Consider the following 144,179-nt stretch of genomic DNA (forward strand, 5'->3'; position numbering starts at 1 on the left):
CAACATTCACCATGCGCACTTTCCTCCATGGGATTAATGTCTCAAGGAGTTTACGCTTTGATCGTACTCTGGGAGTCCAGTAGTAGTTTCCGATGCACATCTGGAGGCATTCTGTAAACTGTGGACTATCAGAGTGTTGATGAAACACAGATATTGCATCGAAATTGAATACAACAGTCACCATGTGCACTTTCTTCCATGGGAGTAATGTCTGAAACAGTCTACGCTTTGGTCGTTCCCTGGAAGGCCAGTAGTAGTTTCCGATGCACATCTGGAGGCATTCTGTAATCTGTGGACTATCAAGGTGTTGATGAAACACAGATATTGCATCGGGATTGAATAGAACAGTCACCATGCACACATTCTTCCATAAAAGTAATGTCTCAAAGAGTCTACGCATTTGATCGTACCCTGGAAGACCAGTAGTAGTTTCCGATGCACATCTGGTAGCATTCTGTAATCTGTGGACTATCAGAGTGTTGATGAAACACAGAAATTTCATCCGGATTGAATACAACAGTCACCATGCGCACTTTCCCCCATGGGAGTAAATCTCAAACAGTCTACGCTTTTATAGTTCCCTGGAAGAGCAGTAGTAGTTTCCGATGCACATCTGGTGGCATTCTGTAATCTGTGGACTATCAGAGTGTTGATGAAACACAGAAATTGCATCGGGATTGAATACAACAATCACCATGCGCACTTTCCTCCACGGGAGGTATGTCTCAAACAGTCTACGCTTTGATCGTTCCCTGGAAGACCAGTAGTAGTTTCCGATGCACATCTCGTGGCATTCTGTAATCTGTGGACTATCAGAGTGTTGATGAAACACAGAAAATGCATCGGGATTGAATACAACAGTCACCATGCGCACTTCCCTCCATGGGAGTAACTCTCAAACAGTCTACGCTTTGATCGTTCCCTGGAAGACCAGTAGTAGTTTCCGATGCACATCTGGTAGCATTCTGTAATCTGTGGACTATCAGAGTGTTGATGAAACACAGAAATTTCATCCGGATTGAATACAACAGTCACTATGCGCACTTTCCTCCATGGGAGTAATGTCTCTAACAGTCTACGCTTTGATCGTTCCCTGGAAGACCAGTAGTAGTTTCCGATGCACATCTGGAGGTTTTCCGTCATCTGTGGACTATCAGAGTGTTGATGAAACACAGAAATAGCATCGGGATTGAATACAACAGTCACCATGCGCACTTTCCTCCATGGGAGTAATGTCTGTAACAGTCTACGCTTTGATCGCTCCCTGGAAGACCAGTAGTAGTTTCCGATGCACATCTGGAGGTATTCTGTAATCTGTAGACTATGAGAGTGTTGATGAAACACAGAATTTGAATCGGGATTGAATACAACAGTCACCATGCGCACTTTCCTCCATTGGAGTAACTCTCAAACAATCTACGCTTTGATCGTTCCCTGGAAGACCAGTAGTAGTTTCCAATGCACATCTGGTAGCATTCTGTAATCTGTAGACTATCAGAGTGTTGATGAAACACAGAAATTTCATCCGGATTGAATACAACAGTCACCATGCGCACTTTCCTCCATGGGAGTAATGTTTTTAACAGTCTACGCTTTGATCGTTCCCTGGAAGACCAGTAGTAGTTTCCGATGCACATCTGGAGGTTTTCCGTCATCTGTGGACTATCAGAGTGTTGCTGAAACACAGATATTGCATCGGGATTGAATACAACAGTCACCATGTGCACTTTCTTCCATGGAAGTAATGTCTGAAACAGTCTACGCTTTGATCGTTCCCTGGAAGGCCAGTAGTAGTTTCCGATGCACATCTGGAGGCATTCTGTAATCTGTGGACTATCAGAGTGTAGATGAAACACAGAAATTTCATCCGGATTGAATACAACAGTCACCATGCGCACTTTCCTCCATGGGAGTAATTCTCAAACAGTCTACGCTTTGATAGTTCCCTGGAAAAGCAGTAGTAGTTTCCGATGCACATCTGGTGGCATTCTGTAATCTGTGGACTATCAGAGTGTTGATGAAACACAGAAATTGCATCGGGATTGAATACAACAATCACCATGCGCACTCTCCTCCACGGGAGGTATGTCTCAAACAGTCTACGCTTTGATCGTTCCCTGGAAGACCAGTAGTAGTTTTCGATGCACATCTGGTGGCATTCTGTAATCTGTGGACTATCAGAGTGTTGATGAAACACAGAAATTGCATCGGGATTGAATACAACAGTCACCATCCGCACTTCCCCCATGGAAGTAATGTCTGAAACAGTCTACGCTTGGATCGTTCCCAGGAAGACCAGTAGTAGTTTCCGATGCACATCTCGTGGCATTCTGTAATCTGTGGACTATCAGAGTGTTGATGAAACACAGAAAATGCATCGGGATTGAATACAACAGTCACCATGCGCACTTCCCTCCATGGGAGTAACTCTCAAACAGTCTACGCTTTGATCGTTCCCTGGAAGACCAGTAGTAGTTTCCGATGCACATCTGGTAGCATTCTGTAATCTGTGGACTATCAGTGTGTTGAAGAAACACAGAAATTTCATCCGGATTGAATACAACAGTCATCATGCGCACATTCCTCCACGGGAGGTATGTCTCAAACAGTCTACGCTTTGATCGTTCCCTGGAAGACCAGTAGTAGTTTCCGATGCACATCTGGAGGTATTCTGTAATCTGTAGACTATGAGAGTGTTGATGAAACACAGAATTTGAATCGGGATTGAATACAACAGTCACCATGCGCACTTTCCTCCATTGGAGTAACTCTCAAACAATCTACGCTTTGATCGTTCCCTGGAAGACCAGTAGTAGTTTCCAATGCACATCTGGTAGCATTCTGTAATCTGTAGACTATCAGAGTGTTGATGAAACACAGAAATTTCATCCGGATTGAATACAACAGTCACCATGCGCACTTTCCTCCATGGGAGTAATGTTTTTAACAGTCTACGCTTTGATCGTTCCCTGGAAGACCAGTAGTAGTTTCCGATGCACATCTGGAGGTTTTCCGTCATCTGTGGACTATCAGAGTGTTGCTGAAACACAGAAATTGCATCGGGATTGAATACAACAGTCACCATGCGCACTTTCCTCCATGGGAGTAATGTCTCTAACAGTCTACGCTTTGATCGCTCCCTGAAAGACCAGTAGTAGTTTCCGATGCAAATCTGGTGGCATTCTGTAATCAGAGGACTACCAGAGTGTTGATGAAACACAGAAATTTCATCGGGATTGAATACAACAGTCACCATCCGCACTTCCCCCATGGGAGTAATGTCTGAAACAGTCTACGCTTGGATCGTTCCCAGGAAGACCAGTAGTAGTTTCCGATGCACATCTCGTGGTATTCTGTAATCTGCGGACTATCAGAGTGTTGATGAAACACAGAAAATGCATCGGGATTGAATACAACAATCACCATGCGCACTTTCCTCCATGGGATTAATGTCTCAAGGAGTTTACGCTTTGATCGTACTCTGGAAGTCCAGTAGTACTTTCCGATGCACATCTAGAGGCATTCTGTAATCTGTGGACTATCAGAGTATTGATGAAACACAGATATTGCATCGAAATTGAATACAACAGTCACCATGTGCACTTTCTTCCATGGAAGTAATGTCTGAAACAGTCTACGCTTTGATCGTTCCCTGGAAGGCCAGTAGTAGTTTCCGATGCACATCTGGAGGCATTCTGTAATCTGTGGACTATCAGAGTGTTGATGAAACACAGAAATTTCATCCGGATTGAATACAACAGTCACCATGCGCACTTTCCTCCAGGGGAGTAATTCTCAAACAGTCTACGCTTTGATAGTTCCCTGGAAAAGCAGTAGTAGTTTCCGATGCACATCTGGTGGCATTCTGTAATCTGTGGACTATCAGAGTGTTGATGAAACACAGAAATTGCATCGGGATTGAATACAACAATCACCATGCGCACTTTCCTCCACGAGAGGTATGTCTCAAACAGTCTACGCTTTGATCGTTCCCTGGAAGACCAGTAGTAGTTTTCGATGCACATCTGGTGGCATTCTGTAATCTGTGGACTATCAGAGTGTTGATGAAACACAGAAATTGCATCGGGATTGAATACAACAGTCACCATCCGCACTTCCCCCATGGGAGTAATGTCTGAAACAGTCTACGCTTGGATCGTTCCCAGGAAGACCAGTAGTAGTTTCCGATGCACATCTCGTGGCATTCTGTAATCTGTGGACTATCAGAGTGTTGATGAAACACAGAAAATGCATCGGGATTGAATACAACAGTCACCATGCGCACTTCCCTCCATGGGAGTAACTCTCAAACAGTCTACGCTTTGATCGTTCCCTGGAAGACCAGTAGTAGTTTCCGATGCACATCTGGTAGCATTCTGTAATCTGTGGACTATCAGTGTGTTGATGAAACACAGAAATTTCATCCGGATTGAATACAACAGTCACCATGCGCACATTCCTCCACGGGAGGTATGTCTCAAACAGTCTACGCTTTGATCGTTCCCTGGAAGACCAGTAGTAGTTTCCGATGCACATCTGGAGGTATTCTGTAATCTGTAGACTATGAGAGTGTTGATGAAACACAGAATTTGAATCGGGATTGAATACAACAGTCACCATGCGCACTTTCCTCCATTGGAGTAACTCTCAAACAATCTACGCTTTGATCGTTCCCTGGAAGACCAGTAGTAGTTTCCAATGCACATCTGGTAGCATTCTGTAATCTGTAGACTATCAGAGTGTTGATGAAACACAGAAATTTCATCCGGATTGAATACAACAGTCACCATGCGCACTTTCCTCCATGGGAGTAATGTTTTTAACAGTCTACGCTTTAATCGTTCCCTGGAAGACCAGTAGTAGTTTCCGATGCACATCTGGAGGTTTTCCGTCATCTGTGGACTATCAGAGTGTTGCTGAAACACAGATATTGCATCGGGATTGAATACAACAGTCACCATGCGCACTTTCCTCCATGGGAGTAATGTCTCTAACAGTCTACGCTTTGATCGCTCCCTGGAAGACCAGTAGTAGTTTCCTATGCACATCTGGAGGCTTTCCGTTATCTGTGGTTTATCAGAGTGTTGATGAAACACAGAAATAGCATCGGGATTGAATACAACAGTCAAGATGCGCACTTTACTTTATGGGAGCAATGTCTCAAACAGTCTACGCTTTCATCGTTCCCTGAAAGACCAGTAATAGTTTCCGATGCAAATCTGGTGGCATTCTGTAATCTGAGGACTACCAGAGTGTTGATGAAACACAGAAATTTCATCGGGATTGAATACAACAGTCACCATCCGCACTTTCCTCCATGGGAGTAATGTCTGAAACAGTCTACGCTTGGATCGTTCCCAGGAAGACCAGTAGTAGTTTCCGATGCACATCTCGTGGCATTCTGTAATCTGCGGACTATCAGAGTGTTGACGAAACACAGAAAATGCACCGGGATTGAATACAACATTCACCATGCGCACTTTCCTCCATGGGATTAATGTCTCAAGGAGTTTACACTTTGATCGTACTCTGGGAGTCCAGTAGTAGTTTCCGATGCACATCTGGAGGCATTCTGTAAACTGTGGACTATCAGAGTGTTGATGAAACACAGATATTGCATCGAAATTGAATACAACAGTCACCATGTGCACTTTCTTCCATGGGAGTAATGTCTGAAACAGTCTACGCTTTGGTCGTTCCCTGGAAGGCCAGTAGTAGTTTCCGATGCACATCTGGAGGCATTCTGTAATCTGTGGACTATCAAGGTGTTGATGAAACACAGATATTGCATCGGGATTGAATAGAACAGTCACCATGCACACATTCTTCCATAAAAGTAATGTCTCAAAGAGTCTACGCATTTGATCGTACCCTGGAAGACCAGTAGTAGTTTCCGATGCACATCTGGTAGCATTCTGTAATCTGTGGACTATCAGAGTGTTGATGAAACACAGAAATTTCATCCGGATTGAATACAACAGTCACCATGCGCACTTTCCCCCATGGGAGTAAATCTCAAACAGTCTACGCTTTTATAGTTCCCTGGAAGAGCAGTAGTAGTTTCCGATGCACATCTGGTGGCATTCTGTAATCTGTGGACTATCAGAGTGTTGATGAAACACAGAAATTGCATCGGGATTGAATACAACAATCACCATGCGCACTTTCCTCCACGGGAGGTATGTCTCAAACAGTCTACGCTTTGATCGTTCCCTGGAAGACCAGTAGTAGTTTCCGATGCACATCTCGTGGCATTCTGTAATCTGTGGACTATCAGAGTGTTGATGAAACACAGAAAATGCATCGGGATTGAATACAACAGTCACCATGCGCACTTCCCTCCATGGGAGTAACTCTCAAACAGTCTACGCTTTGATCGTTCCCTGGAAGACCAGTAGTAGTTTCCGATGCACATCTGGTAGCATTCTGTAATCTGTGGACTATCAGAGTGTTGATGAAACACAGAAATTTCATCCGGATTGAATACAACAGTCACTATGCGCACTTTCCTCCATGGGAGTAATGTCTCTAACAGTCTACGCTTTGATCGTTCCCTGGAAGACCAGTAGTAGTTTACGATGCACATCTGGAGGTTTTCCGTCATCTGTGGACTATCAGAGTGTTGATGAAACACAGAAATAGCATCGGGATTGAATACAACAGTCACCATGCGCACTTTCCTCCATGGGAGTAATGTCTCTAACAGTCTACGCTTTGATCGCTCCCTGGAAGACCAGTAGTAGTTTCCTATGCACATCTGGAGGCTTTCCGTTATCTGTGGATTATCAGAGTGTTGATGAAACACAGAAATAGCATCGGGATTGAATACAACAGTCAAGATGCGCACTTTACTTTATGGGAGCAATGTCTCAAACAGTCTACGCTTTGATCGTTCCCTGAAAGACCAGTAGTAGTTTCCGATGCAAATCTGGTGGCATTCTGTAATCTGAGGACTACCAGAGTGTTGATGAAACACAGAAATTTCATCGGGATTGAATACAACAGTCACCATCCGCACTTTCCTCCATGGGAGTAATGTCTGAAACAGTCTACGCTTGGATCGTTCCCAGGAAGACCAGTAGTAGTTTCCGATGCACATCTCGTGGCATTCTGTAATCTGCGGACTATCAGAGTGTTGACGAAACACAGAAAATGCATCGGGATTGAATACAACATTCACCATGCGCACTTTCCTCCATGGGATTAATGTCTCAAGGAGTTTACACTTTGATCGTACTCTGGAAGTCCAGTAGTAGTTTCCGATGCACATCTGGAGGCATTCTGTAATCTGTGGACTATCAGAGTGTTGATGAAACACAGATATTGCATCGAAATTGAATACAACAGTCACGATGTGCACTTTCTTCCATGGGAGTAATGTCTGAAACAGTCTACGCTTTGATCGTTCCCTGGAAGGCCAGTAGTAGTTTCCGATGCACATCTGGAGGCATTCTGTAATCTGTGGACTATCAAGGTGTTGATGAAACACAGATATTGCATCGGGATTGAATAGAACAGTCACCATGCACACATTCTTCCATAAAAGTAATGTCTCAAAGAGTCTACGCATTTGATCGTACCCTGGAAGACCAGTAGTAGTTTCCGATGCACATCTGGTAGCATTCTGTAAGCTGTGGACTATCAGAGTGTTGATGAAACACAGAAATTTCATCCGGATTGAATGCAACAGTCACCATGCGCACTTTCCCCCATGGGAGTAAATCTCAAACACTCTACGCTTTGATCGTTCCCTGGAAGACCAGTAGTAGTTTCCGATGCACAACTTGTAACATTCTGTAATCTGTGGACTATCAGAGTGTTGATGAAACACAGAAATTTCATCCGGATTGAATACAACAGTCACTATGCGCACATTCCTCCACGGGAGGTATGTCTCAAACAGTCTACGCTTTGATCGTTCCCTGGAAGACCAGTAGTAGTTTCCGATGCACATCTGGAGGTATTCTGTAATCTGTAGACTATGAGAGTGTTGATGAAACACAGAATTTGAATCGGGATTGAATACAACAGTCACCATGCGCACTTTCCTCCATTGGAGTAACTCTCAAACAATCTACGCTTTGATCGTTCCCTGGAAGACCAGTAGTAGTTTCCAATGCACATCTGGTAGCATTCTGTAATCTGTAGACTATCAGAGTGTTGATGAAACACAGAAATTTCATCCGGATTGAATACAACAGTCACCATGCGCACTTTCCTCCAGGGGAGTAATGTCTCTAACAGTCTACGCTTTGATCGTTCCCAGGAAGACCAGTAGTAATTTCCGATGCACATCTGGAGGTTTTCCGTCATCTGTGGACTATCAGAGTGTTGATGAAACACAGAAATAGCATCGGGAATGAATACAAGAGTCACCATGCGCACTTTCCTCCATGGGAGTAATGTCTCTAACAGTCTACGCTTTGATCGCTCCCTGGAAGACCAGTAGTAGTTTCCTATGCACATCTGGAGGCTTTCCGTTATCTGTGGATTATCAGAGTGTTGATGAAACACAGAAATAGCACCGGGATTGAATACAACAGTCAAGATGCGCACTTTACTTTATGGGAGCAATGTCTCAAACAGTCTACGCTTTGATCGTTCCCTGAAAGACCAGTAGTAGTTTCCGATGCAAATCTGGTGGCATTCTGTAATCTGAGGACTACCAGAGTGTTGATGAAACACAGAAATTTCATCGGGATTGAATACAACAGTCACCATCCGCACTTTCCTCCATGGGAGTAATGTCTGAAACAGTCTACGCTTGGATCGTTCCCAGGAAGACCAGTAGTAGTTTCCGATGCAAATCTCGTGGCATTCTGTAATCTGCGGACTATCAGAGTGTTGACGAAACACAGAAAATGCATCGGGATTGAATACAACATTCACCATGCGCACTTTCCTCCATGGGATTAATGTCTCAAGGAGTTTACGCTTTGATCGTACTCTGGAAGTCCAGTAGTAGTTTCCGATGCACATCTGGAGGCATTCTGTAATCTGTGGACTATCAGAGTGTTGATGAAACACAGATATTGCATCGAAATTGAATACAACAGTCACGATGTGCACTTTCTTTCATGGGAGTAATGTCTGAAACAGTCTACGCTTTGATCGTTCCCTGGAAGGCCAGTAGTAGTTTCCGATGCACATCTGGAGGCATTCTGTAATCTGTGGACTATCAAGGTGTTGATGAAACACAGAAATTGCATCGGGATTGAATAGAACAGTCACCATGCGCACATTCTTCCATAAAAGTAATGTCTCAAAGAGTCTACGCTTTTGATCGTATCCTGGAAGACCAGTAGTAGTTTCCGATGCACATCTGGTAGCATTCTGTAATCTGTTGACTATCAGAGTGTTGATGAAACACAGAAATTACATCCGGATTGAATACAACAGTCACCATGCGCACGTTCCTCCATGTGAGTAATTCGCAAACAGTCTACGCTTTGATAGTTCCCTGGAAGAGCAGTAGTAGTTTCCGATGCACATCTGGTGGCATTCTGTAATCTGTGGACTATCAAAGTGTTGATGAAACACAGAAATTGCATCGGGATTGAATACAACAATCACCATGCGCACTTTCCTCCACGGGAGGTATGTCTCAAACAGTCTACGCTTTGATCGTTCCCTGGAAGACCAGTAGTAGTTTTCGATGCACATCTGGTGGCATTCTGTAATCTGTGGACTATCAGAGTGTTGATGAAACACAGAAATTGCATCGGGATTGAATACAACAGTCACCATCCGCATTTCCCCCCATGGGAGTAATGTCTGAAACAGTCTACGCTTGGATCGTTCCCAGGAAGACCAGTAGTAGTTTCCGATGCACATCTCGTGGCATTCTGTAATCTGTGGACTATCAGAGTGTTGATGAAACACAGAAAATGCATCAGGATTGAATACAACAGTCACCATGCGCACTTCCCTCCATGGGAGTACCTCTCAAACAGTCTACGCTTTGATCGTTCCCTGGAAGACCAGTAGTAGTTTCCGTTGCACATCTGGTAGCATTCTGTAATCTGTGGACTATCAGAGTGTTGATGAAACACAGAAATTTCATCCGGATTGAATACAACAGTCACCATGCGCACATTCCTCCACGGGAGGTATGTCTCAAACAGTCTACGCTTTGATCGTTCCCCGGAACACCAGTAGTAGTTTCCGATGCACATCTCGTGGCATTCTGTAATCTGTGGACTATCAGAGTGTTGATGAAACACAGAAAATGCATCGGGATTGAATACAACAGTCACCATGCGCACTTCCCTCCATGGGAGTAACTCTCAAACAGTCTACGCTTTGATCGTTCCCTGGAAGACCAGTAGTAGTTTCCAATGCACATCTGGTAGCATTCTGTAATCTGTAGACTATCAGAGTGTTGATGAAACACAGAAATTTCATCCGGATTGAATACAACAGTCACCATGCGCACTTTCCTCCATGGGAGTAATGTCTCTAACAGTCTACGCTTTGATCGTTCCCTGGAAGACCAGTAGTAGTTTCCGATGCACATCTGGAGGTCTTCCGTCATCTGTGGACTATCAGAGTGTTGATGAAACACAGAAATAGCATCGGGATTGACTACAACAGTCACCATGCGCACTTTCCTCCATGGGAGTAATGTCTCTAACAGTCTACGCTTTGATCGCTCCCTGGAAGACCAGTAGTAGTTTCCTATGCACATCTGGAGGCTTTCCGTTATGTGTGGATTATCAGAGTGTTGATGAAACACAGAAATAGCATCGGGATTGAATACAACAGTCAAGATGCGCACTTTACTTTATGGGAGCAATGTCTCAAACAGTCTACGCTTTGATCGTTCCCTGAAAGACCAGTAGTAGTTTCCGATGCAAATCTGGTGGCATTCTGTAATCTGAGGACTACCAGAGTGTTGATGAAACACAGAAATTTCATCGGGATTGAATACAACAGTCACCATCCGCACTTTCCTCCATGGGAGTAATGTCTGAAACAGTCTACGCTTGGGTCGTTCCCAGGAAGACCAGTAGTAGTTTCCGATGCAAATCTCGTGGCATTCTGTAATCTGCGGACTATCAGAGTGTTGACGAAACACACAAAATGCATCGGGATTGAATACAACATTCACCATGCGCACTTTCCTCCATGGGATTAATGTCTCAAGGAGTTTACGGTTTGATCGTACTCTGGAAGTCCAGTAGTAGTTTCCGATGCACATCTGGAGGCATTCTGTAATCTGTGGACTATCAGAGTGTTGATGAAACACAGATATTGCATCGAAATTGAATACAACAGTCGCGATGTGCACTTTCTTTCATGGGAGTAATGTCTGAAACAGTCTACGCTTTGATCGTTCCCTGGAAGGCCAGTAGTAGTTTCCGATGCACATCTGGAGGCATTCTGTAATCTGTGGACTATCAAGGTGTTGATGAAACACAGAAATTGCATCGGGATTGAATAGAACAGTCACCATGCGCACATTCTTCCATAAAAGTAATGTCTCAAAGAGTCTACGCTTTTGATCGTACCCTGGAAGACCAGTAGTAGTTTCCGATGCACATCTGGTAGCATTCTGTAATCTGTGGACTATCAGAGTGTTGATGAAACACAGAAATTACATCCGGATTTAATACAACAGTCACCATGCGCACGTTCCTCCATGTGAGTAATTCTCAAACAGTCTACGCTTTGATAGTTCCCTGGAAGAGCAGTAGTAGTTTCCGATGCACATCTGGTGGCATTCTGTAATCTGTGGACTATCAAAGTGCTGATGAAACACAGAAATTGCATCGGGATTGAATACAACAATCACCATGCGCACTTTCCTCCACGGGAGGTATGTCTCAAACAGTCTACGCTTTGATCGTTCCCTGGAAGACCAGTAGTAGTTTTCGATGCACACCTGGTGGCATTCTGTAATCTGTGGACTATCAGAGTGTTGATGAAACACAGAAATTGCATCGGGATTGAATACAACAGTCACCATCCGCATTTCCCCCCAGGGAGTAATGTCTGAAACAGTCTACGCTTGGATCGTTCCCAGGAAGACCAGTAGTAGTTTCCGATGCACATCTCGTGGCATTCTGTAATCTGTGGACTATCAGAGTGTTGATGAAACACAGAAAATGCATCAGGATTGAATACAACAGTCACCATGCGCACTTCCCTCCATGGGAGTAACTCTCAAACAGTCTACGCTTTGATCGTTCCCTGGAAGACCAGTAGTAGTTTCCGATGCACATCTGGTAGCATTCTGTAATCTGTGGACTATCAGAGTGTTGATGAAACACAGAAATTTCATCCGGATTGAATACAACAGTCACCATGCGCACATTCCTCCACGGGAGGTATGTCTCAAACAGTCTACGTTTTGATCGTTCCCTGGAAGACCAGTAGTAGTTTCCGATGCACATCTGGAGGTGTTCTGTAATCTGTAGACTATGAGAGTGTTGATGAAACACAGAATTTGAATCGGGATTGAATACAACAGTCACCATGCGCACTTTCCTCCATTGGAGTAACTCTCAAACAATCTACGCTTTGATCGTTCCCTGGAAGACCAGTAGTAGTTTCCAATGCACATCTGGTAGCATTCTGTAATCTGTAGACTATCAGAGAGTTGATGAGACACAGAAATTGCATCGGAATTGAAGACAACAGCCACCATGCGCACTTTCCACCATAGGAGTAATGTCCCAAAGAGTCTACGCTTTGATCGTTGCCTGGACCACCAGTATTTCTTTCCGATGCACATCGGGTGGAATTCTGTAATCTGTGGACTCTCAGATTGTTGATGAAACACAGAAATTGCATCGGGATTGAATACTACATTCACCATTAACACTTTCCTCCATGGGAGTAATGTCTCAAACAGTCTACGCTTTGATCGTTCCCTGGAATACCATTAGTAGTTTCCGATGCACATCTGGAGGCATTCTGTAATCTGTGGAGTATCAGAGTGTTGATGAAACACAGAAATTGCATCGGGATTGAATACAACAGTCACCATGCGCACTTTCCTCCATGGGAGTAATTCTCAAACAGCCTACGCTTTGATTGTTCCCAGGAAGACCAGTAGTAGTTTCCGATGCACATCTGGTGGCATTCATTAATCTGTGGACTATCAGAGTGTTGATGAAACACAGAAACTGCATCGGGATTAAATACAACAATCACCATGCGCACTTTCCTCCACGGGAGGTATGTCTCAAACAGACTACGCTTTGATCGTTCCCTGGAAGACCAGTAGTAGTTTCCGATGCACCACTGATGGTATTCTCTAATCTGTGGACTATCAGAGTGTTGATGAAACACAGAAATTGCATCGGGATTGAATACAACAGTCACCATCAACACTTTCCTCCATGGGAGTAATGTCTGAAACAGTCTACGCTTGGATCGATCCCAGGAAGACCAGTAGCAGTTTCCGATGCACATCTCGTGGCATTCTGTAATCTGTGGAGTATCAGAGTGTTGATGAAACACAGAAACTGCATCGGGATTGAATACAACAGTCACCATGTGCACTTTCTTCCATGGGAGTAATGTCTGAAACAGTCTACGCTTTGGTCGTTCCCTGGAAGGCCAGTAGTAGTTTCCGATGCACATCTGGAGGCATTCTGTAATCTGTAGACTATCAAGGTGTTGATGTAACACAGAAATTGCATCGGGATTGAATAGAACAGTCACCATGCGCACATTCTTCCATAAAAGTAATGTCTCAAAGAGTCTACGCTTTTGATCGTACCCTGGAAGAACAGTAGTAGTTTCCGATGCACATCTGGTAGCATTCTGTAATCTGTGGACTATCAGTGTGTTGATGAAACACAGAAATTTCATCCGGATTTAATACAACAGTCACCATGCGCACTTTCCTCCATGGGAGTAATTCTCAAACAGTCTACGCTTTGATAGTTCCCTGGAAGAGCAGTAGTAGTTTCCGATGCACATCTGGTGGCATTCTGTAATCTGTGGACTATCAGAGTGTTGATGAAACCCAGAAATTGCATCGGGATTGAATACAACAATCACCATGCGCACTTTCCTCCACGGGAGGTATGTCTCAAACAGTCTACGCTTTGATCGTTCCCTGGAAGACCAGTAGTAGTTTCCGATGCACATCTCGTGGCATTCTGTAATCTGTGGACTATCAGAGTGTTGATGAAACACAGAAAATGCATCGGGATTGAATACAACAGTCACCATGCGCACTTCCCTCCATGGGAGTAACTCTCAAACAGTCTACGCTTTGATCGTTCCCTGGAAGACCAGTAGTAGTTTCCGATGCACATCTGGTAGCATTCTGTAATCTGTGGACTATCAGAGTGTTGATGAAACACAGAAATTTCATCCGGATTGAATACAACAGTCACCATGCGCACATTCCTCCACGGGAGGTATGTCTCAAACAGTCTACGCTTTGATCGTTCCCTGGAAGACCAGTAGTAGTTTCCGATGCACTTCTGGAGGTATTCTGTAATCTGTAGACTATGAGAGTGTTGATGAAACACTGAATTTGAATCGGGATTGAATACAACAGTCACCATGCGCACTTTCCTCCATTGGAGTAACTCTCAAACAATCTACGCTTTGATCGTTCCCTGGAAGACCAGTAGTAGTTTCCAATGCACATCTGGTAGCATTCTGTAATCTGTAGACTATCAGAGTGTTGATGAAACACAGAAATTTCATCCGGATTGAATACAACAGTCACCATGCGCACTTTCCTCCATGGGAGTAATGTCTCTAACAGTCTACGCTTTGATCGTTCCCTGGAAGACCAGTAGTAGTTTCCGATGCACATCTGGAGGTTTTCCGTCATCTGTGGACTATCAGAGTGTTGATGAAACACAGAAATTGCATCGGGATTGAATACAACAGTCACCATGCGCACTTTCCTCCATGGGAGTAATGTCTCTAAGAGTCTACGCTTTGATCGCTCCCTGGAAGACCAGTAGTAGTTTCCTATGCACATCTGGAGGCTTTCCGTTAACTGTGGATTATCAGAGTGTTGATGAAACACAGAAATAGCATCGGGATTGAATACAACAGTCAAGATGCGCACTTTACTTTATGGGAGCAATGTCTCAAACAGTCTACGCTTTGATTGTTCCCTGAAAGACCAGTAGTAGTTTCCGATGCAAATCTGGTGGCATTCTGTAATCTGAGGACTACCAGAGTGTTGATGAAACACAGAAATTTCATCGGGATTGAATACAACAGTCACCATCCGCACTTTCCTCCATGGGAGTAATGTCTGAAACAGTCTACGCTTGGATCGTTCCCAGGAAGACCAGTAGTAGTTTCCGATGCACATCTCGTGGCATTCTGTAATCTGCGGACTATCAGAGTGTTGACGAAACACAGAAAATGCATCGGGATTGAATACAACATTCACCATGCGCACTTTCCTCCATGGGATTAATGTCTCAAGGAGTTTACGCTTTGATCGTACTCTGGAAGTCCAGTAGTAGTTTCCGATGCACATCTGGAGGCATTCTGTAATCTGTTGACTATCAGAGTGTTGATGAAACACAGATATTGCATCGAAATTGAATACAACAGTCACCATGTGCACTTTCTTCCATGGGAGTAATGTCTGAAACAGTCTACGCTTTGATCGTTCCCTGGAAGGCCAGTAGTAGTTTCCGATGCACATCTGGAGGCATACTGTAATCTGTGGACTATCAAGGTGTTGATGAAACACAGAAATTGCATCGGGATTGAATAGAACAGTCACCATGCGCACATTCTTCCATAAAAGTAATGTCTCAAAGAGTCTACGCTTTTGATCGTACCCTGGAAGACCAGTAGTAGTTTCCGATGCACATCTGGTAGCATTCTGTAATCTGTGGTCTATCAGAGTGTTGATGAAACACAGAAATTTCATCCGGATTGAATACAACAGTCACCATGCGCACTTTACTCCATGGGAGTAATTCTCAAACAGTCTACGCTTTGATAGTTCCCTGGAAGAGCAGTAGTAGTTTCCGATGCACATCTGGTGGCATTCTGTAATCTGTGGACTATCAGAGTGTTGATGAAACACAGAAATTGCATCGGGATTGAATACAACAATCACCATGCGCACTTTCCTCCACGGGAGGTATGTCTCAAACAGTCTACGCTTTGATCGTTCCCTGGAAGACCAGTAGTAGTTTTCGATGCACATCTGGTGGCATTCTGTAATCTGTGGACAATCAGAGTGTTGATGAAACACAGAAATTGCATTGGGATTGAATACAACAGTCACCATCCGCACTTCCCCCATGGGAGTAATGTCTGAAACAGTCTACGCTTGGATCGTTCCCAGGAAGACCAGTAGTAGTTTCCGATGCACATCTCGTGGCATTCTGTAATCTGTGGACTATCAGAGTGTTGATGAAACACAGAAAATGCATCGGGATTGAATACAACAGTCACCATGCGCACTTCCCTCCATGGGAGAAACTCTCAAACATTCTACGCTTTGATCGTTCCCTGGAAGACCAGTAGTAGTTTCCGATGCACATCTGGTAGCATTCTGTAATCTGTGGACTATCAGAGTGTTGATGAAACACAGAAATTTCATCCGGATTGAATACAACAGTCACCATGCGCACATTCCTCCACGGGAGGTATGTCTCAAACAGTCTACGCTTTGATCGTTCCCTGGAAGACCAGTAGTAGTTTCCGATGCACATCTGGAGGTATTCTGTAATCTGTAGACTATGAGAGTGTTGATGAAACACAGAATTTGAATCGGGATTGAATACAACAGTCACCATGCGCACTTTCCTCCATTTGAGTAACTCTCAAACAATCTACGCTTTGATCGTTCCCTGGAAGACCAGTAGTAGTTTCCAATGCACATCTGGTAGCATTCTGTAATCTGTAGACTATCAGAGAGTTGATGAGACACAGAAATTGCATCGGGATTGAATACAACAATCACCATGCGCACTTTCCTCCACGGGAGATATGTCTCAAACAGTCTACGCTTTGATCGTTCCCTGGAAGACCATTAGTACTTTCCGATGCGCATCTGGAGGCATTCTGTAATCTGTGGAGTATCAGAGTTTTGATGAAACACAGAAATTGCATCGGGATTGAATACAACAGTCACCATGCGCACTTTCCTCCATGGGAGTAATTCTCAAACAGTCTACTCTTTGATCGTTCCGTGGAAGACCAGTAGTAGTTTCCGATGCACATCTGGTGGCATTCTGTAATCTGTGGACTATCAGAGTGTTGATGAAACACAGAAACTGCTTCGGGATTGAATACAACAATCACCATGCGCACTTTCCTTCACGGGAGGTATGTCTCAAACAGTCTACGCTTTGATCGTTACCTGGAAGACCAGTAGTAGTTTCCGATGCACATCTGGTAGCATTCTGTAATCTGTGGAATATCAGAGTGTTGATGAAACACAGAAATTGCATCGGGATTTAATACAACAGTCACCATGCGCACTTTCCTCCATGGGACTAATGTCTCTAACAGTCTACGCTTTGATCGCTCCCTGGAAGACCAGTAGTAGTTTCCTATGCACATCTGGAGGCTTTCCGTTATCTGTGGATTATCAGAGTGTTGATGAAACACAGAAATAGCATCGGGATTGAATACAACTGTCAAGATGCGCACTTTACTTTATGGGAGCAATGTCTGAAACAGTCTACGCTTTGATCGTTCCCTGAAAGACCAGTAGTAGTTTCCGATGCAAATCTGGTGGCATTCTGTAATCTGAGGACTACCAGAGTGTTGATGAAACACAGAAATTTCATCGGAATTGAATACAACAGTCACCATCCGCACTTTCCTCCATGGGAGTAATGTCTGAAACAGTCTACGCTTGGATCGTTCCCAGGAAGACCAGTAGTAGTTTCCGATGCACATCTCGTGGCATTCTGTAATCTGCGGACTATCAGAGTGTTGATGAAACACAGAAAATGCATCGGGATTGAATACAACATTCACCATGCGCACTTTCCTCCATGGGATTAATGTCTCAAGGAGTTTACGCTTTGATCGTACTCTGGAAGTCCAGTAGTAGATTCCGATGCACATCTGGAGGCATTCTGTAATCTGTGGACTATCAGAGTGTTGATGAAACACAGATATTGCATCGAAATTGAATACAACAGTCACCATGTGCACTTTCTTCCATGGGAGTAATGTCTGAAACAGTCTACGCTTTGATGGTTCCCTGGAAGGCCAGTAGTAGTTTCAGATGCACATCTGGAGGCATTCTGTAATCTGTGGACTATCAAGGTGTTGATGAAACACAGAAATTGCATCGGGATTGAATAGAACAGTCGCCATGCGCACATTCTTCCATAAAAGTAATGTCTCAAAGAGTCTACGCTTTGATCGTACCCTGGAAGACCAGTAGTAGTTTCCGATGCACATCTGGTAGCATTCTATAATCTGTGGACTATCATAGTGTTGATGAAACACAGAAATTTCATCCGGATTGAATACAACAGTCACCATGCGCACTTTCCGCCATGGGAGTAATTCTCAAACAGTCTACGCTTTGATAGTTCCCTGGAAGAGCAGTAGTAGTTTCCAATGCACATCTGGTGGCATTCTGTAATCTGTGGACTATCAGAGTGTTGATGAAACACAGAAATTGCATCGGGATTGAATACAACAATCTCCATGCGCACTTTCCTCCACGGGAGGTATGTCTCAAACAGTCTACGCTTTGATCGTTCCCTGGAAGACCAGTAGTAGTTTTCGATGCACATCTGGTGGCATTCTGTAATCTGTGGACTATCAGAGTGTTGATGAAACACAGAAATTGCATCGGGAATGAATACAACAGTCACCATCCGCACTTCCCCCATGGGAGTAATGTCTGAAACAGTCTACGCTTGGATCGTTCCCAGGAAGACCAGTAGTAGTTTCCGATGCACATCTCGTGGCATTCTGTAATTTGTGGACTATCAGAGTGTTGATGAAACACAGAAAATGCATCGGGATTGAATACAACAGTCACCATGCGCACTTCCCTCCATGGGAGTAACTCTCAAACAGTCTACGCTTTGATCGTTCCCTGGAAGACCAGTAGTAGTTTCCGATGCACATCTGGTAGCATCCTGTAATCTGTGGACAATCAGAGTGTTGATGAAACACAGAAATTTCATCCGGATTGAATACAACAGTCACCATGCGCACATTCCTCCACGGGAGGTATGTCTCAAACAGTCTACGCTTTGATCGTTCCCTGGAAGACCAGTAGTAGTTTCCGATGCACATCTGGAGGTATTCTGTAATCTGTAGACTATGAGAGTGTTGATGAAACACAGAATTTGAATCGGGATTGAATACAACAGTCACCATGCGCACTTTCCTCCATTGGAGTAACTCTCAAACAATCTACGCTTTGATCGTTCCCTGGAAGACCAGTAGTAGTTTCCAATGCACATCTGGTAGCATTCTGTAATCTGTAGACTATCAGAGTGTTGATGTGACACAGAAATTGCATCGGGATTGAAGACAACAGCCACCATGCGCACTTTCCACCATAGGAGTAATGTCCCAAAGAGTCTACGCTTTGATCGTTGCCTGGACCACCAGTAGTTCTTTCCGATGCACATCGGGAGGCATTCTGTAATCTGTGGACTCTCAGAGTGTTGATGAAACACAGAAATTGCATCGGGATTGAATACTACATTCACCATGAACACTTTCCTCCATGGGAGTAATGTCTCAAACAGTCTACGCTTTGATCGTTCCCTGGAATACCATTAGTAGTTTCCGATGCACATCTGGAGGCATTCTGTAATCTGTAGTGTATCAGAGTGTTGATGAAACACAGAAATTGCATCGGGATTGAATACAACAGTCACCATGCTCACTTTCCTCCATGGGAGTAACTCTCAAACAGTCTACGCTTTGATCGTTCCCAGGAAGACCAGTAGTAGTTTCCGATGCACATCTCGTGGCATTCTGTAATCTGTGGACTATCAGAGTGTTGATGAAACACAGAAAATGCATCGGGATTGAATACAACAGTCACCATGCGCACTTCCCTCCATGGGAGAAACTCTCAAACATTCTACGCTTTGATCGTTCCCTGGAAGACCAGTAGTAGTTTCCGATGCACATCTGGTAGCATTCTGTAATCTGTGGACTATCAGAGTGTTGATGAAACACAGAAATTTCATCCGGATTGAATACAACAGTCACCATGCGCACATTCCTCCACGGGAGGTATGTCTCAAACAGTCTACGCTTTGATCGTTCCCTGGAAGACCAGTAGTAGTTTCCGATGCACATCTGGAGGTATTCTGTAATCTGTAGACTATGAGAGTGTTGATGAAACACAGAATTTGAATCGGGATTGAATACAACAGTCACCATGCGCACTTTCCTCCATTTGAGTAACTCTCAAACAATCTACGCTTTGATCGTTCCCTGGAAGACCAGTAGTAGTTTCCAATGCACATCTGGTAGCATTCTGTAATCTGTAGACTATCAGAGAGTTGATGAGACACAGAAATTGCATCGGGATTGAATACAACAATCACCATGCGCACTTTCCTCCACGGGAGATATGTCTCAAACAGTCTACGCTTTGATCGTTCCCTGGAAGACCATTAGTACTTTCCGATGCGCATCTGGAGGCATTCTGTAATCTGTGGAGTATCAGAGTTTTGATGAAACACAGAAATTGCATCGGGATTGAATACAACAGTCACCATGCGCACTTTCCTCCATGGGAGTAATTCTCAAACAGTCTACTCTTTGATCGTTCCGTGGAAGACCAGTAGTAGTTTCCGATGCACATCTGGTGGCATTCTGTAATCTGTGGACTATCAGAGTGTTGATGAAACACAGAAACTGCTTCGGGATTGAATACAACAATCACCATGCGCACTTTCCTTCACGGGAGGTATGTCTCAAACAGTCTACGCTTTGATCGTTACCTGGAAGACCAGTAGTAGTTTCCGATGCACATCTGGTAGCATTCTGTAATCTGTGGAATATCAGAGTGTTGATGAAACACAGAAATTGCATCGGGATTTAATACAACAGTCACCATGCGCACTTTCCTCCATGGGACTAATGTCTCTAACAGTCTACGCTTTGATCGCTCCCTGGAAGACCAGTAGTAGTTTCCTATGCACATCTGGAGGCTTTCCGTTATCTGTGGATTATCAGAGTGTTGATGAAACACAGAAATAGCATCGGGATTGAATACAACTGTCAAGATGCGCACTTTACTTTATGGGAGCAATGTCTGAAACAGTCTACGCTTTGATCGTTCCCTGAAAGACCAGTAGTAGTTTCCGATGCAAATCTGGTGGCATTCTGTAATCTGAGGACTACCAGAGTGTTGATGAAACACAGAAATTTCATCGGAATTGAATACAACAGTCACCATCCGCACTTTCCTCCATGGGAGTAATGTCTGAAACAGTCTACGCTTGGATCGTTCCCAGGAAGACCAGTAGTAGTTTCCGATGCACATCTCGTGGCATTCTGTAATCTGCGGACTATCAGAGTGTTGATGAAACACAGAAAATGCATCGGGATTGAATACAACATTCACCATGCGCACTTTCCTCCATGGGATTAATGTCTCAAGGAGTTTACGCTTTGATCGTACTCTGGAAGTCCAGTAGTAGATTCCGATGCACATCTGGAGGCATTCTGTAATCTGTGGACTATCAGAGTGTTGATGAAACACAGATATTGCATCGAAATTGAATACAACAGTCACCATGTGCACTTTCTTCCATGGGAGTAATGTCTGAAACAGTCTACGCTTTGATGGTTCCCTGGAAGGCCAGTAGTAGTTTCAGATGCACATCTGGAGGCATTCTGTAATCTGTGGACTATCAAGGTGTTGATGAAACACAGAAATTGCATCGGGATTGAATAGAACAGTCGCCATGCGCACATTCTTCCATAAAAGTAATGTCTCAAAGAGTCTACGCTTTGATCGTACCCTGGAAGACCAGTAGTAGTTTCCGATGCACATCTGGTAGCATTCTATAATCTGTGGACTATCATAGTGTTGATGAAACACAGAAATTTCATCCGGATTGAATACAACAGTCACCATGCGCACTTTCCGCCATGGGAGTAATTCTCAAACAGTCTACGCTTTGATAGTTCCCTGGAAGAGCAGTAGTAGTTTCCAATGCACATCTGGTGGCATTCTGTAATCTGTGGACTATCAGAGTGTTGATGAAACACAGAAATTGCATCGGGATTGAATACAACAATCTCCATGCGCACTTTCCTCCACGGGAGGTATGTCTCAAACAGTCTACGCTTTGATCGTTCCCTGGAAGACCAGTAGTAGTTTTCGATGCACATCTGGTGGCATTCTGTAATCTGTGGACTATCAGAGTGTTGATGAAACACAGAAATTGCATCGGGAATGAATACAACAGTCACCATCCGCACTTCCCCCATGGGAGTAATGTCTGAAACAGTCTACGCTTGGATCGTTCCCAGGAAGACCAGTAGTAGTTTCCGATGCACATCTCGTGGCATTCTGTAATTTGTGGACTATCAGAGTGTTGATGAAACACAGAAAATGCATCGGGATTGAATACAACAGTCACCATGCGCACTTCCCTCCATGGGAGTAACTCTCAAACAGTCTACGCTTTGATCGTTCCCTGGAAGACCAGTAGTAGTTTCCGATGCACATCTGGTAGCATCCTGTAATCTGTGGACAATCAGAGTGTTGATGAAACACAGAAATTTCATCCGGATTGAATACAACAGTCACCATGCGCACATTCCTCCACGGGAGGTATGTCTCAAACAGTCTACGCTTTGATCGTTCCCTGGAAGACCAGTAGTAGTTTCCGATGCACATCTGGAGGTATTCTGTAATCTGTAGACTATGAGAGTGTTGATGAAACACAGAATTTGAATCGGGATTGAATACAACAGTCACCATGCGCACTTTCCTCCATTGGAGTAACTCTCAAACAATCTACGCTTTGATCGTTCCCTGGAAGACCAGTAGTAGTTTCCAATGCACATCTGGTAGCATTCTGTAATCTGTAGACTATCAGAGTGTTGATGTGACACAGAAATTGCATCGGGATTGAAGACAACAGCCACCATGCGCACTTTCCACCATAGGAGTAATGTCCCAAAGAGTCTACGCTTTGATCGTTGCCTGGACCACCAGTAGTTCTTTCCGATGCACATCGGGAGGCATTCTGTAATCTGTGGACTCTCAGAGTGTTGATGAAACACAGAAATTGCATCGGGATTGAATACTACATTCACCATGAACACTTTCCTCCATGGGAGTAATGTCTCAAACAGTCTACGCTTTGATCGTTCCCTGGAATACCATTAGTAGTTTCCGATGCACATCTGGAGGCATTCTGTAATCTGTAGTGTATCAGAGTGTTGATGAAACACAGAAATTGCATCGGGATTGAATACAACAGTCACCATGCTCACTTTCCTCCATGGGAGTAATTCTCAAACAGTCTACGCTTTGATTGTTCCCTGGAAGACCAGTAGTAGTTTCCGATGCACATCTGGTGGCATTCTGTAATCTGTGGACTATCAGAGTGTTGATGAAACACAGAAACTGCATCGGGATTGAATACAACAATCACCATGCGCACTTTCCTCCACGGGAGGTATGTCTCAAACAGACTACGCTTTGATCGTTCCCTGGAAGACCAGTAGTAGTTTCCGATGCACAACTGATGGTATTCTCTAATCTGTGGACTATCAGAGTGTTGATGAAACACAGAAATTGCATCGGGATTGAATACAACAGTCACCATCAACACTTTCCTCCATGGGAGTAATGTCTGAAACAGTCTACGCTTGAATCGATCCCAGGAAGACCAGTAGCAGTTTCCGATGCACATCTCGTGGCATTCAGTAATCTGTGGAGTATCAGAGTGTTGATGAAACACAGAAATTGCATCGGGAATGAATTCTACAGTCAACATGCACACTTTCCTCCACGGGAGGTATGTCTCTAACAGTCTACGCTTTGATCGCTCCCTGGAAGACCAGTAGTAGTTTCCGATGCACATCTGGTGGCATTCTGTAATCTGTGGACTATCAGAGCGTTGATGAAGCACAGAAATTGCATCGGGATTGAATACTACATTCACCATGCGCACTTTCTTCCATGGGAGTAATGTCTCAAACAGTCTACGCTTTGATCGTTCCCTGGAAGACCATTAGTACTTTCCGATGCGCATCTGGAGGCATTCTGTAATCTGTGGAGTATCAGAGTGTTGATGAAACACAGAAATTGCATCGGGATTGAATACAACAGTCACCATGCGCACTTTCCTCCTTGGGAGTAATTCTCAAACAGTCTACGCTTTGATCGTTCCGTGAAAGACCAGTAGTAGTTTCCGATGCACATCTGGTGGCATTCTGTAATCTGTGGACTATCAGAGTGTTGATGAAACACAGAAACTGCATCGGGATTGAATACAACAATCACCATGCGCACTTTCCTCCACGGGAGGTATGTCTCAAACAGTCTACGCTTTGATCATTCCCTGGAAGACCAGTAGTAGTTTCCGATGCACATCTGGTGGTATTCTCTAATTTGTGGACTATCAGACTGTTGATGAAACACAGAAATTGCATCGGGATTGAATACAAAAGTCACCATCCGCACTTTCCTCCATGGGAGTAATGTCTGAAACAGTCTACGGTTGGATCGTTCCCAGGAAGACCAGTAGTAGTTTCCGATGCACATCTCGTGGCATTCTGTAATCTGTGGACTATCAGAGTGTTGATGAAACACAGAAAATGCATCGGGATTGAATACAACAGTCACCATGCGCACTTCCCTCCATGGGTGTAACTCTCAAACAGTCTACGCTTTGATCGTTCCCTGGAAGACCAGTAGTAGTTTCCGATGCACATCTGGTAGCATTCTGTAATCTGTGGACTATCAGAGTGTTGATGAAACACAGAAATTGCATCGGGATTTAATACAACAGTCACCATGCGCACTTTCCTCCATGGGAGTAATGTCTCTAACAGTCTACGCTTTGATCGCTCCCTGGAAGACCAGTAGTAGTTTCCTATGCACATCTGGAGGCTTTCCGTTATCTGTGGATTATCAGAGTGTTGATGAAACACAGAAATAGCATCGGGATTGAATACAACTGTCAAGATGCGCACTTTACTTTATGGGAGCAATGTCTGAAACAGTCTACGCTTTGATCGTTCCCTGAAAGACCAGTAGTAGTTTCCGATGCAAATCTGGTGGCAATCTGTAATCTGAGGACTACCAGAGTGTTGATGAAACACAGAAATTTCATCGGAATTGAATACAACAGTCACCATCCGCACTTTCCTCCATGGGAGTAATGTCTATAACAGTCTACGCTTGGATCGTTCCCAGGAAGACCAGTAGTAGTTTCCGATGCACATCTCGTGGCATTCTGTAATCTGCGGACTATCAGAGTGTTGATGAAACACAGAAAATGCATCGGGATTGAATACAACATTCACCATGCGCACTTTCCTCCATGGGATTAATGTCTCAAGGAGTTTACGCTTTGATCGTACTCTGGAAGTCCAGTAGTAGATTCCGATGCACATCTGGAGGCATTCTGTAATCTGTGGACTATCAGAGTGTTGATGAAACACAGATATTGCATCGAAATTGAATACAACAGTCACCATGTGCACTTTCTTCCATGGGAGTAATGTCTGAAACAGTCTACGCTTTGATCGTTCCCTGGAAGGCCAGTAGTAGTTTCCGATGCACATCTGGAGGCATTCTGTAATCTGTGGACTATCAAGGTGTTGATGAAACACAGAAATTGCATCGGGATTGAATAGAACAGTCACCATGCGCACTTTCCGCCATGGGAGTAATTCTCAAACAGTCTACGCTTTGATAGTTCCCTGGAAGAGCAGTAGTAGTTTCCAATGCACATCTGGTGGCATTCTGTAATCTGTGGACTATCAGAGTGTTGATGAAACACAGAAATTGCATCGGGATTGAATACAACAATCACCATGCGCACTTTCCTCCACGGGAGGTATGTCTCAAACAGTCTACGCTTTGATCGTTCCCTGGAAGACCAGTAGTAGTTTTCGATGCACATCTGGTGGCATTCTGTAATCTGTGGACTATCAGAGTGTTGATGAAACACAGAAAATGCATCGGGATTGAAGACAACAGCCACCATGTGCACTTTCCACCATAGGAGTAATGTCCCAAAGAGTCTACGCTTTGATCGTTGCCTGGACCACCAGTAGTTCTTTCCGATGCACATCGGGAGGCATTCTGTAATCTGTGGACTCTCAGAGTGTTGATGAAACACAGAAATTGCATCGGGATTGAATACTACATTCACCATGAACACTTTCCTCCATGGGAGTAATGTCTCAAACAGTCTACGCTTTGATCGTTCCCTGGAATACCATTAGTAGTTTCCGATGCACATCTGGAGGCATTCTGTAATCTGTGGAGTATCAGAGTGTTGATGAAACACAGAAATTGCATCGGGATTGAATACAACAGTCACCATGCTCACTTTCCTCCATGGGAGTAATTCTCAAACAGTCTACGCTTTGATTGTTCCCTGGAAGACCAGTAGTAGTTTCCGATGCACATCTGGTGGCATTCTGTAATCTGTGGACTATCAGAGTGTTGATGAAACACAGAAACTGCATCGGGATTGAATACAACAATCACCATGCGCACTTTCCTCCACGGGAGGTATGTCTCAAACAGACTACGCTTTGATCGTTCCCTGGAAGACCAGTAGTTGTTTCCGATGCACAACTGATGGTATTCTCTAATCTGTGGACTATCAGAGTGTTGATGAAACACAGAAATTGCATCGGGATTGAATACAACAGTCACCATCAACACTTTCCTCCATGGGAGTAATGTCTGAAACAGTCTACGCTTGAATCGATCCCAGGAAGACCAGTAGCAGTTTCCGATGCACATCTCGTGGCATTCAGTAATCTGTGGAGTATCAGAGTGTTGATGAAACACAGAAATTGCATCGGGAATGAATTCTACAGTCAACATGCACACTTTCCTCCACGGGAGGTATGTCTCTAACAGTCTACGCTTTGATCGCTCCCTGGAAGACCAGTAGTAGTTTCCGATGCACATCTGGTGGCATTCTGTAATCTGTGGACTATCAGAGCGTTGATGAAACACAGAAATTGCATCGGGATTGAATACTACATTCACCATTCGCACTTCCTTCCATGGGAGTAATGTCTCAAACAGTCTACGCTTTGATCGTTCCCTGGAAGACCATTAGTACTTTCCGATGCGCATCTGGAGGCATTCTGTAATCTGTGGAGTATCAGAGTGTTGATGAAACACAGAAATTGCATCGGAATTGAATACAACAGTCACCATGCGCACTTTCCTCCTTGGGAGTAATTCTCAAACAGTCTACGCTTTGATCGTTCCGTGAAAGACCAGTAGTAGTTTCCGATGCACATCTGGTGGCATTCTGTAATCTGTGGACTATCAGAGTGTTGATGAAACACAGAAACTGCATCGGGATTGAATACAACAATCACCATGCGCACTTTCCTCCACGGGAGGTATGTCTCAAACAGTCTACGCTTTGATCATTCCCTGGAAGACCAGTAGTAGTTTCCGATGCACATCTGGTGGTATTCTCTAATTTGTGGACTATCAGACTGTTGATGAAACACAGAAATTGCATCGGGATTGAATACAAAAGTCACCATCCGCACTTTCCTCCATGGGAGTAATGTCTGAAACAGTCTACGGTTGGATTGTTCCCAGGAAGACCAGTAGCAGTTTCCGATGCACATCTCGTGGCATTCTCTAATCTGTGGAGTATCAGAGTGTTGATGAAACACAGAAATTGCATCGGGATTGAATACAACAGTCACCATACGCACTTTCCTCCATGGGAGTAATTCTCAAACAGTCTACGCTTTGATCGTTCCCTGGAAGACCAGTAGTAGTTTACGATGCACATCTGGAGGCTTTCCGTAATCAGTGGACTATCCGAGTGTCGATGAAACACAGAAATTGCATCGGGATTGAATACATCAGTCACCTTGCGCAATTTCCTCCATGGGAGTAATGTCCCAAACAGTCTACGCTTTGATCGTTACCTGGAAGACCAGTAGTAGTTTCCGATGCACATCTGGTGGCATTCTGTAATCTGTGGACTATCAGAGTGTTGATGAAACACAGAAATTGCATCGGGATTCAATACAACAGTCACCATCCGCACTTTCCTCCATGGGAGTAATGTCTGAAACAGTCTACGCTTGGATTGTTCCCAGGAAGACCAGTAGCAGTTTCCGATGCACATCTTGTGGCATTCTGTAATCTGTGGAGTATCAGAGTGTTGATGAAACACAGAAATTGCATCGGGATTGAATACAACAGTCACCATGCGCACTTTCCTCCATGGGAGTATCTCTCAAACAGTCTACGCTTTGATCGTTCCGTGGAAGACCAGTAGTAGTTTCCGATGCACATCTGGAGATATTCTGTAATCTGTAGACTATGAGAGTGTTGATGAAACACAGAATTTGCATCGGGATTGAATACAACAGTCACCATGCGCACTTTCCTCCATGGGAATAATGTATCTAACAGTTTTCGCTTTGATCGTTCCCTGGAAGACCAGTAGTAGTTTCCGATGCACATCTGGAGGCTTTCTGTAATTTGTGGACTATCCGAGTGTTGATGAAACACAGAAATTGCATCGGGATTGAATACAACAGTCAACATGCGCACATTCCTCTACGGGATGTATGTCTCTAACAGTCTATGCTTTGATCGTTCCCTTGAAGACCTGTAGTAGTTTCCGATGCACATCTGGTGGCATTCTGTAATCTGTGGACTATCAGAGTGCTGATGAAACACAGAAATTGCATCGGGATTGAACACAACAGTCACCATCCGCACTTTCCTCCATGGGAGTAATGTCTGAAACAGTCTACGCTTTTATCGTTCCCTGGAACACCAGTAGCAGTTTCCGATGCACATCTCGTGGCATTCTGTAATCTGTGGACTATCAGAGTGTTGATGAAACACAGAAAATGCATCGGGATTGAATACAACAGTCACCATTCGCACTTTCCTCCTTGGGAGAAATGTCTCAAAGAGTTTACGCTTTCATCGTTCCCTGGTAGACCAGTAGTAGTTTAGGATGCACATCTGGAGGCATTCTGTAGTCTGTGGACTATTAGAGTGTTGATGAAACACAGAAATTGCATCGGGATTGAATACAACAGTAACCATGCGCACATTCATCCATAAAAGTAATGTCTCAAAGAGTCTACGCTTTGATCGTTAGCTGGAAGACCAGTAGTAGTTTCCGATGCACATCTTGATTCATTCTGTAATATGTGGACTATCAGAGTGTTGATGAAACACAGAAATTGCATCGGGATTGAATACAACAGTCACCATGCGCACTTTACTCCACGGGAGTAATGTCTCTAACAGTCTACGCTTTGATCGTTCCCTGGAAGACCAGTAGTAGTTTCCGATGCACAACTGATGGTATTCTCTAATCTGTGGACTATCAGAGTGTTGATGAAACACAGAAATTGCATCGGGATTGAATACAACAGTCACCATGCGCACTTTACTCCACGGGAGTAATGTCTCTAACAGTCTACGCTTTGATCGTTCCCTGGAAGACCAGTAGTAGTTTCCGATGCACAACTGATGGTATTCTCTAATCTGTGGACTCTCAGAGTGTTGATGAAACACAGAAATTGCATCGGGATTCAATACAACAGTCACCATACGCACTTTCCTCCATGGGAGTAATGTCTGAAACAGTCTACGCTTGGATTGTTCCCAGGAAGACCAGTAGCAGTTTCCGATGAACATCTTGTGGCATTCTGTAATCTGTGGAGTATCAGAGTGTTGATGAAACACAGAAATTGCATCGGGATTGAATACAACAGTCACCATGCGCACTTTCCTCCATGGGAGTAACTCTGAAACAGTCTACGCTTTGATCGTTCCGTGGAAGACCAGTAGTAGTTTCCGATGCACATCTGGAAGTATTCTGTAATCTGTAGACTATGAGAGTGTTGATGAAACACAGAATTTGCATCGGTATTGAATACAACAGTCACCATGCGCACTTTCCTCCATGGGAATAATGTATCTAACAGTTTTCGCTTTGATCGGTCCCTGGAAGACCAGTAGTAGTTTCCGATGCACATCTGGAGGCTTTCTGTAATCTGTGGACTATCCGAGTGTTGATGAAACACAGAAATTGCATCGGGATTGAATACAACAGTCGACATGCGCACATTCCTCCACGGGATGTATGTCTCTAACAGTCTATGCTTTGATCGTTCCCTTGAAGACCAGTAGTAGTTTCCGATGCACATCTGGTGGCATTCTGTAATCTGTGGACTATCAGAGTGCTGATGAAACACAGAAATTGCATCGGGTTTGAACACAAGAGTCACCATCCGCACTTTCCTCCATGGGAGTAATGTCTGAAACAGTCTACGCTTTTATTGTTCCCTGGAACACCAGTAGCAGTTTCCGATGCACATCTCGTGGCATTCTGTAATCTGTGGACTATCAGAGTGTTGATGAAACACAGAAATTGCATCGGGATTGAATACAACAGTCACCATGCGCACTTTCCTCCATGGGAGTAATGTCTCTAACAGTCTACGCTTTGATCGTTCCCTGGAAGACCAGTAGTAGTTTCCGATGCACATCTGGATGCTTTCCGTTATCTGTGGACTATCAGAGTGTTGATGAAACACAGAAATAGCATCGGGATTGAATACAACAGTCACCATGCGCACTTTACTTTATGGGAGCAATGTCTCAAACAGTCTACGCTTTGATCGTTCCCTGAAAGACCAGTAGTAGTTTAGGATGCACATCTGGAGGCATTCTGTAGTCTGTGGACTATTAGAGTGTTGATGAAACACAGAAATTGCATCGGGATTGAATACAACAGTCACCATGCGCACATTCATCCATAAAAGTAATGTCTCAAAGAGTCTACGCTTTGATCGTTAGCTGGAACACCAGTAGTAGTTTCCGATGCACATCTTGATTCATTCTGTAATATGTGGACTATCAGAGTGTTGATGAAACACAGAAATTGCATCGGGATTGAATACAACAGTCACCATGCGCACTTTACGCCACAGGAGTAATGTCTCTAACAGTCTACGCTTTGATCGTTCCCTGGAAGACCAGTAGTAGTTTCCGATGCACATCTGGAGGCTTTCCGTCATCTGCGGACTATCACAGTGTTGATGAAACACAGAAATTGCATCGGGATTGAATACAACAGTCACCATGCGCACTTTCCTCCATGGGAGTAATGTCTCTAACAGTCTACGCTTTGATCGTTCCCTGGAAGACCAGTAGTAGTTTCCGATGCACATCTGGATGCTTTCCGTTATCTGTGGACTATCAGAGTGTTGATGAAACACAGAAATAGCATCGGGATTGAATACAACAGTCACCATGCGCACTTTACTTTATGGGAGCAATGTCTCAAACAGTCTACGCTTTGATCGTTCCCTGAAAGACCAGTAGTAGTTTCCGATGCAAATCTGGTAGCATTCTGTAATCTGTGGACTATCAGAGTGTTGATGAAACACAGAAATAGCATCGGGATTGAATACAACAGTCACCATGCGCACTTTACTTTATGGGAGCAATGTCTCAAACAGTCTACGCTTTGATCGTTCCCTGAAAGACCAGTAGTAGTTTCCGATGCAAATCTGGTGGCATTCTGTAATCTGAGGACTACCAGAGTGTTGATGAAACACAGAAATTTCATCGGGATTGAATACATCAACCACCATCCGCACTTTCCTCCATGGGAGTAATGTCTGAAACAGTCTACGCTTGGATCGTTCCCAGGAAGACCAGTAGTAGTTTCCGATGCACATCTGGAGGCATTCTGTAATCTGTGGACTATTAGAGTGTTGATGAAACACAGAAATTGCATCGAAATTGAATACAACAGTCACCATGTATACTCTCTTCCATGGGAGTAATGTCTGAAACAGTCTACGCTTTGATCGTTCCCTGGAAGACCAGTAGTAGTTTCCGATGCACATCTGGAGGCATTCTGTAATCTGTGGACTATCAGATTGTTGATGAAACACAGAAATTGCATCGGGATTGAATTGAACAGTCACCATGCGCACATTCTTCCATAAAAGTAATGTCTCAAAGAGTCTACGCTTTGATCGTTCCCTGGAAGACCAGTAGTAGTTTCCGATGCACATCTGGTAGTATTCTGTAATCTGTGGACTATCAGAATGTTGATGAAACACAGAAATTGCATCGGGATTGAATACAACAGTCACCATCGGCCCTTACCTCCATGGGAGAAATTGTCAAACAGTCTACGCTTTGATCGTTGCCTGGAAGACCAGTAGTAGTTTCCGATGAATATCTGGATGCATTCTGTAATCTGTGGACTATCAGAGTGTTGATGAAACACAGAAATTGCATTGGGATTGAACACAACAGTCACCATCCGCACTTTCCTCCATGGGAGTAATGTCTCAAACAGTCTACGCTTTGTTTGTTAGCTGGAAGACCAGCAGTAGTTTCCGATGCACATCTTGAAACATTCTGTAATATGTGGACTATCAGAGTGTTGATGAAACACAGAAATTGCATCGGGATTGAACACAACAGTCACCATCCGCACTTTGCTCCATGGGAGTAATGTCTCAAACAGTCTACGCTTTGATTGTTAGCTGGAAGACCAGTAGTAGTATCCGATGCACATCTTGAAACATTCTGTAATATGTGGACTGTCAGAGTGTTGATGAAACACAGAAATTGCATCGGGATTGAATACAACAATCACCATGCCCACTTTCCTCCATGGGAATAATGTCTCTAACAGTCTACGCTTTGATCGTTCCCTGGAAGACCAGTAGTAGTTTCCGATGAACATCTGGAGGCATTGTGAAATCTGTGGACTATCAGAGGGTTGATGAAACACAGAAACTGCATCGGGATTGAATACAACAGTCACCAAGCGCACATTCCTCCATGGGAGTAATGTCCCAAACAGTCTATGATTTGATCGTTCCCTGGAAGACCAGTAGTAGTTTCCGATGAACATCTGGAGGCTTTCTGAAATCTGTGGACTATCAGAGGGTTGATGAAAGAGACATACTGCATCGGGATTGAATACAACAGTCACCATGCGCACTTTTCTCCATGGGAGTAATGTCAGTAACAGTCTACGCTTTGATCGTTCCCTGGAAGACCAGTTGTAGCTTCCGATGCACATCTGGAGACTTTCCGTTATCTGTGGACTATCAGAGTGTTGATGAAACACAGAAATAGCATCGGGATTGAATACAACAGTCACCATGCGCACTTTCCTTTATGGGAGTAATGTCTCAAACAGTCTACGCTTTGATCGTTCCCTGAAAGACCAGTAGTAGTTTCCGATGCGAATCTGGTGGCATTCTGTAATCTGTGGACTACCAGAGTGTTGATGAAACACAGAAATTGCATCGGGATTGAATACAACAGTCACCATCCGCTCTTTCCTCCATGGGAGTAATGTCTGAAGCAGTCTACGCTTGGATCGTTCCCAGGAAGACCAGTAGTAGTTTCCGATGCACATCTGGAGGCATTCTGTAATCTGTGGAGTATCAGAGTGTTGATGAAACACAGAAACTTCATCGGGATTGAATACAACAGTCACCATCGGCACTTTCCTCAATGGGAGTAATGTCTCAAACAGTCTACACTTTGATCGTTCCCTGAAAGACCAGTAGTTGTTTCCGATGCACATCTGGAGGCATTCTGTAATCTGTGGACTATCAGAGTGTTGATGAATCACAGAAATTCCATCGGGATTGAATAGAACAGTCACCATTCGGACTTTCCTCCATGGGAGTAACTCTCAAACAGTCTACGCTTTGATCGTTCCCTGGAAGACCAGTAGTAGTTTCCGATATACATCTCGTGGCATTCTGTAATCTGTGGACTATCAGAGTGTTGATGAAACACAGAAAATGCATCGGGATTGAATACAACAGTTACCATGCGCACTTTCCTCCATGGGAGAAATGTCTCAAAGAGTTTACGCTTTGATCGTTCCCTGGAAGACCAGTAGTAGTTTCCGATGCACATCTGGAATCTTTCCGTCATTTGTGGACTATCAGAGTGTTGATGAAACACAGAAATTGCATCGGAATTGAATACAACAGTCACCATGCGCACTTTCCTCCATGGGAGTAATGTCCCAAACAGTCTATGCTTTGATCGTTCCTTGGAAGACCAGTAGTAGTTACCGATTAACATCTGGAGACATTCTGAAATCTGTGGACTATCAGAGGGTTGATGAAACACAGAAACTGCTTCGGGATTGAATACAACAGTCACCATGCGCACTTTCTTCCATGCGAGTAATGTCTGAAACAGTCTACGTTTTGATCGTTCCCTGGAAGACCAGTAGTAGTTTCCGATGCACATCTGGAGGCATTCTGTAATCTGTGGACAATCAGAGTGTTGATGAAACACAGAAATTGCATCGAAATTGAATACAACAGTCACCATGCGCACTTTCTTCCATGGGAGTATTGTCTGAAAGAGTCTACGCTTTGATCGTTCCCTGGAAGACCAGTAGTAGCTTCCGATGCACATCTGGAGTCATTCTGTAATCTGCGGAGTATCAGAGTGTTGATGAAACACAGAAACTTCATCGGGATTGAATACAACAGTCACCATCCGCACTTTCCTCAATGGGAGTAATGTCTCAAGCAGTCTACGCTTCGATCGTTACCTGAAAGACAAGTAGTAGTTTCCGATGCACATCTGGAGGCATTCTGTAATCTGTGGACTATCAGAGTGTTGATGAAACACAGAAATTCCATCGGGATTGAATAGAACAGTCACCATGCGCACTTTCCTCCATGGGAGTAATGTCTGAAACAGTCTACGATTTGATCGTTCCCTGGAAGACCAGTAGCAGTTTCCGATGCACATCTCGTGGCATTCTGTAATCTGTATACTATCAGAGTGTTGATGAAACACAGAAAATGCAATTGGATTGAATACTACAGTCACAATGCGCACTTTCCTCCATGGGAGTAATGTCTCAAACAGTCTACGCTTTGATCGTTAGCTGGAAGACCAGTAGTAGTTTCCGATGCACATCTTGAAACATTCTGTAATATGTGGACTATCAGAGTGTTGATGAAACAAAGAAATTGCATCGGGATTGAATACAACAGTCACCATGCGCACTTTACTCCACGGGAGTAATGTCTCAAACTATCTACGCTTTTGATCGTTCCCTGGAAGACCATTACTTGTTTCCGATGCACATCTGGTGGCATTCTGTAATGTGTAGACTATCAGAGTGTTGATGAAACACAGTAATTGCATCGGGATTGAATACAACAGTCACCATGCGCACTTTCCTCCATGGGAGTAATGTCTCTAACAGTCTACGCTTTGATCGTTCCCTGGAAGACCAGTAGTAGTTTCCGATGCACATCTGGAGGCTTTCCGTCAACTGTGGACTATCAGAGTGTTGATGAAACACAGAAATTGCATCGGGATTGAATACAACAGTCACCATGCGCACTTTACTCCATGGGAGTAATGTCCCAAACAGTCTATGCTTCGATCGTTCCCTGGAAGACCAGTAGTAGTTTCCGATTAACATCTGGAGACATTCTGAAATCTGTGGACTATCAGAGGGTTGATGAAACACAGAAACTGCTTCGGGATTGAATACAACAGTCACCATGCGCACTTTCTTTCATGCGAGTAATGTCTGAAACAGTCTACGTTTTGATCGTTCCCTGGAAGACCAGTAGTAGTTTCCGATGCACATCTGGAGGCATTCTGTAATCTGTGGACAATCAGAGTGTTGATGAAACACAGAAATTGCATCGTAATTGAATACAACAGTCACCATGCGCACTTTCTTCCATGGGAGTAATGTCTGAAAGAGTCTACGCTTTGATCGTTCCCTGGAAGACCAGTAGTAGCTTCCGATGCACATCTGGTGTCATTATGTAATCTGTGGAGTATCAGAGTGTTGATGAAACACAGAAAATGCATCGGGATTGAACACAACAGTCACCATGCGCACTTTCCTCCATGGGAGAAATGTCTCAAAGAGTTTACGCTTTGATCGTTCCCTCGAAGACCAGTAGTAGTTTAGGATGCACATCTGGAGGCATTCTGTAATCTGTGGACTATTAGAGTGTTGATGAAACACAGAAAATACATCAGGATTGAATACAACAGTCACCATGCGCACATTCATCCATAAAAGTAATGTCTCAAAGAGTCTACGCTTTGATCGTTCCCTGGATGACCAGTAGTAGTTTCCGATGAACATCTGGATGCATTCTGTAATCTGTGGACTATCAGAGTATTGATGAAACACAGAAAATGCAATTGGATTGAATACTACAGTCACCATGCGCACTTTCCTCCATGGGAGTAATGTCTCAAACAGTCTACGCTTTGATCGTTAGCTGGAAGACCAGTAGTAGTTTCCGATGCACATCTTGAAACATTCTGTAATATGTGGACTATCAGAGTGTTGATGAAACACAGAAATTGCATCGGGATTGAATACAACAGTCACCATGCGCACTTTACTCCACGGGAGTTACGTCTCAAACTATCTACGCTTTTGATCGTTCCCTGGAAGACCAGTACTTGTTTCCGATGCACATCTGGTGGCATTCTGTAATGTGTAGACTATCAGAGTGTTGATGAAACACAGTAATTGCATCGGGATTGAATACAACAGTCAACATGCGCACTTTCCTCCATGGGAGTAATGTCTCTAACAGTCTACGTTTTGATCGTTCCCTGGAAGACCAGTAGTAGTTTCCGATGCACATCTGGAGGCTTTCCGTCAACTGTGGACTATCAGAGTGTTGATGAAACACAGAAATTGCATCGGGATTGTATACAACAGTCACCATGCGCACTTTCCTCCATGGGAGTAATGTCCCAAACAGTCTATGCTTCGATCGTTCCCTGGAAGACCAGTAGTAGTTTCCGATGAACATCTGGAGGCATTCTGAAATCTGTGGACTATCAGAGGGTTGATGAAACACAGAAACTGCATCGGGATTGAATACAACACTCACCATGCGCACTTCCTTCCATGGGAGTAATGTCTGAAACAGTCTACGCTTTGATCGTTCCCTGGAAGTCCAGTAGTAGTTTCCGATGCACATCTTGAAACATTCTGTAATATGTGGACTATCAGAGTGTTGATGAAAAACAGAAATTGCATCGTGATTGAATACAACAGTCACCATGCGCACTTTCCTCCATGGGAGTAATGTCTCTAAGGGTCTACGCTTTGATCGCTCCCTGGAAGACCAGTAGTAGTTTCCGATGCATATCTGGAGGCTTTCCGTCATCTGTGGACTAACAGAGTGTTGATGAAACACAGAAATTGCATCGGGATTGAATACAACAGTCACCATGCGCACTTTCCTCCATGGGAGTAATGTCCCTAACAGTCTACGCTTTGATCGTTCCCTGGAAGACCAGTAGTAGTTTCCGATGCACATCTGGAGGCTTTCAGTTATCTGTGGACTATCAGAGTGTTGATGAAACACAGAAATAGCATCGGGATTGAATACAACAGTCACCATGCGCACTTTCCTTTATGGGAGTAATGACTCAAACAGTCTACGCTTTGATCGTTCCCTGAAAGACCAGTAGTAGTTCCCGATGCACATCTGGAGGCATTCTGTAATCTGTGGACTATCAGAGTGTTGATGAAACACAGAAATTCCATCGGGATTGAATATAACAATCACCATGCGCACTTTCTTCCATGAGAGTAATGTGTGAAACTGTCTACGCTTTGATCGTTCCCTGGAAGACCAGAAGTAGTTTCCGATGCACATCTGGAGGCATTCTGTAATCTGTGGACTATCAGAGTGTTGATGAAACAAGGAAATTGCATCGAAATTGAATACAAAAGTCACCATACGCACTTTCTTCCACTGGAGTAATGTCTGAAACAGTCTACGCTTGGATCGTTCCCAGGATGACCAGTAGTAGTTTCCGATGCACATCTCGTGGCATTCTGTAATCTGTGGACTATCAGAGTGTTGATAAAACACAGAAAATGCATCGAGATTGAATACAACAGTCACCATGCACAGTTTCCTTCATGGGAGTAATGTCTCAAGGAGTTTACGCTTTGATCGTTCCCTGGAAGTAGAGTAGTAGTTTCCGATGCACATCTGGAGGCATTCTGTAATCTGTGGACTAGCAGAGTGTTGATGAAACACAGAAATTGCATCGAAATTGAATACAACTGTCACCATGCGCACTTTCCTCAATGGGAGTAATTCTCAAACAGTCTACGCTTTGATTGTTCCCTGGAAAACCAGTAGTAGTTTCCGATGCACATCTGGTGGCATTCTGTAATCTGTGGACTATCACAGTGTTGAAGAAACACAGAAATTGCATCGGGATTGAATACATCAATCACCATGCGCACTTTCCTATACGGGAGGTATGTCTCAAACAGTCTACGCTTTGAACGTTCCCTGGAAGACCAGTAGTAGTTTCCGATGCACATCTGGTGGCATTCTGTAATCTGTGGACTATCAGAGTGTTGATGAAACACAGGAATGGCATCGGGTTTGAATACAACATTCACCATCCGCACTTTTCTCCATGGGAGTAATGTCTGAAACAGTCTACGCTTGGATCGTTCCCAGGCTGACCAGTAGTAGTTTCCGATGCACATCTGGTGGCATTCTGTAATCTGTGGACTATCAAAGTGTTGATGAAACACAGAAAATGCATCGGGATTGAATACAACATTCACCATGCGCACTTTCCTCCATGGGAGTAATGTCTCAAGGAGTTTACGCTTTGATCGTACTCTGGATGTCCAGTAGTAGTTTCCGATGCACATCTGGAGGCATTCTGTAATCAGTAGACTATCAGAGTGTTGATGAAAGACAGAAATTGCATCGAAATTGAATACAACAGTCACCATGCGCACTTTTTTCCATGGGAGTAATGTCTGAAACAGTCTACGCTTTGATCGTTGCCTGGAAGACCAGTAGTAGTTTCCGATGCACATCTGGAGGCATTCTGTAATCTGTGGAGTAACAGAGTGTTGATGAAACACAGAAACTTCCTCGGGATTGAGTACAACCGTCACCATGCGCACTTTCCTCCATGGGAGTAATGTCTCAGACAGTCTACGATTTGATCGTTCCCTGAAAGACCAGTAGTAGTTTCCGATGCACATCTGGAGGCATTCTGTAATCTGTGGACTATCAGAGTGTTGATGAAACACAGAAATTGCATCGAAATTGATACAACAGTCACCATGCGCACTTTCGTCCATGGGAGTAATGTCTGAAACAGTCTACGCTTTGATCGTTTACTGGAAGACCAGTAGTAATTTCCGATGCACATCTGGTGGCATTCTGTAATCTGTGGACTATCAAAGTGTTGATGAAACACAGAAAATGCATCGGGATTGAATACAACATTCACCATGCGCACTTTCCTCCATGGGAGTAATGTCTCAAGCAGTCTACGCTTTGATCGTTCCCTGGAAGACCAGTAGTCGTTTCCGATGCACATCTGGTGGCATTCTGTAATCTGTAGACTATCAGAGTGTTGATAAACCACAGAAATTGCATCGGAAATGAATACAACGGTCAACATGCGCACTTTCCTGCACGGGAGGTATGTCTCTAACAGTCTACGCTTTGATCGTTCCCTGCGGGACCAGTAGTAGTTTCCGATGCATATCGGTGGCATTCTGTAAGCTGTGGACTATCAGAGTGTTGATGAAACACAGAAATTGCATCGGGATTGAACATAACAGTCACCATCCGCACTTTCCTCCATGGGAGTAATGTCTGAAACAGTCTACGCTTTGATCGTTCCCTGGAAGACCACGCTTTGAACGTTAACTGCAGGACCAGTGGTAGTTTCCGATGCACATCTGGAGGCATTCTGTAATCTGTGGACTATCAGAGTGTTGATGAAACACAGAAATTGCATCGGGATTGAATACAACTGTCACCATGCGCACTTTCCTCCATGGGAGTAATGTCCCAAACAGTCTACGCTTTGATCGTTCCCTGGAAGACCAGTAGTAGTTTCCGATTAACATCTGGAGGCATTCTGTAATCTATGGACTATCAGAGTGTTGATGAAACACAGAAATTGCATCGGGATTGAATACAACAGTCACCATGCACAATTTTCTCCATGGCAGTAATGTTTCAAAGAGTTTACGCTTTGATCGTTCCCTGGAAGACCAGTAGCAGTTTCCGATGCACATCTGGAGGCATTCTGTAATCTGTGGACTATCAGTGTGTTGATGAAACACAGAAATTGCATCGGTATTGAATACAACAGTCACCATGAGCACATTCCTTCATAAAAGTAGTATCTCAAACAGTCTACGCTTTGATCGTTCCCTGGAAGACCAGTAGTAGTTTCCGATGCACATCTGGAGGCATTCTGTAATCTGTGGAGTATCAGAATGTTGATGAAACACAGAAATTGCATCGGGATTGAATACAACAGTCACCATGCGCACTTTCCTCCATGGGAGTAATGTCCCAAACAGTCTACGCTTTGATCGTTCCCTGGAAGACCAGTAGCAGTTTCCGATTAACATCTGGAGGCATTCTGTAATCTGTGGAGTATCAGAGTGTTGATGAAACACAGAAATTGCATCGGGATTGAATACAACAGTCTCCATGCGCACTTTCCTCCATGGGAGAAATGTCTCAAACAGTCTACGCTTTGATCGTTCCCTGGGAGACCAGTAGTAGTTTCAATTTCACATCTGGAGGCATTCTGTAGTCTGTGGACTATCAGAGTGTTGATGAAACACAGAAATTGCATCGCGATTGAATAAAACAGTCACCATGCGCACTTTACTCCATGGGAGTAATGTCTCTAACAGTCTAGGCTTTGATCGATCCCTGGAAGACCAGTAGTAGTTTCCGATGCACATCTGGAGGCATTCTGTAATCTGTGTACTATCAGTGTGTTAATGAGACACAGAAATTGCATCGGTATTGAATACAACAGTCACCATGAGCACATTCCTTCATAAAAGTAATGTCTCAAACAGTTTACGCTTTGATCGTTCCCTGGAAGACCAGTAGTAGTTTCCGATGCACATCTGGAGGCATTCTGTAATCTGTGGACTATCAGAGTGTTGATGAAACACAGAAATTGCATCGAAATTGAATACAACAGTCACCATGCGCACTTTCTTCCACAGGAGTAATGTCTGAAACAGTCTACGCTTGGATCGTTCCCTGGAAGACCAGTAGAAATTTCCGATGAACATCTGGAGGCATTCTGTAATCTGTGGACTATCAGAGTGTTGATGAAACACAGAAATTGCATCGGGATTGAATACAACAGTCACCATGCGCACATTCCTCCACGGGAGTAATGTCTCAAACAGTCTACGATTTGATCGTTCCCTGGAAGACCAGTAGTCGTTTCCGATGCACATCTGGTGGCATTCTGTAATCTGTAGACTATGAGAGTGTTGATAAAACACAGAAATTGCATCGGAAATGAATACAACGGTCAACATGCGCACTTTCCTGCACGGGAGGTATGTCTCTAACAGTCTACGCTTTTGATCGTTCCCTGCAGGACCAGTAGTAGTTTCCGATGCACATCGGTGACATTCTGTAATCTGTGGACTATCAGAGTGTTGATGAAACACAGAAATTGCATCGGGATTGAATACAACTGTCACCATGCGCACTTTCCTCCATGGGAGTAATGCCTCTAACAGGCTACGCTTAGATCGTTCCCTGGAAGACCAGTTGTAGTTTCCGATGCACATCTGGAGGCATTCTGTTATCTGTGGACTATCAGAATGTTGATGAAACACAGAAATTGCATCGGGATTGAATACAATAGTCACCATGCGCACTTTCCTCCGTGGGAGTAATGTCCCAAACAGTCTACGCTTTGATCGTTCCCTGGAAGACCAGTAGCAGTTTCCGATTAACATCTGGAAGCACTCTGTAATCTGTGGAGTATCAGAGTGTTGATGAAACACAGAAATTGCATCGCGATTGAATACAACAGTCTCCATGCGCACTTTCCTCCATGGGAGAAATGTCTCAAACAGTCTCCGCTTTGATCGTTCCCTGGAAGACCTGTAGTAGTTTCAATTTCACATCTGGAGGCATTCTGTAGTCTGTGGACTATCAGAGTGTTGATGAAACACAGAAATTGCATCGGGATAGAATACAACAGTCACCATGCGCACTTTACTCCATGGGAGTAATGTCTCTAACAGTCTACGCTTTGATCGATCCCTGGAAGACCAGTAGTAGTTTCCGATGCACATCTGGAGGCATTCTGTAATCTGTGGACTATCAGAGTGTTGATGAAACACAGAAATTGCATCGGTATTGAATACAACAGTCACCATGCGCACTTTCCTCCATGGGAGTAATGTCTCAAACAGTCTACGCTTTGATCGTTCCCTGGAAGACCAGTTGTAGTTTCCGATGCACATCTGGAGGCATTCTGTTATCTGTGGACTATCAGAATGTTGATGAAACACAGAAATTGCATCGGGATACATAAGTCACCTTCCGCACTTTCCTCCATGGGAGTAATGTCCCAAACAGTCTACGCTTTGATCGTTCCCTGGAAGACCAGTAGCAGTTTCCGATTAACATCTGGAGGCATTCTGTAATCTGTGGAGTATCAGAGTGTTGATGAAACACAGAAATTGCATCGGGATTGAATACAACAGTCTCCATGCGAAATTTCCTCCATGGGAGAAATGTCTCAAACAGTCTACGCTTTGATCGTTCCCTGGAAGACCAGTAGTAGTTTCAATTTCACATCTGGAGGCATTCTGTAGTCTGTGGACTATCAGAGTGTTGATGAAACACAGAAATTGCATCGGGATTGAATACAACAGTCACCATGCGCACTTTACTCCATGGGAGTAATGTCTCTAACAGTCTAGGCTTTGATCGATCCCTGGAAGACCAGTAGTAGTTTCCGATGCACATCTGGAGGCATTGTGTAATCTGTGTACTATCAGTGTGCTGATGAAACACAGAAATTGCATCGGTATTGAATACAACAGTCACCATGAGCACATTCCTTCATAAAAGTAATGTCTCAAACAGTCTACGCTTTGATCGTTCCCTGGAAGACCAGTAGTAGTTTCCGATGCACATCTGGAGGCATTCTGTAATCTGTGGACTATCAGAGTGTTGATGAAACACAGAAATTGCATCGGTATTGAATACAACAGTCACCATGCGCACTTTTCTCCATGGCAGTAATGTTTCAAAGAGTTTACGCTTTGATCGTTCCCTGGAAGACCAGTAGCAGTTTCCGATGCACATCTGGAGGCATTCTGTAATCTGTGGACTATCAGTGTGTTGATAAAACACAGAAATTGCATCGGTATTGCATACAACAGTCACCATGCGCACTTTCCTCCATGGGAGAAATGTCTCAAACAGTCTACGCTTTGATCGTTCCCTGGAAGACCAGTAGTAGTTTCCCATGCACATCTGGAGGCATTCTGTAATCTGTGGAGTATCAGAGTGTTGATGAAACACAGAAATTGCATCGGGATTGAATACAACAGTCTCCATGCGCACTTTCCTCCATGGGAGAAATGTCTCAAACAGTCTACGCTTTGATCGTTCCCTGGAAGACCAGTAGTAGTTTCAATTTCACATCTGGAGGCATTCTGTAGTCTGTGGACTATCAGAGTGTTGATGAAACACAGAAATTGGATCGGGATTGAATACAACAGTCACCATGCGCACTTTACTATATGGGAGTAATGTCTCTAACAGTCTAGGCTTTGATCGATCCCTGGAAGACCAGTAGTAGTTTCCAATGCACATCTGGAGGCATTCTGTAATCTGTGGACTATCAGTGTGTTGATGAAACACAGAAATTGCATCGGTATTGAATACAACAGTCACCATGAGCACTTTCCTTCATAAAAGTAATGTCTCAAACAGTTTACGCTTTGATCGTTCCCTGGAAGACCAGTAGTAGTTTCCGATGCACATCTGGAGGCATTCTGTAATCTGTGGAGTATCAGAGTGTTGATGAAACACAGAAATTGCATCGGGATTGAATGCAACAGTTACCATGCGCACTTTCCTCCATGGGAGTAATGTCTCTAACAGTCTATGCTTAGATCGTTCCCTGGAAGACCAGTTGTAGTTTCCGATGCACATCTGGAGGCATTCTGTTACCTATGGAATATCAGAGTGTTGATGAAACACAGAAATTGCATCGGGATTGAATACAACAGTCACCATGCGAACTTTCCTCCATGGGAGTAATGTCCCAAACAGTCTACGCTTTGATCGTTCCCTGGAAGACCAGTAGAAGTTTCCGATTAACATCTGGAAGCACTCTGTAATCTGTGGGGTATCAGAGTGTTGATGAAACACAGAAATTGCATCGCGATTGAATACAACAGTCTCCATGCGCACTTTCCTCCATGGGAGAAATTTCTCAAACAGTCTCCGCTTTGATCGTTCCCTGGAAGACCTGTAGTAGTTTCAATTTCACATCTGGAGGCATTCTGTAGTCTGTGGACTATCAGAGTGTTGATGAAACACAGAAATTGCATCGGGGTAGAATACAACAGTCACCATGCGCACTTTACTCCATGGGAGTAATGTCTCTAACAGTCTACGCTTTGATCGATCCCTGGAAGACCAGTAGTAGTTTCCGATGCACATCTGGAGGCTTTCCGTAATCTGTGGACCTCCAGAGTGTTGATGAAACACGGAAATTGCATCGGGATTGAATACAACAGTCACGATGCGCACTTTCCTCCATGGGAGTAATGTCCCAAACAGTCTACGCTTTGATCGTTCCCTGGAAGACCAGTAGTAGTTTCCGATTAACATTTGGAGGCATTCTGTAATCTGTGGACTATCAGGGTGTTGCTGAAACACAGAAATTGCATCGGGATTGAATACAACAGTCACCATGCGCACTTTTCTCCATGGCAGTAATGTGTCAAAGAGTTTACGCTTTGACCGTTCCCTGGAAGACCAGTAGCAGTTTCCGATGCACATCTGGAGGCATTCTGTAATCTGTGGACTAACAGTGTGTTGATGAAACACAGAAATTGCATCGGTATTGAATACAACAGTCACCATGAGCACATTCCTTCATAAAAGTAATGTCTCAAACAGTCTACGCTTTGATCGTACCCTGGAAGACCAGTAGTAGTTTCCGTTGCACATCTGGAGGCATTCTGTAATCTGTGGACTATCAGAGTGTTGATGAAACACAGAAATTGCATCGGTATTGAATACAACAGTCACCATGCGCACTTTCCTCCATGGGAGTAATGTCTCAAACAGTCTACGCTTTGATCGTTCCCTGGAAGACCAGTTGTAGTTTCCGATGCACATCTGGAGGCATTCTGTTATCTGTGGACTATCAGAATGTTGATGAAACACAGAAATTGCATCGGGATTGAATACAACAGTCACGATGCGCACTTTCCTCCATGGGAGTAATGTCCCAAACAGTCTACGCTTTGATCGTTCCCTGGAAGACCAGTAGCAGTTTCCGATTACATCTGGAGGCATTCTGTAATCTGTGGAGTATCAGAGTGTTGATGAAACACAGAAATTGCATCGGGATTGAATACAACAGTCACCATGCGCACTTTACTCCATGGGAGTAATGTCTCTAACAGTCTAGGCTTTGATCGATCCCTGGAAGACCAGTAGCAGTTTCCGATGCACATCTGGAGGCATTCTGTAATCTGTGTACTATCAGTGTGTTGATGAAACACAGAAATTGCATCGGTATTGAATACAAAAGTCACCATGAGCACATTCCTTCATAAAAGTAATGTCTCAAACAGTCTACGCTTTGATCGTTCCCTGGAAGACCAGTAGTAGTTTCCGATGCACATCTGGAGGCATTCTGTAATCTGTGGAGTATCAGAGTGTTGAATAAACACAGAAATTGCATCGCGATTGAATACAACAGTCTCCATGCGCACTTTCCTCCATGGGAGAAATGTCTCAAACAGTCTCCGATTTGATAGTTCCCTGGAAGACCAGTAGTAGTTTCAATTTCACATCTGGAGGCATTCAGTAGTCTGTGGACTATCAGAGTGTTGATGAAACACAGAAATTGCATCGGGATAGAATACAACAGTCACCATGCGCACTTTCCTCCATGGGAGTAATTCTCAAACAGTCTATGCTTTGATCGTTCCCTGGAAGACCAGTAGTAGTTTCCGATTAACATTTGGAGGCATTCTGTAATCTGTGGACTATCAGAGTGTTGATGAAACACAGAAATTGCATCGGGATTGAACACAACAGTCACCATGCGCACTTTTCTCCATGGCAGTAATGTGTCAAAGAGTTTACGCTTTTACCGTTCCCTGGAAGACCAGTAGCAGTTTCCGATGCACATCTGGAGGCATTCTGTAATCTGTGGACTATCAGTGTGTTGATGAAACACAGAAATTGCATCGGTATTGAATACAACAGTCACCGTGAGCACATTCCTTCATAAAAGTAATGTCTCAAACAGTCTACGCTTTGATCGTACCCTGGAAGACCAGTAGTAGTTTCCGATGCACATCTAGAGGCATTCTGTGATCTGTGGACTATCAGAGTGTTGATGAAACACAGAAATTGTATCGGTATTGAATACAACAGTCACCATGCGCACTTTCCTATATGGGAGTAATGTCTCAAACAGTCTACGCTTTGATCGTTCCCTGGAAGACCAGTAGTAGTTTCCCATGAACATCTGGAGGCATTCTGTAATCTGTGGAGTATCAGAGTGTTGATGAAACAAAGAAATTGCATCGGGAGTGAATACAACAGTTACCATGCGCACTTTCCTCCATGGAAGTAATGTCTCTAACAGTCTACGCTATGATCGTTCCCTGGAAGACCAGTAGTAGTTTCCGATGCACATCTGGAGGCATTCTGTAATCTGTGGACTATCAGAGTGTTGATGAAACACAGAAATTGCATCGGGATTGAATACAACAGTCACCATGCGCACTTTTCTCCATGCCAGTAATGTTTCAAAGAGTTTACGCTTTGATCGTTCCCTGGAAGACCAGTAGCAGTTTCCGATGCACATCTGGAGGCATTCTCTAATCTGTGGACTATGAGTGTGTTGATGAAACACAGAAATTGCATCGGTATTGCATACAACAGTCACCATGCGCACTTTCCTCCATGGGAGAAATGTCTCAAACAGTCTACGCTTTGATCGATCCCTGGAAGACCAGTAGTAGTTTCCGATGCACATCTGGAGGCTTTCCGTAATCTGTGGACTATCAGAGTGTTGATGAAACACGGAAATTGCATCGGGATTGAATACAACAGTCACGATGCGCACTTTCCTCCATGGGAGTAATGTCCCAAACAGTCTACGCTTTGATCGTTCCCTGGAAGACCAGTAGTAGTTTCCGATTAACATTTGGAGGCATTCTATAATCTGTGGACTATCAGAGTGTTGATGAAACACAGAAATTGCATCGGGATTGAATACAACAGTCACCATGCGCACTTTTCTCCATGGCAGTAATGTGTCAAAGAGTTTACGCTTTGACCGTTCCCTGGAAGACCAGTAGCAGTTTCCGATGCACATCTGGAGGCATTCTGTAATCTGTGGACTAACAGTGTGTTGATGAAACACAGAAATTGCATCGGTATTGAATACAACAGTCACCATGAGCACATTCCTTCATAAAAGTAATGTCTCAATCAGTCTACGCTTTGATCGTACCCTGGAAGACCAGTAGTAGTTTCCGATGCACATCTGGAGGCATTCTGTAATCTGTGTACTATCAGAGTGTTGATGAAACACAGAAATTGCATCGGTATTGAATACAACAGTCACCATGCGCACTTTCCTCCATGGGAGTAATGTCTCAAACAGTCTACGCTTTGATCGTTCCCTGGAAGACCAGTTGTAGTTTCCGATGCACATCTGGAGGCATTCTGTTATCTGTGGACTATCAGAATGTTGATGAAACACAGAAATTGCATCGGGATTGAATACAACAGTCACCATGCGCACTTTCCTCCATGGGAGTAATGTCCCAAACAGTCTACGCTTTGATCGTTCCCTGGAAGACCAGTAGCAGTTTCCGATTACATCTGGAGGCATTCTGTAATCTGTGGAGTATCAGAGTGTTGATGAAACACAGAAATTGCATCGGGATTGAATACAACAGTCACCATGCGCACTTTACTCCATGGGAGTAATGTCTCTAACAGTCTAGGCTTTGATCGATCCCTGGAAGACCAGTAGCAGTTTCCGATGCACATCTGGAGGCATTCTGTAATCTGTGTACTATCAGTGTGTTGATGAAACACAGAAATTGCATCGGTATTGAATACAAAAGTCACCATGAGCACATTCCTTCATAAAAGTAATGTCTCAAACAGTCTACGCTTTGATCGTTCCCTGGAAGACCAGTAGTAGTTTCCGATGCACATCTGGAGGCATTCTGTAATCTGTGGAGTATCAGAGTGTTGATGAAACACAGAAATTGCATCGCGATTGAATACAACAGTCTCCATGCGCACTTTCCTCCATGGGAGAAATGTCTCAAACAGTCTCCGCTTTGATCGTTCCCTGGAAGACCAGTAGTAGTTTCAATTTCACATCTGGAGGTATTCAGTAGTCTGTGGACTATCAGAGTGTTGATGAAACACAGAAATTGCATCGGGATAGAATACAACAGTCACCATGCGCACTTTCCTCCATGGGAGTAATTCTCAAACAGTCTATGCTTTGATCGTTCCCTGGAAGACCAGTAGTAGTTTCCGATTAACATTTGGAGGCATTCTGTAATCTGTGGACTATCAGAGTGTTGATGAAACACAGAAATTGCATCGGGATTGAATACAACAGTCACCATGCGCACTTTTCTCCATGGCAGTAATGTGTCAAAGAGTTTACGCTTTTACCGTTCCCTGGAAGACCAGTAGCAGTTTCCGATGCACATCTGGAGGCATTCTGTAATCTGTGGACTATCAGTGTGTTGATGAAACACAGAAATTGCATCGGTATTGAATACAACAGTCACCGTGAGCACATTCCTTCATAAAAGTAATGTCTCAAACAGTCTACGCTTTGATCGTACCCTGGAAGACCAGTAGTAGTTTCCGATGCACATCTAGAGGCATTCTGTGATCTGTGGACTATCAGAGTGTTGATGAAACACAGAAATTGCATCGGTATTGAATACAACAGTCACCATGCGCACTTTCCTCCATGGGAGTAATGTCTCAAACAGTCTACGCTTTGATCGTTCGCTGGAAGACCAGTAGTAGTTTCCCATGCACATCTGGAGGCATTCTGATATCTGTAGAGTATCAGAGAGTTGATGAAACACAGAAATAGCATCGGGATTGAATACAACAGTTACCATGCGCACTTTCCTCCATGGGAGTAATGTCTCTAACAGTCTACGCTTTGATCGTTCCCTGGAAGACCAGCAGTAGTTTTCGATGCATATCTGGAGGCATTCTGTAATCTGTGGACTATCAGAGTGTTGATGAAACACAGAAATTTCATCGGGATTGAATACAACAGTTACCATGCGCACTTTCCTCCAAGGGAGTAATGTCTCAAAGAGTTTACGCTTTGATCGTTCCCTGAAAGACCAGTAGTAGTCTCCGATGCACATCTGGAGGCATTCTGTAATCTGTGGACTATCAGAGTGTTGATGAAACAAAGAAATTGCATCGGGATTGAATACAACAGTCACCATGCGCACTTTCCTCCATGGGAGTAATGTCCCAAACAGTCTACGCTTTGATCGTTCCCTGGAAAACCAGTAGCAGTTTCCGATTCACATCTGGAGGCATTCTGTAATCTGTGGACTATCAGAGTGTTGATGAAACACAGAAATTGCATCGCGATTGAATACAACGTTCTCCATGCGCACTTTCCTTCATGGGAGTAATGTCTCAAACCGTCTACGCTTTGATCGTTCCCTGGAAGACCAGTAGTAGTTTCAATTTCACATCAGGAGGCATTCTGTAGTCTGTGGACTATCAGAGTGTTGATGAAACACAGAAATTGCATGGGGATTCAATACAACAGTCACCATGCGCACTTTACTCCATGGGAGTAATGTCTCTAACAGTCTACGCTTTGATCGATCCCTGGCAGATCAGTAGTAGTTTCCGATGCACATCTGGAGGCTTTCCGTAATCTGTGGACTATCAGAGTGTTGATGAAACACAGAAATTGCATCGGGATTGAATACAACAGTCACCATGCGCACTTTCCTCCATGGGAGTAATGTCCCAAACAGTCTACGCTTTGATCGTTCCCTGGAAGACCAGTAGTAGTTTCCGATTAACATCTGGAGGCATTCTGTAATCTGTGGACTATCAGAGTGTTGATGAAACACAGAAATTGCATCGGGATTGAATACAACAGGCACCATGCGCACTTTTCTCCATGGCAGTAATGTTTCAAAGAGTTTACGCTTTGATCGTTCCCTGGAAGACCAGTAGCAGTTTCCGATGCACATCTGGAGGCATTCTGTAATCTGTGGACTATCAGTGTGTTGATGAAACACAGAAATTGCATCGGTATTGAATAAAACAGTCACCATGAGCACATTCCTTCATAAAAGTAATGTCTCAAACAGTCTACGCTTTGATCGTTCCCTGGAAGACCAGTAGTAGTTTCCGATGCACATCTGGAGGCATTCTGTAATCTGTGGAGTATCAGAGTGTTGATGAAACACAGAAATTGCATATGGATTGAATACAACAGTTACCATGCGCACTTTCCTCCATGGGAGTAATGTCTCTAACAGTCTACGCTTTGATCGTTCCCTGGAAGACCAGTAGTAGTTTCCAATGCACATCTGGAGGCATTCTGTAATCTGTGGATTATCAGAGTGTTGATGAAACACAGAAATTGCATCGGGATTGAATACAACAGTCACCATGCGCACATTCCTCCATAAAAGCAATATCTCAAACAGTCTACGCTTTGATCGTACCCTGGAAGACCAGTAGTAGTTTCAATTTCACATCTGGAGGCATTCTGTAGTCTGTGGACTATCAGAGTGTTGATGAAACACAGAAATTGCATCGGGATAGAATACAACAGTCACCATGCGCACTTTACTCCATGGGAGTAATGTCTCTAACAGTCTACGCTTTGATCGATCCCTGGAAGACCAGTAGTAGTTTCCGATGCACATCTGAAGGCTTTCCGTAATCTGTGGACTATCAGAGTGTTGATGAAACACGGAAATTGCATTGGGATTGAATACAACAGTCACCATGCGCACTTTTCTCCATGGCAGTAATGTGTCAAAGAGTTTACGCTTTGACCGTTCCCTGGAAGACCAGTAGCAGTTTCCGATGCACATCTGGAGGCATTCTGTAATCTGTGGACTATCAGAGTGTTGATGAAACACAGAAATTGCATCGGGATTGAATACAACAGTCACCATGCACACTTTTCTCCATGGCAGTAATGTTTCAAAGAGTTTACGCTTTGATCGTTCCCTGGAAGACCAGTAGCAGTTTCCGATGCACATCTGGAGGCATTCTGTAATCTGTGGACTATCAGTGTGTTGATGAAACACAGAAATTGCATCGGTATTGAATACAACAGTCACCATGAGCACATTCCTTCATAAAAGTAATATCTCTAACAGTCTACGCTTTGATCGTTCCCTGGAAGACCAGTAGTAGTTTCCGATGCACATCTGGAGGCATTCTGTAATCTGTGGACTATCAGAGTGTTGATGAAACACAGAAATTGCTTTGGTATTGAATACAACAGTCACCATGCGCACTTTCCTCCATGGGAGTAATGTCTCAAACAGTCTACGCTTTGATCGTTCCCTGGAAGACCAGTAGTAGTTTCCCATGCACATCTGGAGGCATTCTGTAATCTGTGGAGTATCAGAGTGTTGATGAAACACAGAAATTGCATCGGGATTGAATACAACAGTCACCATGCGCACTTTCCTCCATGGGAGTAATGTCCCAAACAGTCTAGGCTTTGATCGTTCCCTGAAGACCAGTAGTAGTTTCCGATGCACATCTTGAGGCATTCTGTAATCTGTGGACTATCAGTGTGTTGATGAAACACAGAAATTGCATCGGTATTGAATACAACAGTCACCATGCGCACTTTCCTCCATGGGAGTAATGTCTCAAACAGTCTACGCTTGGATCGTTCCCTGGAAGACCAGTAGTAGTTTCCCATGCACATCTGGAGGCATTCTGTAATCTGTGGGGTATATGAGTGTTGATGAAACACAAAAATTGCATTGGGAGTGAATACAACAGTTACCATGCGCACTTTCCTCCATGGGAGTAATGTCTCTAACAGTCTACGCTTTGATCGTTCCCTGGAAGACCAGTAGTAGTTTCCGATGCACATCTGGAGGCATTCTGTAATCTGTGGACTATCAGAGTGTTGATGAAACACAGAAATTGCATCGCGATTGAATACAACAGTCACCATGCGCACTTTTCTCCATGGCAGTAATGTTTCAAAGAGTTTACGCTTTGATCGTTCCCTGGAAGACCAGTAGCAGTTTCCGATGCACATCTGGAGGCATTCTGTAATCTGTGGACTATCAGAGTGTTGATGAAACACAGAAATTGCATTGGTATTGAATACAACAGTCACCATGCGCACTTTCCTCCATGGGAGTAATGTCTCTAACAGTCTATGCTTAGATCGTTCCCTGGAAGACCAGTTGTAGTTTCCGATGCACATCTGGAGGCATTCTGTTATCTGTGGACTATCAGAGTGTTGATGAAACACAGAAATTGCATCGGGATTGAATACAACAGTCACCATCCGCACTTTCCTCCATGGGAGTAATGTCCCAAACAGTGTACGCTTTGATCGTTCCCTGGAAGACCAGTAGCAGTTTCCGATTAACATCTGGAGGCATTCTGTAATCTGTGGAGTATCAGAGTGTTGATGAAACACAGAAATTGCATCGCGATTGAATACAACAGTCTCCATGCGCACTTTCCTCCATGGGACAAATGTCTCAAACAGTCTCCGCTTTGATCGTTCCCTGGAAGACCAGTAGTAGTTTCAATTTCACATCTGGAGGCATTCTGTAGTCTGTGGACTATCAGAGTGTTGATGAAACACAGAAATTGCATCGGGATAGAATACAACAGTCACCAAGCGCACTTTACTCCATGGGAGTAATGTCTCTAACAATCTACGCTTTGATCGATCCCTGGGAGACCAGTAGTAGTTTCCGATGCACATCTGGAGGCTTTCCGTAATCTGTGGACTATCAGAGTGTTGATGAAACACGGAAATTGCATCGGGATTGAATACAACAGTCACCATGCGCACTTTCCTCCATGGGAGTAATGTCCCAAACAGTCTACGCTTTGATCGTTCCCTGGAAGACCAGTAGTATTTTCCGTTTAACATTTGGAGGCATTCTGTAATCTGTGGACTATCAGAGTGTTGATGAAACACAGAAATTGCATCGGGATTGAATACAACAGTCACCATGCGCACTTTTCTCCATGGCAGTAATGTGTCAAAGAGTTTACGCTTTGACCGTTCCCTGGAAGACCAGTAGCAGTTTCCGATGCACATCTGGAGGCATTCTGTAATCTGTGGACTACCAGAGTGTTGATGAAACACAGAAATTGCATCGGTATTGAATACAACAGTCACCATGAGCACATTCCTTCATAAAAGTAATGTCTCAAACAGTCTACGCTTTGATCGTACCCTGGAAGACCAGTAGTAGTTTCCGATGCACATCTGGAGGTATTCTGTAATCTGTGGACTATCAGAGAGTTGATGAAACACAGAAATTGCATCGGTATTGAATACAACAGTCACCATGCGCACTTTCCTCCATGGGAGTAATGTCTCAAACAGTCTACGCTTTGATCGTTCCCTGGATGACCAGTAGTAGTTTCCCATGCACATCTGGAGGCATTCTGTAATCTGTGGAGTATCAGAGTGTTGATGAAACACAGAAATTGCATCGGGATTAAATATAAGAGTTACCATGCGCACTTTCCTCCATGGGGGTAATGTCTCTAACAGTCTACGCTTTGATCGTTCCCTGGAAGACCAGTAGTAGTTTCCGAAGAATATCTGGAGGCTTTCCGTAATCTGTGGACTATCAGAGTGTTGATGAAACACAGATATTTCATCGGGATTGAATACAACAGTTACCATGCGCACTTTCCTCCGAGGGAGTAATGTCTCAAAGAGTTTACGCTTTGATCGTTCCCTGAAAGACCAGTAGTAGTTTCCGATGCACATCTGGAGGCATTCTGTAATCTGTGGACTATCAGAGTGTTGATGAAACACAGAAATTGCATCGGGATTGAATACAAGAGTCACCATGCGCACTTTCCTCCATGGGAGTAATGTCCCAAACAGTCTACGCTTTGATCGTTCCCTGGAAAACCAGTAGCAGTTTCCGGTTAACATCTGGAGGCATTCTGTAATCTGTGGACTATCAGAGTGTTGATGAAACACAGAAATTGCATCGGGATTGAATACAAGAGTCACCATGCGCACTTTCCTCCATGGGAGTAATGTCTCAAACAGTCTACGCTTTGATCGTTCCCTGGATGACCAGTAGTAGTATCAATTTCACATCTGGAGGCATTCTGTAGTCTGTGGACTAACAGAGTGTTGATGAAACACAGAAATTGCATGGGGATTGAATACAACAGTCACCATGCCACTTTACTCCATGGAAGTAATGTCTCTAACAGTCTACGTTTTGATCGATCCCTGGAAGACCAGTAGTAGTTTCCGATGCACATATGGAGGCTTTCCGTAATCTGTGGACTATCAGAGTGTTGATGAAACACAGAAATTGCATCGGGATTGAATACAACAGTCACCATGCGCACTTTCCTCCATGGGAGTAATGTCCCAAACAGTCTACAATTTGATCGTTCCCTGGAAGACCAGTAGTTGATTCCGTTTAACATCTGGAGGCATTCTGTAATCTGTGGACTATCAGAGTGTTGATGAAACACAGAAATTGCATCGGGATTGAATACAACAGGCACCATGCGCACTTTTCTCCATGGCAGTAATGTTTCAAATAGTTTACGCTTTGATCGTTCCCTGGAAGACCAGTAGCAGTTTCCGATGCACATCTGGAGGCATTCTATAATCTGTGGACTATCAGTGTGTTGATGAAACACAGAAATTGCATCGGTATTGAATAAAACAGTCACCATGAGCACATTCCTTCATAAAAGTAATGTCTCAAACAGTCTACGCTTTGATCGTTCCCTGGAAGACCAGTAGTAGTTTCCCATGCACATCTGGAGGCATTCTGTAATCTGTGGAGTATCAGAGTGTTGATGAAACACAGAAATTGCATCGGGATTGAATACAACAGTTACCATGCGCACTTTCCTCCATGGGAGTAATGTCTCTAACAGTCTATGCTTAGATCGTTCCCTGGAAGACCAGTTGTAGTTTCCGATGCACATCTGGAGGCATTCTGTTATCTGTGGACTATCAGAGTGTTGATGAAACACAGAAATTGCATCGGGATTGAATACAACAGTCACCATGCGCACTTTCCTCCATGGGAGTAATGTCCCAAACAGCCTACGCTTTGATCGTTCCCTGGAAGACCAGTAGCAGTTTCAGATTAACATTTGGAGGCATTCTGTAATCTGTGGAGTATCAGAGTGTTGATGAAACACAGAAATTGCATCGGGATAGAATACAACAGTCACCATGCGCACTTTACTCCATGGGAGTAATGTCTCTAACAGTCTACGCTTTGATCGATCCCTGGAAGACCAGTAGTAGTTTCCGATTAACATTTGGAGGCATTCTGTAATCTGTGGACTATCAGAGTGTTGATGAAACACAGAAATTACATCGGGATTGAATACAACAGTCACCATGCGCACTTTTCTCCATGGCAGTAATGTGTCAAAGAGTTTACGCTTTGACCGTTCCCTGGAAGACCAGTAGCAGTTTCCGATACACATCTGGAGGCATTCTGTAATCTGTGGACTATCAGTGTGTTGATGAAACACAGAAATTGCATCGGTATTGAATACAACAGTCACCATGAGCACATTCCTTCATAAAAGTAATGTCTCTATCAGTCTACGATTTGATCGTACCCTGGAAGACCAGTAGCAGTTTCCGTGCACATCTGGAGGTATTCTGTAATCTGTGGACTATCATAGTGTTGATGAAACAGAGAAATTGCATCGGTATTGAATACAACAGTCACCATGCGCACTTTCCTCCATGGGAGTAGTGTCTCAAAGAGTCTACGCTTTGATCGTTCCCTGGAAGACCAGTAGTAGTTTCCCATGCACATCTGGAGGCATTCTGTAATCTCTGGAGTATCAGAGTGTTGATGAAACACAGATATTGCATCGGGATTGAATAGAACAGTTACCATGCCCACTTTCCTCCAAGGGAGTAATGTCTCTAACAGTCTACGCTTATATCGTTCCCTGGAAGACCAGTAGTAGATTCCGATGCATATCTGGAGGCTTTCTGTAATCTGTGGACTATCAGAGTGGTGATGAAACACAGAAATTTCATCGGGATTGAATACAACAGTTACCATGCGCACTTTCCTCCGAGGGAGTAATGTCTCAAAGAGTTTACGCTTTGATCGTTCCCTGAAAGACCAGTAGTAGTTTCCGATGCACATCTGGAGGCATTCTGTAATCTGTGGACTATCAGAGTGTTGATGAAACACAGAATTTGCATCGGGATTGAATACAACAGTCACCATGCGCACTTTCCTCCATGGGAGTAATGTCCCAAACAGTCTACGCTTTGATCGTTCCCTGGAAAACCAGTAGCAGTTTCCGATTAACATCTGGAGGCATTCTGTAATCTGTGGACTATCAGAGTGTTGATGAAACACAGAAATTGCATCGGGATTGAATACAACAGGCACCATGCGCCCTTTTCTCCATGGCAGTAATGTTTCAAATAGTTTACGCTTTGATCGTTCCCTGGAAGACCAGTAGCAGTTTCCGATGCACATCTGGAGGCATTCTATAATCTGTGGACTATCAGTGTGTTGATGAAACACAGAAATTGCATCGGTATTGAATAAAACAGTCACCATGAGCACATTCCTTCATAAAAGTAATGTCTCAAACAGTCTACGCTTTGATCATTCCCTGGAAGACCAGTAGTAGTTTCCCATGCACATCTGGAGGCATTCTGTAATCTGTGGAGTATCAGAGTGTTGATGAAACACAGAAATTGCATCGGGATTGAATACAACAGTTACCATGCGCACTTTCCTCCATGGGAGTAATGTCTCTAACAGTCTATGCTTAGATCGTTCCCTGGAAGACCAGTTGTAGTTTCCGATGCACATCTGGAGGCATTCTGTTATCTGTGGACTATCAGAGTGTTGATGAAACACAGAAATTGCATCGGGATTGAATACAACAGTCACCATGCGCACTTTCCTCCATGGGAGTAATGTCCCAAACAGCCTACGCTTTGATCGTTCCCTGGAAGACCAGTAGCAGTTTCAGATTAACATTTGGAGGCATTCTGTAATCTGTGGAGTATCAGAGTGTTGATGAAACACAGAAATTGCATCGGGATAGAATACAACAGTCACCATGCGCACTTTACTCCATGGGAGTAATGTCTCTAACAGTCTACGCTTTGACCGATCCCTGGAAGACCAGTAGTAGTTTCCGATTAACATTTGGAGGCATTCTGTAATCTGTGGACTATCAGAGTGTTGATGAAACACAGAAATTACATCGGGATTGAATACAACAGTCACCATGCGCACTTTTCTCCATGGCAGTAATGTGTCAAAGAGTTTACGCTTTGACCGTTCCCTGGAAGACCAGTAGCAGTTTCCGATGCACATCTGGAGGCATTCTGTAATCTGTGGACTATCAGTGTGTTGATGAAACACAGAAAATGCATCGGTATTGAATACAACAGTCACCATGAGCACATTCCTTCATAAAAGTAATGTCTCAATCAGTCTACGCTTTGATCGTACCCTGGAAGACCAGTAGCAGTTTCCGTGCACATCTGGAGGTATTCTGTAATCTGTGGACTATCAGAGTGTTGATGAAACAGAGAAATTGCATCGGTATTGAATACAACAGTCACCATGCGCACTTTCCTCCATGGGAGTAGTGTCTCAAAGAGTCTACGCTTTGATCGTTCCCTGGAAAACCAGTAGTAGTTTCCCATGCACATCTGGAGGCATTCTGTAATCTCTGGAGTATCAGAGTGTTGATGAAACACAGATATTGCATCGGGATTGAATAGAACAGTTACCATGCGCACTTTCCTCCATGGGAGTAATGTCTCTAACGGTCTACGCTTTGATCGTTCCCTGGAAGACCAGTAGTAGTTTCCGATGCATATCTGGAGGCTTTCTTTAATCTGTGGACTATCAGAGTGGTGATGAAACACAGAAATTTCATCGGGATTGAATACAACAGTTACCATGCGCACTTTCCCCCGAGGGAGTAATGTCTCAAAGAGTTTACGCTTTGATCGTTCCCTGAAAGACCAGTAGTAGTTTCCGATGCACATCTGGAGGCATTCTGTAATCTGTGGACTATCAGAGTGTTGATGAAACACAGAATTTGCATCGGGATTGAATACAACAGTCACCATGCGCACTTTCCTCCATGGGAGTAATGTCCCAAACAGTCTACGCTTTGATCGTTCCCTGGAAAACCAGTAGCAGTTTCCGATTAACATCTGGAGGCATTCTGTAATCTGTGGACTATCAGAGTGTTGATGAAACACAGAAATTGCATCGCGATTGAATACAACAGTCTCCATGCGCACTTTCCTCCATGGGAGTAATGCCTCAAACAGTCTACGCTTTGATCGTTCCCTGCAAGACCAGTAGTAGTTTCAATTTCACATCTGGAGGCATTCTGTAGTCTGTGGACTATCAGAGTGTTGATGAAACACAGAAATTGCATGGGGATTGAATACAACAGTCATCATGCGCACTTTACTCCATGGGAGTAATGTCTCTAACAGTCTACGTTTTGATCGATCCCTGGAAGACCAGTAGTAGTTTCCGATGCACATCTGGAGGCTTTCCGTAATCTGTGGACTATCAGAGTGTTGATGAAACACAGAAATTGCATCGGGATTGAATACAACAGTCACCATGCGCACTTTCCTCCATGGGAGTAATGTCCCAAACAGTCTACCCTTTGATCGTTCCGTGGAAGACCAGTAGTAGTTCCCGATTAATATCTGGAGGCATTCTGTAATCTGTGGGCTATCAGAGTGTTGATGAAACACAGAAATTGCATCGGGATTGAATACAACTGGCACCATGCGCACTTTTCTCCATGGCAGTAATGTTTCAAAGAGTTTACGCTTTGATCGTTCCCTGGAAGACCAGTAGCAGTTTCCGATGCACATCTGGAGGCATTCTGTAATCTGTGGACTATCAGTGTGTTGATGAAACACAGAAATTGCATCGGTATTGAATAAAACAGTCACCATGCGCACATTCCTTCATAAAAGTAATGTCTCAAACAGTCTACGCTTTGATCGTTCCCTGGAGGACCAGTACTAGTTTCCGAAGCAAATCTGGAGGCATTCTGTAATCTGTGGACTATCAGAGTGTTGATGAAACACAGAAATTGCTTCGGGATTGAATACAACAGTCACCATGCGCACTTTCCTTTCCTGGAGGTATGTCTCAAACAGTCGACGCTTTGATCGTTACCTGGAAGACCAGTAGTAGTTTCCGATGCACATCTGGTGGCATTCTGTAATCTGTGGACTATCAGAGTGTTGATGAAACACAGAAAATGCATCGGGATTGAATACAACTGTTACCATGCGCACTTTCCTCCATGGGAGTAATGTCTCAAAGAGTTTACGTTTTGATCGTTCCCTGAAAGACCAGTACTAGTTTCCGATTAACATCTGGAGGCATTCTGTAATCTGTGGCCTATCAGAGTGTTGATGAAACACAGAAATTTCATCGCGATTGAATACAACAGTCTCCATGCGCACTTTCCTCCATGGGAGTAATGTCTCAAACAGTCTACGCTTTGATCGTTCCCTGGATGACCAGTAGTAGTTTCAATTTCACATCTGGAGGCATTCTGTAATCTGTGGACTATCAGTGTGTTGATGAAACACAGAAATTGCATCGGGATTGAATACAACAGTTACCATGCGCACTTTCCTCCATGTGAGTAATGTCTCTAACAGTCTATGCTTAGATCGTTCCCTGGAAGACCAGTTGTAGTTTCCGATGCACATCTGGAGGCATTCTGTTATCTGTGGACTATCAGAGTGTTGATGAAACACAGAAATTGCATCGGGATTGAATACAACAGTCACCATGCGCACTTTCCTCCATGGGAGTAATGTCCCAAACAGTCTACGTTTTGATCGTTCCCTGGAAGACCAGTAGCAGTTTCCGATTAACATCTGGAGGCATTCTGTAATCTGTGGAGTATTAGAGTGTTGATGAAACACAGAAATTGCATCGCGATTGAATACAACAGTCTCCATGCGCACTTTCCTCCACGGGAGAAATGTCTCAAACAGTCTCCGCTTTGATCGTTCCCTGGAAGACCAGTAGTAGTTTCAATTTCACATCTGGAGGCATTCTGTAGTCTGTGGACTATCAGAGTGTTGATGAAACACAGAAATTGCATCTGGATAGAATACAACAGTCACCATGCGCACTTTACTCCATGGGAGTAATGTCTCTAACAGTCTACGCTTTGATCGATCCCTGGAAGACCAGTAGTAGTTTCCGATTAACATTTGGAGGCATTCTATAATCTGTGGACTATCAGAGTGTTGATGAAACACAGAAATTGCTTCGGGATTGAATACAACAGTCACCATGCGCACTTTCCTCTACGGGAGGTATGTCTCAAACAGTCGACGTTTTGATCATTCCCTGGAAGACCAGTAGTAGTTTCCGATGCACATCTGGTGGCATTCTGTAACCTGTGGACTATCAGAGTGTTGATGAAACACAGAAATTGCATCGGGATTGAATACAACAGTCACCATCCACACTTTCCTGCATTGGGAGTAATGTCCCAAACAGTCTACGCTTTGATCGTTCCCTGGAAGACCAGTAGTAGTTTCCGATGCACATCTGGAGGCATTCTGTAATCTGTGGAGTATCAGAGTGTTGATGAACACAGAAATTGCATCGGGATTGAATAGAACAGTTACCATGCGCACTTTCCTCCATGGGAGTAATGTCTCTAACAGTCTACGCTTTGATCGTTCCCTGGAAGACCAGTAGTAGTTTCCGATGAATATCTGGAGGCTTTCTGTAATCTGTGGACTATCAGAGTGTTGATGAAACACAGAAATTTCATCGGGATTGAATACAACAGTTACCATGCGCACTTTCCTCCGAGGGAGTAATGTCTCAAAGAGTTTACGCTTTGATCGTTCCCTGAAAGACCAGTAGTAGTTTCCGATGCACATCTGGAGGCATTCTGTAATCTGTGGACTATCAGAGTGTTGATGAAACACAGAAATTGCATCGGGATTGAATACAACAGTTACCATGCGCACTTTCCTCCATGGGAGCAACGTCCCAAACAGTCTACGCTTTGATCGTTCCCTGGAAAACCAGTAGCAGTTTCCGATTAACATCTGGAGGCATTCTGTAATCTGTGGACTATCAGAGTGTTGATGAAACACAGAACTTGCATCGCGATTGAATACAACAGTCTCCATGCGCACTTTCCTCCATGGGAGTAATGTCTCAAACAGTCTACGCTTTGATCGTTCCCTGGATGACCAGTAGTAGTTTCAATTTCACATCTGGAGGCATTCTGTAGTCTGTGGACTAACAGAGTGTTGATGAAACACAGAAATAGCATGGGGATTGAATACAACAGTCACCATGCCACTTTACTCCATGGGAGTAATGTCTCTAACAGTCTACGTTTTGATCGATCCCTGGAAGACCAGTAGTAGTTTCCGTTGCACATCTGGAGGCTTTCCGTAATCTGTGGACTATCAGAGTGTTGATGAAACAGAGAAATTGCATCGGGATTGAATACAACAGTCACCATCCACACTTTCCTCCATGGGAGTAATGTCCCAAACAGTCTACGCTTTGATCGTTCCCTGGAAGACCAGTAGTAGTTTCCGATTAAATCTGGAGGCATTCTGTAATCTGTGGACTATCAGAGTGTTGATGAAACACAGAAATTGCATCGGGATTGAATACAACAGGCACCATGCGCACTTTTCTACATGGCAGTAATGTATCAAATAGTTTACGCTTTGATCGTTCCCTGGAAGACCAGAAGCAGTTTCCGATGCACATCTGGAGGCATTCTGTAATCTGTGGACTATCAGTGTGTTGATGAAACACAGAAATTGCATCGGTATTGAATAAAACAGTCACCATAAGCACTTTCCTTCATAAAAGTAATGTCTCAAACAGTCTACGCTTTGATCGTTCCCTGGAAGACCAGTAGTAGTTTCCCATGCACATCAGGAGGCATTCTGTAATCTGTGGAGTATCAGAGTGTTGATGAAACACAGAAATTGCATCGGGATTGAATACAACAGTTACCATGCGCACTTTCCTCCATGGGAGTAATGTCTCTAACAGTCTATGCTTAGATCGTTCCCTGGAAGACCAGTTGTAGTTTCCGATGCACATCTGGAGGCATTCTGTTATCTGTGGACTATTAGAGTGTTGATGAAACACAGAAATTGCATCGGGATTGAATACAACAGTCACCATGCGCACTTTCCTCCATGGGAGTAATGTCCCAAACAGTCTACGCTTTGATCGTTCCCTGGAAGACCAGTAGCAGTTTCCAATTAACATCTGGAGGCATTCTGTAATCTGTGGAGTATCAGAGTGTTGATGAAACACAGAAATTGCATCGCGATTGAATACAACAGTCTCCATGCGCACTTTCCTCCATGGAAGAAATGTCTCAAACAGTCTCCGCTTTGATCGTTCCCTGGAAGACCAGTAGTAGTTTCAATTTCACATCTGGAGGCATTCCGTAGTCTGTGGACTATCAGAGTGTTGATGAAACACAGAAATTGCATCGGGATAGAATACAACAGTCACCATGCGCACTTTACTCCATGGGAGTAATGTCTCTAACAGTCTACGCTTTGATCGATCCCTGGAAGACCAGTAGTAGTTTCCGATTAACATTTGGAGGCATTCTGTAATCTGTGGACTATCACAGTGTTGATGAAACACAGAAATTGCATCGGGATTGAATACAACAGTCACCATGCGCACTTTTCTCCATGGCAGTAATGTGTCAAAGAGTTTACGCTTTGACCGTTCCCTGGAAGACCAGTAGCGGTTTCCGATGCACTTCTGGAGGCATTCTGTAATCTGTGGACTATCAGTGTGTTGATGAAACACAGAAATTGCATCGGTATTGAATACAACAGTCACCATGCGCACTTTCCTCCATGGGAGTAGTGTCTCAAACAGTCTACGCTTTGATCGTTCCCTGGAAGACCAGTAGTAGTTTCCGATTAACATTTGGAGGCATTCTATAATCTGTGGACTATCAGAGTGTTGGTGAAACACAAAAATTGCTTCGGGATTGAATACAACAGTCACCATGCGCACTTTCCTCTACGGGAGGTATGTCTCAAACAGTCGACGCTTTGATCATTCCCTGGAAGACCAGTAGTAGTTTCCGATGCACATCTGGTGGCATTCTGTAACCTGTGGACTATCAGAGTGTTGATGAAACACAGAAATTGCATCGGGATTGAATACAACAGTCACCATCCACACTTTCCTGCATTGGGAGTAATGTCCCAAACAGTCTACGCTTTGATCGTTCCCTGGAAGACCAGTAGTAGTTTCCGATGCACATCTGGAGGCATTCTGTAATCTGTGGAGTATCAGAGTGTTGATGAAACACAGAAATTGCATCGGGATTGAATAGAACAGTTACCATGCGCACTTTCCTCCATGGGAGTAATGTCTCTAACAGTCTACGCTTTGATCGTTCCCTGGAAGACCAGTAGTAGTTTCCGATGAATATCTGGAGGCTTTCTGTAATCTGTGGACTATCAGAGTGTTGATGAAACACAGAAATTTCATCGGGATTGAATACAACAGTTACCATGCGCACTTTCCTCCGAGGGAGTAACGTCCCAAACAGTCTACGCTTTGATCGTTCCCTGAAAGACCAGTAGTAGTTTCCGATGCACATCTGGAGGCATTCTGTAATCTGTGGACTATCAGAGTGTTGATGAAACACAGAAATTGCATCGGGATTGAATACAACAGTCACCATGCGCACTTTCCTCCATGGGAGTAACGTCCCAAACAGTCTACGCTTTGATCGTTCCCTGGAAAACAAGTAGCAGTTTCCGATTAACATCTGGAGGCATTCTGTAATCTGTGGACTATCAGAGTGTTGATGAAACACAGAAATTGCATCGCGATTGAATACAACAGTCTCCATGCGCACTTTCCTCCATGGGAGTAATGTCTCAAACAGTCTACGCTTTGATCGTTCCCTGGATGACCAGTAGTAGTTTCAATTTCACATCTGGAGGCATTCTGTAGTCTGTGGACTAACAGAGTGTTGATGAAACACAGAAATTGCATGGGGATTGAATACAACAGTCACCATGCCACTTTACTCCATGGGAGTAATGTCTCTAACAGTCTACGTTTTGATCGATCCCTGGAAGACCAGTAGTAGTTTCCGATGCACATCTGGAGGCTTTCCGTAATCTGTGGACTATCAGAGTGTTGATGAAACAGAGAAATTGCATCGGGATTGAATACAACAGTCACCATCCACACTTTCCTCCATGGGAGTAATGTCCCAAACAGTCTACGCTTTGATCGTTCCCTGGAAGACCAGTAGTAGTTTCCGATTAAAATCTGGAGGCATTCTGTAATCTGTGGACTATCAGAGTGTTGATGAAACACAGAAATTGCATCGGGATTGAATACAACAGGCACCATGCGCACTTTTCTACATGGCAGTAATGTATCAAATAGTTTACGCTTTGATCGTTCCCTGGAAGACCAGTAGCAGTTTCCGATGCACATCTGGAGGCATTCTGTAATCTGTGGACTATCAGTGTGTTGATGAAACACAGAAATTGCATCGGTATTGAATAAAACAGTCACCATGAGCACTTTCCTTCATAAAAGTAATGTCTCAAACAGTCTACGCTTTGATCGTTCCCTGGAAGACCAGTAGTAGTTTCCCATGCACATCAGGAGGCATTCTGTAATCTGTGGAGTATCAGAGTGTTGATGAAACACAGAAATTGCATCGGGATTGAATACAACAGTTACCATGCGCACTTTCCTCCATGGGAGTAATGTCTCTAACAGTCTATGCTTAGATCGTTCCCTGGAAGACCAGTTGTAGTTTCCGATGCACATCTGGAGGCATTCTGTTATCTGTGGACTATTAGAGTGTTGATGAAACACAGAAATTGCATCGGGATTGAATACAACAGTCACCATGCGCACTTTCCTCCATCGGAGTAATGTCCCAAACAGTCTACGCTTTGATCGTTCCCTGGAAGACCAGTAGCAGTTTCCGATTAACATCTGGAGGCATTCTGTAATCTGTGGAGTATCAGAGTGTTGATGAAACACAGAAATTGCATCGCGATTGAATACAACAGTCTCCATGCGCACTTTCCTCCATGGGAGAAATGTCTCAAACAGTCTCCGCTTTGATCGTTCCCTGGAAGACCAGTAGTAGTTTCAATTTCACATCTGGAGGCATTCCGTAGTCTGTGGACTATCAGAGTGTTGATGAAACACAGAAATTGCATCGGGATAGAATACAACAGTCACCATGCGCACTTTACTCCATGGGAGTAATGTCTCTAACAGTCTACGCTTTGATCGATCCCTGGAAGACCAGTAGTAGTTTCCGATTAACATTTGGAGGCATTCTGTAATCTGTGGACTATCACAGTGTTGATGAAACACAGAAATTGCATCGGGATTGAATACAACAGTCACCATGCGCACTTTTCTCCATGGCAGTAATGTGTCAAAGAGTTTACGCTTTGACCGTTCCCTGGAAGACCAGTAGCGGTTTCCGATGCACATCTGGAGGCATTCTGTAATCTGTGGACTATCAGTGTGTTGATAAAACACAGAAATTGCATCGGTATTGAATACAACAGTCACCATGCGCACTTTCCTCCGAGGGAGTAGTGTCTCAAACAGGCTACGCTTTGATCGTTCCCTGGAAGACCAGTAGTAGTTTCCCATGCACATCTGGAGGCATTCTGTAATCTGTGGAGTATCAGAGTGTTGATGAAAAACAGATATTGCATCGGGATTGAATACAACAGTCACCATGCGCACTTTCCTCCATGGGAGTAATGTCCCAAACAGTCTACACTTTGATCGTTCCCTGGAAAACCAGTAGCAGTTTCCGATTAACATCTGGAGGCATTCTGTAATCTGTGGACTATCAGAGTGTTGATGAAACACAGAAATTGCATCGCGATTGAATACAACAGTCTCCATGCGCACTTTCCTCCATGGGACTAATGCCTCAAACAGTCTACGCTTTGATCGTTCCCTGCAAGACCAGTAGTAGTTTTAATTTCACATCTGGAGGCATTCTGTAGTCTGTGGACTATCAGAGTGTTGATGAAACACAGAAATTGCATGGGGATTGAATACAACAGTCATCATGCGCACTTTACTCCATGGGAGTAATGTCTCTAACTGTCTACGTTTTGATCGATCCCTGGAAGACCAGTAGTAGTTTCCGATGCACATCTGGAGGCTTACCGTAATCTGTGGACTATCAGAGTGTTGATGAAACACAGAAATTGCATCGGGATTGAATACAACAGTCACCATGCGCACTTTCCTCCATGGGAGTAATGTCGCAAACAGTCTACGCTTTGATCGTTCCCGGGAAGACCAGTAGTAGTTTCCGAAGCTTTTCACGTTTCATTCTGTAATCTGTGGACTATCAGAGTGTTGATGAAACACAGAAAATGCATCGGGATTGAATACAACAGTTACCATGCGCACTTTCCTCCATGGGAGTAATGTCTCAAAGAGTTTACGCTTTGATCGTTCCCTGAAAGACCAGTACTAGTTTCCGATGCACATCTGGAGGCATTCTGTAATCTGTGGACTATCAGAGTGTTGATGAAACACAGAAATTGCATCGGGATTGAATACAACAGTCATCATGCGCACATTCCTCCATAAAAGTAATATCTCAAACAGTCTACGCTTTGATCGTTCCCTGGAAGACCAGTAGTAGTTTCCGATGCACATCTGGAGGCATTCTGTAATATGTGGACTATCAGAGTGTTGATGAAACACAGAAATTGCATCGGGATTGAATACAACAGTCACCATGAGCACATTCCTTCATAAAAGTAATGTCTCAAACAGTCTACGCTTTGATCGTTCCCTGGAAGACCAGTAGTAGTTTCCAATGCACATCTGGAGGCATTCTGTAATCTGTGGACTATCAGAGTGTTGATGAAACACAGAAATTTCATCGGGATTGAATACAACAGTCACCATGCGCACATTCCTCCATAAAAGTAATATCTCAAACAGTCTACGCTTTGATCGTTCCCTGGAAGACCAGTACTAGTTTCCGAGGCACATCTGGATGCATTCTGTAATCTGTGGAGTATCAGAGTGTTGATGAAACACAGATAATGCATAGGGATTGAATACAACAGTTACCATGCGCACTTTCCTCCATGGGAGTAATGTCTCAAAGAGTTTACTCTTTGATCGTTCCCTGAAAGACCAGTAGTAGTTTCCGATGCACATCTGGTGGCATTCTATAATCTGTGGACTATCAGAGTGTTGATGAAACACAGAAATTGCTTCGGGATTGAATACAACAGTCACCATGCGCACTTTCCTCTACGGGAGGTATGTCTCAAACAGTCGACGCTTTGATCGTTCCCTGGAAGACCAGTAGTAGTTTCCGATGCACATCTGGTGGCATTCTGTAATCTGTGGACTATCAGAGTGTTGATGAAACAAAGAAATTGCATCGGGATTGAATACAAGAGTCACCATCCACACTTTAGTGCATGGGAGTAATGTCTCAAACAGTCTACGCTTTGATCGTTCCCTGGAAGACCAGTAGTAGTTTCCGATGCACATCTGGAGGCATTCTGTAATCTGTGGAGTATCAGAGTGTTGATGAAACACAGAAATTGCATCGGGATTGAATAGAAGAGTTACCATGCGCACTTTCCTCCATGGGAGTAATGTCTCTAACAGTTTACGCTTTGATCGTTCCCTGGAAGACCAGTAGTAGTTTCCGATTAATATCTGGAGGCTTTCTGTAATCTGTGGACTATCAGAGTGTTGATGAAACACAGAAATTTCATCGGGATTGAATACAACAGATACCATGCGCACTTTCCTCCGAGGGAGTAACGTCTCAAAGAGTTTACGATTTGATCGTTCCCTGAAAGACCAGTAGTAGTTTCCGATGCACATCTGGAGGCATTCTGTAATCTGTGGACTATCAGAGTGTTGATGAAACACAGAAATTGCATCGGGATTGAATACAACAGTCACCATGCGCACTTTCCTCCATGGGAGTAATGTCCCAAACAGTCTACGCTTTGATCGTTCCCTGGAAAACCAGTAGCAGTTTCCGATTAACATCTGGAGGCATTCTGTAATCTGTGGACTATCAGAGTGTTGATGAAACACAGAAATTGCATCGCGATTGAATACAACAGTCTCCATGCGCACTTTCCTCCATGGGAGTAATGCCTCAAACAGTCTACGCTTTGATCGATCCCTGGAAGACCAGTAGTAGTTTCCGATGCACATCTGGAGGCTTTCCGTAATCTGTGGACTATCAGAGTGTTGATGAAACACAGAACTTGCATCGTGATTGAATACAACAGTCACCATGCGCACTTTCCTCCATGGGAGTAATGTCCCAAACAGTCTACGCTTTGATCGTTCCCTGGAAGACCAGTAGTAGTTTCCGATTAACATCTGGAGGCATTCTGTAATCTGTGGACTATCAGAGTGTTGATGAAACACAGAAATTGCATCGGGATTGAATACAACAGGCACCATGCGCACTTTTCTCCATGGCAGTAATGTTTCAAATAGTTTACGCTTTGATCGTTCCCTGGAAGACCAGTAGCAGTTTCCGATGCACATATGGAGGCATTCTGTAATCTGTGGACTATCAGTGTGTTGATGAAACACAGAAATTGCATCGGTATTGAATAAAACAGTCACCATGAGCACATTCCTTCATAAAAGTAATGTCTCAAACAGTCTACGCTTTGATCGTTCCCTGGAAGACCAGTAGTAGTTTCCCATGCACATCTGGAGGCATTCTGTAATCTGTGGAGTATCAGAGTGTTGATGAAACACAGAAATTGCATCGGGATTGAATACAACAGTCACCATGCGCACTTTACTCCATGGGAGTAATGTCTCTAACAGTCTACGCTTTCATCGATCCCTGGAAGACCAGTAGTAGTTTCCGATTAACATTTGGAGGCATTCTACAATCTGCGGACTATCAGAGTGTTGATGAAACACAGAAATTGCTTCGGGATTGAATACAACAGTCACCATGCGCACTTTCCTCTACGGGAGGTATGTCTCAAACAGTCGACGCTTTGATCGTTCCCTGGAAGACCAGTAGTAGTTTCCGATGCACATCTGGTGGCATTCTGTAATCTGTGGACTATCAGAGTGTTGATGAAACACAGAAATTGCATCGGGATTGAATACAACAGTCACCATCCACACTTTCCTGCATGGGAGTAATGTCTCAAACTGTCTACGCTTTGATCGTTCCCTGGAAGACCAGTAGTAGTTTCCGATGCACATCTGGTGGCATTCTGTAATCTGTGGCGTATCAGAGTGTTGATGAAACACAGAAATTGCATCGGGATTGAATAGAAGAGTTACCATGCGCACTTTCCTCCATGGGAGTAATGTCTCTAACAGTCTACGCTTTGATCGTTCCCTGGAAGACCAGTAGTAGTTTCCGATGAATATCTGGAGGCTTTCTGTAATCTGTGGACTCTCAGAGTGTTGATGAAACACAGAAATTTCATCGGGATTGAATACAACAGTTACCATGCGCACTTTCCTCCGATGGAGTAATGTCTCAAAGAGTTTACGCTTTGATCGTTCCCTGAAAGACCAGTAGTAGTTTCCGATGCACATCTGGAGGCATTCTGTTATCTGTGGACTATCAGAGTGTTGATGAAACACAGAAATTGCATCGGGATTGAATACAACAGTCACCATGCGCACTTTCCTCCATGGGAGTAATGTCCCAAACAGTCTACGATTTGATCGTTCCCTGGAAAACCAGTAGCAGTTTCCGATTAACATCTGGAGGCATTCTGTAATCTGTGGACTATCAGAGTGTTGATGAAACACAGAAATTGCATCGCGATTGAGTACAACAGTCTCCATGCGAACTTTCCACCATGGGAGTAATGTCTCAAACAGTCTACGCTTTGATCGTTCCCTGGATGACCAGTAGTAGTTTCAATTTCACATCTGGAGGCATTCTGTAGTCTGTGGACTAACAGAGTGTTGATGAAACACAAAAATTGCATGGGGATTGAATACAACAGTCACCATGCCACTTTACTCCATGGGAGTAATGTCTCTAACAGTCTACGTTTTGATCGATCCCTGGAAGACCAGTAGTAGTTTCCGATGCACATCTGGAGGCTTTCCGTAATCTGTGGACTATCAGAGTGTTGATGAAACACAGAAATTGCATAGCGATTGAATACAACAGTCTCCATGCGCACTTTCCTCCATGGGAGAAATGTCTCAAACAGTCTCCGCTTTGATCGTTCCCTGGAAGACCAGTAGTAGTTTCAATTTCACATCTGGAGGCATTCTGTAGTCTGTGGACTATCAGAGTGTTGATGAAACACAGAAATTGCATCGGGATAGAATACAACAGTCACCATGCGCACTTTACTCCATGGGAGTAATGTCTCTAACAGTCTACACTTTGATCGATCCCTGGAAGACCAGTAGTAGTTTCCGATTAACATTTGGAGGCATTCTGTAATCTGTGGACTATCAGAATGTTGATGAAACACAGAAATTGCATCGGGAATGAATACAACAGTCACCATGCGCACTTTTCTCCATGGCAGTAATGTGTCAAAGAGTTTACGCTTTGACCGTTCCCTGGAAGACCAGTAGCAGTTTCCGATGCACATCTGGAGGCATTCTGTAATCTGTGGACTATCAGTGTGTTGATGAAACACAGAAATTGCATCGGTATTGAATACAACAGTCACCATGAGCAAATTCCTTCATAAATGTAATGTCTCAATCATTCTACGCTTTGATCGTACCCTGGAAGACCAGTAGCAGTTTCCGATGCACATCTGGAGGTATTCTGTAATCTGTGGACTATCAGAGTGTTGATGAAACACAGAAATTGCATCGGTATTGAATACAACAGTCACCATGCGCACTTTCCTCCATGGGAGTAGTGTCTCAAACAGTCTACGCTTTGATCGTTCCCTGGAAGACCAGTAGTAGTTTCCCATGCACATCTGGAGGCATTCTGTAATCTGTGGAGTATCAGAGTGTTGATGAAACACAGATATTGCATCGGGATTGAATAGAACAGTTACCATGCGCACTTTCCTCCGAGGGAGTAATGTCTCACAGAGTCTACGATTTGATCGTTCCCTGAAAGACCAGTAGTAGTTTCCGATGCACATCTGGAGGCATTCTGTAATCTGTGGACTATCAGAGTGTTGATGAAACACAGAATTTGCATCGGGATTGAATACAACAGTCACCATGCGCACTTTCCTCCATGGGAGTAATGTCCCAAACAGTCTACGCTTTGATCGTTCCCTGCAAGACCAGTAGTAGTTTCAATTTCACATCTGGAGGCATTCTGTAGTCTGTGGACTATCAGAGTGTTGATGAAACACAGAAATCGCATGGGGATTGAATACAACAGTCACCATGCGCACTTTACTCCATGGGAGTAATGTCTCTAACTGTCTACGTTTTGATCGATCCCTGGAAGACCAGTAGTAGTTTCCGATGCACATCTGGAGGCTTTCCGTAATCTGTGGACTATCAGAGTGTTGATGAAACACAGAAATTGCATCGGGATTGAATACAACATTCACCATGCGCACTTTCCTCCATGGGAGTAATGTCCCAAACAGTCTACGCTTTGATCGTTCCCTGGAAGACCAGTAGTAGTTCCCGATTAACATCTGGAGGCATTCTGTAATCAGTGGACTATCAGAGTGTTGATGAAACACAGAAATTGCATCGGGATTGAATACAACAGGCACCATGCGCACTTTTCTCCATGGCAGTAATGTTTCAAAGAGTTTACGCTTTGATCGTTCCCTGGAAGACCAGTAGCAGTTTCCGATGCACATCTGGAGGCATTCTGTAATCTGTGGACTATCAGTGTGTTGATGAAACACAGAAATTGCATCGGTATTGAATAAAACAGTCACCATGAGCACATTCCTTCATAAAAGTAATGTCTCAAACAGTCTACGCTTTGATCGTTCCCTGGAAGACCAGTACTAGTTTCCGATGCAAATCTGGAGGCATTCTGTAATCTGTGGACTATCAGAGTGTTGATGAAACACAGGAATTGCTTCGGGATTGAATACAACTGTCACCATGCGCACTTTCCTTTACTGGAGGTATGTCTCAAACAGTCGACGATTTGGTCGTTCCCTGGAAGACCAGTAGTAGTTTCCGATGCACATCTGGTGGCATTCTGTAATCTGTGGACTATCAGAGTGTTGATGAAACACAGAAATTGCTTCGGGATTGAATACAACTGTCACCATGCGCACTTTCCTTTACTGGAGGTATGTCTCAAACAGTCTACGCTTTGATCGTTCCCGGGAAGACCAGTAGTAGTTTCCGAAGCTTTTCTCGTTTCATTCTGTAATCTGTGAACTATCAGAGTGTTGATGAAACACAGAAAATGCATCGGGATTGAATACAACTGTTACCATGCGCACTTTCCTCCATGGGAGTAATGTCTCAAAGAGTTTACGTTATGATCGTTCCCTGAAAGACCAGTACTAGTTTCCGATGCACATCTGGAGGCATTCTGTAATCTGTGTACTATCAGAGTGTTGATGAAACACAGAAATTGCATCGGGATTGAATACAACAGTCATCATGCGCACATTCCTCCATAAAAGTAATATCTCAAACAGTCTACGCTTTGATCGTTCCCTGAAAGACCAGTAGTAGTTTCCGATGCACATCTGGAGGCATTCTGTAATCTGTGGACTATCAGTGTGTTGATGAAACACAGAAATTGCATCGGTATTGAATAAAACATTCACCATGAGCACATTCCTTCATAAAAGTAACGTCTGAAACAGTCTACGCTTTGATCGTTCCCTGGAAGACCAGTAGTAGTTTCCCATGCACATCTGGAGGCATTCTGTAATCTGTGGAGTATCAGAGTGTTGATGAAACACAGAAATTGCATCGGGATTGAATACAACAGTTACCATGCGCACTTTCCTCCATGGGAGTAATGTCTCTAACAGTCTATGCTTAGATCGTTCCCTGGAAGACCAGTTGTAGTTTCCGATGCACATCTGGAGGCATTCTGTTATCTGTGGACTATCAGAGTGTTGATGAAACACAGAAATTGCATCGGGATTGAATACAACAGTCACCATGCGCACTTTCCTCCATGGGAGTAATGTCCCAAACAGTCTACGCTTTGAACGTTCCCTGGAAGACCAGTAGCAGTTTCCGATTAACATCTGGAGGCATTCTGTAATCTGTGGAGTATCAGAGTGTTGATGAAACACAGAAATTGCATCGCGATTGAATACAACAGTCTCCATGCGCACTTTCCTCCATGGGAGAAATGTCTCAAACAGTCTCCGCTTTGATCGTTCCCTGGAAGACCAGTAGTAGTTTCAATTTCACATCTGGAGGCATTCTGTAGTCTGTGGACTATCAGAGTGTTGATGAAACACAGAAATTGCATCGGGATAGAATACAACAGTCACCATGCGCACTTTACTCCATGGGAGTAATGTCTCTAACAGTCTACGCTTTGATCGATCCCTGGAAGACCAGTAGTAGTTTCCGATTAACATTTGGAGGCATTCTGTAATCTGTGGACTATCAGAGTGTTGATGAAACACAGAAATTGCATCGGGATTGAATACAACAGTCACCATGCGCACTTTTCTCCATGGCAGTAATGTGTCAAAGAGTTTACGCTTTGACCGTTCCCTGGAAGACCAGTAGCAGTTTCCGATGCACATCTGGAGGCATTCTGTAATCTGTGGACTATCAGTGTGTTGATGAAACACAGAAATTGCATCGGTATTGAATACAACAGTCACCATGAGCACATTCCTTCATAAAAGTAATGTCTCAATCAGTCTACGCTTTGATCGTATCCTGGAAGACCAGTAGCAGTTTCCGATGCACATCTGGAGGTCTTCTGTAATCTGTGGACTATCAGAGTGTTGATGAAACACAGAAATTGCATCGGTATTGAATACAACAGTCACCATGCGCACTTTCCTCCATGGGAGTAGTGTCTCAAACAGTCTACGCTTTGATCGTTCCCTGGAAGACCAGTAGTAGTTTCCCATGCACATCTGGAGGCATTCTGTAATCTGTGGAGTATCAGAGTGTTGATGAAACTCAGATATTGCATCGGGATTGAATAGAAAAGTTACCATACGCACTTTCCTCCATGGGAGTAATGTCTCTAACAGTCTACGCTTTGATCGTTCTCTGGAAGACAAGTAGTAGTTTCCGATGCATATCTGGAGGCTTTCTGTAATCTGTGGACTATCAGAGAGTTGATAAAACACAGAAATTGCATCGGGATTGAATACAACAGTCATCATGCGCACATTCCTCCATAAAAGTAATATCTCAAACAGTCTACGCTTTGATCGTTCCCTGGAAGACCAGTAGTAGTTTCCGATGCACATCTGGAGGCATTCTGTAAACTGTGGACTATCAGTGTGTTGATGAAACACAGAAATTGCATCGGTATTGAATAAAACAGTCACCATGAGCACATTCCTTCATAAAAGTAACGTCTGAAACAGTCTACGCTTTGATCGTTCCCTGGAAGACCAGTAGTAGTTTCCCATGCACATCTGGAGGCATTCTGTAATCTGTGGAGTATCAGAGTGTTGATGAAACACAGAAATTGCATCGGGATTGAATACAACAGTTACCATGCGCACTTTCCTCCATGGGAGTAATGTCTCTAACAGTCTATGCTTAGATCGTTCCCTGGAAGACCAGTTGTAGTTCCCGATGCACATCTGGAGGCATTCTGTTATCTGTGGACTATCAGAGTGTTGATGAAACACAGAAATTGCATCGGGATTGAATACAACAGTCACCATGCGCACTTTTCTCCATGGCAGTAATGTGTCAAAGAGTTTACGCTTTGACCGTTCCCTGGAAGACCAGTAGCAGTTTCCGATGCACATCTGGAGGCATTCTGTAACCTGTGGACTATCAGTGTGTTGATGAAACACAGAAATTGCATCGGTATTGAATACAACAGTCACCATGAGCACATTCCTTCATAAAAGTAATGTCTCAATCAGTCTACGCTTTGATCGTATCCTGGAAGACCAGTAGCAGTTTCCGATGCACATATGGAGGTCTTCTGTAATCTGTGGACTATCAGAGTGTTGATGAAACACAGAAATTGCATCGGTATTGAATACAACAGTCACAATGCGCACTTTCCTCCATGGGAGTAGTGTCTCAAACAGTCTACGCTTTGATCGTTCCCTGGAAGACCAGTAGTAGTTTCCGATGCACATCTGGAGGCATTCTGTAATCTGTGGAGTATCAGAGTGTTGATGAAACTCAGATATTGCATCGGGATTGAATAGAAAAGTTACCATGAGCACTTTCCTCCATGGGAGTAATGTCTCTAACAGTCTACGCATTGATCGTTCTCTGGAAGACAAGTAGTAGTTTCCGATGCATATCTGGAGGCTTTCTGTAATCTGTGGACTATCAGAGTGTTGATAAAACACAGAAATTGCATCGGGATTGAATACAACAGTCATCATGCGCACATTCCTCCATAAAAGTAATATCTCAAACAGTCTACGCTTTGATCGTTCCCTGGAACACCAGTAGTAGTTTCCGATGCACATCTGGAAGCATTCTGTAAACTGTGGACTATCAGTGTGTTGATGAAACGCAGAAATTGCATCAGTATTGAATAAAACAGTCACCATGAGCACATTCCTTCATAAAAGTAACGTCTGAAACAGTCTACGCTTTGATCGTTCCCTGGAAGACCAGTAGTAGTTTCCGATGCACATCTGGAGGCTTTCTGTAATCTGTGGACTATCAGAGTGTTGATAAAACACAGAAATTGCATCGGGATTGAATACAACAGTCATCATGCGCACATTCCTCCATAAAAGTAATATCTCAAACAGTCTACGCTTTGATCGATCCCTGGAAGACCAGTAGTAGTTTCCGATTAACATTTGGAGGCATTCTGTAATCTGTGGACAATCAGAGTGTTGATGAAACACAGAAATTGCATCGGGATTGAATACAACAGTCTCCATGCGCACTTTTCTCCATGGCAGTAATGTGTCAAAGAGTTTACGCTTTGACCGTTCCCTGGAAGACCAGTAGCAGTTTCCGATGCACATCTGGAGGCATTCTGTAAACTGTGGACTATCAGTGTGTTGATGAAACACAGAAATTGCATCGGTATTGAATAAAACAGTCACCATGAGCACATTCCTTCATAAAAGTAACGTCTGAAACAGTCTACGCTTTGATCGTTCCCTGGAAGACCAGTAGTAGTTTCCTATGCACATCTGGAGGCATTCTGTAATCTGTGGAGTATCAGAGTGTTGATGAAACACAGAAATTGCATCGGGATTGAATACAACAGTTACCATGCGCACTTTCCTCCATGGGAGTAATGTCTCTAACAGTCTATGCTTAGATCGTTCCCTGGAAGACCAGTTGTAGTTTCCGATGCACATCTGGAGGCATTCTGTTATCTGTGGACTATCAGAGTGTTGATGAAACACAGAAATTGCATCGGGATTGAATACAACAGTCACCATGCGCACTTTCCTCCATGGGAGTAATGTCCCAAACAGTCTACGCATTGTACGTTCCCTGGAAGACCAGTAGCAGTTTCCGATTAACATCTGGAGGAATTCTGTAATCTGTGGAGTATCAGAGTGTTGATGAAACACATAAATTGCATCGCGATTGAATACAACAGTCTCCATGCGCACTTTCCTCCATGGGAGAAATGTCTCAAACAGTCTCCGCTTTGATCGTTCCCTGGAAGACCAGTAGTAGTTTCAATTTCACATCTGGAGGCATTCTGTAGTCTGTGGACTATCAGAGTGTTGATGAAACACAGAAATTGCATCGGGATAGAATACAACAGTCACCATGCGCACTTTACTCCATGGGAGTAATGTCTCTAACAGTCTACGCTTTGATCGATCCCTGGAAGACCAGTAGTAGTTTCCGATTAACATTTGGAGGCATTCTGTAATCTGTGGACTATCAGAGTGTTGATGAAACACAGAAATTGCATCGGGATTGAATACAACAGTCACCATGCGCACTTTTCTCCATGGCAGTAATGTGTCAAAGAGTTTACGCTTTGACCGTTCCCTGGAAGACCAGTAGCAGTTTCCGATGCACATCTGGAGGCATTCTGTAACCTGTGGACTATCAGTGTGTTGATGAAACACAGAAATTGCATCGGTATTGAATACAACAGTCACCATGAGCACAATCCTTCATAAAAGTAATGTCTCAATCAGTCTACGCTTTGATCGTATTCTGGAAGACCAGTAGCAGTTTCCGATGCACATCTGGAGGTCTTCTGTAATCTGTGGACTATCGGAGTGTTGATGAAACACAGAAATTGCATCGGTATTGAATACAACAGTCACCATGCGCACTTTCCTCCATGGGAGTAGTGTCTCAAACAGTCTACGCTTTGATCGTTCCCTGGAAGACCAGTAGTAGTTTCCCATGCACATCTGGAGGCATTCTGTAATCTGTGGAGTATCAGAGTGTTGATGAAACTCAGATATTGCATCGGGATTGAATAGAAAAGTTACCATGCGCACTTTCCTCCATGGGAGTAATGTCTCTAACAGTCTACGCTTTGATCGTTCTCTGGAAGACAAGTAGTAGTTTCCGATGCATATCTGGAGGCTTCCTGTAATCTGTGGACTATCAGAGTGTTGTTGAAACACAGAAATTGCATCGGGATTGAATACAACAGTCATCATGCGCACATTCCTCCATAAAAGTAATATCTCAAACAGTCTACGCTTTGATCGTTCCCTGGAAGACCAGTAGTAGTTTCCGATGCACATCTGGAGGCATTCTGTAATCTGTGGACTATCAGTGTGTTGATGAAACACAGAAATTGCATCGGTATTGAATAAAACAGTCACCATGAGCACATTCCTTCATAAAAGTAACGTCTGAAACAGTCTACGCTTTGATCGTTCCCTGGAAGACCAGTAGTAGTTTCCCATGCACATCTGGAGGCATTCTGTAATCTGTGGAGTATCAGAGTGTTGATGAAACACAGAAATTGCATCGTGATTGAATACAACAGTCACCATGCGCACTTTCCTCCATGGGAGTAATGTCCCAAACAGTCTACGCTTTGAACGTTCCCTGGAAGACCAGTAGCAGTTTCCGATTAACATCTGGAGGCATTCTGTAATCAGTGGAGTATCAGAGTGTTGATGAAACACAGAAATTGCATCGCGATTGAATACAACAGTCTCCATGCGCACTTTCCTCCATGGGAGAAATGTCTCAAACAGTCTCCGCTTTGATCGTTCCCTGGAAGTCCAGTAGTAGTTTCAATTTCACATCTGGAGGCATTCTGTAGTCTGTGGACTATCAGAGTGTTGATGAAACACAGAAATTGCATCGGGATAGAATACAACAGTCACCATGCGCACTTTACTCCATGGGAGTAATGTCTCTAACAGTCTACGCTTTGATCGATCCCTGGAAGACCAGTAGTAGTTTCCGATTAACATTTGGAGGCATTCTGTAATCTGTGGACAATCAGAGTGTTGATGAAACACAGAAATTGCATCGGGATTGAATACAACAGTCTCCATGCGCACTTTTCTCCATGGCAGTAATGTGTCAAAGAGTTTACGCTTTGACCGTTCCCTGGAAGACCAGTAGCAGTTTCCGATGCACATCTGGAGGCATTCTGTAAACTGTGGACTATCAGTGTGTTGATGAAACACAGAAATTGCATCGGTATTGAATAAAACAGTCACCATGAGCACATTCCTTCATAAAAGTAACGTCTGAAACAGTCTACGCTTTGATCGTTCCCTGGAAGACCAGTAGTAGTTTCCTATGCACATCTGGAGGCATTCTGTAATCTGTGGACAATCAGAGTGTTGATGAAACACAGAAATTGCATCGGGATTGAATACAACAGTCACCATGCGCACTTTCCTCCATGGGAGTAATGTCCCAAACAGTCTACGCATTGTACGTTCCCTGGAAGACCAGTAGCAGTTTCCGATTAACATCTGGAGGAATTCTGTAATCTGTGGAGTATCAGAGTGTTGATGAAACACAGAAATTGCATCGCGATTGAATACAACAGTCTCCATGCGCACTTTCCTCCATGGGAGAAATGTCTCAAACAGTCTCCGCTTTGATCGTTCCCTGGAAGACCAGTAGTAGTTTCAATTTCACATCTGGAGGCATTCTGTAGTCTGTGGACTATCAGAGTGTTGATGAAACACAGAAATTGCATCGGGATAGAATACAACAGTCACCATGCGCACTTTACTCCATGGGAGTAATGTCTCTAACAGTCTACGCTTTGATCGATCCCTGGAAGACCAGTAGTAGTTTCCGATTAACATTTGGAGGCATTCTGTAATCTGTGGACTATCAGAGTGTTGATGAAACACAGAAATTGCATCGGGATTGAATACAACAGTCACCATGCGCACTTTTCTCCATGGCAGTAATGTGTCAAAGAGTTTACGCTTTGACCGTTCCCTGGAAGACCAGTAGCAGTTTCCGATGCACATCTGGAGGCATTCTGTAACCTGTGGACTATCAGTGTGTTGATGAAACACAGAAATTGCATCGGTATTGAATACAACAGTCACCATGAGCACAATCCTTCATAAAAGTAATGTCTCAATCAGTCTACGCTTTGATCGTATCCTGGAAGACCAGTAGCAGTTTCCGATGCACATCTGGAGGTCTTCTGTAATCTGTGGACTATCGGAGTGTTGATGAAACACAGAAATTGCATCGGTATTGAATACAACAGTCACCATGCGCACTTTCCTCCATGGGAGTAGTGTCTCAAACAGTCTACGCTTTGATCGTTCCCTGGAAGACCAGTAGTAGTTTCCCATGCACATCTGGAGGCATTCTGTAATCTGTGGAGTATCAGAGTGTTGATGAAACTCAGATATTGCATCGGGATTGAATAGAAAAGTTACCATGCGCACTTTCCTCCATGGGAGTAATGTCTCTAACAGTCTACGCTTTGATCGTTCTCTGGAAGACAAGTAGTAGTTTCCGATGCATATCTGGAGGCTTCCTGTAATCTGTGGACTATCAGAGTGTTGTTGAAACACAGAAATTGCATCGGGATTGAATACAACAGTCATCATGCGCACATTCCTCCATAAAAGTAATATCTCAAACAGTCTACGCTTTGATCGTACCCTGGAAGACCAGTAGTAGTTTCCGATGCACATCTGGAGGCATTCTGTAATCTGTGGACTATCAGTGTGTTGATGAAACACAGAAATTGCATCGGTATTGAATAAAACAGTCACCATGAGCACATTCCTTCATAAAAGTAACGTCTGAAACAGTCTACGCTTTGATCGTTCCCTGGAAGACCAGTAGTAGTTTCCCATGCACATCTGGAGGCATTCTGTAATCTGTGGAGTATCAGAGTGTTGATGAAACACAGAAATTGCATCGTGATTGAATACAACAGTCACCATGCGCACTTTCCTCCATGGGAGTAATGTCCCAAACAGTCTACGCTTTGAACGTTCCCTGGAAGACCAGTAGCAGTTTCCGATTAACATCTGGAGGCATTCTGTAATCTGTGGAGTATCAGAGTGTTGATGAAACACAGAAATTGCATCGCGATTGAATACAACAGTCTCCATGAGCACTTTCCTCCATGGGAGAAATGTCTCAAACAGTCTCCGCTTTGATCGTTCCCTGGAAGACCAGTAGTAGTTTCAATTTCACATCTGGAGGCATTCTGTAGTCTGTGGACTATCAGAGTGTTGATGAAACACAGAAATTGCATCGGGATAGAATACAACAGTCACCATGCGCACTTTACTCCATGGGAGTAATGTCTCTAACAGTCTACGCTTTGATCGATCCCTGGAAGACCAGTAGTAGTTTCCGATTAACATTTGGATGCACTCTGTAATCTGTGGACAATCAGAGTGTTGATGAAACACAGAAATTGCATCGGGATTGAGTACAACAGTCTCCATGCGCACTTTTCTCCATGGCAGTAATGTGTCAAAGAGTTTACGCTTTGACCGTTCCCTGGAAGACCAGTAGCAGTTTCCGATGCACATCTGGAGGCATTCTGTAATCTGTGGACTATCAGTGTGTTAATGAAACACAGAAATTGCATCGGTATTGAATACAACAGTCACCATGAGCACATTCCTTCATAAAAGTAATGTCTCAATCAGTCTACGCTTTGATCGTATCCTGGAAGACCAGTAGCAGTTTCCGATGCACATCTGGAGGTCTTCTGTAATCTGTGGACTATCAGAGTGTTGATGAAACACAGAAATTGCATCGGTATTGAATACAACAGTCACCATGCGCACTTTCCTCCATGGGAGTAGTGTCTCAAACAGTCTACGCTTTGATCGTTCCCTGGAAGACCAGTAGTAGTTTCCCATGCACATCTGGAGGCATTCTGTAATCTGTGGAGTATCAGAGTGTTGATGAAACTCAGATATTGCATCGGGATTGAATAGAAAAGTTACCATGCGCACTTTCCTCCATGGGAGCAATGTCTCTAACAGTCTACGCTTTGATCGTTCTCTGGAAGACAAGTAGTAGTTTCCGATGCATATCTGGAGGCTTTCTGTAATCTGTGGGCTATCAGAATGGTGATGAAACACAGAAATTTCATCGGGATTGAATACAACAGTTACCATGCGCAGTTTCCTCCGAGGGAGTAATGTCTCAAACAGTCTACGCTTTGATCGTTCCCTGGAAGACCAGTACTAGTTTCCGATGCAAATCTGGAGTCATTCTGTAATCTGTGGACTATCAGAGTGTTGATGAAACACAGAAATTGCTTCGGGATTGAATACAACTGTCACCATGCGCACTTTCCTTTACTGGAGGTATGTCTCAAACAGTAGACGCTTTGGTCGTTCCCTGGAAGACCAGTAGTAGTTTCCGATGCACATCTGGTGGCATTCTGTAATCTGTGGACTATCAGAGTGTTGATGAAACACAGAAATTGCTTCGGGATTGAATACAACTGTCACCATGCTCACTTTCCTTTACTGGAGGTATGTCTCAAACAGTCTACGCTTTGATCGTTCCCGGGAAGACCAGTAGTAGTTTCCGAAGCTTTTCTCGTTTCATTCTGTAATCTGTGGACTATCAGAGTGTTGATGAAACACAGAAAATGCATCGGGATTGAATACAACTGTTACCATGCGCACTTTCCTCCATGGGAGTAATGTCTCAAAGAGTTTACGTTTTGATCGTTCCCTGAAAGACCAGTACTAGTTTCCGATGCACATCTGGAGGCAATCTGTTATCTGTGGACTATCAGAGTGTTGATGAAACACAGAAATTGCATCGGGATTGAATACAACAGTCATCATGCGCACATTCCTCCATAAAAGTAATATCTCAAACAGTCTACGCTTTGATCGTTCCCTGGAAGACCAGTAGTAGTTTCCGATGCACATCTGGAGGCATTCTGTAATCTGCGGACTATCAGTGTGTTGATGAAACACAGAAATTGCATCGGTATTGAATAAAACAGTCACCATGAGCACATTCCTTCATAAAAGTAACGTCTGAAACAGTCTACGCTTTGATCGTTCCCTGGAAGACCAGTAGTAGTTTCCCATGCACATCTGGAGGCATTCTGTAATCTGTGGAGTATCAGAGTGTTGATGAAACACAGAAATTGCATCGGGATTGAATACAACAGTTACCATGCGCACTTTCCTCCATGGGAGTAATTTCTCTAACAGTCTATGCTTAGATCGTTCCCTGGAAGACCAGTTGTAGTTTCCGATGCACATCTGGAGGCATTTTGTTATCTGTGGACTATCAGAGTGTTGATGAAACACAGAAATTGCATCGGGATTGAATACAACAGTCACCATGCGCACTTTCCTCCATGGGAGTAATGTCCCAAACAGTCTACGCTTTGAACGTTCCCTGGAAGACCAGTAGCAGTTTCCGATTAACATCTGGAGGCATTCTGTAATCGGTGGAGTATCAGAGTGTTGATGAAACACAGAAATTGCATCGCGATTGAATACAACAGTCTCCATGCGCACTTTCCTCCATGGGAGAAATGTCTCAAACAGTCTCAGCTTTGATCGTTCCCTGGAAGACCAGTAGTAGTTTCAATTTCACATCTGGAGGCATTCTGTAGTCTGTGGACTATCAGAGTGTTGATGAAACACAGAAATTGCATCGGGATAGAATACAACAGTCACCATGCGCACTTTACTCCATGGGAGTAATGTCTCTAACAGTCTACGCTTTGATCGATCCCTGGAAGACCAGTAGTAGTTTCCGATTAACATTTGGAGGCATTCTGTAATCTGTGGACTATCAGAGTGTTGATGAAACACAGAAATTGCATCGGGATTGAATACAACAGTCACCATGCGCACTTTTCTCCATGGCAGTAATGTGTCAAAGAGTTTACGCTTTGACCGTTCCCTGGAAGACCAGTAGCAGTTTCCGATGCACATCTGGAGGCATTCTGTAATCTGTGGACTATCAGTGTCTTGATGAAACACAGAAATTGCATCGGTATTGAATACAACAGTCACCATGAGCACATTCCTTCATAAAAGTAATGTCTCAATCAGTCTACGCTTTGATCGTATCCTGGAAGACCAGTAGCAGTTTCCGATGCACATCTGGAGGCATTCTGTAATCTGTGGAGTATCAGAGTGTTGATGAAACTCAGATATTGCATCGGGATTGAATAGAAAAGTTACCATGCGCACTTTCCTCCATGGGAGTAATGTCTCTAACAGTCTACGCTTTGATCGTTCTCTGAAAGACAAGTAGTAGTTTCCGATGCATATCTGGAGGCTTTCTGTAATCTGTGGACTATCAGAATGGTGATGAAACACAGAAATTTCATCGGGATTGAATACAACAGTTACCATGCGCACTTTCCTCCGAGGGAGTAATGTCTCAAAGAGTTTACGCTTTGATCGTTCCCTGAAAGACCAGTAGTAGTTTCCGATGCACATCTGGAGGCATTCTGTAATCTGTGGACTATCAGAGTGTTGATGAAACACAGAATTTGCATCGGGATTGAATACAACAGTCACCATGCGCACTTTCCTCCATGGGAGTAATGTCCCAAACAGTCTACGCTTTGATCGTTCCCTGGAAAACCAGTAGCAGTTTCCGATTAACATCTGGAGGCATTCTGTAATCTGTGGACTATCAGAGTGTTGATGAAACACAGAAATTGCATCGCGATTGAATACAACAGTGTCCATGCGCACTTTCCTCCATGGGAGTAATGCCTCAAACAGTCTACGCTTTGATCGTTCCCTGCAAGACCAGTAGTAGTTTCAATTTCACATCTGGAGGCATTCTGTAGTCTGTGGACTATCAGAGTGTTGATGAAACACAGAAATTGCATGGGGATTGAATAAACCAGTCACCATGAGCACATTCCTTCATAAAAGTAATGTCTCAAACAGTCTACGCTTTGATCGTTCCCTGGAAGACCAGTACTAGTTTCCGATGCAAATCTGGAGGCATTCTGTAATCTGTGGACTATCAGAGTGTTGATGAAACACAGAAATTGCTTCGGGATTGAATACAACAGTCACCATGCGCACTTTCCTTTACTGGAGGTATGTCTCAAACAGTCGACGCTGTGATCGTTCCCTGGAGGACCAGTAGTAGTTTCCGATGTACATCTGGTGGCATTCTGTAATCTGTGGACTATCAGAGTGTTGATGAAACACAGAAATTGCATCGGGATTGAATACAACAGTCACCATCCACACTTTCCTGCATGGGAGTAATGTCTGAAACAGTCTACGCTTTGATCGTTCCCGGGAAGACCAGTAGTAGTTTCCGAAGCTTTTCTCGTTTCATTCTGTAATCTGTGGACTATCAGAGTGTTGATGAAACACAGAAAATGCATCGGGATTGAATACAACAGTTACCATGCGCACTTTCCTCCATGGGAGTAATGTCTCAAAGAGTTTACGTTTTGATCGTTCCCTGAAAGACCAGTACTAGTTTCCGATGAACATCTGGAGGCATTCTGTAATCTGTGGACTATCAGAGTGTTGATGAAACACAGAAATTGCATCGGGATTGAATACAACAGTCATCATGCGCACATTCCTCCATAAAAGTAATATCTCAAACAGTCTACGCTTTGATCGTTCCCTGGAAGACCAGTAGTAGTTTCCGATGCACATCTGGAGGCATTCTGTAATCTGTGGACTATCAGAGTGTTGATGAAACACAGAAATTGCATCGGGATTGAATACAACAGTCACCATGCGCACTTTCCTCCATGGGAGTAATGTCCCAAACAGTCTACGCTTTAATCGTTCCCTGGAAGACCAGTAGTAGTTTCCGATTAACATCTGGAGCATTCTGTAATCTGTGGACTATCAGAGTGTTCATGAAACACAGAAATTGCATCGGGATTGAATACAACAGTCACCAAGCGCACATTCCTCCATGGCAGTAATGTTTCAAAGAGTTTACGCTTTGATCGTTCCCTGGAAGACCAGTAGCAGTTTCCGATGCACATCTGGAGGCATTCTGTAATCTGTGGACTATCAGTGTGTTGATGAAACACAGAAATTGCATCGGGATTGAATACAACAGTCACCATGAGCACATTCCTTCATAAAAGTAATGTCTCAAACAGTCTACGCTTTGATCGTTCCCTGGAAGACCAGTAGTAGTTTCCGATGCACATCTGGAGGCATTCTGTAATCTGTGGACTATCAGAGTGTTGATGAAACACAGAAATTGCAACGGGATTGAATACAACAGTCACCATGCGCACATTCCTCCAGAAAAGTAATATCTCAAACAGTCTACGCATTGATCGTTCCCTGGAAGACCAGTACTAGTTTCCGATGCACATCTGGAGGCATTCTGTAATCTGTGGAGTATCAGAGTGTTGATGAAACACAGAAATTGCATCGGGATTGAATATAACAGTTACCATGCGCACTTTCCTCCATGGGAGTAATGTCTCAAAGAGTTTACGCTTTGATCGTTCCCTGAAAGACCAGTAGTAGTTTCCGATGCATATCTGGTGGCATTCTGTAATCTGTGGACTATCAGAGTGTTGATGAAACACAGAAATTGCATCGCGATTGAATACAACAGTCACCATGCGCACTTTCCTCCATGGGAGTAATGTCTGAAACAGTCTTCGCTTTGATCGTTCCCTGGAAGACCAGTAGTAGTATCCGATGCACATCTGGAGGCTTTCAGTAATCTGTGGACTATCAGAGTGTTGATGAAACACAGAAATTGCTTCGAGATTGAATACAACAGTCACCATGGGCACTTTCCTTCACGGGAGGTATATCTCAAACAGTCGACGCTTTGATCGTACCCTGGAAGACCAGTAGTAGTTTCCGATGCACATTTGGTGGCATTCTGTAATGTGTGGACTATCAGAGTGTTGATGAAACACAGAAATTGCATCGGGATTGAATAAAACAGTCACCATCCGCACTTTCCTGCATGTTATTAATGTCTGAAACAGTGTACGCTTTGATCTTTTCCGGGAATACCAGTAGTAGTTTCCGATGCACATCTCCTGGCATTCTGTAATCTGTGGACTATCTGAGTGTTGATGAAACACAGAAATTGCATCGGGATTGAATACAACAGTCACCATGCGCACTTCAGTCCATGGCAGTAATGTTTCAAAGAGTTTACGCATTGATCGTTCCCTGGAAGACCAGTAGTAGCTTCCGATGCACATCTGGATGCATTCTGTAATCTGTGGACTATCAGAGTGTAGATGAAACACAGAAATTGCATCGGGATTGAATACAACAGTCACCATGCGCACTTACCTCCATGGGAGTAATGTCTCAAACAGACTACGCTTTGATCGTTCCCTGGAAGACAAGTAGTAGTTTCCGATGCACATCTGGAGGCATTCTGTAATCTGTGGAGTATCAGAGTGTTGAAGAAACACAGAAATTGCATCGGGATTGAATACTACAGTTACCATGCGCACTTTCCTCCATGGGAGTAATGTCTCAAAGAGTTTACGCTTTGATCGTTCCCTGAATGACCAGTAGTAGTTTCCGATGCACATCTGGTGGCGTTCTGGAATCTGTGGACTATCAGAGTGTTGATGAAACACAGAAATTGCTTTGGGATTGAATAAAACAGTCACCATGCGCACTTTCCTCTACGGGATGTATGTCTCAAACAGTCGACGCTTTGATCGTTCCCTGGAAGACTAGTAGTAGTTTCCGATGCACATCTGGTGGCATTCTGTAATCTGTGGACTATAAGAGTGTTGATGAAACACAGAAATTGCATCGGGATTGAATACAACAGTCACCATCCACACTTTCCTGCATGGGAGTAATGTCTGAAACAGTCTTCGCTTTGATCGTTCCCTGGAAGACCAGTAGTAGTTTCCGATGCACATCTGGAGGCCTTCTGTAATCCGTGGAGTATCAGAGTGTTGATGAAACACAGAAATTGCATCGGGATTGAATACAACAGTTACCATGCGCACTTTCCTCCTTGGGAGTAATGTCTCTAACCGTCTACGCATTGATCGTTCCCTGGAAGACCAGTAGTAGTTTCCGATCCACATCTGGAGGCTTTCTGTAATCTGTGGACTATCAGAGTGTTGATGAAACACAGAAATTGCATCGGGATTGAATACAACAGTTACCGTGCGCACTTTCCTCCATGGGAGTTATTCTCAAACTGTCTACGTTTTGATCGTTCCCTGGAAGACCAGTAGTACTTTCCGATGCACATCAGGTGGCATTCTGTAATCTGTGGACTATCAGAGTGTTGATGAAACACAGAAATTGCATCGGGATTGAATAAAACAATCACCATCCGCAGTTTCCTGCATGTTAGTAATGTCTGAAACAGTGTACGCTTTGATCGATTCCGGGAAGACCAGTAGTAGTTTCCGATGCACATCTCGTGGCATTCTGTAATCTGTGGACTATCTGAGTGTTGATGAAACACAGAAATTGCATCGGGATTGAATACAACAGTCACCATGCGCACATTACTCAATGGGAGTAATGTCTCTAACAGTCTACGCTTTGATCTTTCCCTGGAAGACCAGTAGTAGTTTCCGATGCACATCTGGAGGCTTTCCGTAATCTGTGGACTATCAGAGTGTTCATGAAACACAGAAATTGCATCGGGATTGAATACATCAGTCACCATGCGCACTTTCATCCATGGGAGTAATGTCCCAAACAGTCTACGCTTTGATCGTTCCCTGGAAGACCAGTAGTAGTTCCCGATTAACATCTGGAGGCATTCTGTAATCTGCGGACTATCAGAGTGTTGATGAAACACAGAAATTGCATCGGGATTGAATACAACAGTCACCATCCACACTTTCCTGCATGGGAGTAATGTCTGAAACAGTCTTCGCTTTGATCGTTCCCTGGAAGACCAGTAGTAGTTTCCGATGCACATCTGGAGGCATTCTGTAATCTGTGGAGTATCAGAGTGTTGGTGAAACACAGAAATTGCATCGGGATTGAATACAACAGTTACCATGCGCACTGTCCTCCTTGGGAGTTATGTCTCTAACAGTCTACGCATTGATCGTTCCCTGGAAGACCAGTAGTAGTTTCCGATCCATATCTGGAGGCTTTCTGTAATCTGTGGACTATCAGAGTGTTGATGAAACACAGAAATTGCATCGGGATTGAATACAACAGTTACCGTACGCACATTCCTATATGGGAGTAATTCTCAAACTGTCTACGTTTTGATCGTTCCCTGGAAGACCAGTAGTAGTTCCGATGCACACCTATAGGCTTTCCGTAATCTGTGGACTATCAGAGTGTTGATGAAACACAGAAATTGCATCGGGATTGAATACATCAGTCATCATGCGCACTTTCCTCCATGGGAGTAATGTCCCAAACAGTCTACGCTTTGATCGTTCCCTGGAAGACCACTAGTAGTTTCCGATTGACATCTGGAGGCATTCTGTAATCTGTGGACTATCAGAGTGTTGATAATACACAGAAATTGCATCGCGATTGAATACAACAGTCAACATGCGCACTTTCCTCCATGGGAGTAATGTTTCAAAGAGTTTACGCTTTGATCGATCCTTGGAAGACCAGTAGCAGTTTCCGATGCACATCTGGAGGCATTCTGAAATCTGTGGACTATCAGTGTGTTGATGAAACACAGAATTTTCATCGGGATTGAATACAACAATCACCATGAGCACATTCCTTCATAAAAGTAATGTCTCAAAGAGTCTACGCTGTGATCGTTCCCTGGAAGACCAGTAGTAGTATCCGATGCACATCTGGAGGCATTCTGTAATCTGTGGACCATCAGACTTTTGATGAAACACAGAAATTGCATCGGGATTGAATACAACAGACACCATGCGCACATTCCTCCATAAAAGTAATATCTCAAACTTTCTACGCTTTGATCGTTCCCTGGAAGACCAGTAGTAGTTTCCGATGCACATCTGAAGACATTCTGTAATCTGTGGACTATCAGACTGTTGAAGAAACACAGAAATTGCATCGGGATTGAATACAACAGTCACCATGTGCACTTTCCTCCATGGGAGTAATGTCTCTAACAGTCTACGCTTTGATCGTTCCCTGGAAGACCAGTAGATGTTTCCGATGCACATATGGAGGCATTCTGTAATCTGTGGCCTATCAGAGTGTTGATGATACACAGACATTGCATCGGGATTGAATACAACAGTAACCATGCGCATATTCCTCCATGGGAGTAATTTTTCTAACAGTCTACGCTTTGATCGTTCCCTGGAAGACAAGTAGTAGTTTCCGATGCACATATGGAGGCTTTCCGTAATCTGTGGACTATCAGAGTGTTGGTGAAACACAGAAATTGCTTCGGGATTGAATACAACAGTCACCATGCTCACTTTCCTCCATGGGAGTTATGTCTCTAACAGTCTACGCTTTGATCGTTCCCTGGAAGACCAGTAGTAGTTTACGATTAACATCTGGAGGCATTCTGTAATCTGTGGACTATCAGAGTGTTGATGAAACACAGAAATTGCTTTGGGATTGAATACAACAGTCACCATGCGCACTTTCCTCCATGGGAGTAATGTTTCAAAGAGTTTACGCGTTGATCGTCCCTGGACGTCCAGTAGCAGTTTCCGATGCATATCTGGAGGGATTCTGTAATCTGTGGACTATCAGAATGTTGATGAAACACAGAAATTGCATCGGGATTGAATACAACAGTCACCATGAGCACATTCCTCCATAAAAGTAATGTCTCAAACAGTCTACGGTTTGATCGTTCCCTGGAAGACCAGTAGTAGTTTCCGATGCACATCTGGAGGCATTCTGTAATCTGTGGACTATCAGAGTGTTGATGAAACACAGAAATTGCATCGGGATTGAATACAACAGTCACCATGCGCACTTTCCTCCATGGGAGTAATGTCTCAAACTGTCTACCCTTTGATCGTTCTCTGGAAAACCAGTAGTAGTTTCCGATGCACATCTCGTGGCATTCTGTAATCTGTGGACTATCAGAGTGTTGATGAAACACAGAAATTGCATCGGGTTTGAATACAACAGTTACCGTGCGCATTTTCCTCCATGGGAGTAATTCTCAAACACTCTACGCTTTGATCGTTCCCTGGAAGACCAGTAGTAGTTTGCGATACACATCTGGTGGCATTCTCTAATCTGTGGTCTATCAGAGTGTTGATGAAACACAGAAATTGCTTCGGGATTGAATACTACAGTCACCATGCGCACTTTCCCCCACGGGAGGTATGTCTCAAACAGTCGACGCTTTGAACCTTCCCTGGAAGACCAGTAGTAGTTTCCGATGCACATCTGGTGGCATTCTGTAATCTGTGGACTATCAGAGTGTTTATGAAACACAGAAATTGCATCGGGATTGAATACAACAGTCAACATGCGCACTTTACTCCATGGGAGTAATGTTTCAAAGAGTTTACGCTTTGATCGTTCCCTGGAAGAGCAGTAGCAGTTTCCGATGCACATCTGGAGGCATTCTCAAATCTGTGGACTATCAGTGTGTTGATGAAACACAGAAATGGCATCGGGATTGAATACAACAGTCACCATGAGCACATTCCTTCATAAAAGTAACGTCTCAAACAGTCTACGCTTTGATCGTTCCCTGGAAGACCAGTAGTAGTTTCCGATGCACATCTGGAGGCATTCTGTAATCTGTGGACTATCAGAGTGTTGATGAAACACAGGAATTGCATCAGGATAGAATACAACAGTCACCATGTGCTCTTTCCTCCATGGGAGTAATGTCTCAAACAGTCTACGCTTTGATCGTTCCCTGGAAGACCAGTAGAAGTTTCCGATGCACATCTGGAGGCATTCTGTAATCTGTGGACTATCAGGGAGTTGATGATACACAGAAATTGCATCGGGATTGAATACAACAGTCACCATGCGCATATTCCTCCATGGGATAATGTCTCTAACCGTCTACACTTTGATCGTTCCCTGGAAGACCGGTAGTAGTTTCCGATGGACATATGGAGGCTTTTCGTAATCTGTGGACTATCAGAGTGTTGATGAAACACAGAAATTGCATCGGGATTGAATACAACAGTCAACATGCGCACTTTCCTCCATGGGAGTTATGTCTCTCACAGTCTACGCTTTGATCGTTCCCTGGAAGACCAGTAGTAGTTTCCGATTAACATCTAGAGGCATTCTGTAATCTGTGGACTATCAGAGTGTTGATGAAACACAGAAATTGCATCGGGCTTGAATACAACAGTCACCATGATCACTTTCCTCCATGGGAGTAACGTTTCAAAGATTTTACGCTATGATCGTTCCCGGGAAGTCCAGTAGCAGTTTCCGATTCATATCTGGAGGGATTCTGTAATCTGTGGACTATCAGAGTGTTGATGAAACACAGAAATTGCATCGGGATTGAATACAACAGTCACCATGAGCACATTCCTCCATAAAAATAATGTCTCAAACAGTCTACGCTTTGATCGTTCCCTGGAAGACCAGTAGTAGTTTCCGATGCACATCTGGAGGCATTCTGTAATCTGTGGACTATCAGAGTGTTGATGAAACACAGAAATTGCATCGGGATTGAATACAACAGTCACCATGCGCACTTTCCTCCATGGGAGTAATGTCTCAAACTGTCTACGCTTTGATCGTTCTCTGGAAAACCAGTAGTAGTTTCCGATGCACATCTCGTGGCATTCTGTAATCTGTGGACTATCAGAGTGTTGATGAAACACAGAAATTGCATCGGGTTTGAATACAACAGTTACCGTGCGCACTTTCCTCCATGGGAGTAATTCTCAAACACTCTACGCTTTGATCGTTCCCTGGAAGACCAGTAGTAGTTTGCGATGCACATCCGGTGGCATTTTCTAATCTGTGGTCTATCAGAGTGTTGATGAAACACAGAAATTGCTTCGGGATTGAATACTACAGTCACCATGCGCACTTTCCTCCACGGGAGGTATGTCTCAAACAGTCGACGCTTTGAAACTTCCCTGGAACACCAGTAGTAGTTTCCGATGCACATCTGGTGGCATTCTGTAATCTGTGGACTATCAGAGTGTTGATGAAACACAGAAATTGCATCGGGATTGAATAAAACAGTCACCATCCGCACTTTCCTGCATGTTAGTTATGTCTGATACAGTGTACGCTTTGATCGCTTCCGGGAAGACCAGTAGTAGTTTCCGATGCACATATCGTGGCATTCTGTAATCTGTGGACTATCTGAGTGTTTATGAAACACAGAAATTGCATCGGGATTGAATACAACAGTCACCATGCGCACATAACTCAATAAGTGTAATGTCTCAAACAGTCTACGCTTTGATCGTTCCCTGGAAGACCAGTAGTAGTTTACGATGCACATCTGGAGGCTTTCCGTAATCAGTGGACTATCCGAGTGTCGATGAAACACAGAAATTGCATCGGGATTGAATACATCAGTCACCTTGCGCAATTTCCTCCATGGGAGTAATGTCCCAAACAGTCTACGCTTTGATCGTTCCCTGGAAGACCAGTAGTAGTTTCCGATTAACATCTGGTGGCATTCTGTAATCTGTGGACTATCAGAGTGTTGATGAAACACAGAAATTGCACCGGGATTGAATACAACAGTCAACATGCGCACTTTACTCCATGGGAGTAATGTTTCAAAGAGTTTACGCTTTGATCGTTCCCTGGAAGACCAGTAGTAGTTTCCGATGCACATCTGGAGGCATTCTGTAATCTGTGGACTATCAGAGTGTCGATGAAACACAGAAATTGCATCGGGATTGAATACATCAGTCACCTTGCGCAATTTCCTCCATGGGAGTAATGTCCCAAACAGTCTACGCTTTGATCGTTCCCTGGAAGACCAGTAGTAGTTTCCGATTATCATCTGGTGGCATTCTGTAATCTGTGGACTATCAGAGTGTTGATGAAACACAGAAATTGCACCGGGATTGAATACAACAGTCAACATGCGCACTTTACTCCATGGGAGTAATGTTTCAAAGAGTTTACGCTTTGATCGTTCCCTGGAAGAGCAGTAGCAGTTTCCGATGCACATCTGGAGGCATTCTCAAATCTGTGGACTATCAGTGTGTTGATGAAACACAGAAATGGCATCGGGATTGAATACAACAGTCACCATGAGCACATTCCTTCATAAAAGTAACGTCTCAAACAGTCTACGCTTTGATCGTTCCCTGGAAGACCAGTAGTAGTTTCCGATGCACATCTGGAGGCATTCTGTAATCTGTGGACTATCAGAGTGTTGATGAAACACAGAAATTGCATCAGGATAGAATACAACAGTCACCATGTGCTCTTTCCTCCATGGGAGTAATGTCTCAAACAGTCTACGCTTTGATCGTTCCCTAGAAGACCAGTAGAAGTTTCCGATGCACATCTGGAGGCATTCTGTAATCTGTGGACTATCAGGAAGTTGATGATACACAGAAATTGCATCGGGATTGAATACAACAGTCACCATGCGCATATTCCTCCATGGGATAATGTCTCTAACCGTCTACACTTTGATCGTTCCCTGGAAGACCGGTAGTAGTTTCCGATGGACATATGGAGGCTTTTCGTAATCTGTGGACTATCAGAGTGTTGATGAAACACAGAAATTGCATCGGGATTGAATACAACAGTCAACATGCGCACTTTCCTCCATGGGAGTTATGTCTCTCACAGTCTACGCTTTGATCGTTCCCTGGAAGATCAGTAGTAGTTTACGATGCACATCTGGAGGCTTTCCGTAATCTGTGGACTATCAGAGTGTCGATGAAACACAGAAATTGCATCGGGATTGAATACATCAGTCACCTTGCGCAATTTCCTCCATGGGAGTAATGTCCCAAACAGTCTACGCTTTGATCGTTCCCTGGAAGACCAGTAGTAGTTTGCGATTATCATCTGGTGGCATTCTGTAATCTGTGGACTATCAGAGTGTTGATGAAACACAGAAATTGCACCGGGATTGAATACAACAGTCAACATGCGCACTTTACTCCATGGGAGTAATGTTTCAAAGAGTTTACGCTTTAATCGTTCCCTGGAAGAGCAGTAGCAGTTTCCGATGCACATCTGGAGGCATTCTCAAATCTGTGGACTATCAGTGTGTTGATGAAACACAGAAATGGCATCGGGATTGAATACAACAGTCACCATGAGCACATTCCTTCATAAAAGTAACGTCTCAAACAGTCTACGCTTTGATCGTTCCCTGGAAGACCAGTAGTAGTTTCCGATGCACATCTGGAGGCATTCTGTAATCTGTGGACTATCAGAGTGTTGATGAAACACAGGAATTGCATCAGGATAGAATACAACAGTCACCATGTGCTCTTTCCTCCATGGGAGTAATGTCTCAAACAGTCTACGCTTTGATCGTTCCCTGGAAGACCAGTAGAAGTTTCCGATGCACATCTGGAGGCATTCTGTAATCTGTGGACTATCAGGGAGTTGATGATACACAGAAATTGCATCGGGATTGAATACAACAGTCACCATGCGCATATTCCTCCATGGGATAATGTCTCTAACCGTCTACACTTTGATCGTTCCCTGGAAGACCGGTAGTAGTTTCCGATGGACATATGGAGGCTTTTCGTAATCTGTGGACTATCAGAGTGTTGATGAAACACAGAAATTGCATCGGGATTGAATACAACAGTCAACATGCGCACTTTCCTCCATGGGAGTTATGTCTCTCACAGTCTACGCTTTGATCGTTCCCTGGAAGACCAGTAGTAGTTTCCGATTAACATCTAGAGGCATTCTGTAATCTGTGGACTATCAGAGTGTTGATGAAACACAGAAATTGCATCGGGCTTGAATACAACAGTCACCATGATCACTTTCCTCCATGGGAGTAACGTTTCAAAGATTTTACGCTATGATCGTTCCCGGGAAGTCCAGTAGCAGTTTCCGATTCATATCTGGAGGGATTCTGTAATCTGTGGACTATCAGAGTGTTGATGAAACACAGAAATTGCATCGGGATTGAATACAACAGTCACCATGAGCACATTCCTCCATAAAAGTAATGTCTCAAACAGTCTACGCTTTGATCGTTCCCTGGAAGACCAGTAGTAGTTTCCGATGCTCATCTGGAGGCATTCTGTAATCTGTGGACTATCAGAGTGTTGATGAAACACAGAAATTGCATCGGGATTTAATACAACAGTCACCATGCGCACTTTCCTCCATGGGAGTAATGTCTCAAACTGTCTACGCTTTGATCGTTCTCTGGAAAACCAGTAGTAGTTTCCGATGCACATCTCGTGGCATTCTGTAATCTGTGGACTATCAGAGTGTTGATGAAACACAGAAATTGCATCGGGTTTGAATACAACAGTTACCGTGCGCACTTTCCTCCATGGGAGTAATTCTCAAACACTCTACGCTTTGATCGTTCCCTGGAAGACCAGTAGTAGTTTGCGATGCACATCCGGTGGCATTCTCTAATCTGTGGTCTATCAGAGTGTTGATGAAACACAGAAATTGCTTCGGGATTGAATACTACAGTCACCATGCGCACTTTCCTCCACGGGAGGTATGTCTCAAACAGTCGACGCTTTGAAACTTCCCTGGAACACCAGTAGTAGTTTCCGATGCACATCTGGTGGCATTCTGTAATCTGTGGACTATCAGAGTGTTGATGAAACACAGAAATTGCATCGGGATTGAATAAAACAGTCACCATCCGCACTTTCCTGCATGTTAGTTATGTCTGATACAGTGTACGCTTTGATCGCTTCCGGGAAGACCAGTAGTAGTTTCCGATGCACATCTCGTGGCATTCTGTAATCTGTGGACTATCTGAGTGTTTATGAAACACAGAAATTGCATCGGGATTGAATACAACAGTCACCATGCGCACATAACTCAATAAGTGTAATGTCTCAAACAGTCTACGCTTTGATCGTTCCCTGGAAGACCAGTAGTAGTTTCCGATTATCATCTGGTGGCATTCTGTAATCTGTGGACTATCAGAGTGTTGATGAAACACAGAAATTGCACCGGGATTGAATACAACAGTCAACATGCGCACTTTACTCCATGGGAGTAATGTTTCAAAGAGTTTACGCTTTGATCGTTCCCTGGAAGAGCAGTAGCAGTTTCCGATGCACATCTGGAGGCATTCTCAAATCTGTGGACTATCAGTGTGTTGATGAAACACAGAAATGGCATCGGGATTGAATACAACAGTCACCATGAGCACATTCCTTCATAAAAGTAACGTCTCAAACAGTCTACGCTTTGATCGTTCCCTGGAAGACCAGTAGTAGTTTCCGATGCACATCTGGAGGCATTCTGTAATCTGTGGACTATCAGAGTGTTGATGAAACACAGAAATTGCATCAGGATAGAATACAACAGTCACCATGTGCTCTTTCCTCCATGGGAGTAATGTCTCAAACAGTCTACGCTTTGATCGTTCCCTAGAAGACCAGTAGAAGTTTCCGATGCACATCTGGAGGCATTCTGTAATCTGTGGACTATCAGGGAGTTGATGATACACAGAAATTGCATCGGGATTGAATACAACAGTCACCATGCGCATATTCCTCCATGGGATAATGTCTCTAACCGTCTACACTTTGATCGTTCCCTGGAAGACCGGTAGTAGTTTCCGATGGACATATGGAGGCTTTTCGTAATCTGTGGACTATCAGAGTGTTGATGAAACACAGAAATTGCATCGGGATTGAATACAACAGTCAACATGCGCACTTTCCTCCATGGGAGTTATGTCTCTCACAGTCTACGCTTTGATCGTTCCCTGGAAGACCAGTAGTAGTTTCCGATTAACATCTAGAGGCATTCTGTAATCTGTGGACTATCAGAGTGTTGATGAAACACAGAAATTGCATCGGGCTTGAATACAACAGTCACCATGATCACTTTCCTCCATGGGAGTAACGTTTCAAAGATTTTACGCTTTGATCGTTCCCGGGAAGTCCAGTAGCAGTTTCCGATTCATATCTGGAGGGATTCTGTAATCTGTGGACTATCAGTGTGTTGATGAAACACAGAAATTGCATCGGGATTGAATACAACAGTCACCATGAGCACATTCCTCCATAAAAGTAATGTCTCAAACAGTCTACGCTTTGATCGTTCCCTGGAAGACCAGTAGTAGTTTCCGATGCACATCTGGAGGCATTCTGTAATCTGTGGACTATCAGAGTGTTGATGAAACACAGAAATTGCATCGGGATTGAATACAACAGTCACCATGCGCACTTTCCTCCATGGGAGTAATGTCTCAAACTGTCTACGCTTTGATCGTTCTCTGGAAAACCAGTAGTAGTTTCCGATGCACATCTCGTGGCATTCTGTAATCTGTGGACTATCAGAGTGTTGATGAAACACAGAAATTGCATCGGGTTTGAATACAACAGTTACCGTGCGCACTTTCCTCCATGGGAGTAATTCTCAAACACTCTACGCTTTGATCGTTCCCTGGAAGACCAGTAGTTGTTTGCGATGCACATCCGGTGGCATTCTCTAATCTGTGGTCTATCAGAGTGTTGATGAAACACAGAAATTGCTTCGGGATTGAATACTACAGTCACCATGCGCACTTTCCTCCACGGGAGGTATGTCTCAAACAGTCGACGCTTTGAAACTTCCCTGGAAGACCAGTAGTAGTTTCCGATGCACATCTGGTGGCATTCTGTAATCTGTGGACTATCAGAGTGTTGATGAAACACAGAAATTGCATCGGGATTGAATAAAACAGTCACCATCCGCACTTTCCTCCATGTTAGTTATGTCTGATACAGTGTACGCTTTGATCGCTTCCGGGAAGACCAGTAGTAGTTTCCGATGCACATCTCGTGGCATTCTGTAATCTGTGGACTATCAGAGTGTTGATGAAACACAGAAATTGCATCGGGTTTGAATACAACAGTTACCGTGCGCACTTTCCTCCATGGGAGTAATTCTCAAACACTCTACGCTTTGATCGTTCCCTGGAAGACCAGTAGTAGTTTGCGATGCACATCCGGTGGCATTCTCTAATCTGTGGTCTATCAGAGTGTTGATGAAACACAGAAATTGCTTCGGGATTGAATACTACAGTCACCATGCGCACTTTCCTCCACGGGAGGTATGTCTCAAACAGTCGACGCTTTGAAACTTCCCTGGAAGACCAGTAGTAGTTTCCGATGCACATCTGGTGGCATTCTGTAATCTGTGGACTATCAGAGTGTTGATGAAACACAGAAATTGCATCGGGATTGAATAAAACAGTCACCATCCGCACTTTCCTGCATGTTAGTTATGTCAGAAACAGTGTACGCTTTGATCGCTTCCGGGAAGACCAGTAGTAGTTTCCGATGCACATCTCGTGGCATTCTGTAATCTGTGGACTATCTGAGTGTTTATGAAACACAGAAATTGCATCGGGATTGAATACAACAGTCACCATGCGCACATAACTCAATAAGTGTAATGTCTCTAACAGTCTACGCTTTGATCGTTCCCTGGAAGACCAGTAGTAGTTTACGATGCACATCTGGAGGCTTTCCGTAATCTGTGGACTATCAGAGTGTCGATGAAACACAGAAATTGCATCGGGATTGAATACATCAGTCACCTTGCGCAATTTCCTCCATGGGAGTAATGTCCCAAACAGTCTACGCTTTGATCGTTCCCTGGAAGACCAGTAGTAGTTTCCGATTAACATCTGGTGGCATTCTGTAATCTGTGGACTATCAGAGTGTTGATGAAACACAGAAATTGCACCGGGATTGAATACAACAGTCAACATGCGCACTTTACTCCATTTGAGTAATGTTTCAAAGAGTTTACGCTTTGATCGTTCCCTGGAAGAGCAGTAGCAGTTTCCGATGCACATCTGGAGGCATTCTGTAATCTGTGGACTATCAGAGTGTTGATGAAACACAGAAATTGCATCAGGATTGAATACAACAGTCACCATGCGCACATTCCTCCATAAAAGTAATATCTCAAACAGTCTACGCTTTGATCGTTCCCTGGAAGACCAGTAGTAGTTTCCGATGCACATCTGGAGGCATTCTGTAATCTGTGGACTATCAGAGAGTTGATGAAACACAGAAATTGCATCGGGATTGAATACAACAGTCACCATGTGCACTTTCCTCCATGTGAGTAATGTCTCAAACAGTCTACGCTTTGATCGTTCCCTGGAAGACCAGTAGAAGTTTCCGAAGCACATCTGAAGGCATACTGTAATCTGTGGACTATCAGAGTGTTGATGATACACAGAAATTGCATCGGGATTGATTACAACAGTCACCATGCGCATATTCCAACATGGGAGTAATGTCTCCAACAGTCTACGCTTTGATCGTTCCCTGGAAGACCGGTAGTAGTTTCCGATGCACATATGGAGGCTTTTCGTAATCTGTGGACTATCAGAGTGTTGATGAAACACAGAAATTGCATCGGGATTGAATACAACAGTCCCCATGCGCACTTTCCTCCATAAAAGTAATGTCTCAAACAGTCTACGCTTTGATCGTTCCCTGGAAGACCAGTAGTAGTTTCCGATGCTCATCTGGAGGCATTCTGTAATCTGTGGACTATCAGAGTGTTGATGAAACACAGAAATTGCATCGGGATTTAATACAACAGTCACCATGCGCACTTTCCTCCATGGGAGTAATGTCTCAAACTGTCTACGCTTTGATCGTTCTCTGGAAAACCAGTAGTAGTTTCCGATGCACATCTCGTGGCATTCTGTAATCTGTGGACTATCAGAGTGTTGATGAAACACAGAAATTGCATCGGGTTTGAATACAACAGTTACCGTGCGCACTTTCCTCCATGGGAGTAATTCTCAAACACTCTACGCTTTGATCGTTCCCTGGAAGACCAGTAGTAGTTTGCGATGCACATCCGGTGGCATTCTCTAATCTGTGGTCTATCAGAGTGTTGATGAAACACAGAAATTGCTTCGGGATTGAATACTACAGTCACCATGCGCACTTTCCTCCACGGGAGGTATGTCTCAAACAGTCGACGCTTTGAAACTTCCCTGGAACACCAGTAGTAGTTTCCGATGCACATCTGGTGGCATTCTGTAATCTGTGGACTATCAGAGTGTTGATGAAACACAGAAATTGCATCGGGATTGAATAAAACAGTCACCATCCGCACTTTCCTGCATGTTAGTTATGTCTGATACAGTGTACGCTTTGATCGCTTCCGGGAAGACCAGTAGTAGTTTCCGATGCACATCTCGTGGCATTCTGTAATCTGTGGACTATCTGAGTGTTTATGAAACACAGAAATTGCATCGGGATTGAATACAACAGTCACCATGCGCACATAACTCAATAAGTGTAATGTCTCAAACAGTCTACGCTTTGATCGTTCCCTGGAAGACCAGTAGTAGTTTCCGATTATCATCTGGTGGCATTCTGTAATCTGTGGACTATCAGAGTGTTGATGAAACACAGAAATTGCACCGGGATTGAATACAACAGTCAACATGCGCACTTTACTCCATGGGAGTAATGTTTCAAAGAGTTTACGCTTTGATCGTTCCCTGGAAGAGCAGTAGCAGTTTCCGATGCACATCTGGAGGCATTCTCAAATCTGTGGACTATCAGTGTGTTGATGAAACACAGAAATGGCATCGGGATTGAATACAACAGTCACCATGAGCACATTCCTTCATAAAAGTAACGTCTCAAACAGTCTACGCTTTGATCGTTCCCTGGAAGACCAGTAGTAGTTTCCGATGCACATCTGGAGGCATTCTGTAATCTGTGGACTATCAGAGTGTTGATGAAACACAGAAATTGCATCAGGATAGAATACAACAGTCACCATGTGCTCTTTCCTCCATGGGAGTAATGTCTCAAACAGTCTACGCTTTGATCGTTCCCTAGAAGACCAGTAGAAGTTTCCGATGCACATCTGGAGGCATTCTGTAATCTGTGGACTATCAGGGAGTTGATGATACACAGAAATTGCATCGGGATTGAATACAACAGTCACCATGCGCATATTCCTCCATGGGATAATGTCTCTAACCGTCTACACTTTGATCGTTCCCTGGAAGACCGGTAGTAGTTTCCGATGGACATATGGAGGCTTTTCGTAATCTGTGGACTATCAGAGTGTTGATGAAACACAGAAATTGCATCGGGATTGAATACAACAGTCAACATGCGCACTTTCCTCCATGGGAGTTATGTCTCTCACAGTCTACGCTTTGATCGTTCCCTGGAAGACCAGTAGTAGTTTCCGATTAACATCTAGAGGCATTCTGTAATCTGTGGACTATCAGAGTGTTGATGAAACACAGAAATTGCATCGGGCTTGAATACAACAGTCACCATGATCACTTTCCTCCATGGGAGTAACGTTTCAAAGATTTTACGCTTTGATCGTTCCCGGGAAGTCCAGTAGCAGTTTCCGATTCATATCTGGAGGGATTCTGTAATCTGTGGACTATCAGTGTGTTGATGAAACACAGAAATTGCATCGGGATTGAATACAACAGTCACCATGAGCACATTCCTCCATAAAAGTAATGTCTCAAACAGTCTACGCTTTGATCGTTCCCTGGAAGACCAGTAGTAGTTTCCGATGCACATCTGGAGGCATTCTGTAATCTGTGGACTATCAGAGTGTTGATGAAACACAGAAATTGCATCGGGATTGAATACAACAGTCACCATGCGCACTTTCCTCCATGGGAGTAATGTCTCAAACTGTCTACGCTTTGATCGTTCTCTGGAAAACCAGTAGTAGTTTCCGATGCACATCTCGTGGCATTCTGTAATCTGTGGACTATCAGAGTGTTGATGAAACACAGAAATTGCATCGGGTTTGAATACAACAGTTACCGTGCGCACTTTCCTCCATGGGAGTAATTCTCAAACACTCTACGCTTTGATCGTTCCCTGGAAGACCAGTAGTTGTTTGCGATGCACATCCGGTGGCATTCTCTAATCTGTGGTCTATCAGAGTGTTGATGAAACACAGAAATTGCTTCGGGATTGAATACTACAGTCACCATGCGCACTTTCCTCCACGGGAGGTATGTCTCAAACAGTCGACGCTTTGAAACTTCCCTGGAAGACCAGTAGTAGTTTCCGATGCACATCTGGTGGCATTCTGTAATCTGTGGACTATCAGAGTGTTGATGAAACACAGAAATTGCATCGGGATTGAATAAAACAGTCACCATCCGCACTTTCCTCCATGTTAGTTATGTCTGATACAGTGTACGCTTTGATCGCTTCCGGGAAGACCAGTAGTAGTTTCCGATGCACATCTCGTGGCATTCTGTAATCTGTGGACTATCAGAGTGTTGATGAAACACAGAAATTGCATCGGGTTTGAATACAACAGTTACCGTGCGCACTTTCCTCCATGGGAGTAATTCTCAAACACTCTACGCTTTGATCGTTCCCTGGAAGACCAGTAGTAGTTTGCGATGCACATCCGGTGGCATTCTCTAATCTGTGGTCTATCAGAGTGTTGATGAAACACAGAAATTGCTTCGGGATTGAATACTACAGTCACCATGCGCACTTTCCTCCACGGGAGGTATGTCTCAAACAGTCGACGCTTTGAAACTTCCCTGGAAGACCAGTAGTAGTTTCCGATGCACATCTGGTGGCATTCTGTAATCTGTGGACTATCAGAGTGTTGATGAAACACAGAAATTGCATCGGGATTGAATAAAACAGTCACCATCCGCACTTTCCTGCATGTTAGTTATGTCAGAAACAGTGTACGCTTTGATCGCTTCCGGGAAGACCAGTAGTAGTTTCCGATGCACATCTCGTGGCATTCTGTAATCTGTGGACTATCTGAATGTTTATGAAACACAGAAATTGCATCGGGATTGAATACAACAGTCACCATGCGCACATAACTCAATAAGTGTAATGTCTCTAACAGTCTACGCTTTGATCGTTCCCTGGAAGACCAGTAGTAGTTTACGATGCACATCTGGAGGCTTTCCGTAATCTGTGGACTATCAGAGTGTCGATGAAACACAGAAATTGCATCGGGATTGAATACATCAGTCACCTTGCGCAATTTCCTCCATGGGAGTAATGTCCCAAACAGTCTACGCTTTGATCGTTCCCTGGAAGACCAGTAGTAGTTTCCGATTAACATCTGGTGGCATTCTGTAATCTGTGGACTATCAGAGTGTTGATGAAACACAGAAATTGCACCGGGATTGAATACAACAGTCAACATGCGCACTTTACTCCATTTGAGTAATGTTTCAAAGAGTTTACGCTTTGATCGTTCCCTGGAAGAGCAGTAGCAGTTTCCGATGCACATCTGGAGGCATTCTGTAATCTGTGGACTATCAGAGTGTTGATGAAACACAGAAATTGCATCGGGATTGAATACAACAGTCACCATGCGCACATTCCTCCATAAAAGTAATATCTCAAACAGTCTACGCTTTGATCGTTCCCTGGAAGACCAGTAGTAGTTTCCGATGCACATCTGGAGGCATTCTGTAATCTGTGGACTATCAGAGAGTTGATGAAACACAGAAATTGCATCGGGATTGAATACAACAGTCACCATGTGCACTTTCCTCCATGTGAGTAATGTCTCAAACAGTCTACGCTTTGATCGTTCCCTGGAAGACCAGTAGAAGTTTCCGAAGCACATCTGAAGGCATACTGTAATCTGTGGACTATCAGAGTGTTGATGATACACAGAAATTGCATCGGGATTGATTACAACAGTCACCATGCGCATATTCCAACATGGGAGTAATGTCTCCAACAGTCTACGCTTTGATCGTTCCCTGGAAGACCGGTAGTAGTTTCCGATGCACATATGGAGGCTTTTCGTAATCTGTGGACTATCAGAGTGTTGATGAAACACAGAAATTGCATCGGGATTGAATACAACAGTCCCCATGCGCACTTTCCTCCATGGGAGTTATGTCTCTAACAGTGTACGCTTTGATCGTTCCCTGGAAGACCAGTAGTAGTTTCCGATTAACATCTGGAGGCATTCTGTAATCTGTGGACTATCAGAGTGTTGATGAAACACAGAAATTGCATCGGGATTGAATACAACAGTAACCATGCGCACTTTCCTCCTTGGAAGTAATGTTTCAAAGAGTTTACGCTTTGATCGTTCCCTGGAAGTCCAGTAGCAGTTTCCGATTCATATCTGGAGGGATTCTGTAATCTCTGGACTATCAGAGTGTTGATGAAACACAGAAATTGCATCGGGATTGAATACAACAGTCACCATGAGCACATTCCTCCATAAAAGTAATGTCTCAAACAGTCTACGCTTTGATCGTTCCAAGGAAGACCAGTAGTAGTTTCCGATGCACATCTGGAGGCATTCTGTAATCTGTGGACTATCAGAGTGTTGATGAAACACAGAAATTGCATCGGGATTGAATACAACAGTCACCATGCGCACTTTCCCCCATGGGAGTAATGTCTCAAACAGTCTACGTTTTGATCGTTCCCTGGAAGACCTGTAGTAGTTTCCAATGCACATCTCGTGGCATTCTGTAATCTGTGGACTATCAGAGTGTTGATGAGACACAGAAATTGCATCGGGATTGAATACAACAGTTACGGTGCGTACTTTCCTCCATGGGTGTAATTCTCAAACAGTCTACGCTTTGATCGTTCCCTGGAAGACCAGTAAAAGTTTCCGATGCACATCTGGTGGCATTCTCTAATCTGTGGACTATCGGAGTGTTGATGAAACACAGAAATTGCATCGGGATTGAATACAACAATCACCATGCGCACTTTCCTCCACGGGAGGTATGTCTCAAACAGTCGACGCTTTGATCGTTCCCTGGAAGACCAGTAGTAGTTTCCGATGCACATCTGGTGGCAATCTGTAATCTGTGGACTATCAGAGTGTTGATGAAACTCAGAAATTGCATCGGGATTGAATAAAACAGTCACAATCCGCACTTTCCTGCATGTTAGTTATGTCTGAATCAGTGTACGTTTTGATCGCTTCCGGGAATACCAGTAGTAGTTTCCGATGCACATCTGGAGGCATTCTGTAATCTGTGGACTATCAGAGTGTTGATGATACACAGAAATTGCATCGGGATTGAATACAACAGTCACCATGCGCATATTCCTCCCTGGGAGTAATGTCTCCAACAGTCTACGCTTTGATCGTTCCCTGGAAGACCGGTACTAGTTTCCGATGCACATATGGAGGCTTTTCGTAATCTGTGGACTATCAGAGTGTTGATGAAACAAAGAAATTGCATCGGGATTGAATACAACAGTCACCATGCGCATATTCCTCCCTGGGAGTAATGTCTCCAACAGTCTACGCTTTGATCGTTCCCTGGAAGACCGGTACTAGTTTCCGATGCACATATGGAGGCTTTTCGTAATCTGTGGACTATCAGAGTGTTGATGAAACACAGAAATTGCATCGGGATTGAATACAACAGTCCCCATGCGCACATTCCTCCATGGGAGTTATGTCTCTAACAGTGTACGCTTTGATCGTTCCCTGGAAGACCAGTAGTAGTTTCCGATTAACATCTGGAGGCATTCTGTAATCTGTGGACCATCAGAGTGTTGATGAAACACAGAAATTGCATCGGGATTGAATACAACAGTCACCATGCGCACTTTCCTCCTTGGGAGTAATGTTTCAAAGAGTTTACGCTTTGATCGTTCCCTGGAAGTCCAGTAGCAGTTTCCGATTCATATCTGGAGGGATTCTGTAATCTGAGGACTATCAGAGTGTTGATGAAACACAGAAATTGCATCGGGATTGAATACAACAGTCACCATGAGCACATTCCTCCATAAAAGAAATGTCTCAAACAGTCTACGCTTTGATCGTTCCAAGGAAGACCAGTAGTAGTTTCCGATGCAGATCTGGAGGCATTCTGTAATCTGTGGACTATCAGAGTGTTGATGAAACACAGAAATTGCATCGAGATTGAATACAACAGTCACCATGCGCACTTTCCCCCATGGGAGTAATGTCTCAAACAGTCTACGCTTTGATCGTTCCAAGGAAGACCAGTAGTAGTTTCCGATGCACATCTGGTGGCATTCTCTAATCTGTGGACTATCGGAGTGTTGATGAAACACAGAAATTGCATCGGGATTGAATACAACAATCAAGATGTGCACTTTCCTCCACGGGAGGTATGTCTCAAACAGTCGACGCTTTGATCGTTCCCTGGAAGACCAGTAGGAGTTTCCGATGCACATCTGGTGGCAATCTGTAATCTGTGGACTATCAGAGTGTTGACGAAACACAGAAATTGCATCGGGATTGAATAAAACAGTCACAATCCGCACTTTCCTTCATGTTAGTTATGTCTGAAACAGTGTACGCTTTGATCGCTTCCGGGAAGACCAGTAGTAGTTTCCGATGCACATCTCGTGGCATTCTGTAATCTGTGGACTATCTGAGTGATTATGAAACACAGAAATTGCATCGGGATTGAATACAACAGTCACCATGCGCACATTACTCAATGGGTGTAATGTCTCTCACAGTCTACGCTTTGATCGTTCCCTGGAAGACCAGTAGTAGTTTCCGATGCACATCTGGAGGCTTTCCGTAATCTGTGGACTATCAGAGTGTTGATGAAACACAGAAATTGCATCGGGATTGAATACATCAGTCACCATGCGCACTTTCCTCCATGTGAGTAATGTCCCAAACAGTCTACGCTTTGATCGTTCCCTGGAAGACCAGTGGTAGTTTCCGATTAACATCTGGAGGCTTTCTGTAATCTGTGGACTATCAGAGTGTTGATGAAACAGAGAAATTGCATCGGGATTGAATACAACAGTCAACATGCGCACTTTCCTCCATGGGAGTAATGTTTCAAAGAGTTTACGCTTTGATCGTTCCCTGGAAGACCAGTAGCTGTTTCCGATGCACATCTGGAGGCATTATGAAATCTGTGGACAATCAGTGTGTTGTTGAAACACAGAAATTGCATCGGGATTGAATACGTCACCATGAGCACATTCCTTCATTAAAGTAATGTCTCAAACAGTCTACGCTTTGATCGTTCCCTGGAAGACCAGTATAGTTTCCGATGCACATCTGGAGGCATTCAGAAATCTCTGAACTATCAGAGTGTTTATGAAACACAGAAATATCATCGGGATTGAATACAACAGTCACCATGCGCACTTTCCTCCATGGGAGCAATGTCTGAAACAGTCTACGCTTTGATCGTTCCCTGGAAGACCAGTAGTAGTTTCCGATGCACATCTGGTGGCATTCTGTAATCTGTGGAGTATCAGAGTGTTGATGAAACACAGAAATTGCATCTGGATTGAATACAACAGTTACCATGCGCACTTTCCCCCATGGGAGTAATGTCTCAAAGAGTTTACGCTTTGATCGTTCCTTGAAAGACCAGTAGTAGTTTCCGATGCTCATCTGGAGGCATTCTGTAATCTGTATACTATCAGAGTGTTGATGAGACACAGAAATGGCATCGGGATTGAATACAACAGTTACCGTGCGCACTTTCCTCCATGGGAGTAATTCTCAAACAGTCTACGCTTTGATCGTTCCCTGGAAGACCAGTAGCAGTTTTCGATTAACATCTGGAGGCATTCTGTAATCTGTGGACTATCAGAGTGTTGATGAAACACAGAAATTGCATCGCGATTGAATACAACAGTCTCCATGCGCACTTTCCTCCATTGGAGTAATGTTTCAAAGAGTTTACGCTTTGATCGTTCCCTGGAAGACCAGTAGCAGTTTCCGATGCACATCTGGAGGCATTCTGAAATCTGTGGACTATCAGTTTGTTGATGAAACACACAAATTGCATCGGGATTGAATACAACAGTCACCATGAGCACATTCCTTCATAAAAGTAATACTCAAACAGTCTACGCTTTGATCGTTCCCTGGAAGACCAGTAGTAGTTTCCGATGCACATCTGGAGACATTCTGTAATCTGTGGACTATCAGAGTGTTGATGAAACACAGAAATTGCATCGGGATTGAATACAACAGTCACCATGCGCACATTCCTCCATAAAAGTAATATCTCAAACAGTCTACGCTTTGATCGTTCCCTGGAAGACAATTAGTAGTTTCCGATTAACATATGGAGGCATTCTGTAATCTTTGGAGTATCAGAGTGTTGATGAAACACAGAAATTGCATCGGGATTGAATACAACAGTCACCATGCGCACTTTCCTCCATGGGAGTAATGTTTCAAAGAGTTTACGCTTTGATCGTTCCCTGGAAGTCCAGTAGCAGTTTCCGATTCATATCTGGAGGGATTCTGTAATCTGTGGACTATCAGAGTGTTGATGAAACACAGAAATTGCATCGGGATTGAATACAACAGTCACCATGTGCACTTTCCTCCATGGGAGTAATGTCTCAAACAGTCTACGCTTTGGTCGTTCCCTGGAAGACCAGTAGAAGTTTCCGATGCACATCTGGAGGCATTCTGTAATCTGTGGACTATCAGAGTGTTGATGATACACAGAAATTGCATCGGGATTGAATACAACAGTCACCATGCGCATATTCCTCCCTGGGAGTAATGTCTCCAACAGTCTACGCTTTGATCGTTCCCTGGAAGACCGGTACTAGTTTCCGATGCACATATGGAAGCTTTTCGTAATCTGTGGACTATCAGAGTGTTGATGAAACACAGAAATTGCATCGGGATTGAATACAACAGTCACCATTCGCACTTTCCTCCATGGGAGTTATGTCTCTAACAGTCTAAGCTTTGATCGTTCCCTGGAAGACCAGTAGTAGTTTCCGATTAACATCTGGAGACATTCTGTAATCTGTGGACTATCAGAGTGTTGATGAAACTCAGAAATTGCATCGGGATTGAATACAAAAGTCACCATGCGCACTTTCCTACATGGGGGTAATGTGTCAAACAGTCTACGCTTTGATCGTTCCCTTGAAGACCAGTAGTAGTTTCCGATTCACATCTCGTGGCATTCTGTAATCTGTGGACTATCAGAGTGTTGATGAAACACAGAAATTGCATCGGGATTGAATACAACAGTTACCGTGCGGACTTTCCTCCATGGGAGTAATTCTCAAACAGTCTATGCTTTGATCGTTCCCTGGAAGACCAGTAGTAGTTTCCGATGCACATCTGGAGGCATTCTGTAATCTGTGAACTATCAGAGTGTTGATGAAACACAGAAATTGCATCGGGATTGAATAAAACAGTCACCATCCGCACTTTCCTGCATGTTAGTTACGTCTGAAACAGTGTACGCTTTGATCGCTTCCGGGAAGACCAGTAGTAGTTTCCGATGCACATCTCGTGGCATTCTGTAATCTGTGGACTATCTGAGTGTTTATGAAACACAGAAATTGCATCGGGATTGAATACGACAGTCACCATGCGCACATTACTCAATGGGAGTAATGTCCCAAACTGTCTACGCTTTGATCGTTCCCTGGAAGACCAGTAGTAGTTTCCGATTAACATCTGGAGGCTTTCTGTAATCTGTGGACTATCAGAGTGTTGATGAAACACAGAAATTGCATCGGGATTGAAACAACAGTCACCATGAGCACATTCCTCCATAAAAGTAATGTCTCAAACAGTATACGCTTTGATCGTTCCAAGGAAGACCATTAGTAGTTTCCGCTGCACATCTGGAGGCATTCAGAAATCTGTGAACTATCAGAGTGTTGATGAATCACAGAAATTGCATCGGGATTGAATACAACAGTCACCATGCGCACTTTCCTCCATGGGAGCAATGTCTGAAAGAGTCTACGCTTTGATCGTTCCCTGGAAGACCAGTAGTAGTTTCCGATGCACATCTGGTGGCATTCTGTAATCTGTGGAGTATCAGAGTGTTGATGAAACACAGAAATTGCATCGGGATTGAATACAACAGTTACCATGCGCACTTTCCTCAATGGGAGTAATGTCTCAAAGAGTGTACGCTTTGATCGTTACCTGGAAGACCAGTAGCAGTTTTCGATTAACATCTGGAGGCATTCTGTAATCTGTGGACTATCAGAGTGTTGATGAAACACAGAATTTGCATCGCGATTGAGTACAACAGTCTCCATGCGCACTTTCCTCCATGGGAGTAATGTTTCAAAGAGTTAACGCTTTGATCGTTCCCTAGAAGACCAGTAGCAGTTTCCGATGCACATCTGGAGGCATTCTGAAATCTGTGGACTATCAGTTTGTTGATGAAACACACAAATTGCATCGGGATTGAAGACAACAGTCACCATGCGCACATTCCTTCATAAAAGTAACGTCTCAAACAGTCTACGCTTTGATCGTTCCCTGGAAGACCAGTAGTAATTTCTGATGCACATCTGGAGACATTCTGTATTCTGTGGACTATCAGAGTGTTGATGAAACACAGAAATTGCATCGGGATTGAATACAACAGTCACCATGCGCACTTTCCTCCATGGGAGTAATGTTTCAAAGAGTTTACGCTTTGATCGTTCCCTGGATGTTCAGTAGCTGTTTCCGATTCATATCTGGAGGGATTCTGTAATCTGTGGACTATCAGAGTGTTGATGAAACACAGAAATTGCATCGGGATTGAATACAACAGTCACCATGAGCACATTCCTCCATAAAAGTAATGTCTCAAACAGTCTACGCTTTGATCGTTCCAAGGAAGACCAGTAGTAGTTTCCGATGCACATCTGGAGGCATTCTGTAATCTGTGGACTATCAGAGTGTTGATGAAACACAGAAATTGCATCGGGATGGAATACAACAGTCACCATGCGCACTTTCCTCCATGGGAGTAATGTCCCAAACAGTCTACGCTTTGATCGTTCCCTGGAAGACCAGTAGTAGTTTTCGATGCACATCTCGTGGCATTCTGTAATCTGTGGACTATCAGAGTGTTGATGAAACACAGAAATTGCATCGGGATTGAATACAACAGTTACCGTGCGCACTTTCCTCCATGGGAGTAATTCTCAAACAGTCTACGCTTTGATCGTTCCCTGGAAGACCAGTAGTAGTTTCCGATGCACATCTGGTGGCATTCTCTAATCTGTGTACTATCAGAGTGTTGATGAAACACAGAAATTGCTTCGGGATTGAATACAACAGTCACCATGCGCACTTTCCTCCACGGGAGGTATGTCTCAAACAGTCGACGCTTTGATCGTTTCCTGGAAGACCAGTAGTAGTTTCCGATGCACATCTGGAGGCATTCTGTAATCTGTGAACTATCAGAGTGTTGATGAAACACAGAAATTGCATCGGGATTGAATAAAACAGTCACCATTCGCACTTTCCTGCATGTTAGTTATGTCTGAAACAGTGTACGCTTTGATCGCTTCCGGGAAGACCAGTAGTAGTTTCCGATGCACATCTCGTGGCATTCTGTAATCTGTGGACTATCTGAGTGTTTATGAAACACAGAAATTGCATCGGGATTAAATACAACAGACACCATGCGCACATTACTCAATGGGAGTAATGTCCCAAACAGTCTACGCTTTGATCGTTCCCTGGAAGACCAGTAGTAGTTTCCGATTAACATCTGGAGGCTTTCTGTAATCTGTGGACTATCAGAGTGTTGATGAAACACAGAAATTGCATCGGGATTGAATACAACAGTCAACATGCGCACTTTCCTCCATGGGAGTAATGTTTCAAAGAGTTTACGCTTTGATCGTTCCCTGGAAGGCCAGTAGCAGTTTCCGATGCACATCTGGAGGCATTATGAAATCTATGGACAATCAGTGTGTTGATGAAACACAGAAATTGCATCGGGATTGAATACAACAGTCACCATGAGCACATTCCTCCATAAAAGTAATGTCTCAAACAGTATACGCTTTGATCGTTCCAAGGAAGACCATTAGTAGTTTCCGCTGCACATCTGGAGGCATTCAGAAATCTGTGAACTATCAGAGTGTTGATGAAACACAGAAATTGCATCGGGATTGAATACAACAGTCACCATGCGCACTTTCCTCCATGGGAGCAATGTCTGAAACAGTCTACGCTTTGATCGTTCCCTGGAAGACCAGTAGTAGTTTCCGATGCACATCTGGTGGCATTCTGTAATCTGTGGAGTATCAGAGTGTTGATGAAACACAGAAATTGCATCGGGATTGAATACAACAGTTACCATGCGCACTTTCCTCAATGGGAGTAATGTCTCAAGGAGTTTACGCTTTGATCGTTCCCTAGAAGACCAGTAGCAGTTTCCGATGCACATCTGGAGGCATTCTGAAATCTGTGGACTATCAGTTTGTTGATGAAACACACAAATTGCATCGGGATTGAATACAACAGTCACCATGAGCACATTCCCTCATAAAAGTAACGTCTCAAACAGTCTACACTTTGATCGTTCCCTGGAAGACCAGTAGTGATTTCTGATGCACATCTGGAGACATTCTGTAATCTGTGGACTATCAGAGTGTTGATGAAACACAGAAATTGCATTGGGATTGAATACAACAGTCACCATGCGCACTTTCCTCCATGGGAGTAATGTTTCAAAGAGTTTACGCTTTGATCGTTCCCTGGATGTTCAGTAGCTGTTTCCGATTCATATCTGGAGGGATTCTGTAATCTGTGGACTATCAGAGTGTTGATGAAACACAGAAATTGCATCGGGATTGAATACAACAGTCACCATGAGCACATTCCTCCATAAAAGTAATGTCTCAAACAGTCTACGCTTTGATCGTTCCAAGGAAGACCAGTAGTAGTTTCCGATGCACATCTGGAGGCATTCTGTAATCTGTGGACTATCAGAGTGTTGATGAAACACAGAAATTGCATCGGGATGGAATACAACAGTCACCATGCGCACTTTCCTCCATGGGAGTAATGTCCCAAACAGTCTACGCTTTGATCGTTCCCTGGAAGACCAGTAGTAGTTTTCGATGCACATCTCGTGGCATTCTGTAATCTGTGGACTATCAGAGTGTTGATGAAACACAGAAATTGCATCGGGATTGAATACAACAGTTACCGTGCGCACTTTCCTCCATGGGAGTAATTCTCAAACAGTCTACGCTTTGATCGTTCCCTGGAAGACCAGTAGTAGTTTCCGATGCACATCTGGTGGCATTCTCTAATCTGTGTACTATCAGAGTGTTGATGAAACACAGAAATTGCTTCGGGATTGAATACAACAGTCACCATGCGCACTTTCCTCCACGGGAGGTATGTCTCAAACAGTCGACGCTTTGATCGTTTCCTGGAAGACCAGTAGTAGTTTCCGATGCACATCTGGAGGCATTCTGTAATCTGTGAACTATCAGGGTGTTGATGAAACACAGAAATTGCATCGGGATTGAATAAAACAGTCACCATTCGCACTTTCCTGCAAGTTAGTTATGTCTGAAACAGTGTACGCTTTGATCGCTTCCAGGAAGACCAGTAGTAGTTTCCGATGCACATCTCGTGGCATTCTGTAATCTGTGGACTATCTGAGTGTTTATGAAACACAGAAATTGCATCGGGATTAAATACAACAGACACCATGCGCACATTACTCAATGGGAGTAATGTCCCAAAGAGTCTACGCTTTGATCGTTATCTGGAAGACCAGTAGTAGTTTCCGATTAACATCTGGAGGCTTTCTGTAATCTGTGGACTATCAGAGTGTTGATGAAACACAGAAATTGCATCGGGATTGAATACAACAGTCAACATGCGCACTTTCCTCCATGGGAGTAAAGTTTCAAAGAGTTTACGCTTTGATCGTTCCCTGGAAGGCCAGTAGCAGTTTCCGATGCACATCTGGAGGCATTATGAAATCTATGGACAATCAGTGTGTTGATGAAACACAGAAATTGCATCGGGATTGAATACAACAGTCACCATGAGCACGTTCCTTCATAAAAGTAATGTCTCAAACAGGCTACGCTTTGATCGTTCCCTGGAAGACCAGTATAGTTTCCGATGCACATCTGGAGGCATTCTGTAACCTGTGGACTATCAGAGTGTTGATGAAACACAGAAATTGCATCGGGATTGAATACAACAGTCACCATGCGCACTTTCCTCCATGGGAGTAATGTCCCAAACAGTCTACGCTTTGATCGTTCCCTGGAAGACCAGTAGCAGTTTTCGATTAACATCTGGAGGCATTCTGTAATCTGTGGACTATCAGAGTGTTGATGAAACACAGAAATTGCATCGAGATTGAATACAACAGGGTCCATGCGCAGTTTCCTCCATGGGAGTAATGTCTCAAACAGTCTACGCTTTGATCGTTCCCTGGAAGACCAGTAGTAGTTTCAATTGCACATCTGGAGGCATTCTGTAGTCTGTGGACTATCAGAGTGTTGATGAAACACAGAAATGGCATCGGGATTGAATACAACAGTCACCATGAGCACTTTACTCCATGGGAGTAATGTCTGAAACAGTCTACGCTTTGATCGTTCCATGGAAGACCAGTAGTAGTTTCCGATGCACATCTGGAGGCATTCTGTAATCTGTGGAGTATCGAAGTGTTGATGAAACACAGAAATTGCATCGTGATTGAATACATCAGTCACCATGCGCACTTTCCTCCATGGGAGTAATGTCCCAAACAGTCTACGCTTTGATCGTTCCCTGGAAGACCAGTAGTAGTTTCCGATTAACATCTGGAGGCATTCTGTAATCTGTGGACTATCTGAGTGTTGATGGAACACAGAAATTGCATCGGGATTGAATACATCAGTCACCTTGCGCACTTTCCTCAATGGGAGTAATGTCTCTAACAGTCTACGCTTTGATCGTTCCCTGGAAGACCAGTAGTAGTTTCCGATGCACATCTGGAGGCTGTCCGTAATCTGTGGACTATCAGAGTGTTGATGAAACACAGAAATTGCATCGGGATTGAATACAACAGTCACCATGCGCACTTTCCTCCATGGGAGCAATGTCTGAAACAGTCTACGCTTTGATCGTTCCCTGGAAGACCAGTAGTAGTTTCCGATGCACATCTGGTGGCATTCTGTAATCTGTGGAGTATCAGAGTGTTGATGAAACACAGAAATTGCATCGGGATTGAATACTACAGTTACCATGCGCACTTTCCTCAATGGGAGTAATGTCTCAAGGAGTTTACGCTTTGATCGTTCCCTAGAAGACCAGTAGCAGTTTCCGATGCACATCTGGAGGCATTCTGAAATCTGTGGACTATCAGTTTGTTGATGAAACACACAAATTGCATCGGGATTGAATACAACAGTCACCATGAGCACATTCCTTCATAAAAGTAACGTCTCAAACAGTCTACACTTTGATCGTTCCCTGGAAGACCAGTAGTAATTTCTGATGCACATCTGGAGACATTCTGTAATCTGTGGACTATCAGAGTGTTGATGAAACACAGAAATTGCATTGGGATTGAATACAACAGTCACCATGCGCACTTTCCTCCATGGGAGTAATGTTTCAAAGAGTTTACGCTTTGATCGTTCCCTGGATGTTCAGTAGCTGTTTCCGATTCATATCTGGAGGGATTCTGTAATCTGTGGACTATCAGAGTGTTGATGAAACACAGAAATTGCATCGGGATTGAATACAACAGTCACCATGAGCACATTCCTCCATAAAAGTAATGTCTCAAACAGTCTACGCTTTGATCGTTCCAAGGAAGACCAGTAGTAGTTTCCGATGCACATCTGGAGGCATTCTGTAATCTGTGGACTATCAGAGTGTTGATGAAACACAGAAATTGCATCGGGATGGAATACAACAGTCACCATGCGCACTTTCCTCCATGGGAGTAATGTCCCAAACAGTCTACGCTTTGATCGTTCCCTGGAAGACCAGTAGTAGTTTTCGATGCACATCTCGTGGCATTCTGTAATCTGTGGACTATCAGAGTGTTGATGAAACACAGAAATTGCATCGGGATTGAATACAACAGTTACCGTGCGCACTTTCCTCCATGGGAGTAATTCTCAAACAGTCTACGCTTTGATCGTTCCCTGGAAGACCAGTAGTAGTTTCCGATGCACATCTGGTGGCATTCTCTAATCTGTGTACTATCAGAGTGTTGATGAAACACAGAAATTGCTTCGGGATTGAATACAACAGTCACCATGCGCACTTTCCTCCACGGGAGGTATGTCTCAAACAGTCGACGCTTTGATCGTTTCCTGGAAGACCAGTAGTAGTTTCCGATGCACATCTGGAGGCTTTCTGTAATCTGTGGACTATCAGAGTGTTGATGAAACACAGAAATTGCATCGGGATTGAATACAACAGACACCATGCGCACATTACTCAATGGGAGTAATGTCCCAAAGAGTCTACGCTTTGATCGTTCCCTGGAAGACCAGTAGAAGTTTCCGATTAACATCTGGAGGCTTTCTGTAATCTGTGGACTATCAGAGTGTTGATGAAACACAGAAATTGCATCGGGATTGAATACAACAGTCAACATGCGCACTTTCCTCCATGGGAGTAAAGTTTCAAAGAGTTTACGCTTTGATCGTTCCCTGGAAGGCCAGTAGCAGTTTCCGATGCACATCTGGAGGCATTATGAAATCTATGGACAATCAGTGTGTTGATGAAACACAGAAATTGCATCGGGATTGAATACAACAGTCACCATGAGCACGTTCCTTCATAAAAGTATTGTCTCAAACAGTCTACGCTTTGATCGTTCCCTGGAAGACCAGTATAGTTTCCGATGCACATCTGGAGGCATTCTGTAACCTGTGGACTATCAGAGTGTTGATGAAACACAGAAATTGCATCGGGATTGAATACAACAGTCACCATGCGCACTTTCCTCCATGGGAGTAATGTCCCAAACAGTCTACGCTTTGATCGTTCCCTGGAAGACCAGTAGCAGTTTTCGATTAACATCTGGAGGCATTCTGTAATCTGTGGACTATCAGAGTGTTGATGAAACACAGAAATTGCATCGCGATTGAATACAACAGGGTCCATGCGCAGTTTCCTCCATGGGAGTAATGTCTCGAACAGTCTACGCTTTGATCGTTCCCTGGAAGACCAGTAGTAGTTTCAATTGCACATCTGGAGGCATTCTGTAGTCTGTGGACTATCAGAGTGTTGATGAAACACAGAAATTGCATCGGGATTGAATACAACAGTCAACATGCGCACTTTCCTCCATGGGAGTAAAGTTTCAAAGAGTTTACGCTTTGATCGTTCCCTGGAAGGCCAGTAGCAGTTTCCGATGCACATCTGGAGGCATTATGAAATCTATGGACAATCAGTGTGTTGATGAAACACAGAAATTGCATCGGGATTGAATACAACAGTCACCATGAGCACGTTCCTTCATAAAAGTAATGTCTCAAACAGGCTACGCTTTGATCGTTCCCTGGAAGACCAGTATAGTTTCCGATGCACATCTGGAGGCATTCTGTAACCTGTGGACTATCAGAGTGTTGATGAAACACAGAAATTGCATCGGGATTGAATACAACAGTCACCATGCGCACTTTCCTCCATGGGAGTAATGTCCCAAACAGTCTACGCTTTGATCGTTCCCTGGAAGACCAGTAGCAGTTTTCGATTAACATCTGGAGGCATTCTGTAATCTGTGGACTATCAGAGTGTTGATGAAACACAGAAATTGCATCGAGATTGAATACAACAGGGTCCATGCGCAGTTTCCTCCATGGGAGTAATGTCTCAAACAGTCTACGCTTTGATCGTTCCCTGGAAGACCAGTAGTAGTTTCAATTGCACATCTGGAGGCATTCTGTAGTCTGTGGACTATCAGAGTGTTGATGAAACACAGAAATGGCATCGGGATTGAATACAACAGTCACCATGAGCACTTTACTCCATGGGAGTAATGTCTGAAACAGTCTACGCTTTGATCGTTCCATGGAAGACCAGTAGTAGTTTCCGATGCACATCTGGAGGCATTCTGTAATCTGTGGAGTATCGAAGTGTTGATGAAACACAGAAATTGCATCGTGATTGAATACATCAGTCACCATGCGCACTTTCCTCCATGGGAGTAATGTCCCAAACAGTCTACGCTTTGATCGTTCCCTGGAAGACCAGTAGTAGTTTCCGATTAACATCTGGAGGCATTCTGTAATCTGTGGACTATCTGAGTGTTGATGGAACACAGAAATTGCATCGGGATTGAATACATCAGTCACCTTGCGCACTTTCCTCAATGGGAGTAATGTCTCTAACAGTCTACGCTTTGATCGTTCCCTGGAAGACCAGTAGTAGTTTCCGATGCACATCTGGAGGCTGTCCGTAATCTGTGGACTATCAGAGTGTTGATGAAACACAGAAATTGCATCGGGATTGAATACAACAGTCACCATGCGCACTTTCCTCCATGGGAGCAATGTCTGAAACAGTCTACGCTTTGATCGTTCCCTGGAAGACCAGTAGTAGTTTCCGATGCACATCTGGTGGCATTCTGTAATCTGTGGAGTATCAGAGTGTTGATGAAACACAGAAATTGCATCGGGATTGAATACTACAGTTACCATGCGCACTTTCCTCAATGGGAGTAATGTCTCAAGGAGTTTACGCTTTGATCGTTCCCTAGAAGACCAGTAGCAGTTTCCGATGCACATCTGGAGGCATTCTGAAATCTGTGGACTATCAGTTTGTTGATGAAACACACAAATTGCATCGGGATTGAATACAACAGTCACCATGAGCACATTCCTTCATAAAAGTAACGTCTCAAACAGTCTACACTTTGATCGTTCCCTGGAAGACCAGTAGTAATTTCTGATGCACATCTGGAGACATTCTGTAATCTGTGGACTATCAGAGTGTTGATGAAACACAGAAATTGCATTGGGATTGAATACAACAGTCACCATGCGCACTTTCCTCCATGGGAGTAATGTTTCAAAGAGTTTACGCTTTGATCGTTCCCTGGATGTTCAGTAGCTGTTTCCGATTCATATCTGGAGGGATTCTGTAATCTGTGGACTATCAGAGTGTTGATGAAACACAGAAATTGCATCGGGATTGAATACAACAGTCACCATGAGCACATTCCTCCATAAAAGTAATGTCTCAAACAGTCTACGCTTTGATCGTTCCAAGGAAGACCAGTAGTAGTTTCCGATGCACATCTGGAGGCATTCTGTAATCTGTGGACTATCAGAGTGTTGATGAAACACAGAAATTGCATCGGGATGGAATACAACAGTCACCATGCGCACTTTCCTCCATGGGAGTAATGTCCCAAACAGTCTACGCTTTGATCGTTCCCTGGAAGACCAGTAGTAGTTTTCGATGCACATCTCGTGGCATTCTGTAATCTGTGGACTATCAGAGTGTTGATGAAACACAGAAATTGCATCGGGATTGAATACAACAGTTACCGTGCGCACTTTCCTCCATGGGAGTAATTCTCAAACAGTCTACGCTTTGATCGTTCCCTGGAAGACCAGTAGTAGTTTCCGATGCACATCTGGTGGCATTCTCTAATCTGTGTACTATCAGAGTGTTGATGAAACACAGAAATTGCTTCGGGATTGAATACAACAGTCACCATGCGCACTTTCCTCCACGGGAGGTATGTCTCAAACAGTCGACGCTTTGATCGTTTCCTGGAAGACCAGTAGTAGTTTCCGATGCACATCTGGAGGCTTTCTGTAATCTGTGGACTATCAGAGTGTTGATGAAACACAGAAATTGCATCGGGATTGAATACAACAGACACCATGCGCACATTACTCAATGGGAGTAATGTCCCAAAGAGTCTACGCTTTGATCGTTCCCTGGAAGACCAGTAGAAGTTTCCGATTAACATCTGGAGGCTTTCTGTAATCTGTGGACTATCAGAGTGTTGATGAAACACAGAAATTGCATCGGGATTGAATACAACAGTCAACATGCGCACTTTCCTCCATGGGAGTAAAGTTTCAAAGAGTTTACGCTTTGATCGTTCCCTGGAAGGCCAGTAGCAGTTTCCGATGCACATCTGGAGGCATTATGAAATCTATGGACAATCAGTGTGTTGATGAAACACAGAAATTGCATCGGGATTGAATACAACAGTCACCATGAGCACGTTCCTTCATAAAAGTATTGTCTCAAACAGTCTACGCTTTGATCGTTCCCTGGAAGACCAGTATAGTTTCCGATGCACATCTGGAGGCATTCTGTAACCTGTGGACTATCAGAGTGTTGATGAAACACAGAAATTGCATCGGGATTGAATACAACAGTCACCATGCGCACTTTCCTCCATGGGAGTAATGTCCCAAACAGTCTACGCTTTGATCGTTCCCTGGAAGACCAGTAGCAGTTTTCGATTAACATCTGGAGGCATTCTGTAATCTGTGGACTATCAGAGTGTTGATGAAACACAGAAATTGCATCGCGATTGAATACAACAGGGTCCATGCGCAGTTTCCTCCATGGGAGTAATGTCTCGAACAGTCTACGCTTTGATCGTTCCCTGGAAGACCAGTAGTAGTTTCAATTGCACATCTGGAGGCATTCTGTAGTCTGTGGACTATCAGAGTGTTGATGAAACACAGAAATGGCATCGGGATTGAATACAACAGTCACCATGAGCACTTTACTCCATGGGAGTAATGTCTGAAACAGTCTACGCTTTGATCGTTCCATGGAAGACCAGTAGTAGTTTCCGATGCACATCTGGAGGCATTCTGTAATCTGTGGAGTATCGGAGTGTTGATGAAACACAGAAATTGCATCGTGATTGAATACATCAGTCACCATGCGCACTTTCCTCCATGGGAGTAATGTCCCAAACAGTCTACGCTTTGATCGTTCCCTGGAAGACCAGTAGTAGTTTCCGATTAACATCTGGAGGCATTCTGTAATCTGTGGACTATCTGAGTGTTGATGGAACACAGAAATTGCATCGGGATTGAATACATCAGTCACCTTGCGCACTCTCCTCAATGGGAGTAATGTCTCTAACAGTCTACGCTTTGATCGTTCCCTGGAAGACCAGTAGTAGTTTCCGATGCACATCTGGAGGCTGTCCGTAATCTGTGGACTATCAGAGTGTTGATGAAACACAGAAATTGCATCGTGATTGAATACATCAGTCACCATGCGCACTTTCCTCCATGGGAGTAATGTCCCAAACAGTCTACGCTTTGATCGTTCCCTGGAAGACCAGTAGTAGTTTCCGATTAACATCTGGAGGCATTCTGTAATCTGTGGACTATCAGAGTGTTGATGAAACACAGAAATTGCATCGGGATGGAATACAACAGTCACCATGCGCACTTTCCTCCATGGGAGTAATGTCCCAAACAGTCTACGCTTTGATCGTTCCCTGGAAGACCAGTAGTAGTTTTCGATGCACATCTCGTGGCATTCTGTAATCTGTGGACTATCAGAGTGTTGATGAAACACAGAAATTGCATCGGGATTGAATACAACAGTTACCGTGCGCACTTTCCTCCATGGGAGTAATTCTCAAACAGTCTACGCTTTGATCGTTCCCTGGAAGACCAGTAGTAGTTTCCGATGCACATCTGGTGGCATTATCTAATCTGTGTACTATCAGAGTGTTGATGAAACACAGAAATTGCTTCGGGATTGAATACAACAGTCACCATGCGCACTTTCCTCCACGGGAGGTATGTCTCAAACAGTCGACGCTTTGATCGTTTCCTGGAAGACCAGTAGTAGTTTCCGATGCACATCTGGAGGCTTTCTGTAATCTGTGGACTATCAGAGTGTTGATGAAACACAGAAATTGCATCGGGATTGAATACAACAGACACCATGCGCACATTACTCAATGGGAGTAATGTCCCAAAGAGTCTACGCTTTGATCGTTCCCTGGAAGACCAGTAGAAGTTTCCGATTAACATCTGGAGGCTTTCTGTAATCTGTGGACTATCAGAGTGTTGATGAAACACAGAAATTGCATCGGGATTGAATACAACAGTCAACATGCGCACTTTCCTCCATGGGAGTAAAGTTTCAAAGAGTTTACGCTTTGATCGTTCCCTGGAAGGCCAGTAGCAGTTTCCGATGCACATCTGGAGGCATTATGAAATCTATGGACAATCAGTGTATTGATGAAACACAGAAATTGCATCGGGATTGAATACAACAGTCACCATGAGCACGTTCCTTCATAAAAGTAATGTCTCAAACAGTCTACGCTTTGATCGTTCCCTGGAAGACCAGTATAGTTTCCGATGCACATCTGGAGGCATTCTGTAACCTGTGGACAATCAGAGTGTTGATGAAACACAGAAATTGCATCGGGATTGAATACAACAGTCACCATGCGCACTTTCCTCCATGGGAGTAATGTCCCAAACAGTCTACGCTTTGATCGTTCCCTGGAAGACCAGTAGCAGTTTTCGATTAACATCTGGAGGCATTCTGTAATCTGTGGACTATCAGAGTGTTGATGAAACACAGAAATTGCATCGCGATTGAATACAACAGGGTCCATGCGCAGTTTCCTCCATGGGAGTAATGTCTCAAACAGTCTACGCTTTGATCGTTCCCTGGAAGACCAGTAGTAGTTTCAATTGCACATCTGGAGGCATTCTGTAGTCTGTGGACTATCAGAGTGTTGATGAAACACAGAAATGGCATCGGGATTGAATACAACAGTCACCATGAGCACTTTACTCCATGGGAGTAATGTCTGAAACAGTCTACGCTTTGATCGTTCCATGGAAGACCAGTAGTAGTTTCCGATGCACATCTGGAGGCATTCTGTAATCTGTGGAGTATCGGAGTGTTGATGAAACACAGAAATTGCATCGTGATTGAATACATCAGTCACCATGCGCACTTTCCTCCATGGGAGTAATGTCCCAAACAGTCTACGCTTTGATCGTTCCCTGGAAGACCAGTAGTAGTTTCCGATTAACATCTGGAGGCATTCTGTAATCTGTGGACTATCTGAGTGTTGATGGAACACAGAAATTGCATCGGGATTGAATACATCAGTCACCTTGCGCACTTTCCTCAATGGGAGTAATGTCTCTAACAGTCTACGCTTTGATCGTTCCCTGGAAGACCAGTAGTAGTTTCCGATGCACATCTGGAGGCTGTCCGTAATCTGTGGACTATCAGAGTGTTGATGAAACACAGAAATTGCATCGTGATTGAATACATCAGTCACCATGCGCACTTTCCTCCATGGGAGTAATGTCCCAAACAGTCTACGCTTTGATCGTTCCCTGGAAACCAGTAGTAGTTTCCGATTAACATCTGGAGGCATTCTGTAATCTGTGGACTATCAGAGTGTTGATGAAACACAGAAATTGCATCGGGATTGAATACAACAGTCAACATGCGCACTTTCCTCCACCGGAATAATGTTTCAAAGAGTTTACGCATTGATCGTTCCCTGGAAGACCAGTAGCAGTTTCCGATGCACATCTGTAGAAATTCTGAAATCTGTTCACTATCAGTGTGTTGATGAAACACAGAAATTGCATCAGGATTGAATACAACAGTCACCATGACTCCATTCCTTCATAAAAGTAATGTCTCAAACCGTCTACGCTTTGATCGTTCCCTGGAAGACCAGTAGTAGTTTCCGATGCACATCTGGAGGCATTCTGTAGTCTGTGGACTATCAGAGTGTTGATGAAACACAGAAATTGAATCGGGATTGAATACAACAGTCACCACGCGCACTTTCGTCCATGGGAGTAATGTCTGAAACAGTCTACGCTTTGATCGTTCCCTGGAAGACCAGTAGTAGTTTCCGATGCACATCTGGAGGTGTTCTGTAATCTGTGGACTATCAGAGTGTTGATGAAACACAGAAATTTTATCGGGATTGAATACAACAGTTACCATGCGCACTTTCCTTCATGGGAGTAATGTCTCAAAGTGTTTACGCTTTGATCGTTCCCTAAAAGACCAGTAGTAGTTTCCGATGCACATCTGGTGGCATTCTGTAATCTGTGAACTATCAGAGTGTTGATGAAACACAGAAATTGCTTCGGGATTGAATACAACAGTCAACATGCGCACTTTCCCCCATGGGAGTAATGTTTCAAAGAGTTTAGCTTTGATCGTTCCCTGGAAGGCCAGTAGCAGTTTCCGATGCACATCTGGAGGCATTCTGTAATCTGTGGACTATCAGAGTGTTGATGAAACACAGAAATTGCATCGGGATTGAATACAACAGTCACCATGCGCACTTTCCTCCATGGGAGTAATGTCCCAAACAGTCTACGCTTTGATTGTTCCCTGGAAGACCAGTAGCAGTTTTCGATTAACATCTGGAGGCATTCTGTAATCTGTGGACTATCAGAGTGTTGATGAAACACAGAAATTGCATCGCGATTGAATACAACAGTCTCCATGCGCAGTTTCCTCCATGGGAGTAATGTCTCAAACAGTCTACGCTTTGATCGTTCCCTGGAAGACCAGTAGTAGTTTCCGATGCACATCTGGAGGCATTCTGTAGTCTGTGGACTATCAGAGTGTTGATGAAACACAGAAATTGCATCGGAATTGAATACAACAGTTACCATGCGCACTTTCCTCCATGGGAGTAATGTCTCAAACAGTCTACGCTTTGATCGTTCCATGGAAGACCAGTAGTAGTTTCCGATGCACATCTGGAGGCATTCTGTAATCTGTGGAGTATCAGAGTGTTGATGAAACACAGAAATTGCATCAGGATTGAATAAAACAGTTATCATACGCACTTTCCTGCATGTTAGTAATGTTTGAAACAGTCTACGCTTTGATCGTCCCCGGGAAGACTAGTAGTAGTTTCCGTTGCACATCTCGTGGCATTTTGTAATCTGTGGACTATCTGAGTGTTGATGAAACACAGAAATTGCAACGGGATTGAATACAACAGTCACCATGCGCACTTTCCTCCATGGGAGTAATGTCCCAAACAGTCTACGCTTTGATCGTTCCGTGGAAGACCAGTAGTAGTTTCCGATGCACATCTGGAATCATTCCGTAATCTGTGGACTATTAGAGTGTTGATGAAACACAGAAATTCCATCGGGATTGAATACAAAAGTAACCATGCGCACTTTCCTCCATGGGAGTAATGTTTCAAAGAGTTTACGCTTTGATCGTTTCCTGGAAGTCCAGTAGCAGTTTCCGATGCACATCTGGAGGGATTCTGAACTCTGTGGACTCTCAGAGTGTTGATGAGACACAGAAATTGCATCGGGATTGAATACAACAGTCACCATGAGCACATTCCTCCATAAAAGTAATGTCTCAAACAGTCTACGCTTTGATCGATCCCTGGAAGACCAGTAGTAGTTTCCGATGCACATCTGGTGGCATTCTGTAATCTGTGGACTATCAGAGTGTTGATGAAACACAGAAATTGCATCGGGATTGAATACAACAGTCACCATGAGCACATTCCTCCATAAAAGTAATGTCTCAAACAGTCTACGCTTTGATCGATCCCTGGAAGACCAGTAGTAGTTTCCGATGCACATCTGGTGGCATTCTGTAATCTGTGGACTATCTGAGTGTTGATGAAACACAGAAATTGCTTCGGGATTGAATACAACAGTCAACATGCGCACTTTCCCCCATGGGAGTAATGTTTCAAAGAGTTTAGCTTTGATCGTTCCCTGGAATTCCAGTAGCAGTTTCCGATGCACATCTGGAGGCATTCTGTAATCTGTGGACTATCAGAGTGTTGATGAAACACAGAAATTGCATCGGGATTGAATACAACTGTCACCATGCGCACTTTCCTCCATGGGAGTAATGTCCCAAACAGTCTACGCTTTGATTGTTCCCTGGAAGACCAGTAGCAGTTTTCGATTAACATCTGGAGGCATTCTGTAATCTGTGGACTATCAGAGTGTTGATGAAACACAGAAATTGCATCGCGATTGAATACAACAGTCTCCATGCGCAGTTTCCTCCATGGGAGTAATGTCTCAAACAGTCTACGCTTTGATCGTTCCCTGGAAGACCAGTAGTAGTTTCCGATGCAAATCTGGAGGCATTCTGTAGTCTGTGGACTATCAGAGTGTTGATGAAACACAGAAATTGCATCGGAATTGAATACAACAGTTACCATGCGCACTTTCCTCCATGGGAGTAATGTCTCAAACAGTCTACGCTTTGATCGTTCCATGGAAGACCAGTAGTAGTTTCCGATGCACATCTGGAGGCATTCTGTAATCTGTGGAGTATCAGAGTGTTGATGAAACACAGAAATTGCATCAGGATTGAATAAAACAGTTATCATACGCACTTTCCTGCATGTTAGTAATGTTTGAAACAGTCTACGCTTTGATCGTTCCCGGGAAGACTAGTAGTAGTTTCCGTTGCACATCTCGTGGCATTCTGTAATCTGTGGACTATCTGAGTGTTGATGAAACACAGAAATTGCATCGGGATTGAATACAACTGTCACCATGCACATATTCCTCCATGGTAGTAATGTCTCTAACAGTATACGCTTTGATCGTTCCCTGGAAGACCAGTAGTAGTTTCCGATGCACATCTGGAATCTTTCCGTAATCTGTGGACTATTAGAGTGTTGATGAAACACAGAAATTCCATCGGGATTGAATACAACAGTAACCATGCGCACTTTCCTCCATGGGAGTAATGTTTCAAAGAGTTTACGTCTTGATCGTTCCCTGGAAGTCCAGTAGCAGTTTCCGATGCACATCTGGAGGGATTCTGAAATCTGTGGACTATCAGAGTGTTGATGAAACACAGAAATTACAAAGGGATTGAATACAACAGTCACCATGAGCACATTCCTCCATAAAAGTAATGTCTCAAACAGTCTACGCTTTGATCGATCCCTGGAAGACCAGTAGTAGTTTCCGATGCACATCTGGAGGCATTCTGTAATCTGTGGACTATCAGAGTGTTGATGAAACACAGATATTGCATCGGGATTGAATACAACTGTCACCATGCGCACTTTCCTCCATGGGAGTAATGTCTCAAACAGTCTACGCTTTGATCGTTCCCTGGAAGACCAGTAGCAGTTTCCGATGCTCATCTGGAGGCATTCTGTAATCTGTGGAGTATCAGAGTGTTGATGAAACACAGAAATTGCATCGGGATTGAATACAACAGTCACCATGAGCACATTCCTCCATAAAAGTAATATCTCAAACAGTCTACGCTTTGATCGTTCCCTGGAAGAGCGGTAGTAGTTACCGATGCACATATGGAGGCTTTTCGTAATCTGTGGACTATCAGTGTGTTCATGAAACACAGAAATTGCATCGGGATTGAATACAACAGTCACCATGATTACATTCCTTCATAAAAGTAAGGTCTCAAACAGTCTACGCTTTGATCGTTCCCTGGAAGACCAGTAGTAGTTTCCGATGAACATCTTGAGGCATTCTGTAATCTGTGGACTATCAGAGTGTTGATGAAACACAGAAATTGCATCGGGATTGAATACAAGAGTCACCATGCGCACATTCCTCCGTAAAAGTAATAGCTCAAACAGTCTACGCTTTGATCGTTCCCGGGAAGACAAGTAGTAGTTTCCGATGCACATCTCGTGGCATTCTGTAATCTGTGGACTATCTGAGTGTTGATGAAACACAGAAATTGCAACGGGATTGAATACAACAGTCACCATGCGCACTTTCCTCCATGGGAGTAATGTCCCAAACAGTCTACGCTTTGATCGTTCCCTGGAAGACCAGTAGTAGTTTTCGATGCACATCTGGAGTCATTCCGTAATCTGTGGACTATTAGAGTGTTGATGAAACACAGAAATTCCATCGGGATTGAATACAAAAGTAACCATGCGCACTTTCCTCCATGGGAGTAATGTTTCAAAGAGTTTACGCTTTGATCGTTTCCTGGAAGTCCAGTAGCAGTTTCCGATGAACATCTGGAGGGATTCTGAACTCTATGGACTATCAGAGTGTTGATGAGACACAGAAATTGCATCGGGATTGAATACAACAGTCACCATGAGCACATTCCTCCATAAAAGTAATGTCTCAAACAGTCTACGCTTTGATCGATCCCTGGAAGACCAGTAGTGGTTTCCGATGCACATCTGGAGGCATTCTGTAATCTGTGGACTATCAGAGTGTTGATGAAACACAGAAATTGCATCGGGATTGAATACAACAGTCAACATGCGCACTATCCTCCATGGGAGTAATGTTTGAAAGAGATTACGTTTTGATCGTTCCCTGGAAGACCAGTAGTAGTTTCCGATGCACATCTGGAGGCATTCTGTAATCTGTGGACTATCAGAGTGTTGATGAAACACAGAAATTGCATCGGGATTGAATACAACAGTCACCATGCGCACTTTTGTCCATGGGAGTAATGTCTGAAACAGTCTACGCTTTGATCGTTCCCTGGAAGACCAGTAGTAGTTTCCGATGCACATTTGGAGGCTTTCTGTACTCTGTGGACTATCAGAGTGTTGATGAAACACAGAAATTGCATCGGGATTGAATACAACTGTCACCATGCACATATTCCTCCATGGTAGTAATGTCTCTAACAGTATACGCTTTGATCGTTCCCTGGAAGACCAGTAGTAGTTTCCGATGCACATCTGGAATCTTTCCGTAATCTGTGGACTATTAGAGTGTTGATGAAACACAGAAATTCCATCGGGATTGAATACAACAGTAACCATGCGCACTTTTCTCCATGGGAGTAATGTTTCAAAGAGTTTACGCCTTGATCGTTCCCTGGAAGTCCAGTAGCAGTTTCCGATGCACATCTGGAGGGATTCTGAAATCTGTGGACTATCAGAGTGTTGATGAAACACAGAAATTGCATCGGGATTAAATACAACAGTCACCATGAGCACATTCCTCCATAAAAGTAATATCTCAAACAGTCTACGCTTTGATCGTTCCCTGGAAGACCGGTAGTAGTTACCGATGCACATATGGAGGCTTTTCGTAATCTGTGGACTATCAGTGTGTTCATGAAACACAGAAATTGCATCGGGATTGAATACAACAGTCACCGTGACCACATTCCTTCATAAAAGTAAGGTCTCAAACAGTCTACGCTTTGATCGTTCCCTGGAAGACCAGTAGTAGTTTCCGATGAACATCTTGAGGCATTCTGTAATCTGTGGACTATCAGAGTGTTGATGAAACACAGAAATTGCATCGGGATTGAATACAACAGTCACCATGCGCACATTCCTCCGTAAAAGTAATATCTCAAACAGTCTACGCTTTGATCGTTCCCTGGAAGACCAGTAGTAGTTTCCGATGCAGATCTGGAGGCATTCTGTAATCTGTGGACTATCAGAGTGTTGATGAAACACAGAAAGTGCATCGGGATTGAATACAACAGTCACCATTAGCACATTCCTTCATAAAAGTAATGTCTCAAACAGTCTACGCTTTGATCGTTCCCTGGAAGACCAGTAGTAGTTTCCGATGCACATCTGGAGGCATTCTGTAATCTGTGGACTATCAGAGTGTTGATGAAACACAGAAATTGCATCGGGATTGAATACAACAGTCACCATGCGCACTTTCGTCCATGGGAGTAATGTCTGAAACAGTCTACGCTTTGATCGTTCCCTGGAAGACCAGTAGTAGTTTCCGATGCACATTTGGAGGCTTTCTGTACTCTGTGGACTATCAGAGTGTTGATGAAACACAGAAATTGCATCGGGATTGAATACAACTGTCACCATGCACATATTCCTCCATGGTAGTAATGTCTCTAACAGTATACGCTTTGATCGTTCCCTGGAAGACCAGTAGTAGTTTCCGATGCACATCTGGAATCTTTCCGTAATCTGTGGACTATTAGAGTGTTGATGAAACACAGAAATTCCATCGGGATTGAATACAACAGTAACCATGCGCACTTTCCTCCATGGGAGTAAAGTTTCAAAGAGTTTACGCCTTGATCGTTCCCTGGAAGTCCAGTAGCAGTTTCCGATGCACATCTGGAGGGATTCTGAAATCTGTGGACTATCAGAGTGTTGATGAAACACAGAAATTGCAAAGGGATTGAATACAACAGTCACCATGAGCACATTCCTCCATAAAAGTAATGTCTCAAACAGTCTACGCTTTGATCGATCCCTGGAAGACCAGTAGTAGTTTCCGATGCACATCTGGAGGCATTCTGTAATCTGTGGACTATCAGAGTGTTGATGAAACACAGAAATTGCATCGGGATTGAATACAACAGTCACCATGCGCACTTTCGTCAGTGGGAGTAATGTCTGAAACAGTCTACACTTTGATCGTTCTCTGGAATACCAGTAGTAGTTTCCGATGCACATCTGGAGGCTTTCTGTATTCTGTGGACTATCAGAGTGTTGATGAAACACAGAAATTGCATCGGGATTGAATACAACAGTCACCATGCACATATTCCTCCATGGTAGTAATGTCTCTAACAGTATACGCTTTGATCGTTCCATGGAAGACCAGTAGTAGTTTCCGATGCACATCTGGAATCTTTCCGTAATCTGTGGAGTATTAGAGTGTTGATGAAACACAGAAATTGCATCGGGATTGAATACAACAGTCACCATGCGCACTTTCCTCCATGGGAGTAATGTTTCAAAGAGTTTACGCTTTGATCGTTCCCGGGAAGACCAGTAGTAGTTTCCGATGCACATCTGGTGGCATTCTGTAATCTGTGGACTATCAGAGTGTTGATGAAACACAGAAATTGCATCGGGATTGAATAAAACAGTCACCATCCGCACTTTCCTGCATGTTAGTTATGTCTGAAACAGTGTACGCTTTGATCGCTTCCGGGAAGACCAGTAGTAGTTTCCGATGCACATCTCGTGGCATTCTGTAATCTGTGGACTATCTGAGTGTTTATGAAACACAGATAATGCATCGGGATTGAATACAACAGTCACCATGCGCACTTTCCTCCATGGGAGTAATGTCCCAAATAGTCTACGCTTTGATCGTTCCCTGGAAGACCAGTATTAGTTTCCGATTAACATCTGGAGGCTTTCTGTAATCTGTGGACTATCAGAGTGTTGATGAAACACAGAAATTGCATCGGGATTGAATACAACAGTCACCATGTGCACTTTCCTTCACGGGAGTAATGTCTCAAACAGTCTACGCTTTAATCGTTCCCTGGAAGACCAGTAGAAGTTCCCGAAGCACATCTGGAGGCATTCTGTAATCTGGGGACTATCAGAGTGTTGATGATACACAGAAATTGCATCGGGATTGAATACAACAGTCACCATGCGCATATTCCTCCATGGGAGTAATGTCTCTAACCGTCTACGCTTTGATCGTTCCCTGGAAGACCGGTAGTAGTTTCTGATGCCCATATGGAGGCTTTTCATAATCTGTGGACTATCAGAGTGTTGATGAAACACAGAAATTGCATCGGGATTGAATACAATAGTCACCATGCGCACTTTCCTCCATGGGAGTAATGTTTCAAAGAGTTTACGCTTTGATCGTTCCCTGGAAGTCCAGTAGCAGTTTCCGATTCATATCTGGAGGGATTCTGTAATCTGTGGACTATCAGAGTGTTGATGAAACACAGAAATTGCATCGGGATTGAATACAACAGTCACCATGAGCACATTCCTCCATATAAGTAATCTCTCAAACAGTCTACGCTTTGATCGTTCCAAGGAAGACCAGTAGTAGTTTCCGATGCACATCTGGAGGCATTCTGTAATCTGTGGACTATCAAAGTGTTGATGATACACAGAAATTGCATTGGGATTGAATACCACAATCACCATGCGCACTTTCCTCCATGGGAGTAATGTCTCAAACAGTCTACGCTTTGATCGTTCCCTGGAAGACCAGTAGTAGTTTCCGATGCACATCTCGTGGCATTCTGTAATCTGTGGACTATCAGAGTGTTGATGAGACACAGAAATTGCATCGGGATTGAATACAACAATCACCATGCGCACTTTCCTCCACGGGAGGTATGTCTCAAACAGTCGACGTTTTGATCGTTCCCTGGAAGACTAGTAGTAGCTTTCGATGCACATCTGGTGGTATTCTGTAATCTGTGGACTATCAGAGTGTTGATGAAACACAGAAATTGCATCGGGATTGAATAAAACAGTCACCATCCGCACTTTCCTGCATGTTAGTTATGTCTGAAACAGTGTACGCTTTGATCGCTTCCGGGAAGACCAGTAGTAGTTTCCGATGCACATCTCGTGGCATTCTGTAATCTGTGGACTATCTGAGTGTTTATGAAACACAGATAATGAATCGGGATTGAATACAACAGTCAACATGCGCACTTTCCTCCATGGGAGTAATGTTTCAAAGAGTTTACGCTTTGATCGTTCCCTGGAAGACCAGTAGCAGTTTCCGATGCACATCTGGAGGCATTATGAAATCTGTGGACTATCAGTGTGTTGATGAAACACAGAAATTGCATCGGGATGGAATACAACAGTCACCATGAGCACATTCCTTCATGAAAGTAATGTCTCAAACAGTCTACGCTTTGATCGTTCCCTGGAAGACCAGTAGTATTTTCCGATGCACATCTGGAGGCATTCTGTAATCTGTGGACTATCAGAGTGTTGATGAAACACAGAAATTGCATCGGGATTGAATACAACAGTCACCATGCGCACTTTCGTCAGTGGGAGTAATGTCTGAAACAGTCTACACTTTGATCGTTCTCTGGAATACCAGTAGTAGTTTCCGATGCACATCTGGAGGCTTTCTGTATTCTGTGGACTATCAGAGTGTTGATGAAACACAGAAATTGCATCGGGATTGAATACAACAGTCACCATGCACATATTCTTCCATGGTAGTAATGTCTCTAACAGTATACGCTTTGATCGTTCCATGGAAGACCAGTAGTAGTTTCCGATGCACATCTGGAATCTTTCCGTAATCTGTGGAGTATTAGAGTGTTGATGAAACACAGAAATTGCATCGGGATTGAATACAACAGTCACCATGCGCACTTTCCTCCATGGGAGTAATGTTTCAAAGAGTTTACGCTTTGATCGTTCCCGGGAAGACCAGTAGTAGTTTCCGATGCACATCTGGTGGCATTCTGTAATCTGTGGACTATCAGAGTGTTGATGAAACACAGAAATTGCATCGGGATTGAATAAAACAGTCACCATCCGCACTTTCCTGCATGTTAGTTATGTCTGAAACAGTGTACGCTTTGATCGCTTCCGGGAAGACCAGTAGTAGTTTCCGATGCACATCTCGTGGCATTCTGTAATCTGTGGACTATCTGAGTGTTTATGAAACACAGATAATGCATCGGGATTGAATACAACAGTCACCATGCGCACTTTCCTCCATGGGAGTAATGTCCCAAATAGTCTACGCCTTGATCGTTCCCTGGAAGACCAGTATTAGTTTCCGATTAACATCTGGAGGCTTTCTGTAATCTGTGGACTATCAGAGTGTTGATGAAACACAGAAATTGCATCGGGATTGAATACAACAGTCAACATGCGCACTTTCCTCCATGGGAGTAATGTTTCAAAGAGTTTACGCTTTGATCGTTCCCTGGAAGACCAGTAGCAGTTTCCGATGCACATCTGGAGGCATTATGAAATCTGTGGACTATCAGTGTGTTGATGAAACACAGAAATTGCATCGGGATGGAATACAACAGTCACCATGAGCACATTCCTTCATGAAAGTAATGTCTCACACAGTCTACGCTTTGATCGTTCCCTGGAAGTCCAGTAGTATTTTCCGATGCACATCTGGAGGCATTCTGTAATCTGTGGACTATCAGAGTGTTGATGAAACACAGAAATTGCATCGGGATTGAATACAACAGTCACCATGCGCACTTTCGTCCATGGGAGTAATGTCTGAAACAGTCTACGCTTTGATCGTTCTCTGGAATACCAGTAGTAGTTTCCGATGCACATCTGGAGGCTTTCTGTATTCTGTGGACTATCAGAGTGTTGATGAAACACAGAAATTGCATCGGGATTAAGTACAACAGTCACCATGAGCACATTCCTCCATAAAAGTAATATCTCAAACAGTCTACGCTTTGATCGTTCCCTGGAAGACCGGTAGTAGTTACCGATGCACATATGGAGGCTTTTCGTAATCTGTGGACTATCAGTGTGTTCATGAAACACAGAAATTGCATCGGGATTGAATACAACAGTCACCATGAGCACATTCCTTCATAAAAGTAAGGTCTCAAACAGTCTACGCTTTGATCGTTCCCTGGAAGACCAGTAGTAGTTTCCGATGAACATCTTGAGGCATTCTGTAATCTGTGGACTATCAGAGTGTTGATGAAACACAGAAATTGCATCGGGATTGAATACAAGAGTCACCATGCGCACTTTCCTCCATGGGAGTAATGTCCCAAACAGTCTACGCTTTGATCGTTCCCTGGAAGACCAGTAGTAGTTTCCGATGCACATCTGGAATCATTCCGTAATCTGTGGACTATTAGAGTGTTGATGAAACACAGAAATTCCATCGGGATTGAATACAAAAGTAACCATGCGCACTTTCCTCCATGGGAGTAATGTTTCAAAGAGTTTACGCTTTGATCGTTTCCTGGAAGTCCAGTAGCAGTTTCCGATGCACATCTGGAGGGATTCTGAACTCTGTGGACTATCAGAGTGTTGATGAGACACAGAAATTGCATCGGGATTGAATACAACAGTCACCATGAGCACATTCCTCCATAAAAGTAATGTCTCAAACAGTCTACGCTTTGATCGATCCCTGGAAGACCAGTAGTAGTTTCCGATGCACATCTGGAGGCATTCTGTAATCTGTGGACTATCAGAGTGTTGATGAAACACAGAAATTGCATCGGGATTGAATACAACAGTCAACATGCGCACTATCCTCCATGGGAGTAATGTTTGAAAGAGATTACGTTTTGATCGTTCCCTGGAAGACCAGTAGCAGTTTCTGATGCACATCTGGAGAAATTCTGAAATCTGTGGACTATCAGTGTGTTGATGAAACACAGAAATTGCATCGGGATTGAATACAACAGTCACCATTAGCACATTCCTTCATAAAAGTAATGTCTCAAACAGTCTACGCTTTGATCGTTCCCTGGAAGACCAGTAGTAGTTTCCGATGCACATCTGGAGGCATTCTGTAATCTGTGGACTATCAGAGTGTTGATGAAACACAGAAATTGCATCGGGATTGAATACAACAGTCACCATGCGCACTTTTGTCCATGGGAGTAATGTCTGAAACAGTCTACGCTTTGATCGTTCCCTGGAAGACCAGTAGTAGTTTCCGATGCACATTTGGAGGCTTTCTGTACTCTGTGGACTATCAGAGTGTTGATGAAACACAGAAATTGCATCGGGATTGAATACAACTGTCACCATGCACATATTCCTCCATGGTAGTAATGTCTCTAACAGTATACGCTTTGATCGTTCCCTGGAAGACCAGTAGTAGTTTCCGATGCACATCTGGAATCTTTCCGTAATCTGTGGACTATTAGAGTGTTGTTGAAACACAGAAATTCCATCGGGATTGAATACAACAGTAACCATGCGCACTTTTCTCCATGGGAGTAATGTTTCAAAGAGTTTACGCCTTGATCGTTCCCTGGAAGTCCAGTAGCAGTTTCCGATGCACATCTGGAGGGATTCTGAAATCTGTGGACTATCAGAGTGTTGATGAAACACAGAAATTGCAAAGGGAATGAATACAACAGTCACCATGAGCACATTCCTCCATAAAAGTAATGTCTCAAACAGTCTACGCTTTGATCGATCCCTGGAAGACCAGTAGTAGTTTCCGATGCACATCTGGAGGCATTCTGTAATCTGTGGACTATCAGAGTGTTGATGAAACACAGATATTGCATCGGGATTGAATACAACTGTCACCATGCGCACTTTCCTCCATGGGAGTAATGTCTCAAACAGTCTACGCTTTGATCGTTCCCTGGAAGACCAGTAGCAGTTTCCGATGCACATCTGGAGGCATTCTGTAATCTGTGGAGTATCAGAGTGTTGATGAAACACAGAAATTGCATCGGGATTAAATACAACAGTCACCATGAGCACATTCCTCCATAAAAGTAATATCTCAAACAGTCTACGCTTTGATCGTTCCCTGGAAGACCGGTAGTAGTTACCGATGCACATATGGAGGCTTTTCGTAATCTGTGGACTATCAGTGTGTTCATGAAACACAGAAATTGCATCGGGATTGAATACAACAGTCACTGTGACCACATTCCTTCATAAAAGTAAGGTCTCAAACAGTCTACGCTTTGATCGTTCCCTGGAAGACCAGTAGTAGTTTCCGATGAACATCTTGAGGCATTCTGTAATCTGTGGACTATCAGAGTGTTGATGAAACACAGAAATTGCATCGGGATTGAATACAACAGTCACCATGCGCACATTCCTCCGTAAAAGTAATATCTCAAACAGTCTACGCTTTGATCGTTCCCTGGAAGACCAGTAGTAGTTTCCGATGCAGATCTGGAGGCATTCTGTAATCTGTGGACTATCAGAGTGTTGATGAAACACAGAAATTGCATCGGGATTGAATACAACAGTCACCATGCGCACTTTCCTCCATGGGAGTAATGTCCCAAACAGTCTACGCTTTGATCGTTCCCTGGAAGACCAGTAGTAGTTTCCGATGCACATCTGGAATCTTTCCGTAATCTGTGGACTATTAGAGTGTTGATGAAACACAGAAATTCCATCGGGATTGAATACAAAAGTAACCATGCGCACTTACCTCCATGGGAGTAATGTTTCAAAGAGTTTACGCTTTGATCGTTTCCTGGAAGTCCAGTAGCAGTTTCCGATGCACATCTGGAGGGATTCTGAAATCTGTGGACTATCAGAGTGTTGATGAAACACAGAAATTGCATCGGGATTGAATACAACAGTCACCATGAGCACATTCCTCCATAAAAGTAATGTCTCAAACAGTCTACGCTTTGATCGATCCCTGGAAGACCAGTAGTAGTTTCCGATGCACATCTGGAGGCATTCTGTAATCTGTGGACTATCAGAGTGTTGATGAAACACAGAAATTGCATCGGGATTGAATACAACAGTCAACATGCGCACTATCCTATATGGGAGTAATGTTTGAAAGAGATTACGCTTTGATCGTTCCCTGGAAGACCAGTAGCAGTTTCCGATGCACATCTGGAGAAATTCTGAAATCTGTGGACTATCAGTGTGTTGATGAAACACAGAAAGTGCATCGGGATTGAATACAACAGTCACCATTAGCACATTCCTTCATAAAAGTAATGTCTCAAACAGTCTACGCTTTGATCGTTCCCTGGAAGACCAGTAGTAGTTTCCGATGCACATCTGGAGGCATTCTGTAATCTGTGGACTATCAGAGTGTTGATGAAACACAGAAATTGCATCGGGATTGAATACAACAGTCACCATGCGCACTTTCGTCCATGGGAGTAATGTCTGAAACAGTCTACGCTTTGATCGTTCCCTGGAAGACCAGTAGTAGTTTCCGATGCACATTTGGAGGCTTTCTGTTCTCTGTGGACTATCAGAGTGTTGATGAAACACAGAAATTGCATCGGGATTGAATACAACTGTCACCATGCACATATTCCTCCATGGTAGTAATGTCTCTAACAGTATACGCTTTGATCGTTCCCTGCAAGACCAGTAGTAGTTTCCGATGCACATCTGGAATCTTTCCGTAATCTGTGGACTATTAGAGTGTTGATGAAACACAGAAATTCCATCGGGATTGAATACAACAGTAACCATGCGCACTTTCCTCCATGGGAGTAATGTTTCAAAGAGTTTACGCCTTGATCGTTCCCTGGAAGTCCAGTAGCAGTTTCCGATGCACATCTGGAGGCATTCTGTAATCTGTGGACTATCAGAGTGTTGATGAAACACAGAAATTGCATCGGGATTGAATACAACATTCACCATGAGCACATTCCTCCATAAAAGTAATATCTCAAACAGTCTACGCTTTGATCGTTCCCTGGAAGACCGGTAGTAGTTTCCGATGCACATATGGAGGCTTTTCGTAATCTGTGGACTATCAGTGTGTTGATGAAACACAGAAATTGCATCGGGATTGAATACAACAGTCACCATGAGCACATTCCTTCATAAAAGTAAGGTCTCAAACAGTCTACGCTTTGATCGTTCCCTGGAAGACCAGTAGTAGTTTCCGATTAACATCTTGAGGCATTCTGTAATCTGTGGACTATCAGAGTGTTGATGAAACACAGAAATTGCATCGGGATTGAATACAACAGTCACCATGCGCACATTCCTCCGTAAAAGTAATATCTCAAACAGTCTACGCTTTGTTCGTTCCCTGGAAGACCAGTAGTAGTTTCCGATGCAGATCTGGAGGCATTCTGTAATCTGTGGACTATCAGAGTGTTGATGAAACACAGAAATTGCATCGGGATTGAATACAACAGTCACCATGTGCACTTTCCTTCACGGGAGTAATGTCTCAAACAGTCTACGCTTTAATCGTTCCCTGGAAGACCAGTAGAAGTTTCCGAAGCACATCTGGAGGCATTCTGTAATCTGGGGACTATCAGTGTGTTGATGAAACACAGAAATTGCATCGGTATTGAATACAACAGTCACCATGCGCACTTTCCTCCATGGGAGTAGTGTCTCAAACAGTCTACGCTTTGATCGTTCCCTGGAAGACCAGTAGTAGTTTCCGATTAACATCTTGAGGCATTCTGTAATCTGTGGACTATCAGAGTGTTGATGAAACACAGAAATTGCATCGGGATTGAATACAACAGTCACCATGCGCACATTCCTCCGTAAAAGTAATATCTCAAACAGTCTACGCTTTGTTCGTTCCCTGGAAGACCAGTAGTAGTTTCCGATGCAGATCTGGAGGCATTCTGTAATCTGTGGACTATCAGAGTGTTGATGAAACACAGGAATTGCATCGGGATTGAATACAACTGTCACCGTGCGCACTTTCCTCCTTGGGAGTAATGTTTCAAAGAGTTTACGCTTTGATCACTCCCTGGAAGTCCAGTAGCAGTTTCCGATTCATATCTGGAGGGATTCTGTAATCTGTGGACTATCAGAGTGTTGATGAAACACAGAAATTGCATCGGGATTGAATACAACAGTCACCATGAGCACATTCCTCCATAAAAGTAATGTCTCAAACAGTCTACGCTTTGATCGTTCCAAGGAAGACCAGTAGTAGTTTCCGATGCACATCTGGAGGCATTCTGTAATCTGTGGACTATCAAAGTGTTGATGATACACAGAAATTGCATCGGGATTGAATACCACAGTCACCATGCGCACTTTCCTCCATGGGAGTAATGTCTCAAACAGTCTACGCTTTGATCGTTCCCTGGAAGACCAGTAGTAGTTTCCGATGCACATCTCGTGGCATTCTGTAATCTGTGGACTATCAGAGTGTTGATGAGACACAGAAATTGCATCGGGATTGAATACAACAATCACCATGCGCACTTTCCTCCACGGGAGGTATGTCTCAAACAGTCGACGTTTTGATCGTTCCCTGGAAGACTAGTAGTAGCTTTCGATGCACATCTGGTGGTATTCTGTAATCTGTGGACTATCAGAGTGTTGATGAAACACAGAAATTGCATCGGGATTGAATAAAACAGTCACCATCCGCACTTTCCTGCATGTTAGTTATGTCTGAAACAGTGTACGCTTTGATCGCTTCCGGGAAGACCAGTAGTAGTTTCCGATGCACATCTCGTGGCATTCTGTAATCTGTGGACTATCTGAGTGTTTATGAAACACAGATAATGAATCGGGATTGAATACAACAGTCACCATGCGCACTTTCCTCCATGGGAGTAATGTCCCAAATAGTCTACGCTTTGATCGTTCCCTGGAAGACCAGTATTAGTTTCCGATTAACATCTGGAGGCTTTCTGTAATCTGTGGACTATCAGAGTGTTGATGAAACACAGAAATTGCATCGGGATTGAATACAACAGTCAACATGCGCACTTTCCTCCATGGGAGTAATGTTTCAAAGAGTTTACGCTTTGATCGTTCCCTGGAAGACCAGTAGCAGTTTCCGATGCACATCTGGAGGCATTATGAAATCTGTGGACTATCAGTGTGTTGATGAAACACAGTAATTGCATCGGGATGGAATACAACAGTCACCATGAGCACATTCCTTCATGAAAGTAATGTCTCAAACAGTCTACGCTTTGATCGTTCCCTGGAAGACCAGTAGTATTTTCCGATGCACATATGGAGGCATTCTGTAATCTGTGGACTATCAGAGTGTTGATGAAACACAGAAATTGCATCGGGATTGATTACAACAGTCACCATGCGCACTTTCGTCCATGGGAGTAATGTCTGAAACAGTCTACACTTTGATCGTTCTCTGGAATACCAGTAGTAGTTTCCGATGCACATCTGGAGGCTTTCTGTATTCTGTGGACTATCAGAGTGTTGATGAAACACAGAAATTGCATCGGGATTGAATACAACAGTCACCATGCACATATTCCTCCATGGTAGTAATGTCTCTAACAGTATACGCTTTGATCGTTCCATGGAAGACCAGTAGTAGTTTCCGATGCACATCTGGAATCTTTCCGTAATCTGTGGGTATTAGAGTGTTGATGAAACACAGAAATTGCATCGGGATTGAATACAACAGTCACCATGCGCACTTTCCTCCATGGGAGTAATGTTTCAAAGAGTTTACGCTTTGATCGTTCCCGGGAAGACCAGTAGTAGTTTCCGATGCACATCTGGTGGCATTCTGTAATCTGTGGACTATCAGAGTGTTGATGAAACACAGAAATTGCATCGGGATTGAATAAAACAGTCACCATCCGCACTTTCCTGCATGTTAGTTATGTCTGAAACAGTGTACGCTTTGATCGCTTCCGGGAAGACCAGTAGTAGTTTCCGATGCACATCTCGTGGCATTCTGTAATCTGTGGACTATCTGAGTGTTTATGAAACACAGATAATGCATCGGGATTGAATACAACAGTCACCATGCGCACTTTCCTCCATGGGAGTAATGTCCCAAATAGTCTACGCTTTGATCGTTCCCTGCAAGACCAGTATTAGTTTCCGATTAACATCTGGAGGCTTTCTGTAATCTGTGGACTATCAGAGTGTTGATGAAACACAGAAATTGCATCGGGATTGAATACAACAGTCAACATGCGCACTTTCCTCCATGGGAGTAATGTTTCAAAGAGTTTACGCTTTGATCGTTCCCTGGAAGACCAGTAGCAGTTTCCGATGCACATCTGGAGGCATTATGAAATCTGTGGACTATCAGTGTGTTGATGAAACACAGAAATTGCATCGGGATGGAATACAACAGTCACCATGAGCACATTCCTTCATGAAAGTAATGTCTCAAACAGTCTACGCTTTGATCGATCCCTGGAAGACCAGTAGTATTTTCCGATGCACATCTGGAGGCATTCTGTAATCTGTGGACTATCAGAGTGTTGATGAAACACAGAAATTGCATCGGGATTGAATACAACAGTCACCATGCGCACTTTCGTCCATGGGAGTAATGTCTGAAGCAGTCTACGCTTTGATCGTTCTCTGGAATACCAGTAGTAGTTTCCGATGCACATCTGGAGGCTTTCTGTATTCTGTGGACTATCAGAGTGTTGATGAAACACAGAAATTGCATCGGGATTGAATACAACAGTCACCATGCACATATTCCTCCATGGTAGTAATGTCTCTAACAGTCTACGCTTTGATCGTTCCCTGGAAGACCAGTAGTAGTTTCCGATGCACATCTGGAATCTTTCCGTAATCTGTGGAGTATTAGAGTGTTGATGAAACACAGAAATTGCATCGGGATTGAATACAACAGTCACCATGCGCACTTTCCTCCATGGGAGTAATGTTTCAAAGAGTTTACGCTTTGATCGTTCCCGGGAAGACCAGTAGTAGTTTCCGATGCACATCTGGTGGCATTCTGTAATCTGTGGACTATCAGAGTGTTGATGAAACACAGAAATTGCATCGGGATTGAATAAAACAGTCACCATCCGCACTTTCCTGCATGTTAGTTATGTCTGAAACAGTGTACGCTTTGATCGCTTCCGGGAAGACCAGTAGTAGTTTCCGATGCACATCTCGTGGCATTCTGTAATCTGTGGACTATCTGAGTGTTTATGAAACACATATAATGCATCGGGATTGAATACAACAGTCACCATGCGCACTTTCCTCCTTGGGAGTAATGTCCCAAACAGTCTACGCTTTGATCGCTCCCTGGAAGACCAGTAGTAGTTTCCGATTAACATCTGGAGGCTTTCTGTAATCTGTGGACTATCAGAGTGTTGAAGAAACACAGAAATTGCATCGGGATTGAATACAACATTCAACATGCGCACTTTAGTCCATGGGAGTAATGTTTCAAAGAGTTTACGCTTTGATCGTTCCCTGGAAGACCAGTAGTAGTTTCCGATGCCCATCTGGAGGCATTCTGTAATCTGTGGACTATCAGAGTGTTGATGAAACACAGAAATTGCATTGGGATTGAATACAACAGTCACCATGCGCACTTTCGTCCATGGGAGTAATGTCTGAAACAGTCTACGCTTTGATCGTTCCCTGGAAGACCAGTAGTAGTTTCCGATGCACATCTGGAATCTTTCCGTAATCTGTGGAGTATTAGAGTGTTGATCAAACACAGAAATTTCATCGGGATTGAATACAACAGTCACCATGAGCACATTCCTTCATAAAAGTAATGTCTCAAACAGTCTACGCTTTGATCGTTCCCTGGAAGACCAGTAGTAGTTTCCGATGCACATCTGGAGGCTTTCAGTAATCTGTGGACTATCAGAGTGTTGATGAAACACAGAAATTGCATCGTGATTGAATACATCAGTCACCATGCGCACTTTCCTCCTTGGGAGTAATGTCTCAAACAGTCTACGCTTTGATCGTTCCCTGGAAGACCAGTAGTAGTTTCCGATGCACATCTGGAGGCTTTCTGTACTCTGTGGACTATCAGAGTGTTGATGAAACACAGAAATTGCATCGGGATTGAATACAACAGTCACCATGCACATATTCCTCCATGGTAGTAATGTCTCGAACAGTATACGCTTTGATCGTTCCCTGGAAGACCAGTAGTAGTTTCCGATTAACATCTGGAGGCATTCTGTAATCTGTGGACTATCAGAGTGTTGATGAAACACAGAGATTACATCGGGATTAAATACAACAGTCAACATGCGCACTTTTCTCCATGGGGGTAATGTTTCAAAGAGTTTACGCTTTGATCGTTCCCTGGAAGACCAGTAGCAGTTTCCGATGCACATCTGGAAA

The sequence above is a fragment of the Schistocerca gregaria genome, chromosome 1, assembly GCF_023897955.1.
Source record: "Schistocerca gregaria isolate iqSchGreg1 chromosome 1, iqSchGreg1.2, whole genome shotgun sequence".
NCBI lineage: Eukaryota > Metazoa > Arthropoda > Insecta > Orthoptera > Acrididae > Schistocerca > Schistocerca gregaria.